The 144,179-nt window shown below is 46.6% G+C and overlaps 1 protein-coding gene across 1 annotated transcript; it reads right to left on the reverse strand.

Annotated features, from left to right (window-relative positions):
* Positions 1-35,496: 35,496 nt before the first annotated feature.
* WSCD2 (WSC domain containing 2) lies at positions 35,497-116,887 on the reverse strand. Its single transcript, XM_081871058.1, has 9 exons — positions 116,112-116,887; positions 85,010-85,995; positions 70,409-70,523; positions 64,981-65,165; positions 53,757-53,878; positions 50,519-50,693; positions 48,564-48,728; positions 39,700-39,900; positions 35,497-36,925 (listed from the first exon to the last, which is right to left on the reverse strand). Exons 2-9 carry the CDS (start codon positions 85,389-85,391, stop codon positions 36,573-36,575), a joined length of 1,698 nt encoding a protein of 565 aa, XP_081727184.1. The 5' UTR covers positions 85,392-85,995; positions 116,112-116,887; the 3' UTR covers positions 35,497-36,572.
* Positions 116,888-144,179: the final 27,292 nt, after the last annotated feature.

Below are 144,179 nucleotides of genomic sequence, written 5' to 3' on the forward strand. Positions count from 1 at the left end.
CAACCTCAGCTTCCCCTGACGGGGCTGAGAGTGGAGCACCTGCAGGCAATGGGTCCTCCATCCCCTCAGGAGCCAGAGCAGACTCAGCTGATGCCTGCACCTGAGGACCCAGCGCAGGTGAGGACCTTTCAGGCTCATGCCCCACCCCGGCTCAGCTGGTTCTGGAGGTGGGGAATCCTGTGCAGGCTGGGATCCCTCAGGTTCAGTCTCCGGGTCCGAATCCCAGGCCATCACACCCAGGGACCTTTGGCGTACTTCTTTTATTTTATTCTTACATGGATACCCCAAATTTCCTCCAAGAAGCACCCGGTGATGTACATTCCCCATTTTATCCTTGCAGCAACTCTGTGAGTGTGATGGCCTGGGATTCCGATTCAGAGGCTGAACCAGAGGAATCCCAGCCTGCACAGAAGTCCCCGCCTCCAGGACCGGCTGAATTGGGACTCTGAAGTGCCTGCACCTGTGTTAGATCCTCAGGAGCAGGCACCAGGTGATCCCACTCTGGCTCCAGAGGTGGTTGAGGACTCAGTGCCTGCAGGTGAGTCTCCCCCTGGGCCCAGTAACCCTTTAGCCTCTCCTGAACTGCAGAGATTCAGGGCAGAGAGGCGAAGGGAACTGGTTGCTCCCAGGAGGAGTGCTCGCCTTAAGATCAAGAGAGGTGGGTCTCCTGGGGGCCGGGACCGCCCCTAGCCTCAGAACAGATAAAGGCCAGTCGGCCCGGTCCCAGGTTGTGGGAGCAACGTCGTTGTTGAGTTCCTGTTCCTGCCCGGACCCAGACCTGACTCTTCAGTGCTCCTGTCCCCGCCCGGCTTCCTGTTTCGGACCTCGCCCCGCTCCTTGTGGACTGATTCCAGGCTAGTGACCCAGGACCAGACTCTGACTTTGCCTACAGTAACCTTCCCCCCGGGATCAGCACAGTGAGGTCAGCTACATTGAGAGACTGTGACTGACCCAAAGCTTCATGGCTCATTTCCCAGGTCATAGTCCCAGCTCTGAGGGGAGACTCATCCAGAAATCTGGAGGGCACAGAGTTTGTGAAGGTTAATTTGCAGGATCTGGGAGGGATGTCGGTGGTGCTGTGGGTTAAACCACAGAGCCTAGGGCTTGCCAATCAGAAGGTCGGTGGTTTTTTTTTTTATAATATTTATTAAGGGTTTTTTGATTACAATATAAAAAGGCAAGAAAAAATATTACATATCATAACATATTTTCTTATCTCCTTTGGACTTCCTCACATCTCCCGCTCCTGCGTTCCAAATTATAAAAATTAAACCAGCAATTTATCACCTTATCTCCATCCTTACTATCTAATTTTCCAATGTTATATCTCAAATTTTAGATACGTTTATTTCACTCCTTAAAAAATTAAACTTAGCCTAGTAATTATCTAAAAATTTGTTTTTTCTTGAATTTGACTTATCTTCATAGTTCACTTCATCTGTTTCAATGGTGCCAAGTTGTTTATAATCAAGCATCCTGCTTAACATTCATACATTTTACAATATTTTTGCAAGTAAATCTTTTTTCAAAAAAAAAAAAAAAAAAAAAAGGTCGGTGGTTTGAATCCCCACAACGGGGTGAGCTCCTGTTGCTCGGTCCCAGCTCCTGCCAACCTAGCAGTTCGAAAGCACGTCAAAGTGCAAGTAGATAAATAGCTACCGCTCTGGCGGGAAGGTAAACGGCGTTTCCGTGCACTGCTCTGGTTCGGCAGAAGCGGCTTAGTCATGCTGGCCACATGACCCAGAAGCTGTACGCTGGCTCCCTCGGCCAATAAAGCAAGATGAGCGCCGCAACCCCAGAGTCGGCCACGACTGGACCAAATGGTCAGGGGTCCCTTTACCTTTTAAAATGCATTTTAAATAAAATATGCATTTTAAATAAAGGGGCACATTCTACTCATGTAAAAACATGCTGATTCCCAGACTGTCGATTGGGCCACATCCGGCCCAGAGCCTTAGCTTGCCTACCCCTGGCTTAGAAGTACCGTCACTCACTTCAGTCTTCAGCTCAAGCTGCTGTAAAATGGCACAGGAGCAGTGGCCAGGATGAAAAGTTGGCAACCTTTCTGTTATTAGATCTTATATCCTTCCCATGCCTTTGTCAGTTGGGAATAATGGTATAAACTGGTGTAGGACTCTGGGAGGATGTGCTGGATTCTCTGTCTCTCTCTCTCTCTCCCCTCCCCCCTTCCTGTCTTTTTCTTTGAAATTCGGTCCACCTGTTTCTAAACAGCAGGGGGCTGAGTGAGAGGGATTTTGCTTATTCTGTGTTTGGCAGCTATGGGGAGTCTTTGTTTGCTGTCCTCAATGGAAGATAATATTTAATTAAGTGCTAAAAGGTACGTTTCCAGAATCCTATTAACTCAACATGCGTAGAGGTCGAATGCTTGTCTAAATCACGCTGAAAGAACAGGCAGTTTTATAGCTGGCAGAAGGTGGAGATGTCCTCTATTCAGGGCTGAAAACTCTGGGGCGTATCCTTCTCTCCCAGAACCACCAGCCACCATGGAAAGCACCAGTGAGAGCTATGGCTGCAATCTGTGCTGGAGAACATCATTCACAATTCACCCAGTGGAGCCCCAAATCTAGGTAAGGTAAAGATAAAGAACTCCTGCATGGTCAAATCCAGTCAAAGGCGACTATGGGATTTCAGCGCTCATCTCACTTTCAGGTCAAGGGAGCCGGCATTTGTCCACAGACAGCTTTCCAGGTTGTGTGGCCAGCAGGACTAAACTGCTTCTGGTGCAACGGGACACCGTGACGGAAACCAGAGCGCATGGAAACGTCATTTACCTTCCTGCCCCAGCAGTACCTAGTTATCTACTTGCACTGGTGTGCTTTCAAACTGCTAGCTTGGCAGGAGCTGGGACAGAGCAATGAGAGCTCACCCTGTTGTGGGGATTCGAATCGCCGTCCTTCCAACTGGCAAGCCCAAGAGGCTCAGTGGTTTAGACCACAGCGGCACCCGTGTCCCTGCCCCAAATCTAAACATACTGAAGTCCCATTGGTAAAGCAAAGAGAGAATAGAGAGAAAAGGTTCTTTACCTTCAGTTTCTTCCTACTTAGCTTTGTGGGAAAATGATGCCCCAGTCAAAATAGATACCGTATTTTTTGCTCTATAAGATGCACCAGACCATAAGATGCACCTAGTTTTTGGAAGAGGAAAACAAGAAAAAAAATATTCTGAATCCCATAAGCCAGGACAGGCAGCGGGATCACTGCGTCGCAATCCCGCTGGCTGTCCTGGCGCACCCTCTCCCGGGCAAGGGGAGCCTTCATCCTGCACGCAGCTACCCCCCAAGAGCCGTGTTTCCTTTTCAAGAGCACATGCAGCGTGTGTGCGGCTCTTGGGGGCTTTTCCCCGAGGAGGGAGAAGGGCAGCACACACGCTCCATGCAGCTCTTTAAAGGGAACGCTGAGCTGAGCCTCCTGCGTGCATTCTCTCCATAAGACGCACCCACATTTCCCCTTACTTTTTAGGAGGGGAAAAGTGCGTCTTATAGAGCGAAAAATACGGTAATTGCTAGGTGAGAAAAAGGTTAGGGCTGATGGAGTTAAACTTAGCTGATTGCAGCTACAGGGTGAGATGCAGAGTTTCTTGATAGAGCTGAATGCACTGTGACGGAACGGCCACACAGGTGGGGCCATCCCTAGGGAGGACGAAGATCACCCATTGCAAGAAGCGAAGCCCTGCAGGTATGTGGTGCCCAGAAGCAAGGCTGTCAGGAGGCCTGCTGTGTCATTGGAGCAGCAAAATCAATTCCATGCTTTCACCTCGGACACTGATTCTGGGCCAGAGCAGCTAGGATAGCAGTTGCCCACCTCAAAATAGACCGAGGTTTCTGTAAAAGGTGCTTTGCACAGAATAATTCCTGCCACCCATCAGAGGAGGGAGAGACAGGAGGAGGTGGACTCAGAAGAGTCTTTTCCCATTCTTGCTCCTGAAGCCAATCGGAAGCTGTGGAAGCCATGCCAGACATTTGGGTTCCAAAGAACGTTCACAAACCAGAACACTCACTTCTGGGGTTGTGGCGTCTGGGAGCCAAAATGTTCGACTTGCAAGGCGTTCGTCAACCAAGGTACGACTCCACTTGCTACCTTCCAAGGAAATGATATAAGAGAAAGGGAATTGCAGTCTGGAGAAGGCAAGTTGAGAGGAAGGAGTAAGAAGCCCTCGAGCCATTTCTCTTTCTAACTTGGCTCGAGGGCTTCTTACTCCTTCCTCTCAGAACTGTTAGAACCCAATACTAAGAATTTGTCTAGAATGTATAACTTGTTGCTGAAATGGAACACTCAGGATGAAACGGTGAAATCAGCTATGATTAAATGGGCACAAGATATTGGTCATGATATTATGTTTGCTGACTGGGAACAGTTATGGACCACCGGTATTAAATTTACGGCATGTACTGCCTTGAAAGAAAACATAATGAAAATGATCTATAGGTGGTACATGACCCCAGTCAAGCTTGCAAAGATCTACCATTTGCCCAATAACAATTGTTGGAAATGTAATGAGTCTGAAGGAACCTTCTATCACCTTTGGTGGACCTGCCCAAAGATCAAGGCCTACTGGGAAATGATCTATAATGAAATTAAGAAAGTCCTTAAGTGGACATTTGTAAAGAAACCGGAGGCTTTCCTCTTGGGCATGATCGGCCAATTGGTACCAAAGAAGGATAGAATATTCTTTATGTATGCAACTACAGCAGCAAGAATTCTTTTGGCAAAGTATTGGAAGATGCAAGAACTACCCACTCTGGAAGAATGGCAGATGAAGGTGACCGAACTTATGGGATTGGCAGAGATGACCGGCAGAATCCGAGACCAGAGGAAGGAGGCAGTGGAGGAGGATTGGAAAAAATTTAAAGTATATCTTAAGAACTGTTGTAAAATTTTGAACTGTTAAGATGTCAAGGGGTAAGAAACAGAGAATTACAGCTGTAATCGTTTAAGTTGAGAAAATCCAAAAAAGTTAAATGAAAAAATTGACTGAAGGGTTGCTAAAAAATTGCAAAACAAGGATGCAGTGAAGGGGAGGTATGGGGAAGTCACATTTTATTTATTTCTCTGTGTTTTTCTTTTCTTTTCTTGTTTTCTGTCTTATGTTTTGGAAATTAATAAAAATTATCTTAAAAAAAAAAAGAAGCCCTCGAGCCATAATGTTTTCTAAGAGGAATAGGTAAAGGTAAAGGGACTCCTGGCCATTAGGTCCAGTCGTGACCGACTCTGGGGTTGCGGCGCTCATCTCGCTTTATTGGCTGAGGGAGCCGGCGTACAGCTTCTGGGCCATGTGGCCAGCATGACTAAGTCACTTCTGGCGAAACCAGAGCAGCGCATGGAAACGCCGTTTACCTTCCCGCCTGAGCGGTAGCTATTTATCTACTTTCACTTTGAGGTGCTTTCGAACTGCTAGGTTGGCAGGAGCAGGGACCGAGCAACGGGAGCTCACCCCATTGTGGGGATTCGAACCACCGACTTTCTGATCAGCAAGTCCTAGGCTCTGTGGTTTAACCCACAGTGCCACCCGCGTCCCTAACCTCCAAGTACCCCGCCTCAAATTTTACGTCAATGTTAAGTTGATTGTCAAATTACAGAACAAGTCCACTTCTCCAATATCTCAGGGGAGGAGTGTGGGAGTTCAGAACTTAACTGGTTAAGTGTTCTGAGCTGTGCGTCACTTTCTGACGTCAGCTGTAGAAGCTGGGAGGAGTCTGGGAGGAGACTGTATCTTGTTGTTCTCTCTGTGTGTCTTGAGAGAGACGGACATGTTTTAACATGGCTGCAAGCAGTGATGGACGAATGTTTGAATAAAAGCTGTAAATAGACGGATCTGTCTGTGTATGCTTGCATGGAGCAAGGGAGAAAAAGACTGTTTTACACCGCTGTAAGCTACTCTGCTCAGCCGTGGCCAAAGAGACAGCAGACTTTGGTGCGCAGCGGAAGCGTGCCGGACGCTGCAAATGACTGATTGGGATCGTAAAGCTGTCTGAGTACACGGCTCCATCGATCTAGCTCAGAGATCGTTATCTCGCACAGGTTATGGAAGGTCAGTAAACGCTCGTAAAACAGTCGGTGTGAGCTCCAGGAACGCTTTGAAGTCGGCACGGAAGCTAGCTGGAGGTTGGAAGCTGCATTCCTTGAGTCTAGCCTGATGCCGGGAAGCAGAGGGAGTGTTTTGCCTGCTTCTGAGAGGCAAGATTGCTGCTGAGAGACAGAGCTAAAAGCTGAGACGCAGCTGCTGTCGTTTCTCCACGGAAGGGTGAGGCAGAGAAGCTGTACCTGATCGTAAGTAAGCTTGGGCCCCCTTGGGAGAACGGGAAGAAAATGGCAGAGAGCCAGGATATGCCGGTGGAAAAGCTCACTTTAACAAGCTGGGCAACCTGGAGCAGAAGAGTCAGGGGTTGGTTCTTGGTCACTGGGCTTTGGGAAGGAAGCCAGTCAGAGCCAGCTGAAGCAGGCTGTGAATCTGCGGTGCCTGGAGATGGCAAGCAGAGAATGCAGAGAGAGCTGGATATGCTCAGAGCATGCGTTGATGCTTCACTGAGACCCCATTTGGAAGGTGTACAGACACCAGGGGCTGCCTGGAATGTGCTGCGAAGTTTGTGTGAAACTGCAGCAGGAGGCCAGGGCCCTGGAGTAGTAATGGAGAGCCCCAAGATGGCTGCGGCCCCAGTTCCCGGTACTTCAGTCTCAAGGAGCACTGTTGGGCAGATCGGGGGGGCGAAGAGTTCCAAAGGCAAGTTTAAGAAACTTTCCACTGTTGCTGAAGCGGAGAGCAACTTCAGCAGGGGCCAGGCTGGTGGGAGGTGCCGTTCCAGGAGAAGGAAGGCCAGGCCAGTTGGGAGGAGCCCCGGGCAGTGTTTTTCCACTGGAATACAACGTCTGCATGGCAGTTGCCCCCACCGGAGCACAGAGCCAAGACAGGATGTTTTCAAGGACACTTCTCATGGGAACCAGGCGAGTTTCCATGGCAACAAGACTGGCCAGGCAGCAAGACGTGCAGGTGGGCGTCGTGGTAAAGAACAGGAAGAGTCTTATCAAACAACTGCCTGCATGGCCTTGTTTGAGAACAGTTGTGTGGAAAATTCCAAGCTTAGCTTTGTCATCGACTCTACAGCTAACCGCAACATGGTTCCAGAGACCCCTGCAGTCAAGATGTGGAATTGCAAGGCATTTCCAAAGGAACAGGGACAAAAGACTTATAAGTTTGCTAATGCCTATTTTTCTATTTTGCAGGAACAGATGGGTTTTTGTATCGTCCCAGAGGCGGATCATTGTGTGTTATCTGTGCCTTATTTGTTAAGTAAGGGGTTCAAAGTTTGTTTTGAAAATGATGTCTGCACAATCTCCAGAGGAGGGAGGTTACTTGCCACGGTTAAGAAGGGGCAGAATGATCTTTTCATTCTTAAAACGTCTCTTGGGGGTGAGGGGAAGGTTGAGAGAGCACAGGCGCAGCGTGCTACAGTTCCCACTCATGTTCAATGTGCTTGTGCATGGCATCAGAGGACCAATCATAGTTCTCTAGAAGAACTGCAAGTGCTTCCTGAGGTTACCAGAGGGTGTAAAATTAGGGATTGTGGACGTGCCATTAGTTGCACCACATGCAAGCAAGCAAAGGTGAGGGGGTGCAGTTACCCAAAGGTGGAACGGGTAACCACTAAACCTTTTGAGCTGGTTCACATAGATTTGGCCGGTCCTGTCAAGGAACCAAGTCTGGGAGGGGCCAGGTTTCTGCTAACTTTTTTGGATGATTTTTCGCAGAGCACCTGGACCCACGGCCTCAAATCCAGGGAGGATGCAGCACAGCTGATCAAGAGCTGGGTTGAGGGGGTGGAACAGAGATTCTCCACCAGGGTTCAAGCGATCATTAGTGACAGAAATGCTAGGTACACTGGTTCTGCTTTGCAGCAGTTCTTTCACAGAAGAGGGATACGTCACACAGTTACTTCACCCAGTAAGAGGGGGGTGGCAGAGCTGAGAAGTGAAGCTCTGGTTAAGGCTGGACAGGTGATGCTGAAAGACGCCAGGTTACCTCCAAAGTTTTGGCTGGAGGGAATCCGATGTGTGTCGTTCACCTGGAATCGTGTCTACAACTCACTGGTAGGTGACACACCGTACTCGTTGTTAAATGGCCGCAAACCCCAGGTTCACTTTCTGCGCAAGTTTGGATCTCCTGCGGTTGTCCCTGTGCCTAAGGCTTTGCAAGGGCCAGATGGAGCCAAAGTCCAGAAAATGATCTTCTGTGGGTATGAGCCAGACGCTCGTGCATGGAGATTTGCATATCCGTCAGGTGATCAGAGTAAGGTGCTGATCAGTAAACACGCTGATTTCTGTCAGGAGGATGTAAAGTCAAAAACTCCTGTCAGGCGTGATGTTCTTTCAGAATGTCTCTCTGACCCAGAAGACAGTTCTGGTGAGGAGGAAGAAGAGGCTGAGTCTGCTGATGACGACCAGGTCACAGACCAGGGTCAGGAGCAGGGTGGGGCGTCTCCACAAGTTGTTAGGAAAGGACAGCCCAAGAGTGAGCCTAGTTCTCCTGTAAGTGTAATGGAGAGGATTCGAAGACGCTTTAAGTCAGAGGGGGAAACCCGTGATGCAGAGGACACACCTGCTGGTGACAGTGAGCCAGAGGAAATACCAGAGTTTGTGCCTAGGCGATCCAGTCGCACAACCAAGGGTATTCCACCTGAGAGGTACCAGGCCACAGGTACGTGGGTAAGTTTCGCACAGTGCGATTCTGAGAGTTGTGAGGTGATTCCACAGATGCCCAACAGGTACGCCAAGGTAGGGCGCAAGGCATTGGGGAAGGGATTGATCTCACAGAGTGTTGCTGAAGATGTTACACAGTTTTTGTCAGAAAGCAACGCAAGGGGGTGTGTGGGAGTTCAGAACTTAACTGGTTAAGTGTTCTGAGCTGTGCGTCACTTTCTGACGTCAGCTGTAGAAGCTGGGAGGAGTCTGGGAGGAGACTGTATCTTGTTGTTCTCTCTGTGTGTCTTGAGAGAGACGGACATGTTTTAACATGGCTGCAAGCAGTGATGGACGAATGTTTGAATAAAAGCTGTAAATAGACGGATCTGTCTGTGTATGCTTGCATGGAGCAAGGGAGAAAAAGACTGTTTTACACCGCTGTAAGCTACTCTGCTCAGCCGTGGCCAAAGAGACAGCAGACTTTGGTGCGCAGCGGAAGCGTGCCGGACGCTGCAAATGACTGATTGGGATCGTAAAGCTGTCTGAGTACACGGCTCCATCGATCTAGCTCAGAGATCGTTATCTCGCACAAGGAGGTCCCAAGTCCCACCTTAGCAACTCCTGTTAAAAGAACTTCAAGTAGCTCAGCAGGACATGAGGACCTCCTCTGATTTCAGACACTGATAGCCAGCCAAAATAGGCAACCCTCAGCCAGCCTAAGCCAGCTCTCGGAGTCCTGGATGTGATGTGCCTTGCCTCTCACCCCTAAGGTAGCCTCCGCTCTCCCACTGTCCTTCTGTTCCATCATCTATCATCCCTGTGAAATACTTTCCAAAATGAGTAGTACATGAAACACTTAGGTTAAACCACCAGCCTAAAGACTGCTTTGGAAAGCTAATATTTGATTTCTGTCTTTCCAGCTTGTTTGCCTATTTAATATAACAAACCCCTTTCACATATAAATACAGCCGCCTCTTTCTGCACTGAGCTGTTGCTGCTCACGTACAGGAGACGGGAGCTCAGAGCCCCACTCCCGCTGCCTGGGTTTTTCCAGCTGGCAGAAGCATCAGGGCTTCTTTCCACAACCAGCCAGCAGGCAAGGGCTGGGTGAGAATCCTGCTCCTTGTCCATTGCCAACTGGTTGGGTGCACCCATTGGTCGTGATTCCCCAAGTTGACAAAGGCTCATTTTACAGCAACAGTGTTATCGGCCCAGTTCTGTGGAACACTCTGCCACTAGAGATTTAAAGGTAAAGGTAAAGGTACCCCTGCCCGTACGGGCCAGTCATGACCGACTCTAGGGTTGCGCGCTCATCTCGCTCAAGAGGCCAGGAGCCGGCGCCATCTGAAGACACTTCCGGGTCACGTGGCCAGCGTGATGAAGCTGCTCTGGCGAGCCAGCACCAGCGCAGCACACGGAAACGCCGTTTACCTTCCCGTCGGAGTGGTACCTATTTATCTACTTGCACTTTGATGTGCTTTCGAACTGCTAGGTGGGCAGGAGCAGGGACCGAACGACGGGAGCTCACCCCGCCGCGGGGATTCAAACCACGACCTTACGTTCAGCAAGTCCTAGGCACTGAGGTTTTACCCACAGCGCCACCCGTGTCCCCTAGAGATTTAGCAGACACCTTATGTTTTAACGCCTACTGAAAACATTTTATTCCTTCAGGTGATTTTAAGACTTTTATATATTTTTTAAATTATATGGTGTTGTGTACAATTGTTGCAAACTGCTCTGACTTTTTAAAAGTGAATGCCAACATATAAATAAACATCAACAAAATGTCAGACTGAAGTCTTGATATGTAGCAAGTTTGGGCAACTTATTGGAGCAGCGATTTGGTCCAGGCTCAAGAAGATGTTGTAAAACGGATGTTTAGAAAGGACACAGTTGACTGTTCCTGCCGGAGGATTAAAGAGAAACCGCCACCCGGGAAAAATGGCAGATGAAGGTGGTGGACTAAATGGAAATGGCTGAGATGACTGGCAGAATCCGAGACCAAGGAGAAGAGTTGGTGGAAGAAGATTGGAAAAAAATTTACAGTATATCTTCAGAAATATTGTAAAATTAAGGAATGTTAGAAAGAGGTTGGAATAAAAGTATGTGGTTTTAGCAGAAAAGATATAAAGGATTAAGTAAAAATGAATTGGTGAAAGAAGAGAATGCAAAACTACAATATATTAAGATAAATTACTAAGATAAAAACAAAGTTGGGAAGGATTTGCTGAAATATCTATTTGAACTAGAATACAAAAATGGGAGGTGTGAGGAGGTCAAGGAAGTAAGCGAATGAAAATAAGTGATGTAAAGGTTTGATTTGTTTGTTTTTTCTTTTCTTTTCTGTTTTTGGATGATGTTTGTTTTATATGTATTGTTCTTTCTTTACCTTTTTTGATTGTTATTTATATTTTTTCTTTTTTTTCTGTAACCTTTTTTAAAAAAATCCTAATAAAAATCTATTTTTTTAAAAAAAAGAGAGAAGCCGCAGACAGTACTGCACTGTGTTTCAAACATGTAACTTTAAAAAAACAAAAACCCCACATTCGTTGATGTGCCTGGATCAGGGAGGAAATGGTCTTGGGTTGACCTCATGCATAACATTGGGGGAGAACTGTTTGCATTTGAAGCAAAGTCTATCAAATCCACACTCTCCAAAACAATATAAGAAATGAAACACAGAAACAACCTTCAAAATCTGCACGTATCCAAATTTTACAATACATTTGTCCTGCCAAATAGTATTTACAAAACTGCATATATTAGGTAACAGCATGCCTGAAAAGACATGTATCAGTGAAAGTAACATACAAGAATGCAGCGTGTTAGGAGAAATTGCTTGCAAAACTGTGTACTGCATTCAAAACGTATTCCTTACCAAAAAATCCGAAGAACTTTCATGAGGATTTTTTTTAAAAAAGAAAACCTTCAAATTACTATAGAAATGTGGAGAACTGCATTTAAGTTTGGAGAAAAGCCAGAACTGAAATTGACAGGTCCTTCCATCCCTACCCATGAATTAACAAGAATCGCTCAAAACTGAGATTCCGAGACAGGAATCTGCCATATAACAAATCAGCCGATTGCTCCATCTGACTCAGGGTTGTCTATACCGACTGACGATGGCACTCCAGGGCTTCAGGCAGTGCTTTTTCTCCCAGTCCTACCTGGAGATGCTGAGGCTCAAACCTGGGACTTTCTGCATGCAAAGGAGCTGAGGTTCCCCAGCATGACTACTGCAATGCGCTCTACGTGGGGCTACCTTTGAAGGTGACCCGGAAACTACAACTAATCCAGCATGAGGCAGTTAGACTGGTGACTGGGAGCGGCCGCCGAGACCACATAACACTAGTCTTGAAAGACCTACATTGGCTCCCAGTACGTTTCCGAGCACAATTCAAAGTGTTGGTGCTGACCTTTAAAGCCCTAAACGGCCTCAGTCCAGTATACCTGAAGGAGCATCTCCAACCCCCATCATTCAGCCTGGACACTGAGGTCCAGCTCCAAGGGCCTTCGGCGGTTCCCTCCCTGCAAGAAGTGAGGTTACAGGGAACCAGGCAGAGGAGGGCCTTCTCGGTAGTGGCGCCCGCCCTGTGGAATGCCCTCCCATCAGATGTCAAGGAAATAAGCAACTAACTGACTTTTAGAAGACATCTGAAGGCAACCCTGTTTAGGAAAGTTTTTAATGTTTGATGTTTTATCGTGTTTTTAATATTCTGTTTGGAGCTGCCCAGAGTGGCTAGGGAAACCCAGCCAGATGGGTTGGGTATAAATAATAAAAGTTGTTGTTGTTGTTGTTGCTGTTGCTGCTGCAGCAATTCATGATGATGATGATGATGATGATGATGATTCCAATTCATGAGACAAGTGCAAGATGTACAATTTAGCGGCGCCAGCCCACTCATGAGGCAAAGTGGGGCAGTAGCTGTCTTGTGCGCCACCACTTCTTCCTAGCAGTGTGCAGCAGTGGGTGTGGGGAGGAGGAGAAGGAGGGATTGGAAGAGGTGGCATATTTTGTTATATATATATATATTATTAATTTTCAAATACAAAACAAAATTATACACTCCATACATCTTTTTTTCTCTTTTTTCGGCTTCCCTCAACTTGTCTGTAGATCCTTCATATTTTAACTTTAAACACATTTCTATTTTATTGTTTACATTATTACTGTAAAACTTCATCCCCTTTTAATGCTTATTTCCCATCACAATGCTTCATTAAAACTTACAAACATAATCTGATTTTGCAAATATTCAATAAATTTTTCCCAATCTTCTGTGAATCTTTGATCTTGTCAGTTTTGGATCCTTCCTGTCATTCTGTCCAATTCTGCGTAGTCTATCATTTTTGTTCTCCATCCTTCTATCGTAGGCAGCTCCTCTTGTTTCCATTTCTGGGCCATCAATATTCTTGCTGCTGTCACTGCATATAAAAATAACTTCTTTTCTTTCTTGTTTATCTCATTACCTGTAATGCCTAATAAAAATGCTTCTGGTTTCTTAATAAATGTATATTTCAACATTTTCTTCAATTCATTATAAATCATTTCCCAAAAGCTTTTTACTTTCTTACATTCCCACCACATATGATAGAAAGTACCTTCTTTTTCTTTACATTTCCAACATTTGTTACTTATCTTATACATTATTGCTAATTTTACCGGAGTTACATACCATCGATACATCATTTTCATCACATTTTCTGGTGGCATATTTTGTTTTGCCTCTAGCAGCAAAACATCCGGGGCTGGCTCTGCACTTCAGAGTTCCTTTGTGGCTTCTGGCTGCAGGTAGGTATGACATACCCTCCTAACATTTCTCTGATGAAAACAGTAGCATCCTATTCAATAATAATAATAATAATAATAATACAGTCATACCTCGGGTTACAGCCACTTCAGGTTGCGTTTTTTGGGGTTGCGGACTGCTGAAACCCGGAAGTACGGAACAGGCTACTTCTGGGTTTCGGCAGTCGCGCATGCGCAGATGCGCTAACTTGCGCTTTGCGCATGCACAGAAGCGCCGAATCGCAACCCGCGTCCGCACAGATGTGCAGTAATAATAATAATAATAATAATAATAATAATAATAATAATAATAATAAAATGCCCCAGCCATCTGACTTGGTTGCCCCAGCCACTCTAGGTAGCTTGCAACATATACAAAAACATAATGAAACATTAAACATTAAACAACTTCCCTAAACAATTTCCCTATCCAAGGGTTGCCTTCAGATGTCTTCTTAAGGTTGTGTAGTTACTTTTCTCCTTGGCTCGGGGGAAACTCTGTACTCTCCAACATTTCTCTGATGAAAGTTGGGATGTCCTAAGGAAAAGCAGAACATTTTTGGATTAAATCAGAAACCGGGATGGCTTCTGTAAATCCGGGACTGTCCCTGGAAAATAGGGATACTTGAAGGGTCTGGAGTATGACAGCTCCATCACTGTACAGTGGTAACTTGGTTCTCGAACTTAATCCATTTCGTGAGTTCCTTCGACTCCGGAAAACCAAGGCATGGCTTCCGATTGGCTGCAGGAAGTTCCTGCACCCAAGTGGAAGCAGCGTCGGATGTTTGGCTTCCGAAAAATGTTTGCAGACCAGAACACTTACTTCCTTGTTTGCGGAGTTGGGGAGCTGATTTGCTCGGGAGCCAAGCCATTCGAGAACCAAGCTACCACTGTAACTTTTTCTTGGTGCCCTGTGCAGTGAAGTTGTGTGAGACCCAGCTCAATATGTCAGCGTCTGCTCTCTCTCTCATGCCAGCTCTTCTCTCTGACCAATCCGTTTACGCCCTCAACAACTGGCCTACGATATCTCACACCATATTTGTGTCAGTGCGACGTGTTCGCCCTCAGATAAGATCTAGCAAATATTCTGTTATGCTCATTTGAGAGAGAATTATTAACGACAGCTTACAAATTGCTGTCTGCTTTGCAGCAAATTTATATATTGCACAGCAGGGGGATGGCATTCCCATCTCTGCTCTGTGGCTTTTTCAAGCCTGTCTTTTATTAGAATTATAAATACATAGAATTGTAGACTTGGAAGGGACCCCGAGGGACATCTAATCCAACCCCCCTGCAATGCAGGAATCCCAGCAGAAGCATCCATGATAGATGGCCACCCAACCTCTGCTTAAAAACCTCCAAGGAAGGAGAGGGTCCATAAAGCACTAGGGTAACAAGGTACAGAATAATATAAACCCATCTACTATTTTATGATTCATGACCCTCACCAGCCCATGAGTGTGGGTTTGTGAGCCTTGCTTTAAAATATCATTACCTGTACATGTCTTTTTTGCTTTATTCCTTTTCCTGGACTCATCGGTCAGTTTGAGTGAGTTTCAGAAGTCTGCCACTGAGGTTTAGGAACTGACCCAAGTGGCAAAGCAGGACTTAAATGATCGGCCACAGAGCAGAAGGTCTTGTGCATTCAAAGAATTAATCTTGCAACCACCAGGCTGACCTTGAGTCCGGCCGTCCCATTTATCTCATAATCACACCGAGGCTCCAGATTTAAGCTCCAAGGTGGCCGTTTCCGGAAATTAAATCATGTCTTCCAAGTTGAAACCGGAGCAAAAACCTGAAGCATGAATTGTAATCAATGCTTCGAGTTGGCACTTCTCTTGCAGCCATAATGGGATGCAATAAAGAGATTTAGCACCTGTGGAGGACAAACCAGCCCGTGGTTAGCTCATCTCTATCGGAAATAATCTGCTTCTGGGCTCGCCCGAGGGGCACATTCACAAAAGATACCAGCCTCATTGCCTGACCGGGGGACCATCTGGTATCAGCTTTTGCAGCCAGGATTGTTCCAGCAAACAAGAGAGGCAATGTGATGAAGGGAATGTGTGGAATCAACATCTGTGCCACAAGCTTTTTGTCCAAATACGACAGGGTGGCATCCAGGGGTTTAGGAATCAGCAGCTGCCAAGCATCTTCAGACAATTCTCTTTGAAATTGGAACTAGCTTTGAATCTGTGTGTGTGTGTGTGTGTGTGTGTGTGTGTGTGTTAAGAAGACTGCGCATGCAGCTTGCAAGGTTCAGCCCAGCATAAGACAGATGCAAATTGCTAAATTGGTGGCTGTCTGCCTTCCTCTGCTCCTTCCTTCCCTCTCCCAATTAACCTCCATCTCCAGGGGTTAGCGATGGGAGCTCAGAGGAAGAAAACAAACTGGGCGGGGTTCAAGAGGAGAGGTTTGTGAGTTGGCATGAGCTCCTGATGTGGGACCTGTCCCATGTGACATCACCCTGAAATCTTAGGGGCTGGAATTTTCCTGACCTGGCAACCCTAAAAGAAAAGGAAACCTCCCTAACCATTTTCTTCACATAATGTGTGATTATGTAAGCCTCTATTATGTCGTTAGGGACGCAGGTGGTGCTGTGGGTTAAACCACAGAGCCTAGGATTTGCGGATCAGAAGGTCGGCGGTTCGAATCCCCATGACAGGGTGAGTTCCCGTTGCTCGGTCCCTGCTCCTGCCAACCTAGCAGTTCGAAAGCCCATCAAAGTGCAAGTAGATAAATAGGTACAGCTCTGGTGGGAAGGTAAACGGCGTTTCCATGCGCTGCTCTGGTTTGCCAGAAGCGGCTTAGTCATGCTGGCCACATGACCCGGAGGCTGTACGCTGGCTCCCTCGGCCAATAAAGCGAGATGAGCGCTGCAACCCCAAAGTCGGTCACGACTGGACCTAATGGTCAGGGGTCCCTTTACCTTTTTATTATGTCATTCTTTCGTCCTTTGATAAACCAAACAACCCCAAACATTTCCACCTTTCCTCTGAGGCAGTGTTTTCTTACTGACCTAAGACCTGAAGGACATTTGTAGCCAAATGAGAGCCCATGTCATGTAGTGGTTAGAGTGCTAGGAGAGACCAGGGTTAGAATCACCCATGACACTCACTGGGTGACCTCTGGGCCGGTCTCATCTTCCTCACAGGGTTGTTGTGAGGATAAAACAGAGGAGGAGAAGTATGTGAGCCACCTTGAGCTCCCTGGAAGAAAGGTGGGTGTAAATATGGTAAGTCCATAAAATAAAATTTTGTTTTCCAGCACTAGGGATCTGTTTTCAGGGTCCTGCTTGTACTGGGGAGGAAAGGAAAACCCTTCCAGCAATAAAGAAGGGAAATCCTTTCAGCAACAAATAGGTCAGTTGCCCCTCCCGCCCCTCTCCCCATCACATCTACTGTACTTACCAGAGTCTAATGCACCATCAAATCTAATGTGCACCTCAATTTTCAGAACCTGGAAACCAAAAAAGGTATTTGCTGGTGAATGTAAATGTGCCATCAAATCTAATGTGCACCTTAATTTTTGCAGCGTAATTTGGCCCCCAAAAAGGTGAGCGTTAGATTTGAGTAAATACGGTATCTTCCTTGCTTCCTGCGGCTGCTACTTCCTTTCCTCTGGTGCTGGCCGTGGTGCTGAATACCAAACGAGGCAGCTCCCAGCCTGGTTTCTCCCTAGACACTCCCCTTCTTGGACTGTTTGACTCAAGCACTGCATATGTGACCAGCATATTTCCCGGATATATTTTAGTGGACGACAGGAGGTGTCACAGTCGTGCTGGGTCTCCCCGACTGAAGCTTTGAGACTCTCCTCCAGTGTCCTGTGATACGGGTGCCCCACTGCTGATCTCTCCTTGCTTGATTCAGTATTTATGGAGAAAAGGGAGTTCATAATAGAAAAGCCTCATGAAATTTTAGTGACCTGGCAGAATGCAGTTCCCAGGGCTATTAAGGAAGACATATATTAAGAAATGGAACTTCGACGTCTGCGTTAGACACAAAAATAGGAAAATGATTTATCTAAGGTGCTGTTGTCAGCTAGGTGTTGAGGCAAGCACTGGTGGGAGAGGAGGAATAATATTTTTATCCACTACCACACAGTCAAAGGTCTCTAGGAGGGATAGGGGAGGGGTTTAATTTAGTCTGTTTTCCACAGAAGACCAACCCAATCTGATTCTCCCGAGTTTGGATTGGGATGCAACTCCCAGATAGATTACATGCTTCTCAAATTTTCAATTTTCAAAGGTGTTTTCAAAGATAGGCAAGCCAAGTTCACATTTTACTAGTGAAGGCATTGAAAAAGCACTGAAAAATGTGTATTTCAAATGGAAACTGTGTGTTTTAGATAAAGCACGCACACAGAATGTGTACCTACGGGACCGCCTCTCCTGGTATGCCTCACAGAGGACCTTATGGTCTTCAAACAAAAACATCTTGGAGGTCCCAGGCCACAGAGAGGTTAGGCTGGCCTCAACCAGAGCCAGGGCTTTTTTGGCTGTGGCTCTGATCTGGTGGAACGCTCTGTCACAAGAGACTAGGGCCCTGCGGGACTTGACATCTTTCCGCAGGGCCTGCAAGACAGAGCTGTTCCACCAGGCCTTTGGCCAAGGCACAGCCTGCCTCCCTCCTTTGGCAATCTTCACAGAACTCTAGCCCAATGGTTGCCATTAATTTGACTTGAATTAATTTTATAATGAAATGATTTTAGAATGTTGTATTATTTTATTGTTGTTAAAGAGCCTGGCTTCGGCTGGGGAGGGTGGGATATAAATAAAAATTTAATATTATTATTATTATAATGGACCTGTGATTGTCAGTGGGACTGAGGTGGGATGAAATCAGCCGCTCAGCCCATCTCTAGGCTTCAGGATGTGTACAGGGCAATGGTAGCATTCAGTGTTCATTCTGTTACCTTCTCTGGGATTTTGGGAAGCCTATTCCCCCTCTCTAGCTCTAGTACCTACCCAGCTGCACTCAATCTCACCTGCTGAGAGTACTTAAAAAAAAATTGGCCTCACCTTGGCTTCCAATCTATCTTGCCCCTCCATGCGATGACCTGGCTGTCTAAAGTAGCCAAGATTCCCTCACCGTCCAGCATCCTTGTTTACTGCTTAACCACAAAGGTTCCTGCAAGGAAGAGATTCTGCAAGGAAGCACACACCCCTTCTAAGATGGGAAATGTTAAGAATGTCAAAGATGTATTGTTGGAGCAGAGCAACAATGGCTGATGTGGTCCAACATCTTATTCTCACTTGATGTACGTCAAGAAACCCACAAACAAGGCATGTGTGATGGTCTGGGATTCGGACTCGGAGGCTGAACCTGAGGGATCCCAGCCTGCACTGGATTCCCTGCCTCCAGAACCAGCTGAGCCGGAGCTGGTGTCTGAGCCTGAAGGGTCCTCACCTGTGCTGGGTCCTCAGGTGCAGGCATCAGCTGAGTCTGCTCTGGCTCCTGAGGGGATGGAGGACCCATTGCCTGCAGGTGCTCCACTCTCAGCCCCATCTGAGGTTGCCTCTGGGTCCGGTAACCCTCCAGCCTCTCCTGAGCTGCAGAGGCTCAGGGCAGAGAGGCAGAGGGAACTAAGTTCCTGCAGGAGGAGTGCTCGTCTCCAGGACAGGAGAGGCAAGTCACCTGTGGACCGGGGCCATCCTATGCCTCGGGGCAGATAAAAGCCAGCCAGCCCCAGTCCCAGCTTGCAGGAGCAACATTGTTGGTAGCCTGTTCCTACCTGCACCCTGTCCTGCTCTTCTGTCCTGACCTCACCCAATTCCCTGCCTTGGACCCAACTTCAGCTTTGATGGACAGCCTCCATACCGCACCCTCGACCTCGGACTGGACTCGGACCTCGCCGCATGGTTAACCCTCGGGACCAGCACAGCATGAAGGTGAATCTCCCTGATAATTTGTCCTAAATGCCTAGCTTAAAAGACCATGAATTCACAGGATCATAGAGAGTTGGATAAGACCTTAAAGGCAGTGGTGGAGACGCCTCTCGGGCACCTGGGGCGGTGCGCCAGGGGTGGGGCGAACTGCCCATAGAGGCGGGGCAGGGCGTGTGGCCCCCATAGGGACAGGATGGGGTGCATGGCACCCACAGGGATGGGGTGCGCTGCGGGGCCTCAGCCGCCCTACAGCTGGGGGGAAGGCAGCGGGCGAACTGCGTGGAGCCTGCATGCGCAGGAGATGTGTGGCTCCGGTGCACTGCAGGCCCCGCGGTGAGTGCTGCCTGCCATTTTGTTACCCCCTCAGTGGGGGCACCCGGTAGGACCGCACCTACCGCACCCCCCTGCTTAAAGTGTTGGTAGAAGAAGGAGGAGGAGGAGGAAGAGGAGGAGGAGGAGAAGAGGAGGAGGAGGAGTTTGGATTTGATATCCTGCTTTATCACTACCCAAAGGAGTCTCAAAGCAGCTAACAATCTCCTTTCCCTTCCTGCCCCACAACAAACACTCTGTGAGGTGAGTGGGGCTGAGAGACTTCAAAGAAGTGTGACTGGCCCAAGGTCACCCAGCAGCTGCACGTGGAGGAGCGGGGAAGCGAACCCGGTTCACCAGATTATGAGTCTATCACTCTTAACCACTACACCACACTGGAAACACGCCCGGGAAGGCCACCAACTTCCCAAGTCATCAGGGCATCTCTCCGGTGTTCCTCCCTGGCTGTAAATCTCCCTCAGTCCAGAGAGACCAGTGATAAGCGACCCCTCTCTCCTTAGAGGAGCACACTCGTCTTCTGGCATCTCATTGCAGAAGAAAGACTCAATCAGTAGCTCTAAAACTACTTTATTTACAGTCTATAATACAAAGACTCCATCAGCATGTCTGTGCTCTTTGAGCACCAGTACAGAACAGCAACCCTTCCAGAAGTGAAACTAACTTCCAACAGTACTCAGACTTCCTGTCCCACGCTCACATGATGTATACAAAAACATAGTACAACAGTACCACTCGCTGGAGCAGCTCGGATAGATAAAAATCCTAACATAAAGGTCACATAGCCCAACACCTGCTGATGCAGGAGTTCTGTTGCTAAGCAGCCTGAATAAAAGGTGGTCATTCTGTTCCTGCTTAAAAATATCTACCAAAGGGGTCTGTTGTTGTTGTTTAGTTGTTTAGTCATGTCCAACTTTTTGTGACCCCATGAACCAGAGCACGCCGGGCACTCCTGTCTTCCACTGCCTCCTGCAGTTTGGTCAAACTCATGTTGGTAGCTTTGCGAACACTATCCAACCATCTCATCCTCTGTTGTCCACTTCTCCTTGTGCCCTCCATCTTTCCCAACATCAGGGTCTTTTCCAGGGAGTCTTCTCTTCTCATGAGGTGGCCAAAGTATTGGAGCCTTAGCTTCAGGATCTGTCCTTCCAGGGAGCACTCAGGGCTGATTTCCTTCAGAATGGATAGGTTTGATCTTCTTGCAGTCCATGGGACTCTCACGAGTCTCCTCCAGCAGCAGAATTCAAAAGCATCAATTCTTTGGCGATCAGCCTTCTTTATGGTCCAGCTCTTACTTCCATACATCACTACTGGGAAAACCATAGCTTTAACTATATGGACCTTTGTTGGCAAGGTAATGTCTCTGCTTTTTAAGATGCTGTCTAGGTTTGTCGTTGCCTTTCTCCCAAGAAGCAGGCATCTTTTATTTTCGTGACTGCTGTCACCATCTGAAAAAGCCTGCCCCACTGTTGGACAGCATGCACTGTCAGGAAGTTCTTAGACTCGTATGGTTGTAGAGCTGGACCCTGAGGTCCTCTAGTCCAACTCCATGACATCTCAGCTAAAGAATCCATGACAGATGGCCATGCAACTTCTGCTTAAAACCCCCCAAGGAAGGAGAGTTCACCACCTCCCAAGGGAGTCGTTTTCCCTGTCAAACAGCTCTTACTGACAGACAATTCTTCCTACTGTTTAGTCTAGATCCCTCATCTTGCAATTTGCCCAAGCCTTCCTTAAAGTCGACTAGGCGGGTAGCCATCGCATAGTCTTGTGGGCGGTAAATTCCATGCATTTTTTTTTTTTTTGCAAGGCGTCTGAAAACAGTTGAGCCACCCACAGCTGTGTGATACGCAGACTTGTTGCCGGCTGGATTCCAACCAAGCTGGCTGTTTTAACAATCCCCGGGGGCAGAAGGAGCCTTCAGAAAAACTGCTGGCAGGAATAAGGAGGTGCCAGGGTCAGAGTCGCAATCAGTCTGCTCTTGGCAAGAGCGGCTGCAAAATTATCTGCTTGCTTCCCATATGTTATTCGGCGCTGCTTTCCAAAAACCACATTGGAAGCATATTTAGCCTGTCTTTGATTTGGAGTAATTTCATTAAGATTGTGAAATGTATATCCAGTAGATTTATAGGACCGCATTATCCAACGCTGTCATTAAGTTAGTGAAACTAAACATCCTCAGCGACAGAAGGGGGGGGGGGAGAAGCAACAGGGAGGGAAGGCAAGCAAATTGGAGGTCGCCAAAAGGGGATGATGCCCACTGCCAAGAAGAAATTGGGTCCCCCTGAAAGAGGTATAAAAGGCGCAAGGAGAGAGGATAATATTATATTAAGGATGGAATAACAAATAGAGTGAGTAATGCAACAATAACAAAAATAATAGTAGGCAAAGAAGATCGCACAAGTACTGGGTTGTGGGGGAGATTAATTGAAATTGTTAAAGATTGGTATAGGATTTAAGAGATTTAAATTTCTATAAGGAAAGCAGAAAGCAGCAAGAAATATCAAGTAAAGGTATTGGAAAGGAGATCAGTGTAAATGAAAACATGAGACTTACGGTTTTGCTAAATATGATTTTATTTTGGAGTTATCTGTTGTAAAGAATGTATATTATGTGAATAAAAGAAGAAAGAAAGAAAGAAAGAAAGAAAGAAAGAGAGAGAGAGAGAGAGAGAAAGAAAGAAAGAAAGAAAGAAAGAAAGAAAGAAAGAGGAGGTCAGTAATGCCCAAGGCAAGACAAAAGTCAGCACTTTAGAAAGGGATTCAGGTGGAAGTTTAGGACCATGGACTTCTGCAGCAGAGACCAAACATCCAAGTTGCCTAAGCAGTGTCCTGGAGCGACCGGCCGAGTTCATAAAGCATAGCTAGGTAGACATTGACTGAGTGCTGCCCCCTGAGTTCTGCCTCCAGTTCAAAGGCTGCCATTTTCTTTTGCAGCCATTCCTTCTTTGAGGTAGAACCCAACCCAACTGGTATTCAGAACTCCCCTATGAAGAAAGGTTGCAATCTTTGGTACTTTTTACTGAAGATAGAAAGCGAGGAAGAGTTGACATGATAGAAGTTTATAAAAGTTTTTGTGGCATGGAGAAAGTGGAGAGATATTTCTTTCTCTCTCTTTCTCATAACATCAAAACTTGTGGATAACCAGTGAAATTGAATGTATGCCTGACTGGAAACGGTATTTATGATGTTACTGTACCTTGATTTTGCAATAAGCCAGAGCTGAACAGAATGCACTGCAAACACAATCACACACCCTGCTTTATGCAATAGTGTTTTTGGGGAGTGGGGTGGGGTCCTGGCTGGCCTTTAACTTCCTCGTTTATCCTCGCTCCCTGTTTTCAAAATGTCTCCCCCCCCCACTCTGCTAGAAGAAGCCACAAGCAGCCTCCAAGTGGTTGCTGTAGCAACGCTACCTCCAATTTATAAATCTTGCTTTATCACCCTGTAATTTTTTTAAAAAAAACTTTGGATGGGTGAATGTTTCTGAAGATGAAGGGAAATGACTCAGAACCCAAACAACGAAAGCTATGGACTTACCAGTTCCGAATTATGTGACTTACGACATTTCACAGTTATGAAGACGGATATGCTGGATCAGGCCAATGGACCATTGAGTCCAGCATCCTGTTCTCATCGTGGCCAACTAGATAAAGGTAAAGGGACCCCTGACCATTAGGTCCAGTCATGACCGACTCTGGGGTTGAGGTGCCCATCTTGCTTTACTGGCCGAGGGAGCCGGCGTACAGCTTCCGGGTCATGTGGCCAGCATGACTAAACCGTTTCTGGCAAACCAGAGCAGCGCACGGAAACGCCGTTTGCCTTCCCACTGGAGCGGTACCTATTTATCTACTTGCACTTTGACGTGCTTTCGAACTGCTAGGTTGGCAGGAGCAGGGACCGAGCAACGGGAGCTCACCCCATTGTGGGGATTCGAACCACCGACTTTCTGATCAGCAAGTCCTAGGCTCTGTGGTTTAACCCACAGCACCACCCGCGTCCGATGGCCAACTAGATACCTCGACGCAAAACCCACAAGGATGGGAGTGGAACAGTAGTCTCCCCACTTGCGATTTTCAGCAACTGGTTTCCTGAGGGCTACTGCTTTCATCTGTGGAAGAACATAGCCATTAAGGCTAGGACCTATTGATAGTCTTATCCTCCATTAATTTCTGCTGTCCTCTTAACCATTCGAGTTTAAAACCATCCCTGCCTCCTGTTTAACTAAGTGGAGCATGCAAAAGTCTCTTCTTTTATCTGTCTTGAATCGTCCAGGATTCAACTTAATTGGATGACCACGAGTTCTACTGTTAGGAGAGCAGGGGAGAGACTCCCCTGTCCCCTTTCTCTACGCCATGCATGTGGGATGTGATACATCAGTAGCAGTCAAGTACAACTTGAAAGACCTACATTGGCTCCCAGTACATTTCCGAGCACAATTCAAAGTGTTGGTGTTGACCTTTAAAGCCCTAAATGGCCTCGGCCCAGTATACCTGAAGGAGCATCTCCACCTCCAGCTCTAAGGGCCTTCTGGCGGTTCCCTCACTGCGAGAAGCAAAGCTACAGGGAACCAGGCAGAGGGCCTTCTCGGTAGTGGCGCCCGCCCTGTGGAACGCCCTCCCATCAGATGTCAAAGAGATAAACAACTACCTGACATTTAGAAGACATCTGAAGGCAGCCCTGTTTAGGGAAGTTTTTAATGTGTGACATTTTAATGCATTTTTAATCTTTGTTGGAAGCCACCCAGAGGGGCTGGGGAAACCCAGCCAGATGGGCGGGGAACAAATAATAAATTATTATTATTATTATTATTATTATTATTATTATTATTATTATTTGTTTTCCTAGAATGGGCATGAGATTGAATGTATGGTCCAGCCAGTCGAGCTTCCTGTTTCCTCCTGGCTGAGACATCCTTCCTTTGCATGTGACTAGAGGTGGGCGTGACCTTTCCTGCCCAGGTAACAAAAGGGACAAGGCACGCAGCACTTTCCCCCTTTACACTTCCTTTTTCATTGGACAAGCTTCTAGCTAGGACTGCTCTGCTTCCAGCTAGCAGAAGCACTGGGATCATTCCCCCATATGGGGTAGATCCACATGTACATATTTGTAACTAAGTCTGCCTTCAGGAATCCAACTGTGAACCAATGTGAGTAAACTTATTTTATTGACTTTACACAAGATAGTGGTGTGTTTATTCTTTTAAGAGGGATATAAGGGAACTTATAGAGGCTTACACAAGCCTGCAACAAGCTTCCCGCTGTGTGTTTATAAAAGGGGAATGTTAAACTCTGCTAAGTTATAGAACCTGCTAGTGCACGTTAGGAACGCTATTATTAAACAATATATCCTCTTCTGCCTCCCTGAACATTCCCACAATGCATAAGTTTATGGATGTCTATCATGTCACCTCTTACTCACTTTCTATCTTAACTAAAAAGCCCCAAATGCTGCAACCTTTCCTCACAGGGCAGTCTCCATCTCCTTGATCATTTTGCTTGTCCTCTTCTGAATCTCTTCCTGCTCTACAATATCCCTTTTGCTGTAAGGTTATCAGAGCCATTCACAGTATTCGAACTGAGAGTGCACCACAGATTTGTACAGCAGTGTTATGATACTGGCATTTTCTGTTTTCAGTTTCTTTCCTAATGATCCCTTATATGAGTCTTTGCAAGACAATGACCTTAGCAGGCCACTTGGAAGTCCTCATCAGCATCCCAAAAGAACGAGCTGAGTAGCTACAGCTACAAAGACGTGATGGTGGCCTCCAGGTTAAGGGGTGGGCTTTTCCTTCACCCCCTCACCAAGCTGCTAGGGAGGAGAACAAGAGCTAGAGTTGGGTGTGTGTGAGCTGGAAGCAGGCTGGAAGCTGGGCATAGAGGCCTACTTGCTCTGTACCAGATCTAAAGCTAATGGAGAAGCAGTACCTGCTGGGGTGTTAATGCTGTGGGCCCCTCCATCCTATGCTGATGTTGTATATAGGTAAAGGTAAAGGGACCCCTGACCATTAGGTCCAGTCGTCGCCGGCTCTGGGGTTGCGGTGCTCATCTCGCTTTATTGGCCAAGGGAGCCAGCGTACAGCTTCCGGGTCATGTGGCCAGCATGACTAAGCCACTTCTGGCGAACCAGAAACACACGGAAACGCCGTTTACCTTCCCATCGGAGCAGTACCTATTTATCTACTTTTACTTTTGTGCTTTCGAACTGCCTGGTTGGCAGGAGCAGGGACCGAGCAACAGGAGCTCACCCCGTCGCGGGGATTCGAACCGCCGACCTTTTGATCGGCAAGCCCTAGGCCCTGTGGTTTAACCCACAGCGCCACCCGCATCCCATAATCAATGTACTGTACTATAAAATAAATAAGACAGAATTGTAGGCGATAAAAATTAAAATTATTATTATTTTCTTACCTGTACTGATGATAGTCATTGTTTGGATGGAGGGCTTTTACCCATTTCCGCAGTCACACAATCAGTATCTGAACTGGGTTCCGCACAGTCACGCAAACAAATTCTGTGGTTTAACCCACAACACCACCCGTGTCCCTCAAGGTTGTATATAGGTGTCAATAAAACCATATATCATAAAGACACTGCAGTCTCCACCCACCTTCATTCCAAGGAAACCAAACTTGGGTAAGTGCTGGAATTCCTGGAGTTTCTCACTGCTTGGAGACTGGGGTGGTGTGTAGCATTACACAAACAGTTCTAGATGAAAGGCAGGTCCAATTAACAACCTTGAAAATGAGATTTCCCCTACTGCCACAGTAGCCAAATATCCCACAGCCAGCTTTTGCAGCTATTTAAATGAGATGGGGGGGAGGGGACGGTTAAAAATGTAAACCAGAGAGAGCCCTCGACTCATACTTTCATAAAAGCAGTAAAATGTATGGTGAGATGAGAGTTATAAATCTGAAGAGCAATAACATTCATCCCTCAACAAAAGCAACATGTTTATTTATCACTTTTACTATTTTCCGTAAAATTTACCGCCCACAATCTGCCAGAATGCAGGAGCGATAATTTAAATGGGCTCTGAGCTTGGAATGCGGTGGTGGAAGGAACAAACAGCGATCAAATATGTCTTCCTTTTGTTTTGCTCATGTCCAATTCTCAAACAAAAGGGGGTGATTTATCGGAGAGGTAACAAACTGCTTTATTTCAAGAGCCCGACAGTGCGCTAGGGGTTGTGGGCTGGGGGGTGGGGAAGGGAAACACACTCCACCCAGTAATTATGGAAAGCAGTGCGCTAGAGCAAAATGGCATTTGTGTCACCGAGAATAATCTCCCCAAATGTTTGCAATAATGTAGAACTGGAATGAATCCAGACGTTGCAAAGGAACGGGAGAATGGTGTGCAGTCTTGCAGCAAGGCACCACAACAGACCAGCAACAGAAAATTAAATGGGGAGGAGAGGCAGTGCTGAAGCTCTGACTCACTCCAAGGAGGCAATATAAAAAGCACAGCGGGTGGGTGGTTGCAGGGGGAGCAATTCAGTAAAAAAGGGCTGGCTGCTATCAGGTTCTCAGGGAACAAAGCCGAGGGGAGTTAAGGAGGGGTCTTTGGAACCAAAACACATCCAATGGATCCAGTTACAGATAGGTAGCCGTGTTGGTCTGCCATAGTCAAAACAAAACAAATTCCTTCCAGTAGCACCTTAAAGACCAACTAAGTCAGTTCTTGGTATCTGAAGAAGTGTGCATGCACACGAAAGCTCATACCAAAAACATCCAATGGAGACAGAGTAGTTTATTTTCAGAGAAGGCAACCCGAAACAATCAGGAGTCATCACAAATGGTACATGGGAAGTGGCCTTATATGGAGTTGTTGTAAATAAAAAATATGCCCTTTTCCCTTATGGGGTATCCAAGAGCCCATATAGAGTCCTTACATAGGTTCCCTATTGGTAGGAGAAAATAACAGAGGCCAACCAGAGAATATTGAGAAGCAAAGCAGCTCGTAAGCTTGATCTTTACTGATCTGTTGCAACAGGGTGCTCCCCTCTCATGCAGGAAAGGAGGAGAACCCACAAAAATGCTGTGCAAGGGCTTATAAAGACTTTTGAAATTCCCATCCTCTAGATCAAGACCACCCCCAGAAACATTATGCATATATCACAGAAGGGGTGTAACCTAAGACCACCCCTCAGATACATCCCAGAAAAGGCGGTCTAAAACAGAACATTTGCATGTTGTTTTTCTCCTGTTGTTGTTTATCTCCTGCCTGGCAGGTTACTTGATTGGATTGCCTGGGGAGCCTGGCCATTCTTTTGTAGTGGTAAAATACTTATTTCCTGGGCCAGGTCACAGGCTCACACCCTGTTCATATCTTAAATGTGTCCTTAAGACAGGATTTGTGAGGAAAGAGACAATGGGGAGACTTTTCCAGTTTGACCTTGCAGAGAAAGCATTTGGTCAGTTTAGGAATCAAAATGGTTCCAGGTTGGTCTTCCTGTGCTGACCTATGTATGTGCTGCTATGAACATTACCATATATCTAAGAGCATAAAACTCCTATTACAGAGTCAAGCATTGGTCTATCAATCTCAGAATTGTGTAGAGTGATTGGCAGCACCTCTCCAGGGCTTTAGGTAAGGAGTCTCTGCCAATGCTACCTGGAGTTGCCTGGAGATTGAACCTGGAAGCTTCTGCATGCGAACCAGGTGCTCTACCAATGAGCTACAGCCTGTTGTGGACAGGCTGGATACAGAGGAATGGTGGGAAGAACCTGCTGGGGAACCCCCAAGAGAAGAAGGCTCAGAGAACAGGCACTGGTGGTGGGACTACGGAGAGGGAGAAGAGGGAGAAGACAGCGAGGAGGAGGTGTCAGAAGCTGAGGAGGTAACAGGCTTTAGTGAGCTGGGAGAGTCTGTGTGTGAAAGCCTGGGAATCTGATTCAGAGGCTGAACTGGAGGAATCCCAGCCTGCACAGGAATCCCCGCCTCCGGGGCCAGTTGAGCCGGGGCAGGGGCTGGAATCTGAAGGTTCCTCACCTGTGCTGGATCCTCAGGAGCAGACACCAGCTGAATCCACTCCGGTTCTGGAGGTGATGGAGGACCCATTGCCTGCAGGTGCTCCACTCTCAGCCCCGTCAGGGGAAGCTGAGGTTGCCTCTGGGTCCAGTAACCCTCCAGCCTCTCCTGGGCTGCAGAGGCTTAGGGCAGAGAGGCGGAGGGAACTAAGTTCCCGCAGGAGGAGTGCTCGCCTCCAGGCCAGGAGAGGCGAGTCACCTGTGGACCGGGGCCGCCCTATGCCTCGGGGCAGATAAAAGCTGCACTTCTTTGAATTTTGAGGTGCTGTTTAACCATAGAATGTGCACAGAAAATTGTATATTGCGAGAAAATCTGCCTAGAAATGCATATATTGGTGAAAAACAAGCATCGTTTTATGGGAAATGGCTAGCAAACTTATTTACCGTATTTTTCGCTCTATAAGACGCACCAGACCACAAGACGCACCTAGTTTTTGGAGGAGGAAAACAAGAAAAAAAATATTCTGAATCTCAGAAGCCAGAACAGCAAGAGGGATTGCTACACAGTGAAAGCAGCAATCCCTCTTGCTGTTTTGGCTTCTGGGATAGCTGTGCAGCCTGCATTCGCTCCATAAGACGCACACACATTTCCCCTTACTTTTTAGGAGGGAAAAAGTGAGTCTTATAGAGCAAAAAATACAGTATGTTACACAAAATTGCATATAGAAATGGATGTTCCCCATGAAGACAGATTGACTGTTCAAATGCTCTGAAAATTGTAGCTCTGTGGGGAGAATCGAGGTCTCCTAACAACTCTTAGCACTCATAACAAACTACACTCCCCAGAATTATTTGGGGAAGAGCCATGACAGCTTGAAGTGACATTCCGGTGCTTTTAATGTATGGTGTTAATCTGTCTTAAGATGCCGGTGAATTTTTGTGCGGTCTTTTAAGAAAACAGATGTGGAAATATGGTGAAATACAGAACGGAAACCCCAATGGACAGATGCATCCATCCCGATCTTGTCCTTTTTTATGCCAAACAGCTGGACAGGAAGAGTTTATATGTTTCCTTTTTGCATTTGAAAGCTCTCCAGATACCATCAATTGGGACTGATGAGCTCCTGTTCTTGGGCTTCTATGAAAAAGAGGCAGCTTTACGTGCCTCGAGATGCTTGTTTTTGAAGAACAATGGTTTCAACCAAGTTATCTTTGTGATTGTAAGATTATAACTCAGAAAGCCGTGCTTGTAATTATGTCAGGAATATGCAGGAGCCAGATTTCTTGAGAAGGAGAGGCGCAGGAAGGCTTTGTAACATTTAAGACAAGAACGTTCCATTTTTCTTCGTCAAAATGAGCATTGTGTTGATAACCTGTAAAGTTAATTGATTGGATAACGACAACAATAAAATATCCCATTTATATTAATGTCCTGTGATTTCCTGCCATTAAGCGAAGAATCTCATTTAAGTTTTAAAGAAACATTTCTGTTTTGTGAGTTTGGTGAGCACACCTGTATAATGCAAACAAATATTTATCACACACACACACACACACACACCCGTAATTGGACAGTGGGCCTCAGATTTCAAATCCATTGATACACCAGATACCAAATAGGTTCCATGGAAACAATCAAAATGGCAGGGGGGAGTTCAGCTCAGAGAGAAGTAAAAGGGAGACAAAAGACAGCAGGGAACATGTGTGACTCCATCTGCCTTTCCCTGAACGTGGTATAACCTTATCCCTGACCTTGAAAGACCCCCCTTTTTTTTTTTTGGTTCAGAGATCAGCCAGGATAGCATCAATCAGCTTATTGGCCTCTTCAGCCACATTGCAGCCATGTGAAAAGGGGACTTACGGTAATCCACACACTCACACCCAGTTCTCTCAATGCACATTTGTGTGGAACCGGAGTTTTGTGACACAACCACAGCTGTGGGCGGCGTTATTCCATGCACACCCTGGACGCAAATGGCTAGGATCCTGTAAGTGGAGTCAGAACCACCCATGCTAATTCAATAGGGTAGAGACAGGGTTGCTAGAAATTTGCGCTGAAAATGCTAAGCTCCCTGGGTGACTTTCAGAGAGGTTGGTACGTGTACCTGTTCTGGAAAAGCAAAGAACGAGTCTTGTGGCACCTTAAAGACTTGCATATTTCTTAAAAGTCTTCATCAGATACATCTGGCCAAAGTAGACTCTCTTAGCCATGAAAGCGGTTTCCATAACCAGTGTGAGAGCCAGACTAGAAAAGTTTTCGGCTACAGTGGTACCTCGGGTTAAGAACTTAATTCGTTCTGGAGGTCCGTTCTTAACCTGAAACTGTTCTTAACCTGAGGTACCACTTTAGCTAATGAGGCCTCCCGCCACAGCCGTGCGATTTCTGTTCTCATCCTGAAGCAAAGTTCTTAACCCGAGGTACTATTTCTGGATTAGTGGAGTCTGTAACCTGAAGCGTCTGTAACCCGAGGTACCACTGTATTATTATTATTATTATTATTATTATTATTATTATTATTATTATTATTATTATTATACCACCCTATACCCTATATAATCAAAATAAAAACAACAACCCAATAATTTCCCCCATCCCAAAAAAAACACCACACCACATTTTAAAAGGGCATAGGATGTCAATCAAATAAACCAAAGGCTTGGTTTAAAAGGAACGTTTTTGCCTGGCACCTAAAGGTGTACAGTGGTACCTTGGGTTAAGAACTTAATTCATTCTGGAGGTCCGTTCTTAACCTGAAACTGTTCTTAACCTGAGGTACCACTTTAGCTAATGGGGCCTCCCGCTGCCACTGCTGCGTCATTTCTGTTCTCATCCTGAAGCAAAGTTCTTAACCTGAAGCACTATTTCTGGGTTAGCGGAGTCTGTAACCTGAAGCTTCTGTAACCTGAAGCGTCTGTAACCCGAGGTACCACTGTATACTGAAGGCGCCAGGTCAACTTCCGTGGGGAGAGCTTTCCAGAGACAGGGAGCTACTGCAACTCAAGGAATGGCCAGTCATTCCTGCCAATGATCTTGACGACTGAGCTGGGATAGCAGGGTGGACCATGGACTTAAGTTGTTTGGAGCTTTGTAGTAGGTAGGCAACCAATGCAGGTGCTTCCACGATGGCGTCACATGTTCTTGGCTAGATGTCCCCACCTGCAATCTGGCCACTGCTTTCTGCACCACCTGGAGCCCTAACCAGGTCCCAGGGCAGCCCCGCAAAGAACACGTTGCAGTAATCAAGCCTTGTGGTTACCAGTGCCTGACTACAGTGGTTAGGCTATCCCTGTCCAGGAAGAGTTGTAGCTGGAGAACCAGACAAAGCTGGCCAAAGGCACTCCGAACCACCGAGGAAACATGGACCTCTAGTGGCAAAGATGTACATGACTATGCTCTCGTTCCTACTTGCATGGTGTTGAGGCACTCCCCACAACATTTATCCAGGGAAAATAGGGGTGCCCTATTCCATCATCATCAGCTTCAATGTCATCATACTTTTACTATTTATACCCTACCCATCTGACTGGGTGGTCCCAGTCATCCTGGGTGGCTGCAAATGTATATAAAAAGACAATAAAATATTAAACATTCAAAAACTTCCCTGTAGGACTTCCTTCAAATGGTTAGGGGGTCGGAGAACTCCACACCCTCGAACATTTCTCCAATGAAAATAGGGACGTCCTATTCAATTATTATTATTATTATTATTATTATTATTATTATTATTATTTCATTATTGATAGCCCTCCATACCCTCCAATGAAAATAGGGACGTCTTACCATACACTTGCCAACAAAGGTCCGTATAGTTAAAGCTATGGTTTTTCCAGTAGTGACGTATGGAAGTGAGAGCTGGACCACAAAGAAGACTGATCGCCGAAGAATTGATGCTTTTGAATTATGGTGCTGGAGGAGACTCTTGAGAGTCCCATGGACTGCAAGAAGATCAAACCTCTCCATTCTGAAGGAAATCAGCCCTGAGTGCTCACTGGAAGGACAGATCCTGAAGCTGAGGCTCCAATACTTTGGCCACCTCAGGAGAAGAGAAGACTCCCTGGAAAAGACCCTGATGTTGGGAAAGATGGAGGGCACAAGGAGAAGGGGACGACAGAGGACAAGATGGTTGGACAGTGTTCTCGAAGCTACCAGCTTGAGTTTGACCAAACTGCGGGAGCAGTGGAAGACAGAAGTGCCTGGTGTGCTCTGGTCCAGGGGGTCACGAAGAGTCAGACACGACTAAATGACTAAACAACAACAACCATACCCTCCAACATTTCTCCAATCAAAATAGGGACATCCTAAGAAAAAAGTGGGGCATTCCAGGATCAAATCAGAAACTGGGACGGCTTCTGTAAATCCGGGACTGTCCCTGGAAAATAAGGAAACTTGGAGGGTGCTGTGTAGGGGGAATGCTTCACACACACCCCCCCCCCCGGCACTTGGGCTACATAGTTCCACAGGGCGCACTTTTTAACATCAGAATGAGCAAACATCTGACGTTTTGGGGCACTTCACAAAAGACACCCAAGCACACAGTAGAAATATTAAGAAAACGTTTGTTTAATGAGCGGCATTTGACCTGAGGATTGTTGAGAGAGTCCGGCAGCTTTGGGGATACCCCACGAATGAAGGGGAAAGGTAGAAATCATATCGTTTTCACTACAACTATTTGGTCTCCAAAAAACAAAGAAAAGCCATAAATAATCTTGCTTCACAAAGGCTCAAAGCACACAAAAATAAAACACCCCCCACTCCCCTGCCCCCCACAATAACTTTGCTGTTGCTCCTTATCAAATACATTCAGGAGCACAGGAGCTCTGTTGGAGCCTTTTGGTCAAAAATCAAAACAATAAAAGAAAAGCAAGAGGAAATAAGAAGCCAATGCAGACAGCAGCATCGACACAACCCAGCAGCAGCAGCAGCCCCAAGCAGTGCAAACGGTCTGTGAGTCCCCCCCGCCCCCCCACGAAGGTGCATAGAAAAATAGAGTTCTCTTGCAACATCCATCATTGCAGCAGAAATATCTTTGCTGTCTTTGAACATGGAGAGAGAATTGTGCAGCCAAGACTTTGGATCTAAGTTAACCGGAGATAGAAAAGAATCTGGGTTCGACATATGGCTTTTGCGTCTACATCCAATGTGGGCAGGAGGCGTCAAGCTGGGAAGTGGGGCCTGTTTGTCCTGCGCCTCATCTCAATCTGAGATGCAGTGGATCGTGGGCAGAGCTTTTCCATTCCTGGCTGCTTCCTTCCCCCCTGACCCTGCAAATACAGTTTGCTTCACTGTTATGTACTGTACTGAGTTGAATAGGATCCAGAATGCAGCAGTCTGACTGGTCCTAGAACAATAGGATTCAGAATGCAGCAGTCTGATTAGTCCTACAACAATAGGATTCAGAATGCAGCAGCCTGATTGATCCTAGAACAATAGGGTCCAGAAGGCAGCAGTCTGATTGGTCCACAGGAGCCACCCAATCCAGCTCCAGGTGGAAGTGAATCCGCAACATGATTGGCCTACTGGTGAATCCCGGAATTAGCCAATCACGTGGGGCCCATTGTGTAAATAATGTATATGAAGCATTCTGGGGGAACTTCCATTCCTCCTCACCACTATGAGCTGAATAAAGAGCATGAAATCCACTCTCGACTCCAAGTATATTTCATTCGACCTCCTTGCGAAAAAAGGAGAATTGCAAAAAGCTTCTCATTTTTGAGATGCTCTGTAGAGACTGAGAAATGATAGTGAGGGAAGAGCCACAACCTGGGGATTTACTATCAACTGGAGGCCATTTTCTCTTCTAGGTCTCTGCAACCCTCATCCTTTTTGGGCTTTTTTTTTACCTCCTGGCTCCTAAGAGGCCCTCATTCCAGGTTGTATGAAAGCAAAGAGCAACAGATGCTGATAATTTAATCAGTTTCATAGGTCACTGTAGTGAGCTTTTGCCTCTGCAACTGGCCAAGTGGAAGGGAGATTCAAAATATAAATATAAGATTCCATGTTTGTCAGGTGAGAAAAGGGTTAGGACACATAGAATTCCCTGCAAGTTCCTAGAGGGCACTCTGTGAGGTCACATCCTGTTTGCCCAGGTGAGAAGGGTAACAATAGGAAGATAATCTTCATCATTTCCTCACACCTGAGGAACAGTCACTCTCTTGTCATGCAGCTGTAGGAAGAAGGTGATCTATTTTGTAATCTAGAAGGATATTTTGCCTGATTTACTTATTTCACTGATATTTTCTGCTTGAATCGAGTCTGCAACTTTATGTAAGTAAACAATATTTTTATATCTTTACATTACAGACTTCCTTGTTGTTATTTTGTTTAGAGGGATAAACAAAGGGGAAGATCCAGTCTGCCACAGGCACCCTGGATAATTCTAGAAAGTTACACAGCTTTCCCCCAAGTTGCTGTGTTAATGCTGCAAAGGGTGGCATATTTTCAATTCTGCGAAACTAAACACCGATCTTACTAAAGTGAATAGGAGGGAAGATAATTAATAAATAATAATATAATAATAATTTATTATTTATAGCCCATCCATCTGACTGGGTTCCTGTCCTGGCTTCCAAATCCATCCCAGAATACATGAATTCCATGTGTTAGGGATGAGGCTGTTGTAACGCTCGGGATTTTGTAGGATTACAAGTCTCCTCAGCCCCAGCCAGCATGGCCAATGGCCAGGGAGGATGAGAGCTGTTGTCCACCAACATCTGGAGGGGTCACAGGTTCCACACACCTGTCACACACCAAACATCATCAAGGACAGCTCTGGACATGGAGGCCTGTGAACTAAACCTTGACGCCCCCAAAATGAATGTGATAAAAGGCGATGGCGCAGGTAGTTAAGTGGGACTGGAATGAGGCGACCCCTATTCCCCTCAGATCTACTCTTCCCAGAGTGGTTTAACAATGCGTCCCTCTTCCCAGGGAACTCTGGGAATGTGGGAAACGGCCATAGCTCACTGTTAGAGCATCGGCCATGCGCAGAGAAGGTCCCGGGTTCAGCCAAACAAAGAATCTGACTTTGTGTAAGGCAGCTTCCTGTAATGAGGAGGTAAAATGCTCAGGGTGGATGGTACCACTTTTTGGAACGCTCCCCTACAAGCAGAAAATGAAGTCCGCAACAGGAAGAGAATTGAGACCTTGTATCCCTGAACTACCAACCACCAACAAATCAGGAACTTGTGTGTTGTATTCCCCCCTCCCCCGGGGAAGGGAATTAAAAAATGGCATCCTCCAGCTGAAATTTAAAGTGGTACAACCCACTCAACCACCTCAGGTCTGCAACCGTACTGTACTGTATGAGTAGACCAGCCTACTGTCACCAGGTGTGTGCAGATATGTGGACCAGGCTCAAGTGTACAGAGTAGAGGAACCCAGGATGTGCGTACAAGTGCCAGCCAGGTCCGAATGAAAGACCTGAATCTCGAGGAGTGTCAGGGCAGCCAAACGGACCACAGGTTTTTGACCAGGAACAGAACACTGCCTGGCTCGGCTAAGGCCCCAGCGACGCCTCTGCAGTGGCCCCAAAGATCCGGGTACTGCAACCATCTGGAACAGAGCTGAGGTGATCCGTATTATGAAGTGGGGCAGGAGAGACAACACTCTTCCAAACAGCAGCAGCAAAGATCTATCTTCATTTTGCAAACCTCCCCCAACTGTATGTTAATGTTGGTCCCTAGTGAACGTAGATCTGTGTGGGCGGGCTTGCCAAGGCATCTTCTACTGGCAATGGTGGATGTTGACTGCTTTTTGCTCATGCAAGGGGATTTGTTAACAGCGAGCAGCAGAAGTCCAAAAAAGGGCCACCCACTGGGTGGAAATAGTGACTCGCCAGGTGAAACCAAGCTGCACCTGCCTGGGCAGATCCCGTTCCTCCCAGCCAAAAGATGTCCCTACCCAACACGACCATCATCTTGGATAATAGTCCTCTGGTACCCCCGTGAGGTTTCTGAGTTTCAGGGCCGTGTCCACTGTTTTGATGTAGCCATTGATCAATTTCCTCATCTCAAGGGTATAGGGGTCGTATTCCAACTTCCTGAGCCCGGATCGCTTGAAGTTCCCATCCTTCTGGCCTTCCACACACAGAAGACGGTCCTCAAGGACTGCGATGCCCAAGAGGCTGACCATCCTCTTGAGCTGAATGAAGAGGTCTTGTTTCAGGTCCTCAAAGTGCACCACCAGGACGCTTTTGCCGTATTTGAGCCAGTCAAGGGTGTGCGTCGCCCACCAAGGGGCATAGTTCTTGACAAATTCTGGCCATTCTGTAAGAAGAGAGGGGGGCATCCTGTTAATCAGCAGCAGGACACAGGGTGGGATTCTGAGCACATTTGGTGCCCAGTGCAATGGGACCCACAACAGACACACGTTAGAAACAGCTTGCCCTTTGTCCATGATGGTAGAAATGAGGTAGTTGTAGCAATTAAGTGTTTTAAATTTGTTGTTAGCTGCCGTGAGCCCGGTTTTCTGAACCGGGAAGGGTGGGGTATAAATAAAAACTTATTATTTCTTATTAGTCTCTGAACAGACCTGGATCAGCTCAGCTTCAAAAAGGTACGAGTGGGAGGCGGGCCAGAGATATTTTGCTTCCTGAGACCCAAGACAATATTTTTTTAAGTTGCTTTTTTCCACCCCCGCCCCCCCCACATAAAATTTATATTACAAGAAAAAAACCAAAAGGAACAAAACAATCAAATCATCCATGAAAACAGTTTAAAACAGCTGCACATAGAGCAGAAATTTTAGGCTAGAAAAATGGAGAGAGCTGCAATAAACAGATTCATTTGTCCCTGGTTAAAACACAAACCTGAATGAATTCCTGCCCCATGTCTACACCCTTGCTACGGGTTTGGAGGGAACAGAGATAAGAGGATAGAGCCCTCTTATACTTGAACAAATAAGAAGGTAACAAGACACAGATGTGTGTGTGTGTGTGTGTGTGTGTGTGTGTGTGTGTGTGTGTGTCCCAGGGACTGGGGCAAACCTACAGGAGATTGGTGGAACATAATCTGGGGTAGCAAGCTGGATAAAGGAGCCCAACGATGAAAAGGAAGCCTGAATTCTTGTAGAGATGTTCTGAAGTAGGACTATATTGGAGCTCTGAGGTTCCTCAAGTGTGGATAAGCAGAGCGAAGATGATAGCCACCTTGAGCTGCTTAGAGGGAAAGTTGGATATAGATGCAACAACAACAATAATAATGAATAATAACCAGTATGGTTGGCTGGAATAATTCATGTTGTGATTCCTGCATTGCAGAACTCAAAGACCCTTGGGATCCGTCCCAACTCTTCCATTCTTTGATTCTACGTACCTGGGAACCCGTTTATAAGGGTTGCTCCAGCCTCACTACCAGGGCAGCAACCCAGAGAAGAACGAGTTATTGGCTCCAGGCAGATCAGCTCCTGACATGGGTCTAATATAGTCAATGCTCTTTCGGGGGGGGAGGGGCTGATTGGGAGGGTCATCTCATCATGTCTACCTTACCCCTGTTGCCATAAACGCATCCTTCCCTAAGAAAACGCCTTTCCTGGCTGGGCTCTTTTTGTTGATGATTGATACGATCTCATTAGCAAGCTGCTCCGTTAGCCACCAGGTCCTGGGCTCAGTTAAACATGCTCCCTTGCTTTAGAAAAGAAGGAGAGGAAATCTTTCAATTACCCCCGAGGTTTCCTGCTAATTGATCCTCACATTAAAATCGGGTGATAAAATGGATAATGAACCAGATATAATCTGCCAGAATTCCGTTTGCAACTGTAACGGGTCCGATGCCTCATTTGCGGTGCAGGAAAAGTTTGGACCCTTGAACTTTTCGCCTTCGCCTCCTTGAGGAAAAGACAACCTTGTCCACCCTCCCCCCCCCACATCCCTTATTAATCCTCTTGAACTGTGTTTTATCCCCCACCTCTGAATTATTAAATGGACTCTCTGTTCCATTAAACAGAAGCGGGACAATTCACCTTGCATAATCATATCACATAAAACTTTGCTTTGGAACCGATCCAAGGGATATCATAAAATTAATGCCATGGAACAAAAACACAGAACTTTTTTTTTTTTTTTTTTTAATAAAGTAAAAATCACATAGACTTTAGCTTGGGGGAGCCAGAAGGAAAAGTATAATCGGAAGGAAACGAGCAGGGTAAGTCTGCAGCCTGGCACTAAGGTGGGCATCAAAGATCTGCCCATCTGACCACATGGTAGTACAACTGACAGCTGCAGCAAACTAGCAAAAAGCTGACTAGGTGCATTTTTAAAGCCTGGAGTTGCCAGTGCAACCAGTCTGGTTTTATTTCTTTTGGCTGAACTTGTGCAGTTCTGCAGGGCAATCTATTTAAATTCCCTTGCAAGGGTGAAGACATGGGGCAGGAATTCATTCAGTTTGTGTCTTAACCAGGGACAGTTGGATCCGTTCATTGCAGCTCTCTCCATTTTTCTTTTAGTCTTAAATTTCAGGTCTCCACATTTCTGCAACATTCTTCCACTAAAACAAAAACCCTAAGCCTAAGGCTATATCATGGATAGTTGAAACTTTGGCAATGCATTCAACGTGCAGTTATTTGACAGTGCGGCGCTCATCTCACTTTATTGGCCGAGGGAGCCGGCATACAGCTTCCGGGTCATGTGGCCAGCATGACTAAGCCGCTTCTGGTGAACCAGAGCAGCGCACGGAAACACCGTTTACCTTCCCACCTGAGTGGTACCTATTTATCTACTTGCACTTTGATGTGCTTTCGAACTGCTAGGTTGGCAGGAGCAGGGACTGAGCAACGGGAGCTCACCCCGTCGCGGGGATTCGAGCCACCGACCTTCTGATCGGCAAGTCCTAGGCTCTGTGGTTTAACCCACAGCACCATCCACATCCCTATGCCTGCCATAGTGCTTTACATATGTGGTGTGAATATGGCCAGACTATGTGCTTGTGTGCTTTTGAGAGTTTTGTCACGCCGCCTTGTGAGGACACTGTGCCCTAAAAGGTAGATTAAAAAATAATCTTTTAATAAGCAGATAGAAGCCGATGGGGTGGATCCCCGTATTTACCTTTCCCTTTCCAGTGGGCGTGAGCAGCAAACCCAATGTGGCCTCCATATTTCCTGTTGAATTCAGCCATAAGTGCTTTGTAGGGGTTGCGGATCAGCAAGATGGCTGCATCAAACGCCTCGATTTCCTTCTGCCCGCTCTCGTGAGTTTTGATGCAGATCGTCCTCCCACTTCGCCAGTGGTCCCGTTCACCTTTGAACCCTGTTGTGGGGAGTGGGGGGGGGAGGAAATGGAAGATCAAAGAATGAGCTCTAGGGACAAATATGGGAACATGGAGTAAAGCTAAAGAGGAAGAAAAGAATGAAAGAAGACCCAACAAACAGCTTACCCTCTAAATCATGGGTAGGCAAACTAAGGCCTGGGGGCTAGATCTGGCCCATTTGCTCCTGGCTTGGCCCATGACTTTGCAGGTGAGTCTGCAACAAATTGCTGCAGTTTTTCCTTAACCCCCCTAAGCTATTTAAAGGGGCATCGTTGTGAACCTATTGAGTCCAGGGTCTAAAGCATGGGTAGGCAACCTAAGGCCCATGGGCTGGATGCAGCCCAATCGCCTTCTCAATCTGGCCTGCGGACGGTCTGGGAATCAGTGTGTTTTTACATGAGTCGAATGTGTCCTTTTATTTAAAATGCATCTCTGGGTTATTTGTGGGGCTTGCTTGGTGTTTTTACATGAGTAGAATGTGTGCTTTTATTTCAAATGCATCTCTGGGTTATTTGTGGGGCATAGGAATTCGTTCATCCCCACCCTCAAAAAAATATAGTCTGCCCCCCCCCCAAGGTCTGAGGGACAGTGGACCAGCCCCCTGCTGAAAATGTTTGCTGACCCTTGCTCTAAATGTGCGTAAAACCCACACATTTCCTAATTCTCAGCATTGTTGTGTCTGCTATCTCTGACCAGCTGATTTTCCTGCGTTCTCCTTGACATTTTTGTGGCTCCTTACAAACACAAATCCTTTTCTCCCTTACCACCGCCCAACAGGGCCAAACGCAGTGAGGGTCAAAGAGATTTGTTTCAATTGTGTCTTCCTGGCTAAGACATTTCAATGGGCCTCATAACTCAGAAAACGGTGGTTTGTGTGCATTTGTGTGTGTGTGTGTGAGAGAGAGAGAGGCAGAGAGATAGAGAGAGGAACTCTGGCGAGAATTCTTAAAGTGAGGGAAAACATTTGAAAAGCCAACCAGCCAACATCCGTAGCCATCCTGCCCATTAATGTCAAATGGTCTTTGTCTCTCTCCACAGATTGGTTCATCTTGGGGCTTTATAGCAGTTTGTTCATTAAAGAAAGAAGAGAAACTGGGGTGTGTGGGTGTGGGGGGGGGCACCCAATGCCACAGTAGCTGAACAGAAGATGATGGTCTCGTGCCACGTTCCAGAGAAACAGAGGAATGGTGTGTTGGGGATGTTTAGCCTGGAGAATAGGAGACCGCGAGGTGACATGAGATCCATCATCTGGTACTTTGGGGCTTAGGTGAATCATAGAACTGTGGAGTTGGAATAGTAATAATAATAATAATTTTTTATTTATACCCCACCCTTCTCGGATCAAAAACCGGGCTCAGGTCGGCTAAGAACAAATTTAAAACACTTAATTGTAAAAACAGCATAAAATACAGTATAAAAACATGAATAACAATAAAATTCAAAATTCAGAAATCGTTTTAGGGGAAATAAGCATTAGATAATCCCAGGGCTAGCTGGCTGAATCGGTCCTACTTGGGCCAGCGAGGAGGCCACTGGAGAATTAGCTGTGGGGTCTCAGAGTGGGTAATCTTCATAAAAGGGGAGGGGGAGGGAAGAGAAGGGAAATAAAAGATCAGGCTGAATTCAAATTAAAGGCTAGGCGGAATAGCTCTGTCTTACAGGCCCGATGTGCTTTGGCGTGCTTTGGTCCATGGGGTCACGAAGAGTCGGACACAACTAAACGACTAAACAACAACAACACAGGCCCAACAGAAGGAGGTTAAATCCTGAAGAGCCCTAGTCTCATGGGACAGAGCATTCCACCAGGTCGGAGCCATCACTGAAAAGGCCCTGGCCCTGCTGGAGGATAGTCTGACTTCCTTAGGGCCCGGGACCTCTAAACTATGGTTATTCATGGACCTTAAGGTCCTTTGCAGCGCATACCAGGAGAAGCGGTCCCGTAAATACGAGGGGCCAAAGCCACAAAGGGCTTTAAAGGTCAAGACCAGCACCTTGAACCTGACCTTATACTCCACCGGGAAGGGATCCCAAGGACCATCTAGTCCAACCCCCCGCAGTGCAGGAATCACAACCGAAGAATCGCTAACAGGTGGCCATCCAAACTCTGCTTTGAAAGCTCCGGTGAAAGAGAGTCCACCCCCCTCTGAAGTAGTTCGTTCCACTGTCAAACAACTCTTACAAAGTTCTTCCTAACATTTTAGTTGTCATCTCATCTCATTTCTGGTCATTTGAACCCACTGGTTCGGGTCCCACCCTCTGGAGCAGCCGAAAACAAACTTGTTCCATCTTCCCTGGGACAGTCTTTCAGATATGGCTACGAAGATAGCTATCGTGTCGTGTCACCTCTCAGGCTGCTCTTTTCCAGGCTAAACACCCCAACTCCTTCTGTCATTCCTCATAAGGCTTGGTCCTTCCCTTTGCTGGGGCAACACCTCTGCTTCTCTGGAGCTTTCCATGGTCCTGAAGGCTCCACCTCTGGACACCTGGAATGTTCTGCATCCTGCCTCCTACATTGACCTGCTTCCTTGCGAGGGTCCAGCTTCTTTACAAGTGACATTTAAGGCAAACAAAGCCCTGGGTGAGCATCCCCTCAAGTGAGGGGTGGACAGAACACCCTTTGCAATCCCTCCATCAGTTGGCCCAGTAACCAGTTTCCTTTGTGGCAGACAGTGGGCATCTGTCAGCACAATTTCATCTGAAAACCATCTGTTTGGCTCTCAGTCAACACAGTCAATGACTGACAAAGCTCAGCGATGTTGGGAGGAGGGACAGATTGGGACACTAACCCATGCTAGCTACTATTTCTAGCCAACGGGGAGAGATCAGATGGCAGGAGATACAAGATATTAATTACATACATGTAATTTGCTTCTTCCAATTAGAACATGCACAAAAGAGTTTCGTGGCAGCGACTTTGCTCATTGCTCGGATATGCTTTGACCCAGCGAGGTAAGCGGAGACTGGCTTAGAATAAACAACCGCAAGCTACCATCTCTGATATCTGGCCAGCAGAAGCAAACAGTCATAATGATTGGCCACCACAATTATCATGTGGCAATGAGTTCCATAGGTTTAATCTCATATCAAGTGATGTAACTGTAGTGCTCATACACGAATATAATAGCTATACATTCTAATTCTAAATAAATAACTGTAAATCTTTGTTGTTGTTGTCGTCACATAGGCTGCAAACTATGCAATCAGCCCAAATTAAGGAACATAATAGGACTGACTTCTGAGTGGGCATACATAGGATTGGGTTGCATATATGCCAGGTATTAATTTCAGTGCTTCATTACGAATCATCATTACTGCTATCGCGTAGCATGACAATGACTTTTATTACCACCAGGAATAAGTAACTCTTGGGTTTTATAATACCAGCTGGCAGTGAGCTGCATGGGGCACGTAATGCAATACTGATGGTTAACAAATAAGAACATAAGAAGAGCTGTGCTGGATCAGGCCAGTGGTCCATCTAGGTCAACATCCAATTCTCACAGTGAAGAAGAAGAAGAGTTTGGATTTGATATCCCGCTTTATCACCACTCTAAGGAGTCTCAAAGTGGCTAACAATCTCCTTTCCCTTCCTCCCTCACATCAAACACTCCGTGAGGTGAGTAAGGCTGAAAGACTTCAGAGAAGTCTGCATGAGTGCAGAGCAGCTGCATGTGGAGGAGCGGGGATGCGAACCCGGTTCACCAGATTACGAGTCCACCGCTCTTAACCACTACACCACACTGGCCATCCAGATGCCTGTGGGGAAAACAGCAAGCGAGATCCAAGCAGAAAAGCCCACTCTTCTCCTGTGGTTTTCAGCCACTGGACAGTCTCTGACTGTGGAGGCGGAGCATAGCCATCATGACAGAGCATAGCCTCTGACTTTGCAGGTACATGTCATAGACACATAGGATTATTGGCTCCCAGTACGTTTCCAAGCTCAATTCAAAGTGTCGGTGCTGACCTTTAAAGCCCAAAATGGCCTTGGCCCAGTATACCTGAAGGAGCGTCTCCACTCCCATCATCCATCCCGGACACTGAGGTCCAGCTCCGAGGGCCTTCTGGTGGTTCCCTCCCTGCGAGAAGTGAGGTTGCAGAGAACCGGGCAGAGGGCCTTCTCGGTAGAGGCACACGCCCTATGGAACGCCCTCCCGTCAGATGTCAAGGAAATAAACAACTATCTCGCTTTTAGATGACATCTGAAGGCAACCATGTATCAGGAAAATTTTAATGTCTACGGTTTTATTTTATTTTATTATTTATTTTTATTTTATTTTATTTTATTTTATTTTATTTTATTTTATTTTATTTTATTTTATTTTATTTTATTTTATTTTATTTATTTTATTTGTAAAATGCCCAGAGTGGCTAGGGAAACCCAGCCAGATGGGCAGGGTATTATTATTATTATTATTATTATTATTATTATTGAGTTGGAATGTACCCCAAGGTTCAATTTCCTGTAATGCAGCAATCACAACTAAAAAATCCCTGGCAAATAGCCACCCAACTTCAAAATCTCCAAGAAATGAGAGTCCATCATCTTTTGAGGGAGTCTGTTCCGCTGTCAAACAGCTGTTCTTCCTGATGTTTAGTTGAAATCTCTTTTCTTATCATTTGAATCCATTGTTTCATGTCCCACCCTCTGGGACAGGAGAAAACAAGCTTGCTCTGTCTTCTATGTGACTGCCCTTCAGATATTTGAAGATGGCTCTCATATCTCCTCGCAGTCTCCTCTTTTCCAGGCTAAACATCTCCCACTCCCTCGACCATTCCTCATATGGCTTGGTTTCCAGATGCTTTACCATCTTGGTTGCCCTCCTCTTTACACATTCCAGCTGGTCCTCCTTAAACTGGGGTGACCAGAACTGGAAACCGGGCTCTAGGTGTGGTCTGCCTGAGACAGAATAGAATGGTAACCTTCCCTGTTACAGTGAGGAATTTCCTCTGCCAACCTTTCATTCACGTGGGCTGCCTTGTCCCTGTCCCTTAAACCGCCTTAGGGGGAGAAGTAAAGGATGAGCCTGTTGCCCATGAAATATTAACTCCGTAAATAATTTCCCATAGGAACGGAAAGATAGATGGCCTCTGAATCAGCGAGGGCAAGGAGAAACATGATGATCCAACCCAAAGCATACAATCACACATGACAGAGAAATGTGCTGCATTATTTCAAAAAGCTTTGAGCTGCAGTATTTGCTCTGGAGAAAGCCCCGTTTGTAATAGATTTCTTTCTTGCCCAAACAAGCAGAGTATGGTACCTGTGTGTAAGAGAGATTTACTGTACTGCTCTGCCAGGGAGTCTTCTCAAACAGTAGGAAGACTTGGGGTGAAATGACCAGCTTTGTCATAGGATTATGACTGAGCTGGAGGAGTCTTAAGAAAACCCAACTCATCTCTCTCCATTCACAACTGAAGCCGAAAGCTGTCACCTGACTCTTCTCTTCCGTGACGCTCTCCAGCCATTGGTGCTGCTGCTGTGATGTCATGGAACACCCAATACAGCTTTGAAGCTCACTGAGTAAGTTTGGTCTGTTCAGCTAACCTACCTCTCAGGGTTGTTATGAGGATAAAATAGAGAGGGGGAGAACTATGAATCTGCGTAAAACATTTTTGTTCAAATAGGCCTACCCAGATATGTAAAAAGCTGGTGTGTGTTTTAATCGGGTTTTGGGTTATCACTGGTTCTGATTATTATTTGTATGTTTTAAAAATTAATTATTTTCCTGACAATTTTATTGCTTTACCTTTTTTGTAAACCACTTTGATTGAGGCTTTGTTCTTTTTAACCGTCAAATGGTATATAAAAGGAAGATTTTACAGCTTGGATCTTTGCTAACCCAAAAACTGCACAAACCTTTTGTAAGGAAACCAAGTACTTTTCTTTTTAAGTCATTTTGAACCTTTTTTTTTTTTTTCTTCTTCATTTTCATTTTACTACCAATATATGGAGACTTGTATGCTGGAACTTCTGGAAACCAAGTAACACATCTGGAAACACAGATGCTAAGCACCTGTGATTTATTCTAGCCTAAGTATTTTGAGGCGGAATGTTTGTTTTAAGGTGGATGAGGGCAGATGCAAACCTAACCAAGTTTTAAAATGCTTGGAGTGATCACCATTGTGCTTAACTCTGCTACTGGAGAGCAGGGATCTCTCTTCCAAACCTCTCCCTCCAACATTATGTGCATTAGAAGTATTATAAATCTGACTGGGAAATTGATGTTGCTTCTCCCCATCCCCCACCCCAGACATTTAAAATGCAGTCCTGACAGAAACATACCGGGGGGGGGGGGGTGAGTGGTTAAACGGACTGCTCCCCATTCCCCAAAACATTTGGCCTCTTTCACACCAGGATCTGAAGATATTATTACTTCTCTTTTTTTTCCAAGTAAATTTTTATTGTTTTCCTTACATATTCTTTTCCAACAAACCATATTAATGCCATACATTCCCTTTGACTCTGCCGAGTCGCGACTCCCCTCCCTCCCTCCCTGCAATTGGTATATTTAACCCCTTTCTATCGCGCACATCATTCTCACAATAGTACTATTATACATTGAAGGTATTATGTCAATCCTGCTAGTGTCTTGACCTCTTTACAATTCTCCTTTAAATATTCAATAAATTTTCTCCAATTATTTTGGTATCTTTAACTGCGGCTCGTATTTTGTTAGCTAAAAAGCGGAAAACTCAAGAATTACCAACAGTAGAAGAATGGCAGATGAAGATGATGGATTTTATGGAGCTAGCCGATCTAACCGGAAGAGTCTGCGACCAGAAGGAGGAGGAATACCATGGAGAATGGAAGAAATTTAATGATTATTTAGCTAAATTTGTTAAGCTAAAATAACTGGAAATAGCGTCCAGATACTTAATGGGCTTAGGATTGTATTTATGTTAATTGATAAAATAATATGTTTAATACAAGAAGGAGAAGATTTAAAGATGTTAATGTTTAATTTAAAGGGTATTAAAGTTGGGATTTGGAAAACCGTTATAAGGATATGCAATGAAATTCAACTAAGGGGAAACGAGGAAGTCGTTTTACAAAGTAAGTAACTGTTACTTTCAATAAGGTTATGATTTATGTTTGTCTTGTTTGTTTTATGGTTTTGTTTGTTGTTGATATTGTAAAAACTAATAAAAAAATTTGGGGGGGGGAATTATTTTGGTATCTTTGGTCTTCCTGGTCCCGGATCCTCCCTGACAATTTGGCAAGTTCTGCGTATTCTGTCAACTTCACCTGCCACTCCTGGGTGGTTGGTGTGTCTTGTGTTTTCCATCTTTGGGCCAGGAGGGTTCTTGCGACGGCCGTAGCGTACACGAACAGATTTTGGTCTCCCATTTTGATTTCCATTCCTATTAAACCTAATAGACACGCTTCCGGAGATATTCTTACTTCTCAATTTGCGCGTCTCTGTTTAAGGCCGTTAATCCTGCTCCCTGCTCTTCCGAGCTGTTTTTATGGTCACAGACAAGCTGCATGTAGCTGGCCCTGACTGTGTCAATAAGCCGAGTCTCTGCACATTCCTCGTCTCTCTGGGAGATTATCAGAGATTGATTGATGTAATGGGGCTTTTCTTTGGTATTCTGAGTTGGCCTTGAGGATTCTCCGCCTGGTTCCCCAGGAAGACTCCTCTTGTTAACTGATCTGCCTTTGTATACCGTGGATATTTTAAAGCTCTTAGGATGCAGAACTTCCAAGGGAGCATCGCAGTTAGTTTCCAGGCAACCAATCACAATTCACATAAAAGGGTCTGAAGTCAGCCTGTTTCACAGTGGCTCTCAGCCACTGTTTTCTTCTGCTCTGGAGGGTAGGACCCAAACCAGTGGCTTCAACTGACAAGAAAGGAAATTCTGCCTAAACAGCAGGAAGAACTTGTTGACAATAAGAGCTGTTCAAGAGTGTTCAAGAGACCATAGATAGTCATGGCTTCCCACAAAGAATCCTGGGAGCTGTGGCCTGTTAAGGGTGCTGAGATTTCTTTGTTCTTGTTGTTGTTTAGTCGTTTAGTCATGTCCGACTCTTCGTGACCCCATGGACCAGAGCACGCCAGGCACTCCTGTCTTCCACTGCCTCCCGCAGTTTCGTCAAACTCATGCTGGTAGCTTCAAGAACACTGTCCCACCATCTCAGCCTCTGTCGTCCCCTTCTCCTTGTGCCCTCAATCTTTTCCAGGGAGTCTTCTCTTCTCATGAGGTGGCCAAAATATTGGAGCCTCAGCTTCACGATCTGTCCTTCCAGTGAGCACTCAGGGCTGATTTCCTTCAGAATGGATAGCTTTGATCTTCTTGCAGTCCATGGGACTCTCAAGAGTCTCCTCCAGCACCATAATTCAAAAGATTTCTTAGGAAACCCTTATTTCCCTTATGAGAACTACAATTCCCAGAGTCATCTGGGAAGAGAGACTGATAGTTAAGCCACTCTGGGAATTGCAGCTCTGGGAGGAAAACAGGGGCCTCCTAACAACTCTCAGTACCACAAACTACAACTCCCAGCATTCTTTGGGGGAAGCCATGACTGTTTAAAGTATTACCATAATGTTTTGAATGGATGGTGCAGATACAGGAAATGGTTTCAGCCTCCACCCCCCTTCTGATTCTTTTTATATTAAAAACACTGATAAATTCCAAAAGAAAACAATCACTCCCCTCTCACCTTTGTTATAAAGAGAGCCATCAAAGTAGTAGCTGCCAGTGTAGAAACCTGTTGCCAGTTCAATGAGGTGCCTTGCCCAGGTATTGCCTGCCCCAGGAAAGCTTGCAAGGGCAACAAACTGCTTGGCCCGAGCCGTTAAAAATCTCCGGTCCATACAGCGGTTATCTGTGAGCAGATCAAAACGAAGGCGTTAGCTAGGAATGGAGGGATCCTGCGGTCACTGGGAGTGAATAAGTGCACAAAACACCAAGTAAATCAAGAGGAGGCCTTGGACATCTCCCTGGAGAGGGAATCCTAAAAGTGAGGGGACAACACCGAAAAGGCCCCGCCTTTCTCTGCTAGTTTCTTTATTATTTTTTCATTCAGAAACCACTTCCTATAAAGTGATTTCACAATACAATTAAAAACGTATTGTTGCATGCACCCCAATCTCTGAGTGGCAAGAAACACAAGGGGTTCTTGCACCTACCAGTGGGTTGGTTTACTTGGAATGAAGGCCGATGGAGAGACTACTGCGATGTTCTCTACATGGAGCTACCTTTGAAAATGACCAGGAAACTACAATTAATCCAGAATGTGGCAGCTAGACTGGTGACTGGGAGTGGCCGCCGAGACCATATAACATCGGTCCTGAAAGATTTACATTGGATCCTAGTATGTTTCCGAGCACAATTCAAAGTGTTGGTACTGACCTTTAAAGCCCAAAAAAGCCTCAGCCCAGCATACCTGAAGGAGCGTCTCCACTCCCATCGTTCAGCCCAGACACTGAGGTCCAGCTCTGAGGGCCTTCTGGTGGTTCCCTCCCTGCGAGAAGTGAGGTTACAAGGAACCAGGGAGAGGGCCTTTTCGGTAGTGGCGCCCACCCTGTGGAACGCCCTCCCATCAGATGTCAAGGAAATAAGCAACTAACTGACTTTTAGAAGACATCTGAAGGCAGCCTTGTTTAGGGATGTTTTTAATGTTGGATGTTTTATCGTGTTTTTAATATTCTGTTGGGAGCTGCCCAGAGTGGCTGGGGAATCCCAGCAAGATGGGTGGGGTATACATACATACATACATACTGGGGTGCAAGTAACAGTATGCATAGGATTTGCTGCCTAAGTTATTGGAACTTTGTTCCCCCTGAAATCCACAGCACTCATTGTGAATGTCTTACATCCATTTCAACAGAGCCAAAAGGAGATTGGTCTGAATGGAACACATAGAAATACAATGCATGAACAAATCCAGAGAGGGAACTGAGTTAATAGAGTAAGAAGAAGAAGAAGGGAACGAGAGGGAAATGGAGAAAGGAAGCGGGCAACCGCTTCTTGCAAAAGTCAAACAGCGGTTTCCTGCATCTAACCAAAGGAGCTATCCATCTGATGGAAGCCGGAACTAATTACTGTTTCCTTCCAAAGCGAAATTTATATCTTTGGTAATTAAAAGAAATAAAAGGGTGAGGTTTTTTTGATTTTTAAAAAACAAACAATTGACTCTCAAAGGATTCAGACGGCGGTGGGGTGGGGATTTTCCCCAGTCCTACGCAGATGCCAGATGGGTTGAGAAAGGGACCTTCTTCCTGCAAATACAAAGCAGCCCTCTACCTTGAACTTAAGGGGACATGGGTGGCACTGTGGGTTAAACCACAGAGCCTAGGACTTGCCGATCAGAAGGTCGGCGGTTCAAATCCCCACGATGGGGTGAGCTCCCATTGCTCGGTCCCTGCTCCTGCCAACCTAGCAGTTTGAAAGCACGTCAAAGTACAAGTAGATAAATAGGTACCACTCTGGTGGGAAGGTAAACGGTGTTTCCGTGTGCTGCTCCAGCTTGCCAGAAGCGGCTTAGTCATGCTGGCCGCATGATCCGGAAGCTGTACGCTGGCTCCCTCGGCCAATAAAGCGAGATGAGCGCCGCAACCCCAGAGTCGGCCATGACTGGACCTAATGGTCAGGGGTCCCTTTACCTTACCTTACCTTGAACTTGAGTCTGATAAACGATGAAATACTTGGAGGTGCCACAGCTCTCAAATTCCTCGCCGCTGCATTTTTGGGAGCAGAGCTGCTCGTCTTCCCTCTCGTGCAGCGTGAAGAGGGTCGTAGGGAAGCCGCAGTGGCAGGCGGTGGCAGCCAGTGCCGCAAGTGGGTATTCCTGGTGGAAGCAAGAGGGGAGAATAATTTTGTGCAATGCCTTTGAGAAGGAGTGCAGTTAGAATCATAGAACTGTAGAGTTGGAAGGGTCCGGGGGGGGGGCTTTATCTAGTCCAACCCCCAGAATGGCCAGTGGTGCAGGACGATGGAAGTTGTAGTCCCTCTGGAAGGCCACAGCAAAGGAGAAGAAATACTAATGAAGGAGGAATGAATAACTAAGATGATAGACTATGCTGAAATGGCAAAGACTACCGTGAAAATCCAGGACGAAGATGAAAAAAAGGTTTATACAAGACTGGACTGAATTTATAGAATATCTTAAGGTCCACTTACAGGTAGGTAGCCGTGTTAGTCTGCCGTAGTTGAAACAAAATAATAAAATTCCTTCCAGTAGGACCTTAAAAAGGTAAAGGGACCCCTGACCATTAGGTCCAGTCATGACCGACTCTGGGGTTGCAGTGCTCATCTCGCTTTATTGGCCGAGGGAGCTGGCATACAGCTTCCGGGTTATGTGGACAGCATGACTGGCGAACCAGAGCAGCACACGGAAACGCTGTTTCCCTTCCCGCTGGAGCGGTACCTATTTATCTACTTGCACTTTGACGTGCTTTCGAACTGCTAGGTTGGCAGATAGTGTGCATGCACACGAAAGCTCATACCAATAACAAACTTAGTTGGTCTCTAAGGTGCTACTGGAAGGAATTTTTTTATTTTGTTAAGGTCCACTGTGAAGACTTCAAAGCATTAGCAGGATTGACATAGCATCTATGAAGTAATGTGGATTAGGGTTATCAATGGACTTGTAACTGAATGGAAAACTAAAGATGTGTAAGGTAAAAAGGGGGAGAAATTGGAAACCGGTTGTGTGTGTGTGAAGTCTAGAACAGGGGAGAGCATAGTTTATCTTGCCTGGGCCACATCGGTCCTGTGAAGATCCCTCAATGGGCTGGATTGTGTGTGCACGTGAGCGCGCACGCCTGGGTTTTCGGCGTCTGTGCAAATGTGATTTTCGGCCCTGCAGAAGTGAGTCCCTGCACTGTGCCAATTTAGCGCAGCGGGCAAGTGGGCGGCTTGGTTTGGGTGTGGCTCGTGGGCCAGTCAAATGACCTCTGTGAGCCGCTTTCGGCCCATGGGCCTTAGGTTGCTGACCCCTGGTTTAGAAGTGATGAATAAGTAAGTAATTTGTATGTTAAATGGTTAAGTTATTGAAAATCAAAAATAAAATATGAAAAAAGGAAGGCCACAGCAATATCTGGAGGCCCTCATCATGTTGGGCTCAGCTGTGGGGTCCTGGGTTCGAATCTCCACTAAGCTGTGAAACTGAACTGAATAATTTAGGGGTACTTTCCATCTGCTGCTCTAAGACATCCCTACCAATGCATTCTATGTGGGGCTTCCCCTGCAATTGACCTGAGGCTACAGTTTCTGACAAGAGCGAGACCATATAAGACCCCTGTTTAGAGATCAGCAACTACTCTTTTCAGCGCCTGATAAAAACATTTCGGTTTAGACAAGCTTACATGGATATGCAGAATGCTAATAGGTGTTTTGATCTGTTTTTAGATGATCCTTTGTTTTAATTATCTTCTTAGAAATAGTGGCTTTTAACTGTACCGATTATTTGATAGTTTTCTTCCTTTTGTAAGCTACTTGGGGGTTTTTTAACAATCATGAGGTATATAAATTTTATGGAAAAAATAAATTATATTTATATTTCAAAGGATTGCTTCCCTGCACATTCCCTCTGGATATGTGCATTATTATTTTTTTGCACGCAATTTCCCCTAATAGATGCAATTTTGAAAGCCATCCCCCATAAGTAATGCATTTTTGGAGGTAATTTTCACAAACGTACACTTTTTGTGTACCCCATCTTCCTTCTTTGCACACATTCGTTGGCTGGGTAATGCGTTGCAAACATTTGCGGAAGTGCAAATTTTGAAGGTGCAGTTGAGTCGATGCGTTTTTGCTCAGAAATGTGGACCAGGCAGGTTTGCATCATTGCAAATGCAAACCAAATATCTTTCCCCACTTCTGCGCAGCTGAGTTGGGGATATCCTCATCTCTCCCTTCCCAAAGCAGTGGTGTGGAAATTGCTGTTGCCGTCAGAGAGTTATTTACTACAGTCAAGAGTTATACGGCCAGGCTTATGGCACCCTTTTCAAAATCACGGCCCAGTGGCAGTTGGATAATGCGCGAGTTTGTCACCTGGACGAAGGCCGCTTAAAAGCCCATGGAGTACGACATCCGTGCCCTCATTTGAGCCTTAAAGCGCAGAGTTATGAAGGCCGTGGTGAGGCCTGACAGGCAATTTAATACCCAGGAAGGCAGCAAGGCTGGGTTAATCAAAGGGCACGCCACAATGAGTTTGTGTTGCCGCCTCAGAGAGCTGGCTGACAACAGCAGGGGCAAGGCCCAAACTGTGTGCCGTAAGAAAGCAGAGATAGTCCATGGTGGGGTGTGGAAGACCAGGGTTCGAATCCCCATTTGGCCCTGAAGCTCATATTCTCCAAGTCTCTGTGATAGGAATTTTGAGGTCTTAGATATATGGTAATGTTCATAGCAGCACATACATAGATCAGCACAGGAAGACCAACCTGGAACCATTTTGATTCCTAAACTGAGTGAATGTTTTCTCTGCAAGGTCAAAGTGGGAAACCTGACACCTGACAGACTTGACCCCAAGAGTGACTAAATCTGAGATTTGCCAAGGACTTGTTCTGATCATAATGCGGTATTGACAGAATTAAAATTGTCTCTACGGGGTTCTTTTAGATGGCGGATGAATGATGCTTTACTGAGAAATGATTTGATTGTTAATAAAGCTCAAAAGACCCCCAAGGACTATTTTGAGTTGAACCTAAATCCTGCCTCTGAGACTTCTCCCCTTGGGGGTTCCTAAGCTGATGGCTCCCTCCTTTGTATGCAGCCAATCATTGACAGTCTCCTCCTTCTATCTTCAAGATCATGCCCCTTGGGTTCCAATCCTTGGTCACACCGGAGGGCTTGTGACCCAAGCTTAGGAGATTGGGACATAGCATCCTTCATCTCTTGGCTAGCTTACCTTTCCCGTGCAGAAGTCAACGCACCGGTCCACAGACATGTTTCTCATGACCCTGCTCACCGGCAAAGCCAAGGAGATGTTATCCGGCCGGCGGAAGCATCCGCGGAATATGGCGCTGCCGTCTAACCGGGTGAGAAGAGAAAAGTGGAAGGAAGGAAGCATTTAATGGCTGAGCTCCCAAAGTCAAAGGCACAGATGATCCTGCAGGATTCCCAAACTGTGCTGGCAAGCGTCCTTTGAGATTGAGCGTTTGAACACGATTTCTAGGATTTCTGAGACTGATCATCTAGATCAGCCCAGATCATCATTTCTAGGAAAAGAGGTGCTGGAACTCACCATGAACGCCTCCTTTGTTCTCTTATACAGTGGTACCTCGGGTTACATACGCTTCAGGTTACAGACTCCGCTAACCCAGAAATAATACCTTGGGTTAAGAACTTTGCTTCAGGATGAGAACAGAAATCATGCAGCAGCAGCGCGACAGCAGCGGGAGGCCCCATTAGCTAAAGTGGTGCTTCAGGTTAAGAACAGTTTCAGGTTAAGAGCAGACCTCCGGAACGAATTAAGTACTTAACCTGAGGTACCACTGTAATGGCAATGATGCCCACCTCAGAGGTACTGGAACTGAGTTTTGGCTGGAGAAAAGCCATGGGCCTGATCCAGCAAGGCTCTTGGGGGACTTCAAAGTTGTGTTTCTGAATAATAATAATAATAATAATAATAATAATAATAATAATTTATTCTTTATACCCCGCCCATCTGGCTGGGCTTCCCCAGCCACTCTGGGCGGCTTTCAACAAAATATTAAAATTCAGTAATGCATCAAACATTAAAAAGCTTCTCTAAACAGGGCTGCCTTCAGATGGCTTCTAAAAGTCTGGTAGTTGTTGTTCTCTTTGACATCTGGTGGGAGGGCGTTCCACAGGGCAGGTGCCACTACCGAGAAGGCCCTCTGCCTGGTTCCCTGTAACTTTGCTTCTCACAATGAGGGAACCGCCAGAAGGCCCTCGGCCCTGGACCTCAGTGTCCGGGTAGAATGATGGAGGTGGAGACACTCCTTCAGGTATACTGGACTGAGGCCGTTTAGGGCTTTAAAGGTCAGCACCAACACTTTGAATTGTGCTCAGAAACGTACTGGGAGCCAATGTAGGTCTTTCAAGACCAGTGTTATGTGGTCAAGCATTGGGCCCCACACCCACCACCACAACATATAAAAAATATATTTGAAACCAACCAGGAGACCATGTGACAAAGCCAACCATTTCCTCCCTGACAGAGTTCCCTACCCACCCAATTGTGGGCCATGGGTGGGCAACCTTTAGCCCTGTGTTTCAGGATACCTCTTGGCACTCCCCGTTTTTTCCAACCCAAACAGGACTATGGTGCCCAAGTGCCAGTGTTGGGCAGGGGTGGTCAATGTGCTGTCTTCCAGATGTTGCTGAACTACAACTCCCATCCTCCCTGACTGATGGGAGTTGTGGTCCAAAATATCTGGACTGCCTTTCTTAGGAGCTACAAACCAAGCCACTGGTTCATGAGTTAACCAATCAAACTCTATCAAGGCTTCCTGAAATAATATTTGAACAATCCTCTTTGCAGATTTAACCCAAATGACGACTCGAACTGGAATGACAGAGCGGATCCAAAATAGATTAGGTTTCATTCAGATGCTACAAATGCAGCTACAAGGTGAATATTTGGGTCACTGCACATCTCTAAAGGGAGATGTGAAAAATCCTATCGGTTACTGGGATGTAAGCAGACACCAAAGGATTGCATCATAGATTAATTTCTGGTTTTGTTTCATTTTTTTAATTACCTAGGATTTATTGATCCACTGATAAGAGAGCTTTTCAATTACCATTTTTCTGGTCTTTTAAAATGTACTAATATGTTGAAAATTGACCCCATTCAAAAAAATAATAATAATTAAAGCTCTCGAATCTAGAATATTGGTTCTGTAAAGTTTGGCAAATAGCTTTCTTCAAATGAGAGATCAAAGAAAGTCGGACAGTTTTTGGCACTCTGGCATCTGTTGATTTTTTAAATAGCCAGGAATCTGGTAGAACAGTTCCAACGCCATATAAAATGGTTTGGTCTTTTAAAAGGGGAAATAGGATCAACTGAAGAAGGGTAAGATGAATTAAAGAAAACGGAATGTGGATCTGATTCACTGAGTCATTTTGATTTTGATTTTGATTCTGCTATAGATTTTGGAGCATCTTAAAAAGCAGAGACATCACCTTGCCGACCAATGTCCGTATAGTTAAAGCTAAACTGCGGGAGGCAGTGGAAGACAGGAGTGCCTGGCGTGCTCTGGTCCATGGGGTCACGAAGAATCGGACACGACTAAACGACTAAACATCATCATCAACAACAACAACAACAACAACAACAACAACAACAACATAGATTTTGGAATGCAGCTGTGTCCTGTATATCTTGAGATATCTTCCCCAAACTTAGTATGAGGGTTGATGAGGGGGGCAGTAATCTCTGTTGCTCTTTGGACATTGGCTGACATTTTGAATCAAAATGGTGGACCACAACATGATGGAGTTTGAAGTGATTTCATCCGTTTTTTCACATAGGTTTCGCCACCTCTTGAGATATTGTCACCAAACTTAGCACAAGATTTCCTGAGGTGAGATGGCAGACTTTGTGACTGTTCGGACAACAGACACCATTTTGAATCAAGACGGTGATCCAAAACATCCTTTTGGCATTAACTGCCCACAAGGTTTCAACCGCCTCTTGAGACATCAACAGAGTCAGCATGATGGTCCCAGAGGTGAGGATGAGGATCTGTGTTGATGTTTGGATACCAGGCGCTATTTTGACTCAAGATGGCAGACCGAAATGTGGCTTTGACATGACTTTTCTCCATTTTTGGTGTGGTGGAACTCACAAATTACACTATCCACTTAAAAACACAATATTTTTTAGTTTCTAAAAAATCCTGGGCAGCTCCAGGCATAGGAGAGAGAAGAAGAAAAAGAATGATGTGAAAGAAAAATTAGTATTATCTACTATAAATCTTTGGAAAGCGTTTTGTCCATCTGTTCTCTTTAGGTTTGGCTGCCTCTCAAGTTATCATTGCCAAACTTAGCACAAAGCTTCCCAAGGTGGGGACGGCAGTCATAATCAATGTTTGGACGCCAGGAGTCATTTTGAAACAAGTTGATAGCTTGAAACATTTCTTTGGCATGGCTTCATCCATTTGGGGGCATAGGTTCAGTCACCACTGAAAGCATGGAATTGTAGAGTCGCACAGCTCTGACACTCAGAATGTTCTTCCTAATGTTCAGTTGAAATCTCCTTTCTTGCCCTTTGATTACATTTGTTTGGGTTCTCCCCTCCTGAGAAGCAGAAAACAACTTTGCTTCAACTTCTGTGTGACAGCTTTTCAGATATTTGAAGATGGCTATCATATCTCCTCGCAGTCTCCTCTTTGCCAGGCTAAACATGCCCAGCTCCTTCAGCCATTCCTCATAAGGCTTGGTTTCCAGACCCTTGATCATCTTGGTTGCCCACCACTCGCCAGCTTGTCAACATCCTTCTTAGATTGTGGTGCCCAGAACACCAGGATGCCAGATAGCGCCTGACCAAGGCAGAATAGCGATATCATCATCAGACTTGGCGCAAGCATTCCCAAGCTGGAGGCAATGGACTTTGTCAATATTTGGGTGCCATTTTGAATCAAGATGGCGGACCAAAACGTGAGTTTGGCTTGACTTCACCCGTCCTTTGGCATAGGTTTGGCCAACTCTCAATATATCATCACCAAACTGGGTATGGAAGTGGGGTGAAGGTATTTGTTAATTTTTTTTCTTCTTCTTTATTGAATTTCTATACTGCCCTTCATTTGAAGATCACAGGGTGGTTTACAATATAAAAACACAAGAATACAAAATATGGAAAAAAAAAAACCAAATACAATACCCTCCCCCCCCCCAGTTTAATTAATTGTTTAATTAAAGGCCTGGGAGAAGAGTAATGTTTTTGCCTGTTGCCTAAAGATTTGTAATGAAGGTGTCAGAGGAGTCTTCCTGAGGAGGTCATTCAGCAAGCAGAGAGTCACTGCAGAAAAGTTTGGGTTCTGGGTGCTGTTTTGATTTAAGACAACGGGAAAATGAGTCTGTGGCATGCCTTCACTCATTTTTTGGGTGTGATGGTCAAAACTCACAAATGACACTATTTGTTTTTTTAAAAACACACACAATATTTTGGGGTTTCTACTGATTTCTGGGCTGCAACAGGCACTCCTAAAATACTGTTCAAAGGCTACCTTTGAAGGTGACTCGGAAACTACAACTAATCCAGAATGCAGCAGCTGGGAGGGGCCGCCGATACCTTATAATAGTAGTCCTAAAAGCACAATTCAAAGTGTTGGTGCTGACCTTTAAAGCCCTCAGTAGCCTCAGCCCAGTATACCTGAAGGAGCATCTCCACCTCCATCGTTCAGCCCTGACACTGAGGTCCAGCACAGAGGGCCTTCTGGCAGTTCCCTTGCTGCGAGAAGCCAAGTTACAGGGAACCAGGCAGAGGGCCTTCTCGGTATTGGTGAATGCCCTGTGGAACGCCCTCGCACCAGATGTCAGGGAGATAAAGAATTACACAATTTTTAGAAAACATCTGAAGGCTGCCCTGTTTTTTATGTCTGACATATATATATATATATATATATATATATATATATATATATATGCAGGTTTTGGTGTCCTCGGGTGTCTTCCCGTGTAAAAGTTGGGGTGTCTAGGCGACGTTTCGACGAGGTCTCACTCGTCATCTTCAGGCTGGTGCTTTCGGCTTCTTGTTACTGGAACAGAGCAGGATCTCAGTGTTTGAGTTCCTATAAATACTGTAGAGGGGGTGTGGTGTATAGCCTCCAATGTTCTGGGCAGAGAGGAAGTTCCCAGGCTAGTGTGCCTTTTCTTCTTTTGTTCCTTAATTACTTGAGAGATATCTTGAGTGATTTCTTGAGTGATATCCTGAGTACCACTTAGGTGGGTCATTAGGTGTGGATTAGTTGTTAAAGTCTTTGTGTCTTGACCTCTTGAACTTTGTGAAGAGTTTTCCTGAGAAGATGGCTGTACTGTACTTAGTTGTGCTCTGGCTTGGCTTCGTGTATAGGGGCGAGCTGTGGTTTTGTGGCTTGTGTCAGCCAGATCTGTGTAGGGATTGCAGGGGGGTGCAGCATCTGGAGGTGCCACCATGGATTGGCTACTGGATGGTGTCTGTAATTCATCTGTGGAGAGGGTCTGGGTTTGGGTCTGGTGTGGTTGATTGGTGTTGGCGTTCTGTGTGCCTCTGGATCTGGTGTCAGTTTTTGTGGGGAGGGCTAATTTCCAGATGTCTGGCAAGCGGGATGTGTCGTCACGCTTGTTCATGTTGTGAGGGTGTTTCTCTATCTCGATGGCTTCCATGATTATTCTCTTGTGGTGATGTTCCGTGTTAAAGAGCAATTTGGAATCTGCAAAATTAATTTCGTGTCCTGTTTCTTTCATGTGTTGGAAAAGAGAGGAAGTTTTTTCTTCTTTTTTGACGGCATTCTTGTGTTCTGCGATACGTGCATTTATTCGTCTGTTTGTTTGTCCAATGTACGTGGCTGGGCAGACTTTGCAGGGTATTTCATAGATCCCTTGGTTTTCCAACTGGATTTTATCCTTGGGGTTTCTGAGGATATTGGCTATTTTTTGGTTGGTGCAAAAGGCTGTTTTGATATTGTGTTTATGGAGGATTTTGCTAATTTTATCTGTAGTGCCCTTGATATAAGGAAGGAGGGCCATGCCATTGTTTAACAACTTTAACAGACTTTAAACAGACTTTAACAACTAATCCACACCTAATGACCCACCTAAGTGGTACTCAGGATATCACTCAAGAAATCACTCAAGATATCTCTCAAGTAATTAAGGAACAAAAGAAGAAAAGGCACACTAGCCTGGGAACTTCCTCTCTGCCCAGAACATTGGAGGCTATACACCACACCCCCTCTACAGTATTTATAGGAACTCAAACACTGAGATCCTGCTCTGTTCCAGTAACAAGAAGCCGAAAGCACCAGCCTGAAGATGACGAGTGAGACCTCGTCGAAACGTCGCCTAGACACCCCAACTTTTACACGGGAAGACACCCGAGGACACCAAAACCTGCATTCCTGTACCCGTGAAAATCTACGAAAGCATATATATATATATATATATATTTTGCTGGAAGCCGCTCAGAGTGGCTGGGGAAACCCAGCCAGATGGGTGGGGTATAAACAATAAAATTATTATAATCATCATAATCATCATCATTATCATCATCATAGTTAATGGGGGATTTAATTTATATTTATATTTTAAGCAATGTTAATTTTAGTATAGAAAATAAATAAATATAATGAAGAAAAAACCGACCCCCTTCCAATTTATTTGTCCAAGTTCTTTAACAGCGCTATAAGCCATGAAGCCAATGGAAACTCTTATTCCTGTCATTTGGAAAATTGCATCTGTCACCAACATCCGGAATATTTCTAAGTAAGCTGCCATAGCTCCTGTTTCGCCGCTTTTATGCCAAACCACAGCTCTCCAATATTGATCTCTCCCTCTTTAGCTCTCTTTCTCTCTCGAGGGAATTCTACAGTTCTCACGAACTCTGCACAAATCAAAAGCTAAAATTAATATCTCATGGCCACTGGCCACCAATCGTTAACAGTCACTAAGGTTAGACCCAATGGGCTCCTCTTTCGATTTTTGAATTTGAAAAGCACTGGTGTGTGTGTGTGTGTGTGTGTGTGTGTGTGTTTGTGTGTGTGTGTGTTGAGAGTATCACAACAACACTTGTTGTTGGTTACCTGAACCAGTGGGGGGTCGATAGATAGAAAGACAACTTATTCCTCCAGCATCAGCCCTTGTAACTGTACAGTAAGACTGCAGCTTATGTATGCCTTATGCTTCCAGGGGTTGCACTTAAAGGCAAAATCATGCAAACTTAGAATGATCCCCAAAACAGAGATCTCATGAAACTGGGGGTGCAAAATGCAGGGGCTTTTGTTGCAAAACGCTGTGAAGAGTTGCTGTTAGATCTGATGGCTTCATTCTTATACATTTTTTCTGCATTCCAAAATCTTAATAATTTCCATTGTATTCCATTCAGATATAATAACCCCTTATATGACAGCTACAATATTGTGGTTTCGTTCGTGTTGTTATGTCAGGTAATTTATAAAGTTTCCAGTGAGGAACTCTGTAATCCTTATTCTTTCCTGCACATGACAAGTTTCTCCCCATGATGTTTTCCCATCTATATATGGTGTTTTATCCTTCTTTCCTACAACTTTTGATGGTTTCTGCCACGCCTTGGGAGAAGCGGTTATCTCACAGTTTCCAAAAGTCACTGCATCACTTCATCCTGTGATTTGGCTTCCAGTAAACAAGCCATCTTCGCCATTTCTCCAGCCTAGGAAGAACGGTCTGAATCCAGACTGCAAATAGTTAATCCGAAAGCTTCTATTCCCGCGGCTGGTAGACTCCTTTCTTCCCTCCCACAGATTTATGGCCAATTGTCCTTATCTCAAACACACTCCTTTATGAATAACAGAGGTTTGGGAGGACTTTGCTGCATATTTTCAAAGCATAGCGTTTCCCCCCACCCCTTCCCTCTCAGTTCCTTTCTTTCACTCACGCAGTTCCAGTTTTGTTAAATTCCAAATTTACATTCCAGTTTCTTCCTTTCTCACTTGTACGTGTAGATTGCATTCCAGGGAGGGTTGTCATATCATAAACGTAGAGGAAAACCGCACCGTCTCTTTCACCGAATGAAATCCCCTCTCAATCCAAACCTTTTAAATCCTTGTAGCTAGGTTCGTTTTCGCAGTTTCACGTCATCTCTAGCACGTGCCTGTAGTTTACTCCAGTTCAAAACCCCCAATTAGCAGGATCGACGGTGCGTCCAAGAATGGGATTGGAGGGTCCTGGCAGCCCGAGTGCTCCGTGCACCCAGTGGCTTTGCCTGCCCTCACATTCCATGGGGAAACGAGTGCCAGACCGCCAGGCAAACTGCGGGTGAGAGACAGGTTCCTCTTTGCACCAAAGGGGAATGTAGGAAATGCCATTCCCCCATCATTTTCTGATTAGCTCTGTCTCTCACTCTCTCTCTCTGTGGTGTTGGAAGAGGCGCTCATCCCCTGGCGCACAGGAAGTAGGAAAGGCACTGCGAAAACTCCTTTTGGCCTTTTCCTTCGCAGGCTTGCTATGGACAATTGTGCTTCCTCCTGCAGGTTGCCAGCTTGATCTCGCTGCCCCACGGCCCACCAAGGTTCCCCCATAATCTCTTACCTTCCCCTGCCTGCCTGGATTCTCCTCTCTGCTTTTGACATTTAAGCACCAGCTAATGAGCCTCCCGGCCCACCTCCTTAACTACAGAAGACAGGGAGGAACGCAATGAATACAAAATTAGAGGCAAGATGCAGAAAAGCCTTTGAGAGCAGGGAAGAGATCAAAAGCCCATTTCAAACTCATTAAGGCAGCTCAAGCACCTAGGCCTTCCTTTCCCTGCATTGCACTCAATTGGTCGGCTGAGAGTGCTCTGGGAGGGATTCCTTCCCTCCCACAAACACCTTCACGTTTTCCAATCCAGACTATCCAAGGCTGTAGATCGCCAGTGTTCACAAATGCACCTCACGTGTAGGATTTGAGATCATGGCGCAGCATCCAAAGGACCTCAGCTTTGGTTTTGAAACCCAAGCTTTCTTGTTGTTGTTGTTTAGTCATTTAGTCGTGTCCGACTCTTCGTAACCCCATGGACCAGAGCATGCCAGCCACTCCTGTCTTCCACTGCCTCCTGCAGTTTGGTCAAACTCATGCTGGTAGCTTTGAGAACACTGTCCAACCATCTCGTCCTCTGTCGTCCCCTTCTCCTTGTGCCCTCCATCTTTCCCAACATCAGGGTCTTTTCCAGGGAGTCTTCTCTTCTCATGAGGTGGCCAAAGTATTGGAGCCTCAGCTTCAGAATCTGTCCTTCCAGTGAGCACTCAGGGCTGATTTCCTTCAGAATGGAGAGGTTTGATCTTCTTGCAGTCCATGGGACTCTCAAGAGTCTCCTCCAGCACCAGAATTCAAAAGCATCAAATCTTCAGTGATCAGCCTTCTTTATGGTCCAGCTTTCACTTCCATACATCACTACTGGGAAAACCATAGCTTTAACTATACGGACCTTTGTTGGCAAGGTGATGTCTCTGCTTTTTAAGATGCTGTCTAGGTTTGTCATTGCTTTTCCTTGTGAAAATAAGAACACAGAGCCAGCTGGATCAGGCCCATCAAGTGGCCAGCCTGGTGCATGTAGGAAACTAGCAAGCAGGATCCAGGCACAAGAGTTCTCTTCTTGCCTATGATTTACAGCAACTGGTAATCAGAAGCTTAACTGTCTCCAACCATGGAGGCAGAACACAGAGCCATCACAATGCACTCCTGGGAGAGCGAGTTCCATAGTATAACTACAGCCTCGTAAAGGTAAGGTAAGGGATGCAGGTGGCGCTGTGGTCTAAAACAATGACCCTCTTGGGCTTGCAAATCAGAAGGTTGGCAGTTTGAATCCCCATGACAGCGTGAGCTCCTGTTGCTCTGCCTCAGCTCCTGCCAACCTAGCAGTCCAAAAGCACGCCAGTGCAAGTAGATAAATAGGTACCCCTGCGGCTGGTAAGTAAACAGTGTTTCCATGCACTCTGGTTTCCATCACGGTGTTCTGTTGTGCCAGAAGCGGTTTAGTCTTGCTGGCCACATGACCTGGAAAGCTGTCTGTGGACAAACACCAGCTCCCTTGGCCTGAAAGCGAGATGAGCGCCGCAACCCCATAGTCGCCTTTACTGGACTTAACCATCATGGGATCCTTTACCTTTTTTTTTTTTAAAACAGTCTAGTAAAATTACCAGGGGATGTGAGTGGTGCTGTGGGTTAAACCACAGAGCCTAGGACTTGCTGATCAGAAGGTCGGCGGTTCAACTCCCCGCAACGGGGTGAGCTCCTGTTGCTCGCTCCCTGCTCCTGCCAACCTAGCAGTTCGAAAGCATGTCAAAGTGCAAGTAGATAAATAGGTACCACTCCAGCGGGAAGGTAAATGGTGTTTCCGTGTGCTGCTCTGGTTTGCCAGAAGCGGCTAAGTCATGCTGGCCACATGGCCTGGAAGCTGTACGCTGGCTCCCTTGGCCAGTAAAGCGAGATGAGCGCCGCAACCCCAGAGTCGGCCATGACGGAACCTAATGGTCAGGGGTCACTTTACCTTTACCTTAAAAATACCAGAGGGTATGTAGCTTCAGCTGTAGTGAGGGTACAGGGTGGAAGGTCTAGCGCAGGGGTCAGCAAACTTACTGTGCCTCGGGCTGGTGTCTCCAGCGCAGATTGCGCGACGGGCCAGAGGGTGGGGGAGCACGTGCCCATACACGTGTGCACACGCTATTTCCGGCGCACTTCCGGGTCGGAGGAGCACCGGAAATAGCTTGTGCACATGTGCATGGGCCTCCTCCGACCCATATGTGCACCGGAAATAACGCTTGCGCATGCGCAAATAATGCACAAGCTATTTCCGCTGCTCCTCTGACCCGAAAGTGGGCAGCCGTGCAGCACAGCGCCAGTGAGAGTGGGTGGTGGCAGCAAGCAGCAGGGGTCACCGTGGGCTGGATAAACAAGTCCCTCGGGCCTTATCCAGTCCACGGGCCTTAGATTGGGGACCCATGGTCTAGTGTTCTGCAAGACACATGCCTAAAGGTAAAGGTACCCCTGACCATTAGGTCCAGTCATGGCCGACTCTGGGGTTGCGGTGCTCATCTCACTTTATTGGCCGAGAGAGCCAGCATACAGCTTCCGGGTCGTGTGGCCAGCATGACTAAGCTGCTTCTGGAGAACCAGAGCAGCGCACGGAAATGCCGTTTACCTTCCCGCCGGAGCGGTACCTATTTATCTACTTGCACTTTGATGTGCTTTCGAACTGCTAGGTTAGCAGGAGCAGGGACCAAGCAACGGGAGCTCACCCCGTCGCAGGGATTCGAACCGCCGACCTTCTGATCGGCAAGTCCTAGGCTCTGTGGTTTAACCCACAGCACCACCTGCACATCCCTAATAGCCAACAGCATTAGAGTTACTTCCCTCGAGCTATTAGGACACCTTGATCTCAATGCCATCAGCCCCAGGCTCTGCTCCCTTGGGCCGCCCTAGTTCTCGATCCCAAACAAGTCAATACTTACACCTCCTTGCAGACTCTTGGGCCAACTCCAGCCGGTAGATTGAGAGTCGGTTCACCCCACCACAAATGTTGCTCTTTTCTCCCTTACACTCCATGTTGCATTCCGAATCACTGACGTTCGCTGCTTGGATCTTGTGGCCACAATAGCATTCGGCCCCAAACTCTAGGCCTGCGAAGAGGTAACCCCTGGAAAGGAGAGGGAGAGAGAGCATTTTGTTTGGAGGTTTGGTGGTGGTAGCGGCAGCCTGTGTTCTGATTCAGTGGCTGGACTTGGCTACCCAAAAGCTGAACGTTTGTGCAGCTGTCCTTGGTGCTGAACGGCACCTTCCAAAATCTCATGCTGCGCAGCCCACCTAGAAATTGGCCTTTGCAGATAAAGGATGTCCTCCTTTTTATAATATGCTGGGATAAAACAGCTGCTTAGTCTTAAAAGAGAACAAAGTCAGAAGGAAGGAAAGATGAGAAAAGGAGAAAGCTAAAGAAAGAGAAAGTGAGAAAAAATGAAAAGAAAGAGGAGGGGAAAAAACAAAGAAGAAAAATAAAAGGACTTCTGGCTCTCTTTGCTGCCACTGCATATGATATTCATTCCTTAAGATCCAACCATTCTATCTGCTATAAGCCAGTATTTTTCCAATCTTCACATACAGATATTACAAGTTCATTTTCTCTTTTCACGTGCAAAAAGTCCATAAGAAATGTCCAATCCTTAACAAATGTCACTAATGGTTTCCCTCTAATTAAATACGTTAACGTTCCCATCTCAGCCACGTCCAAGAGCTTTATCAGCTGTTCTTTGAACATGGCTAAGCCGTCTTTGTGCAGATAGCAATCAGGCGAGGGGTGCTTCCACCGTAACTGCCTCACCACGGAAAGGCTGCCTGCACACGGAAGTTGGGAACTGCTTTCTATGCGCAGGGAGCAGGGCTGGCCCACCTGTGGGGGTTGGTGAAGCCTTCGCCCCAGGTATTAAGCTCCTGGTAGCTGGGAGGGGTAGCAGATCCAGCCTCTGAGAAGCTTGGCACTCACTGCCTCTTGGACTTCTGGGCTGTCTCCTCCTCCGCCACCTGCCCTTCTCAGCCTCCTTTTTCTCTTCTCCCAGTGCACCAGGCCTTCCCTGGCCCGTCCCCAGTCTCCTTGGGCAGCAGCAGCAGGAGGAGCTGGCCATGGCAGTGCGGGACTTGTTGAAGAAGAGATTGTGCAGGGTGTTATCTTCACTTTTGCCTCAGGTGGCAAAATGCCCTGGGCCGGCCCTGACCGGGAGTTGTGTGTCAATGTTGCTTTTTATGGGGGAACACATTCTACGGTCCCTGGAGGTCTTTGCCTCACAAAATTCCTTTCCTTCCTTCTTTTCCATTCCCACTTTCCCCTCTTTTCTTCTCGTTTTCAAAAACATTGTACAGTGGTGCCCCGCAAGATGAACACCTCGCAAGACGGAAAACCCGCTAGACGAAAGGGTTTTCCGTTTTGGAGGCGCTTCGCAAAACGAATTTCCCTATGGTCTTGCTTCGCAAGACGAAAATGTCTTGCGAGTTCCTGCGGGTTTTTTTCCCTCCCCCCCCTTTCTAAGCCGCTAAGCCGCTTATCAGCTGATCCGCTAAGCCGCTAAAAGCCGCTAAGCCGCTAATAGCACTAATCCGCTAAGCCGTCAATGGGCTTGCTTCACAAGACGAAAAAACCGCTAGACGAAGAGACTCACGGAACGGATTAATTTCGTCTGGCGAGGCACCACTATATGCTTCCGAATGTGGCGCTGCGTCTTCTTAAGTTTCGTGGGACAACCTCAAAATTTCTCTCGCACACAGCGGGAAGTTCCCCCTGTAATCTGAGGCGGTCCTGACCACTGAAGATTGGGATTGCCGAATTTTGATTCAGATTTTGGGGTCTGAATCTGGTTAAATCTGGTCCGTACCGATCCAAACTGAATCAGGACCCTATCTGAACCTGTGATCCTAATAGGCATAGAGCATTATATGTATAATAATGAAGATAATACGCAATAATTGTTTGTATTTTTAGTGAACCGGATGGGGACTCTCATGTTGAGATTACGCAGCAAGACAGGGATTTTGCGGCGGGGTGGGTTGAACCCTGTCCTCAATATCAAGTATATTTAGGAAATTCCATCCTTAGTGACGTATTTCCCATCCCTAGTACAAATAATAATAATAATAATAATAATAATAATAATAATAATAATAATAATCTATTATTTATACCCCACCCACCTGGCTGGGTTTCCCCAGCCACTGTGGGCGGCTTCCAACAAAGTATTAAAGTACAGTAGTCTGTTAAACATTAAGAGCTTCCCTAAAGAGGGATGCCTTCAGATGTCTTCTATAAGTCTGGTAGTTGTTCTTCTCTTTGACATCTGGTGGGAGGGCGTTCCACAGGGTGGGTGCCACCACCGAGAAGGCCCTCTGCCTAGTTCCCTGTAACTTGGCTTCTCACCGTGAGGGAACCGCCAGAAGGCCTTCGGAGCTGGACCTCAGTGTCTGGGCAGAACGATGGGGGTGGAGACGCTCCTTCAGGTATACAGGACTGAGGCCGTTTAGAGCTTTAAAGGTCAGCACCAACACTTTGAATTGTGCTCAGAAACGTACTGGGAGCCAAAGGAAGGAAGACACCTGGCCAGTTAGAGAGCTGGGCTGTGGGCCATTGCCTGCCTCAGTTTCCGAGAGTGCTCCTCCTGCTGTTCCCTAGGCCTCAGAGCCTGCTGTGTTCGGGGAGACAGGGGACCCTCTGATGATGGGTCCTGCTGCTCTGGTTCCTGTGCACTGACCTCCACCCCCTTGCCATCCTCCATCATCCTCAAGAGTCCCATTATACCAACGAAGGCTGTGAGCAGGAGACTGACTTGCACCATGGTCCAGCAACAGATACCAGACAGATACCAGATCTCCTATACACCCAGTGTCCTCGCTACAGTCCTGCTGGAAACTGGTCCTCTGAAGATGCTATTTGCATTGCAGGGAAAGCTCCCGTTGTCATGGACACAAATAGCAGCTGCGGGGGGGGGGGGACTGTGTTCACTGGGAAAATAACAAGAGGGGAGGGTTGAAAACCTTCTCCCCTCCCCCGCCATACGGCTGTTTCAATCTGGATTCCCCATCTGCAGGTCCTTTCTCAAAATCTTGGGCTGGGGTATTGTTTAGGGGTTCGGGGGATGCTGTTAATTTTTGGTATCTTTATTTTGAATCCTACGATTTATGTTGAAATTGTTCAAATTGGTTGTGTACTTTTTAAATGTTTTGTTTATGACTACAGTGGTACCTCAGGTTACATACGCTTCAGGTTACATATGCTTCAGGTTACATACACTTCAGGTTACAGACTCCACTAACCCAGAAATAGTGCTGCAGGTTAAGAACTTTGCTTCAGGATAAGAACAGAAATTGTACTCCAGTGGTGCGGCGGCGACAGGAGGCCCCATTAGCTAAAGTGGTGTTTCTGGTTGAGAACAGTTTCATGTTAAGAAAGGACCTCCAGAACGAATTAAGTACTTAACCCAAGGTACCACTGTATTTTTGTTATGTTTGTAGTTATGTATTTCTTTTACATGTTGTAAGACGCTTTTAACTTTGGAACGGTGGCACAGAAATAAAATTATGGGTGGACGTTCACAACTAAGTCATTCTCAATTTCCCTACTGAGCCCAACTCTTTGAGACCCTTAAAGACCTGACTGTGAAACAGTTTAACACAAAACAAAATGATGAGCCAAGACCACCCACCATCCCTCAGCCTGGCCTACCTCACTGGGTTGTTGTGAGGAGAAAAATGGGTGTGTGGTGGGGAGAAGAAAACCATGTACGATAGCCCTAAAATCTCTGGAGGAAGGCAAAGAAAAACAATCCACGATAATTAATTCATATTTGAAATGGAATTGTCTTGGGCCAAATGTCCATTGGGCCAATTTCCTGTTGCAGTTCTTGCTGCACAGATGTCGTCTGTGCAAAGAAGCAATTTGGGTTGCTTCTTGGCACTCGGCGCCGAATGATTTACTCAAAGCGAGCAGGAGGAAGCATCACTTTTCAAGAGAAAAAAATCTCCACGTGCCTTATAGATCATAGAGTGGGACACGAACACATTACTTAAAGGCTAGGCAGGTTGGGGAAGCCAGTATGATGTGTGTTCTGCAATTGAAGCGATAAGTAAAAGAGACCCAGCAGGTACTAGTGATGTGGGTAGCTCCTGGTCTAGAAAAACAAGGCGGGAAAGGCTCCAGAGATGTTTTCTTTTAACCCAGAATCCCACATCTGAGAAGTTAGCTACATCCTCACTCACATTTCTCCACACCAGGGAAGCAGGTGCTTTGCTACTCCTGGTGTCATTGGACTCCAGTTTCCCTCGTCCCTCGCCATTTGCTAATCAATCTTTGGCCTTTGCTTCTGCAAAATGAGATTTTAGGGAAACCAGACCCTAACCATGTTTCTGCCACAGGCTAAACTCTCTCTTGGTACCCCAGGCTGCTGTGAAAGGTCCACTGAGACCACGTTCCCATCATACGTTTAAAGCACTATAGACTTGGGATAGCTCAGTTGGTAAAGCACGAGATTCTTAATCTCAGGGTTGTGGGTTCGAGCCCCACGTTGGGGAAAAGTTTCCTGCATTGCAGCGGGCTGGACTAGATAACCCTTGGGGTCCCTTCGAACTCTACAATTCTATGATTCTGTGATTCTGTGAATACCAGTCATGGCTTCCCCCAGAGAAGCCCGGGAGCTGTCATTTGCTAAAGATGCTGATATTTGTTAAGAGACCGCTGTTTCCCTCCCAGAACTACAATTTCAAGAGTTCCCTGTGGAGAGGAATTGGTTGTTAAACCATTCCGGGAATTACAGCTCTCTGAGGGGAACAGGGGTCTGCTCCCAGGGTTCTTTGGAGGATGTTGTGACTGTTTAAAGTAGCATCATGGCATGGTGTAAATATGGCCTCTTTTGATCCTTATCTCCCTTGCCTGCGACCTTTGCTCCTTCAGTTGTTAGAAGACCCGTCTTCCCCTCCCAGAGCTACAATTCCCAGAGATTCCTGGGGAGAGAGACGGACTCGCTAAAGCACCCCAGGAATCATAGCTCTGCGAGAAGAACAGGGTTCTCCTGATAACAAAAACCACAGCTCCCAGAATTCTCTGGGGGAAGAAGCCATGACTTAAAATGGTTCCCTAATCTTTTCCCACAGCTACTGCAGGTTCCTCTTGCCAGAGTTTCTAGGCTCCCCGTCTTGTCGAGAGAAGGACACTCCACTGCAAATGCGGCCTTGCCTCCCCCCACCCCAGTGTGGGGAAAAAAATCGATCTTTCGAAATCATCGGGAGGCGGTGTGGGAGGAAGAAAAACAACCACAGGGAAAGAGTCGAGCCTCCGGAGCTGACAGGAGAGAAATACATTTGATGCCTTGGAATTAATGAAGTCCCAGCTCTCTCGCGCCACCCTACCGTTCGGCGCAGTTGTCTTGGCAACGGAACAATGTCATTTTTTTGTAGTCAAAGAAGGACACTCCGCGCAGGGCTCTCCGGTGGGTGTTGTCGACGTAACAGCCAATGTATTTTGCTGTGAAAGGGAGACAGGTGTTAAAAGGAGCTGTTCTTAATTTTAATTTAATTTCCCACTACTGGTGTCACCGGTCCTTGTTGAGGGACACCACAAACAACCAAAATCATTCTTTATGCTTCACATTTTTTTATTCAAGGAAATCAGGGCAGTGTCCCTCCTCATGCACGTCAGAAGAACATGCTGGATCAGGCCAATCCTGTTCTCACAGTGGCCAACAAGGTGCCCCAAAGCAAACCAACCAAGAGCATTGGCTCCCAATACGTTTCCGAGCACAATTCAAAGTGTTGGTGTTGACCTTTAAAGCCCTAAACGGCCTCGGTCCAGTATATCTGAAGGAGCGTCTCCACCCCCATTGTTCAGCCCCCATCCACCACTGAGGGCCTTCTAGCGGTTCCCTCATTGCAAGAAGTGAGGTTACAGGGAACCAGACAGAGGGCCTTCTTGGTAGTGGCGCCCGCACTGTGGAACACCTTCCCTTCAGATGAGAAGGAAATAAGCAGCTATGCTATCTTTAAAAGACATCTGAAGGCAGCCCTGTTCAGGGAAGTTTTTAAAATTTAACACTGTATTGCTTTTAACCCATGATTGGGAGCCGCCCAGAGTAGCTGGGGAAACTCAGCCAGATGGGCGGGGTATAAATAATAAATTATTATTATTATTATTATTATTATTATTATTATTATTATTAGTCATCTCCTCTCCCAGGGTTTCCAGTAACTGGGATTCAGTAGCCCTTCCAGCTGTGGAAGCAGAGCAGAGGCTTGGTAATGGACTGGACAAGAGCCGTTTGACGCGTGTCGTACAGGCACTAAGTCCCTTTTCGCAGCCATTTTTTGCCACCACCTCGATCTTCCACTTTTGCTAAGCCCCCTCAGAGCATTCAAAGACAGAGTTTAACGTTCAGCCAGGATGACCTGAGTTGCTGCATCCGTTCCGCTTAGCGACACACGACACACTGGGTGCCTGAGAGCAGAGGCAGCGCTGCTTCCTCTGTAGGAATTCTCTTGTTTGCTACTGAGAAAGTCACGGGGGAGGCTGCTCTTAAAGGGATTGTGAGGAGAGCATGGTCCTTAGCACAGCCGCCCAGCACCTGGGGAGAGATCAGGCATTTAGCAAGGCTGCCGTGTCCCAGATTTCTGTATTTCCTTTTTCAAAAATGAGCCTTGAACAACTTTCAGGGAAGAAATTGTCCATTGTTGTGTACAACTTGCCCAAAAGCAGACATCTGTCATGATACGATGCCTTACTGCCTTTTGGCAGGGAGGAAGTGGCACGGGATGCTTTTGAACTAACAGCACAACGAAATCACAACGAAACAGCATCTCTGATCTATAGGCTTAAAGCATGGAATCGGATTCGTATAATTGTAGAGTTGGAAGCGACACCAAACATAATCTACAGTTGTACCTCGGAAGCTGAACGCCTTGCGAGCCAAACATTTTGGCTCCCGGACAACACAAACCCAGAAGTGAGTGTTCCGGTTTGCAAACATCCTTTGGAACCTGAACATCCGACACAGGTTCCACAGCTTCTGATTGGCTGCAGGAGCTTCCTGCAGCCAATCGGAAGCCGCAAACTGGGTTTCCGAACGTTTTGGAAGTCGAACGGACTTCTGGAACAGATTCCGTTTGACTTCCGAAGTACCACTGTATTCCAACCCCCTGCAATGCAGGAATCTCAACTGAAGCATCCATGACAGAAGGCTGTCCAACCTCTGCTTAAAAACCTCCAGTGAAGGAGAGTCCACCACCTTCCAGGTGAGTCTGAAAAGCCTTAAGGTCCATAAATAGCAACACCCTAGAGGTTCCAGGCCCTAAGGAAGTTAGATTAGCCTCAACCAGAGCCAGGGCCTTTTCAACACTGGTTCCAGCCTGGTGGAACGCTCTGTCTCATGAGACCAGGGCCCTGCGGAATCTGATTTCTTTCTGCAGGGCCTGTAAGACAGAGTTGTTCTGCCTGGCCTTTGGCTTGGAATCTTGGAATTTGATTCCCTCCCCCTCTTTCTTTTTCCTTTCTCCTTCTGTGATGAGGCTGCATTTTAATGTTTTAATGTATTTTAATCTTGTTTTTTAAGTTGCATTTCAATCAACTTGTTTTTATTATTGGTTGTTAGCTGCCCTGAGCCCACCCTTGGCTGGCGAGGGCGGGGTATAAATAATTTTTATTATTATTATTATCATCATCATCATCATCATCATCATCATTGTTATGTACTGAAGTTCTCACCCTGGGCCAGCAGGGGGATACTGTAGATAGTTATGCAAATAAGGGATCGAAAGTGACGTTCAGTGATTGGATAGTTTTAGAAAATTGTTACAGTTACGTGGTACTGGAGCTCTATATAAGCAGGCTGACTGAGCCCTTCAGTTCAGTTCTGTTCTGGCCTCTGAATAAACAAGAGCTGTTTGAAGAATCGCTGTGTCGTCTGATATGTTCACCCACAACTTAACAATCATCATCATCATCTCTGGCCAGAAACACAATACACAATACAAAACACAATACACATTTTCTGTGCTATCTGTAAAGTAGCCTAAAGTGAAAAGGCAGGACCAGGGTGGAAACTGGTGGGTTTCAAGTTTCCTATCGAGACAACCAGGCAGAAGTCAGCTTTGCCACTTGAGTCAGTATGATCCTGGCTGGTTGGCACAGAAGACAGCCTGCCTCCCCTTCCTGGGGGTGGCTCTCTCTATAGTCCAGCGCAGTTGGTGGCAATGAGGAGGCTTGCAGCTATGGCTGGAATTTCTTGTCCCTGAAACAGCAGCTCAAGCAAAGCTTTATTTTCCCATCTTCAGTTCCTCCAACCCTCCCAACCACCCCCTTGGATGCAATAAAGAATGCAGCGGGGGCCTGTTGGGCAGAAACTTCGGCAGTGCGCATCGCTCAGGCTGTTTGTTCAGCGAAGCGTAGCTACTGCCATTTCTTACGCCTATTAAGGGGGGGGGGGAAGGAGGGGAGGACATTCCTCTCCAAGTGCCAGGTGGGCAGTCAGCTGTTCTGTAATCTGTTAAAGCCATGCCTATTAATATGGCCTGACAAGGAACCTGAAGTCTTACTGATTAGGACAGAAATTGCCAGAGGCAGGAAGCTGTGAAAATATCACCTGCTGAGCCAGCCTCGGAATCACAGAAATATAAAACTGGAAGGGACCCGCAAAGCAGAGGAGGGTTTAGGGGAGCACGGTTGGGTCGCCCGCACCAGGCGCCGAGCCGAGAGGGCACTGCAACAATGACTTAGAACAGGCTTCCTCAAACTCGGCTGTAATGGTTCTAGGGGGTTGCTCGTGCGTAAGTTGGTGCCACACCTGGCTGGGTTACCTGGGTGAACCCTTTCTGTCCGGACAGCCACCCATCCGTGGCTGCCTCAATCGCTGGCAGAATCCGTCAGTGGGCGTTTCTTGAACTTCTTCCAGCAAAGAAGTTCTTTGACGCCCAGTCTCCTCCTACTCTCCCTGCGCGGAAGTCTTCTGCGCAGGGAGGGTGTGGGCAGCGGAGGACCCGTGCTCTCCCCGCTGGTCTCCTGTGAGGAGTCCTGGAGCCTTCTCTCCGATTCCCCCATCTGCCCCCCTCCTCTACTGGTGCTACGCTGATTTCCTTCCCCAGCGGATGGGCTGCCTCTCTCCCTACTGGGACCCTCTCCGGCATCCCTCTGGAGCCTTCCCTCCGCCTCTGGCTCCGATGGCAGTTCCCTGACATCGGCCCTCCAGATGTTTTGAGACTACAGTTCCCATCATCCCTGACCACTGGCCCTGCTAGCTAAGGATCATGGGAGTTGTAGGCGAAAACATCTGGAGGGCTATGTTCTCCGGCTCTGTTCACACAGCAGATTATTCCATTTTCATGACTTTTCTCTGACTGTCAAGCTCTACTTTATATTTGAGCTTTCACACGATGTAAAAGCCACTTGTGGAATATAGCGCAGTGTCATGCTCGTTTCTGTGTCATTTCCTTCCGGGGGGTAGGGTGGGGAATCTGTTTGCAAATAATATGGAAATGAGTGCTAAACTTGTGCTATATTCAAGAAGAAGCATTTACGTTGTGCGAAAGTTCAGATATAATGTGGGAAATTAACACATTGTGCAAATGGAATTCACTGCCATGTAAATGTAATCCTGATTTCCTCATCAAGCAACTACTCTATTCCAAACTTAAAAATGGAAAGCGTAATGCTGGTGGTCAACAAATGAGTTATAAAGACTTTCTCAAGGCAAATCTAAAAAAAAAAAATGTAGTATAAACACTGACAACTGGGAAACACTGGCCTGCGAGCGCTCCAGTTGGAGAACAGCCTTTACCAAAGGTGTCATGAGCTTTGAAGACACTTGAACTCAGGACGCAAAGGAGAAACATGCTAAGAGGAAGGCATGCTTGGCAAACCCTCACCGTGATCAACTCCCGCCCGGAAACCGTGTTTATGGAAGACAATCTTACTCCGCTACGAGGGATCGCGAAAGAAGAAGAAGAAAGGAGAAGATGTCCATTCACATGAAACGAAATTCACTTCAGGAAAACTAATGGAATACAATTAGTGCTTAGTGTCCATTTCCATGTTATTGTGATCCAGGAAAGGAAACGATGTTTGCAGCCCCCTTAGCCTGGAAAACCACGGGAATAAAGCAGTGGCTCCATGATCACTGTAGATGGTGACAGCAGCCACAAAATTAAAAGACGCCTGCTTCTTGGGAGAAAAGCAATGACAAACCTAGACAGCATCTTAAAAAGCAGAGACATCACCTTGCCAACAAAGGTCCGTATAGTTAAAGCTATGGTTTTCCCAGTAGTGATGTATGGAAGTAAGAGCTGGACCATAAAGAAGCCTGATTGCTGAAGAATTGATGCTTTTGAATTATGGTACTGGAGGAGACTCTTGAGAGTCCCATGGACTGCAAGAAGATCAAACCTATCCATTCTGAAGGAAATCAGCCCTGAGTGCTCACTGGAAGGACAGATCCTGAAGCTGAGGCTCCAATACTTTGGCCACCTCATGAGAAGAGAAGACTCCCTGGAAAAGACCCTGATGTTGGGAAAGATGGAGGGCACAAGGAGAAGGGGATGACAGAGGACGAGATGGTTGGACAGTGTTCTCGAAGCTACCAGCATGAGTTTGACCAAACTGTAGGAGGCAGTGGAAGACAGGAGGGCCTGGCGTGCTCTGGTCCATGGGGTCACGAAGAGTTGGACATGACTAAACGACTAAACAACAACAAACAGCACAGGGTCCTTTCCTGCTGTTTTCATGGGCGAAATCACAGGAAGGGCAGAAGCAGGCATGTGTGGAAAGCGCAGTCGAGTAGCAGCAAAGCCCAGTGACATTTGTTGTTGTGCCTACTGGGAGTGAATGACAATTCACGCAACATGCCAGTAGACAGATCAACAAGCCACAGTTCCACAACACAGCAGGTCCCCCAGTGTGAAAGAAATGTTAGAAAACCAGGACAGAAATTCAAGCAGCGTGAACTCCATATATGCCCACTCGACTGTGTCGATTGGCAGAACTGGCTCAGTTCCAGGTGCCACACAATGTCTGTTCTGCAGCTGAAAGAAATCAATATTTCAGTGTGGCAGCATTTGTACACTGTGGAACTCCCTGTCTTTGGACATCAGGCAGGTGCCTTCACCCTTTTCGGTGCCCTGCTAAAACCATTTTTTTTTTTTACAAGCCCACCCATGTGTTCAGCTTTATTTAGCCTACCATTATTTTAACTTTTCAAAAGTTTCAAATTGTTGTTGTTCGTTTTTATTAGCAATAATTTTATTGGGGTCCCCCCTTTCTCATTAACCGCTTTTAGATTTTTTAAAACAACCAAGCGACATATAAATAAATACTATACCAAATATATAACAGTGAGGAAAGCTAGCACAATATTCCCCACGTCTTAACGCCCCCTTCTGCCTCCCATCTCTTTGCTGGACTCAAGTCACGTCACACCAGCACACAGCAAGGGACCCAAATTGAGCGTGGCTCTCAGAAGACCCTCCCCGGCAACTGTCCAGGATGAGGCCCTTTATCTGGACCTCCAAGAGGATGAGGAGGAAGCAGCAGTGATGGGGCAGCGTATGGCAGAAGACAGGGACAGGTTTGAACTTTCAGGAGTGTGGCTTTTAAAGGTGAAATGAATTTTTTTGCATTGTGTGTATCTTTTCAGCAAGAGCAAATCAGGTAAGCTCACACTACTGAAATGTGAACAGATCTGAATCCACACCCCACCCCTAGTGGAGCACCCCATATCTCCAGCCATCTCTTCCTGTGTTCAAGGCTGCTTTCAAGTGATATTGAAGCCTGGCTGATCTTGAGCCCTGTCTCCTAGGAAGAAGCAGCAAAGCTCTGGAGCAGCCCCATATATTTTGCCAGTGGCAGTGGCAGCGGAGGAGGAGGAGGAGGAGCAGCAGCTAGGGCCTGCATACCCCACCACCTCTGCCCCTATTGCCTGAGGAGGACGCGGGTGGCGCTATGGGTTAAACCACAGAGCCTAGGACTCCATCGCGATGGAGTGTCACAGAAACAATGGCCATCGCAAAGTGGTGTGCGAGCTCTCAGTCTCTCCCACTCTCCCAGCCTCTTTCTCCCCGAAAACCTCCACTCCCTGTCTGGGGAATCATCAATCATGGTGACAGCCCTGTTAAGCCACAGGCTAGGCATGGCTGCTGAGAGTGCTCTCCGGCATACAGACGATGCTTTGATTTACAAGCCATCAGGCTCTGTGAGGAAAACATGCTGGGTGTTCATTCTGCATCCGTGCTCCCGAAAGGAAAAAGAAAGAAATCTCTAGCCACTCCGTGTTTTTTTTTAAAAAACGGGCAAGTCCCTTCTGCAAAAATCTCTCCTTAAAAGACACCTCACCCGGGAAGGCTTTGGCCTAGCCTCTGAGCTGAACCAGAGCCCTAGGATGCACAAAATGGCTACAAGGGGGAGATTCCATCCCCTTCCATTCCTTCCGCCTTTCTCTTATTCTCTCCTCCTCTCAAATTTTGACCTAAAGCAGGAGAGCTTCTGAAATTAATGCTGGAATGGGAGCATTCACAGTTTGCTACCACTTTCAGTTCAATTCCCTCGTCGCTCTGTGTTACTGACACACATATGTCCATGAAGAAAAACACTGAGGTGATAATATGGAAGTACAGAGAGCCAAAATGCTACTAGCCGCAATGGCTGTGCTCTGCCTCTACAGTCGGAGGCTGTAATGCTTCTGAACACCAGCATTCCCGCCAACATTTCTGCATTAAAAATAGGGGTGTCCTAAATAATAATGGGGCGTGGGTGGTGCTGTGGTCTAAACCACAGAGCCTAGGGCTTGCTGATCAGTAGGTCAGCGGTTCGAATGCCCGTGATGGGGTGAGCTCCCGTTGCTCGGTCCCAGCTCCTGCCAACCTAGCAGTTCGAAAGCACGTCAAGTGCAAGTAGATAAATAGGTACCACTCCAGCAGGAACGTAAACAGCATTCTGTGCGCTGCTCTGGTTCGCCAGAAGCGGCTTAGTCATGCTGGCCACATGACCTGGAAGCTGTCTGCGAACAAACTCCTGCTCCCTCGGCCAGTAAAGCGAGATGAGCACCGCAACCCCAGAGTCGGTCACGACTGAACCTAATGGTCAGGGGTCTCTTTACCTTTACCTTTAAATAATAATAATAATAATAATAATAATAATAATAATAATAATAATAATACCCAACCCATCTGATGGGGTTGCCCCAGTCACTCTGGGAAGCTTCCTATATATATATATATATATATATATATATATATATATATATATATATATATATATATCTCGGGTGTCACAAAATTCCATACCCTCCAACATTTCTCCGATATAAATAGGGACGTCCTAAGGAAAAAAGTGGGAGATTTGGGGATCAAATCAGAAACCGGGACGGCTTCTGTAAATCTGGGACTGTCCCTGGAAAATAGGGACACTTGGAGGATCTGTACCAGTTGTGGGAAACCATCAGTGGCATAGCATGAGGGGCGGGGGGGGGGGGCCTGTGGCCCCGACCACAGATTTATGAGGCGGTACAACAAGGCTTCCTCATTGAGGCTGGAGCCACATGCAGGCAATCCCTGCCCAGGCTGGTCCTTTGTTGAGGAGGGAGGGAGAGGAAGGTGGGAAAGCCCTGCTATAGCCACATGCATAGTCCAGAGCGCCTAGCTGCAAGGACAGGAGGGTGATGCAACACACTGGCGCTCCTGGTTTCATGTTTCTCCGCTCCCAGGTTGGGGCTAGTTTGCAAGCACAGACTCTGCTGGCCAGTCTACCGGAGGCTGCCCCGGGTGCCTGCAACCCACGCTACGCCCCTGGAAACCAGGGAGAGTTGCTCTTGTGCTCAAATCCTGCTCACTAGTTTCCCTTTGAAGCATCTTCTTGGTCACTGTGAGAAGAGGATGGTGGGCCAGAGAGACGCCCATTGGCAGGGTCTTTGGAGACTCTTGCAGAGGAGCACGGCTGGAGCCGGTTTTCGACGCAGCCCTACTCCAAACAAACACAGGCGTCTAGAAAGGGGAAGCTGTTGCATTGAATGGGGGAAACGATTTGCATCTCCTCGCCCACCTTTTTACGAGAGTCAACGGAGGGGCGTGTGTCAGCGACAGACACTGCTCACCCACGTCGAGTGATGCCGTTATTTCCCAAGGCCAATCGCTGTCACCATCATTAGGAATTAGGAGCCGTCCTAGTGGAGGTTAATTGTTGCAGACACCTTGCATATGGCTGGGAACGCAATGGCCGACTGTGCCGCCACTGACAGTGGAGTCCTCACTCACCATCTGGTAGAGATTCTCTGATTGTCATTTCAAATTAAACTAATGAGCCCGGCCAAATATGTTCCCCCAAACGGGTCCAGCCCCCTCTCCTTTGTTCACAGAGCGTGGCAACCGAGCCAAAAGCTCGTGAGGAGGAGGAGGGAAATGGCGCCACTGTTTTGGTTTGGAGGGGAGCTGTCGTTGGACAGGGGTGCCCTGGCGACTTTGAACGAGGGAAGCAAATCTAGAGACAACTGGAGAATTCCTGAGAAGATGACATCAGGGTGTAACAAGCTTTCTTGCAAGGTCTTACGCAGGGAAAGGAAAGAGGGTGGACTCTTCGACAAATCAGAACTGCAACAAAATGCTGCAGCATGAGCACCCCACTCCCAGCAGCCACCCATGCCTTCTTCCAGGATGGGATGGGCCAGGGTGAGATGTTTCATATCCCCTCCACCCCTGCTATGCCCATAACTGTCAACTTACAGACTTGAAAATAAGGGACCAGCAGCCTCGAAAATAAGGGATCAGCTGCCCAAATAAGGGATTTTCAGAACACAGGTATGTTCGACTTCTGAGCCCCTCCGAGCCAAAGGCAGAAAGCCCAGCCAGCAGCCAAACAAAGCCTCAAGCGGTGGTTCCCACAGCACAGCAACCTGGCAAAGGGGATGCAGCAAGGAAAACCACCATCACCTCTCCGCTGGGAAGCGCTGAGCAAAGGCGAGTCCCCAGGCAACGTGGCCAATTTGATCGGCACAAGGCACACCAGCTCCACCCCCCAGTCGTTCTTAGACTCCTTCTTGGGTGAGCAACGCAGCCAAGCAACACAGTTGGAGCCTCCCTCCTCCCTGGCCAACAGGGAGGGAGGGAAAGGAGCTGCTTCCTTTGAAACCCAGGAAATTTAAGGGACATTATCAATAAGGGACAGCAGCGGGACACGGCGCTGGGATAAGGGACTTTCCTGCCAATCGGCTGGCACTGGGGGCGTGGCCTGCCCTATTTAAGACAGGCGTGGCCGGGGATCTCCCTCTTTTGCCGCCTACCAGCTGTTCCTGTTTCCCATCCTCCCATCCTATAAGGTTTTCGTTCCTTGACCTTGCTATGGACCTTGGTTGGTCACCATTGAGGGGCCTGGTAGGTATTTTTCCACTTGGCAAATTGGCACCAGCCACTTGGTTTTTCGCCTAACTCGTAGCAAATCGTCACAACTTTCTTGGTATTGGTGGTGAGGCATTGGTATTGTTCTGTAGATGGAAGAGAGGAGTAAGCGCCATTACCTGTCCCACATAATAATAATATTATAATAATAATAATTTATTATTTATACCCCGCCCATTTGGCTGGGTTTCCCCAGCCACTCTGGACAGCTTCAAACAAAACACTAAAATACAATAACCTATTAAACATTAAAAGCTTCCCTAAACAGGACTGCCTTCAGATGTCTTCTAAAAGTTTGGTAGTTATGTTTCTCTTTGACATCTGGTGGGAGGGCGTTCCACAGGGCGGGCGCCACTACCGAGAAGGCCCTCTGCCTGGTTCCCTGTAACTTGGCATATTAAAGGGTAGTCCGGTAAAGGATTCCGGGGGGCGTGGCCCCGTCCGAAGCCTATGGAGGCCAGGGCCCAAGGCACGCCCCCGAGTGGTGACCCCGTGGGAGTTCCTAGTTGATGTGCATCAGCAGGTCTCCCCCTACTGGTGGTTAACTCTTCCCGGACTTCAAGCGGACGGGCTGAAGCCAGATATAGTAGGTTAGGACCAATGCCTAAGCCAATACCGCTCATCACCTGTAACCAATAAAGTTGTGGCCTTATTTAGCCCATTAATCTAAATAATTGTGTCTAGTGTCTTTATTTCCACTGGGGGGGGGGGAACACAACTGGCATTGAGAAGCATCACTGACTGTGGAAGCAGAGCGTAGTCACCATTGCCTGGTGGCCATTGATAGCCCTCTCCTTTGCAAATTATAAGAACATAAGACCCAGCAGTTAGGATTCCTGGTTTTCACCCAGGTGGTCTGGGTTCGAGTCCCGTATGGGAACCATGCAATTTTTTTATTTTTGGGATAGCTCAGTTTGGTAGAACATGACACTCTTGATCTCAGGGTTGTGGGTCCAAGCCCCACTTTGGGCAAAATATTCCATCGTTGCAGGGGGTTGGACTAGATGACCCTTGTGGTCCCTTCCAACTCTATAATTCTATGATTTGAGGAGGAGAGCCTGCTGGAACAGGCCAGTGGCCCATCTAGTCCAGCATCCTGCCCCAAATGGAAGCCCCCAAGTGTAACCCAAGCAGAAGAGCACTTTCTGCTCCTGGTTGGGGAGGCAGAACAAAGTCATCCTGGCTAGTGGTCCTCGGTGGCCTTCTCCTCCTCTATGAATTTGTCCAGTCCTCTTTGAGAGCCATCTAGATTGGTGGTCATCCCTGCCACAGGCAGGGAGTTCCAGGGTTTAACTCTGAACTGTGTGCAGAAGTCCTTATACGGCCTAGGACCCTCGTACCTACGGGACCGCCTCTCCTGATATGTCCCACGGAGGACCTTATGGTCTTCAAACAAAAACATCTTGGAGGTCCCAGGCCACAGGGAGGTTAGGCTGGCCTCAACCAGAGCCAGGGCTTTTTCGGCCGCGGCCCCGATCTGGTGGAACGCTCTGTCCCAAGAGACTAGGGCCCTGCGGGACTTGACATCTTTCCGCAGGGCCTGCAAGACAGAGCTGTTCCACCAGGCCTTTGGCCAAGGCACAGTCTGACCCCCTCCTTTGGTAATCCTCACAGAACTCTAGCCCAATGGTTGCCATTAATTTAATTTTGAATTGATTTTAGAATGAATTGATTTTAGAATGCTGTGTTACTTTTATTGTTGTTAGCCGCTCTGAGCCCGGCTTAGGCTGGGGAGGGAGGGATATAAATAAAAATTGTTGTTGTTGTTATTATTTTAAGTCCTGGATCTTCCAACATTCAGGTTCCTCGGATGTTCTGGGGTTGTGAGATGGGGAGAAAAAGCTTCCTTCTGTCCCCACATTTTGCTTACGACATATTAACAAGGGTTCTGGGGACTATGGCATCGGAATGACAGAGGAGGCTCTGGGCTGCCCTTCTACTTTGTAATGAATGAAGCAGCGGCACGGCGGCATCCTCTCCTCTCCAAAAATATAAGCAGCCTGTCAGGTAGAGTAAATGAGGCCTTCAAGGCACTAAGTGCTCTCCAGACAGTCTCCATAAGTCACCAGTCAAAAGACACCATCAGCGGAGCAAAATGAAAGGGATGTGATGATGCCTGGGCTTTTGGCTTTGAAGAACACCTGACCTGAGCCAAATCAGCCCCACATCTGACTCTTCGAATAGGAAAACAAGGCCCTCCAGCCACCCCCAACACTCGGGGCCGGCCCTACCCTTAGGCAGAGTGAGGCGCTTGCCTCAGGTGGCAAATTCTGGGGGAGCAAGGAGCAGAGGTGGGCAGAGTGTTTTTCAGTCTTAAGTTTGGTTCTCTTAATGTCCACATTCATTTGCAATTGATTTGGTTTTTAAAAGAATTCATCGGCACATTTTAATGGATGCTTTTGGAGAACAAATATTGTGATTTCTATTTTCTTATGAAATTGTTTCTAGGCCACCTTTTGGGGCACTAGCCCACCCAAGGTGGTTCCCAATAAAAATAAATATAAAATAATGTATAAAAATAATCAAAGCTGACGAGGGCTGCCACATTTAACAGTGATTTTTTAAAAAACAGATCAGGGGGGGGCATAGCTGTCAACCGTCCCTTATTTGGCGGGCATGTCCCTTATCCCAGCGCCGTGTCCTGCTGCTGTCCCTTATTGATAATGTCCCTTAAATTTCCCGGGTTTCAAGGGAAGCAGCTCCTCTCCCCCCCTCCGTGCCGGCCAGGGAGGAGGGAGGCTCCAACTCTGTTGCTTGGCTGCGTTGCTCACCCAAGAAGGAGTCTAAGAACGACTGGGGGGGTGGAGCTTGCATGCCTTGTGCCGCGTTGCCTGGGGACTCGCCTTTGCTCAGCGCTTCCCAGCGGAAAGGTGATGGTGGTTTTCCTTGCTGCATCCCCTTTGCCAGGTTGCTGTGCTGTGGGAACCACCGCTTGAGGCTTTGTTTGGCTGCTGGCTGGGCTTTCTGCCTTTGGCTCGGAGGGGCTCAGAAGTCGAACATACCTGTGTTCTGAAAATCCCTTATTTTGGCAGCTGATCCCTTATTTTCGAGGCCGCTGGTCCCTTATTTTCAAATCTGTAAGTTGACAGCTATGGGGGAGGGGCAGTCTTATTTAAGAAGATGCAGTTTGAAAGAGTGTGGCTTACTGTAACCTGCTTTAAAATCCACACCAAGGGGAGAGAATTTCATCACTGAGCAGACCGTTCTGGGCTACAGAGACCAGTGTCCTGACTTTGTAGAGGTGAGCTTACTATGATTTCTTTTCATAGTATCAGAAAATCATCCAATTCACTAAGGCTGCATTTGCATGACCGCTTATTCCATTTTCACGACATTTCCATAACTGTTGATTTCAGCATTATATCTGAGCTTTCATACGATGGAAAAGCCACTTCCAGAAATATAAGGAGCACAGAGCAAGTTCAGCGCTCATTTCCATATTGCTTATAAACCTTTTTTTTCTGGAAGCAAATTATATGGAAATAAGCATTAAACTTGTACCATATTCTGCTATATTTCTGGAAGAGGTTTCTATGTCCCGTGAAAGCTCAAATGAAATGCAGAAACTCAGAGTTAGTGAAATGTCATGAAGGCAGAATAAACTGCTTTGTGAATGCAGCCTAATTCAGTTTTGTAAACAGCCACTCCCCCAGTCAACTACAACAAGCAAAAATCATAACCAGGTTACTGCTTGCTTCTTCTTTTCAAATTTTTATTCTAATTCTTTTTCTTCTTATTTTATTATCCACACTTCCCCCTATTTTTAGGCCCGAAAGGACCAACATGGGTCATTTATAAACATATTGAAATAAAATATGAAAGTAAAATAAAGAAAGAAACAACAAAACATTGGTATATTTATTTGCTGGGCTTCCTGATTGGCTGGAGCTGGCTGCACTGTGATCCCTGATTGGTCGGGATCACCCAACCAGGGAGAAGGAGGAAGCAGCAGCAGAATGGAACAAAAGCAAAAGCAGGAGACAGAATTGAATTTCAGATTCTAAACGTTTGACAATCATTATTTTTGACCCCAAATTCAAGCCAGGGGGATATTTGATGTAGTAAAGGTAAAGGTAAAGGGACCCCTGACCATTAGGTGCAGTCGTGACCGACTCTGGGGTTGCGGCACTCATCTTGCTTTATTGGCCGAGGGAGCCGGCGTTCAGCTTCTGGGTCATGTGGCCAGCAGGACTAAGCCACTTCTGGCGAACCAGAGCAGCGCACGGAAACGCCGTTTACCTTCCCACCGGAGCGGTACCTATTTATCTACTTGCACTTTGACGTGCTTTCGAACTGCTAGGTTGGCAGAAGCAGGGACCGAGCAACGGGAGCTCACTTCGTCGTGGGGATTCGAACCGCCAACCTTCTGATCGGCAAGTCCTAGGCTCTGTGGTTTAACCCACAGCGCCACCCGCGTCCCATTTGACGTAGCAGACATTTGCAAAAACAAACAAACAAACAAACAAACAAACAAACAAACAGGGAAGGAAAAGAGGCTGGATTTCAGAAAACCCTGCAAAACATTTACGTTCCATTCCAAACCAAAAGCTTTCATTTGCCTCCCATATAACCACTCAAAGGAGATGTTACCTCTGTCTTCTTCCTTCTCTCGTACGTTCCTGCCCTTGAGGGCTCTACTCCAAGTCCCGCCGTAGTCCCCTATCTTGCTCCTCGCCGCAGTATCCTTGGAAGGACTTTTAAACCAAGATCCATACCTCCGGGCCACGGTCAGCGATTCCGATGTCTCTTTAAACTCCCGGCCAAGTTGTAGCGTCACCAAAGACTGAGCTTCCATCCCATTCCCAGGGCCGTCATTGGCCCTGGGCACATTCTCCGTGACTCTCACCTCTCCGGTGAAGCTAGCATGGAGGAACACCAAACTCCCAGCCGTCAGGTAGAGGGCAATCAAGGTGAAGAAGCGGATGGGTTTCCGCCGAAAATACCGCTGGAACTTTAGCAGGAGCTTGGCCATACCGGTTTCATTACGTTCCTCGACTGGGCACAAATCCGCAACGCGCAGAAAGGCTCCAGCTCTGAGCTTGCCCAGGAATTCCCAAGCAGGCGGAATAAATTTTGGTTGATGTCAAAGGCCAAAACGGAAGGGAGACGGTGTGCTATTGTCAATGGCTCAAATGCGGCATTTTGACATATTGGGTGCCCCAAACACCCCACGATTCTAATGGTCTCCTAGGCCTAGACTTGGAAAGGAAAAGGTGTATTGTCTTATTTTAGATATCAGTCTTGCTCTGAGATAAGGTGGTGCTTTCTCAAAGCATTGTTTTCTGTTGGCGCCTTTGCCTCCCCTTCACATCCCCTCAGAATCTGGACCAGAGATTCCATCGACGGAGGGATCATGTTTGGGAGAGTGATGTGTTCTGAAAGCCAACAGGATTCCCTTTGCTGATGGGATGGGTTGTTTTGACGTCACACCTCAAGCAGAAGAGGCAGGAGGGGCTCCCCTTTCAGGAGAAGAATGGCGACATATCCAGGGACTTCCTAGGAATAAAGGAACGGCTGGGAACTTTGTGAAACAAACCTCCGCTCACTGCGGCAGCATCCAAACGAGAACGCTCTACCTGGAAATCAAAGAGGAGAAAACGTGTCAGGAAGAGAGAGCAGGAGGATAAATTATACGCTGGAGGCTGGAAACCAGCGAGTGGCTGCTTATTATATGAAACAGTGAACTTCAACCATATTCATCTCTGGAGCTCCTGGGTTCTGGTGCCTGTTTTTCTTCCCCTCACAAGGCCAAGCTACACATAAAATTGGGAGTATACCTGTGTCATGTTGGCATCAAAAGGATCTTGCAGGTAAAGGGGAAGGTTTCGCTCGCAGGCTCCATTGCCTGAACTTTCCCCACAAGAGTTCTCATAACAGAAGTGAGTTGGGCTAGGAGAAAGAAAGGACTCCTGGGACAACATGCGATTGATTTGTTTATTTTCTTGATTTACTATGTTTAAATCCCACCTTCTTCTCTGAGGAACTCCAGGTGGCACACTTGGTCTTGCCCCTCCTCATTAAACCCCCATAATTTAATCCCCATTACCCTCCTCCCCTCCCTCCCCTCCCAGTTTACCCCCCCCCCCCTAGGTCTCAGGATTGGGCCCTGAACTGGGGTGCTCTTGATAACCCCATTCATTGCTCAGGTAGTCTTTTGAATGTGTAGCGGCAGATACTGCTGTGGCAGGAAGGTAAACTGCGTTTCCTTGCACTCTGGTTTCTGTCACGGTGTTCCACTGTGTCAGAAGCAGTTTAGTCCTGCTGGCCACATGACCCGGAAAGCTGTCTGTGGACAAACACTGGCTCCTTCAGCCTGAAAGCGAGATGAGCGCTGCAACCCTGTAGTCACCTTTGACTGGACTTAACCATCCAGGGCAGAGGTGGACTAGCTGCTCACAGTGGCACCCACGGCGAGCTGCCCATGGGGTATCACCTGCCGCAAGCATTCCAGGGGGCCCCGGCAACCCCCCCCCTCAGGGATGACAACCGGGGCAGACCACCCCCACCACACACCCCTTCCTCCACCAGTGGTCCAGGGGTCCTTTACCTGTTACCTTTATATATTCTGGAATAAATGGATAAAAGTCTGCATATGGAGTACGGTGTTGCCCAGTTGGTTTGGGATGAATTTAGGGAAGTACAGAAGAAGAAGAAGAGTTTGGATTTGATATCCTGCTTTTTCACTACCCTAAGGAGTCTCAAAGCAGCTAACATTCTCCTTTCCCTTCCTCCCCCACAACAAACACTCTGTGAGGTGAGTGAGGCTGAGAGACTTCAAAGAAGTGTGACTAGCCCAAGGTCACCCAGCAGCTGCATGTGGAGGAGCGGAGACGCAAACCCGGTTCCCCAGATTACTAGTTCACCGTTCTTAACCACTACACGACACTGGATCTGCAGAGAGAAGAAAAGATCCCTTTGGTTGGGAGAAAGTGCTTTCATACAAAAGCAGAGCCTATTGTACACAGGATAACCTGTTTCCAGTTCCTCTGTGTGTGTCTCTTTTTGAACCCCCAAGGGAATGTCCTCCTCTCAGAGTTTTTAAAGCCAATGGAGAACATGGAAATGTCTCGTCGTAAAGGTACTGTGTCCAGCACTTCAGAAGAGAAGAAGATCTGAGATCCCTGCAGCACTTCACTTGTCACGTTCTCAGAGCAGTGCTGTTGTTCTCTCCCCTCTCACAGGCCCTTTAAGTCCACACAACAGCTCCCAACTATTTCCAATCGCCTCTGCACCATTTGATATGTCCCAGGTGCGAAACAGAAGTTTAAGGTGGGCAGGTTGTGGGATGTGATACATAAGAAGCAGTCAAGTACAACATTCCTTGTTTTCCTAGAGTGGACATGCAGGGGAATGTTTGGTCCAGCCAGTCGAAAACTTCCTGTTTCCTTCTGGCTGGGACATACTTCCTTTGCATGTGACTAGAGGTGGGATTGACCTTACCTTTCCAGGTAACAAAAGGGCAAGGCACGCAGCACACTTCTTTTCGACTCTTCTCCATGTGAACTGCAGAACCGCTAGCCTGCAGTCATCGGGATTATTCCCCCATATGGGGCAGATCCAAATGTACATACTTTGTAACTAAGTCTGCCTTCAGGGATCCAACTGTGAACTGATGATATGAGTAAACTTCTTTTATATACTTCAAATAAGATTGTGGCATGTTTATTCTTTTTAAGAGGGATTAAAAGGGAACTTACCAGGAACATACAATTCAATACTGAATTGTATGATAGTGAGAGGTTTACACAAGCCTGCAACCAGCTTTCTGCTGTGCCTGTTTAAAAGGGGAATGCAAAACTCTGCTAAGTTATAGAACTTGCTAGTGCAAGTTAGAAAGGATATTAATAAACAATATATCCTCTCCTGTCTCCCTGAACAGGTTGACTCCAGTAGAGAGAGGCAACTCTATGGCTTGACAGAACCAAAGCACAAGCACAGCTCAATTTGAGCCCAGATACGTGAGAGAACCACAGAGAACACTGTATCTCTGAGCACACAAAGAGTGTCTTTGCCTAACTGCTGAATAGTGCACCATGCCTCTACAATGTGGGGGTCAGCAGTTCCCAAAGAGACTGTGCTGCTACAAGGTGACTGAGCTAGGGGAATGGACATTTTAGTATGTAAAAAGGTGGGCTAGAAATGCAATAATTACATAAGTGCATAAAGTCCCTCTGTACATGCCCAGAGGCTCTTTATTCTTGGTATATAATAAACCTAGGGGTGTATGTGGTGTTAGAGGAGGGGTAGTTCCTCTGCTGGGAGACGTATTGTGCTCCTTCTGGGATAGTCAGGCCACCACCCTCCACTCAGTTCTCACCTGTGGCTCTTAGAAGCTGTCAGCATGCGGCAACAGCCACAACACGGGAAAGGTTTCGACTGGCCAGTTAAACCAGGTGAGGGGAGCCAATGGGTCTTGAACCCTTGGTGAACTAGGGACAACCCTACACAAATCCAGAGTGGAGTCCCTAAGGCGGTTGAATGGCACCTTGTAAGCCTCCTTCCAGCGACTCCTGCAGCCGAGCTGGTGTCAAACGTCTTGCTCTGCTTTCCTTTGGACCACATCAGCAAGACTGAGGGGTGGGTGTGTCTTGTTACCTGGCAATGGCGGAGGAAGCCAATTGGGCACCTGGGGAGGGGTGAGCCAGCCATAGGGGCGGGGCAAGGGGCGGGGCGAGTTTCCCTCTTGAGTCTGCCTGCCTCCTCCCACTCAGCTTCCCTATAGCTGAGGAGGGGGGTGGCAGCAGCGGGAGGACCATTTGGGCAGCGCGGAGCCTGTGTGCGGCCAAGCCACCACATCACTCCCAGGAGAGACGCGTGGCTCGGGCACGCTGCAGGCCCCATGGTGAGTAAGGTAAAGGTAAAGGGACCTCTGACCGTTAAGTCCAGTCTCAGACAACTCTGGGATTGCGGCACTCATCTCGCTTTATTGGCCGAGGGAGCCAGTGTACAGCTTCCGAGTCATGTGGCCAGCATGACTAAGCCGCTTCTGGCAAACCAGAGCAGCGCATGGAAACACCGTTTACCTTCCCGCCAGAGCGGTACCTATTTATCTACTTGCACTTTGACGTGCTTTCGAACTGATAGGTTGGCAGGAGCTGGGACCAAGCCACGGGAGCACACCCCGTCGCGGGGATTCAAACTGCCGACCTTCTGATCAGCAAGCCCTAGGCTCTGTGGTTTAACCCACAGCACCACCTGTGTCCCATTACCACCAAGCATTTTGTCACCCCCCTCAGTGGTGATACCCAGGGCTGCCCACACCCACCACACACCCCTTCCTCTGCCCCATCACCTGGGCAGCCCAGGACCTCCAAACACACTGCCCAGGCTTGTCTCTCAAGACAGACAGATGCCGCTCACCATAAAATGAACCTGGACTGAAGAGGCCATGGCTCAAACCCTCAAACCCATACTCCTTGAGAGATGGGATTATCCCATTAGCCAGATAATCCATATTTTCAGTGCTTTTTTTCTTTAAATAATGTTTAGGGGTACAGTGGTACCTTGGGTTAAGTACTTAATTCGTTCCGGACGTCCATTCTTATCCTGAAACTGTTCTTAACCTGAAGCACCACTTTAGCTAATGGGGCCTCCTGCTGCCGCCGCCGCGCCACCAGAGCATGATTTCTGTTCTCATCCTGAAGCAAAGTTCTTAATCTGAGGTACTATTTCTGGGTTAGCGGAGTCTGTAACCTGAAGCGTATGTAACCCGAGGTACCACTGTACTCTCATTTTGACTCAAGAAAATCACCATATTATAGTTCAAATCGAGGGAAATAAATACAGTAAATGGACAAAAGTACAAAGATTCACAACATGTTTAGGTGTATGCGTCCTCACAGGAAAAAAAAGCACTGCATATTTTCACCATTTGTTACATTTCTCCTTTCAGGATTTCTACATAACTTTTCAAGCTGTCAGGCCAAATCTCCCATTTCTTTACTGTTTGCAAGCCCTTCCACATGTGGGAGAAGATTTCTATTTCGCCCACGCTTATTATGGGTATTTTGCTCCTCGACAAAACGAATTGCAGAGGTGGAAGTAAAGTTTACTCTGTTCTGGGCTGCTTCACCCCAGAAATGTTTATTGAGTGGAAAACGCAACTCTTTGGTGTGTGTGTATGTGAAAATAAGTTTTAGTTTTAACACCTCAAAGAGGTGTTTAACCAACTGTGACTCATTTCTCTCTTAAATACAGACACACAGGATGGAGGGAGGGGGTGGGGAAGCATTTTGATACCACAAAGACTGTGAAGGGGTCCGTTTGTGTTGTGCCTCCCTGCAATTTCCCTGCAAATACCCAAACTGAAAATTAAAGTTCACCACTGCCAGAATTTAAAAGGCCAATATGGATTCTGCAGCTCATGTGGGAAAGGGGGGAAAAAACACACCCAGACAACAGACAGCTTTTTCTTTCCACATGAAACACAGTAACTGTCTCAAGGACTCAAGAAATCAACAGGAGGCTCTTTTTCCATCCTTGCAATCTACTGTTCCCTGTCCTCAAACAACTTTTCAGGCAGAAATTCCACAGATGCAGCTTTCCCTCTCTCTGCATCACCCTGCAGGGAATAGCAGCACCTGTTGAATTTATATCTTTTAGAAGACATCTAAAGGCAGCCCTGTTTAGGGAAGCTTTTAATGTTTGATGCATTACTGTATTTTAATATTTTGTTGGAAGCCGCCCAGAGGGGCTGGGGAAGCCAGAGGCAGTGAGAGATTTTACTTTCTTGGGCTCCATGATCACTGCAGATGGTGAAAGCAGCCACGAAATTAAAAGACGACTGCTCCTTGGGAGAAAGGCGATGGCAAACCTAGACAGCATCTTAAAAAGCAAAGATATCACCTTGCCAACAAAGGTCCATATAATTAAAGCTATGGTTTTCCCAGTAGTGATGTATGGAAGTGAAAGCTGGACCATAAAGAAGGCTGATCACGGAAGATTTGATGCTTTTGAATTATGGTGCTGGAGGAGACTCTTGAGAGTCCCACGGACTGCAAGAAGATCAAACCTCTCCATTCTGAAGGAAATCAGCCCTGAGTGCTCACTGGAAGGACAGATCCTGAAGCTGAGGGTCCAATACTTTGGCCACCTCATGAGAAGAGAAGACTCCCTGGAAAAGACCGTGGTGTTGGGAGAAGGGGACGACAGAGGACGAGATGGCTTGGACAGTGTTCTCGAAGCTACAAACATGAGTCTGACCAAACAGCGGGAGGCAGTGGAAGACAGGAGTGCCTGGTGTGCTCTGGTCCATGGGGTCACAAAGAGTCGGACACAACTAAACGACTAAACAACAACAACCTTACGGGGTTGTTGTCACCATTGTGACAGTACAATGGATACTCCCAATGTTGTGAAAAGTCCTAAATAAATGCATAATTAGTAACATTTTACTAACCCTAACATTTTACTAACCCTAACCCTAACCCTAACCCTAACCCTAACCCTAACCCTAACCCTAATAGTAACATTTTTCCCTGTGTTCCATGGAAGAGACTCTGGCATTTTGTAGTGGTGGACCCCTGCTCTGGGCATAGCCATTGCTTACCTTTATTCATTTGTTTCCCACCACAAAAAAGAAAAGAAAAAAATATGACAAATGTCCAAAAATAACCGAGAAGAAAATAAATGGAGAACATTGAATGCCATTAATTTAATAGGCCCAAATGTTCCACCATCTGTCTTGAGATGATTAAGTTTAAAATATCGCTGGTGTAGACGGCATGGAGTATAAATAAATGTTTTAATTCTGCTTCCTCTTGTAATTATTCAAACACATCTTGCTCTCTGAAGCGGGAAGTTTATTGCGACCAACTTCAGGGCCCTTTCATTGTTCCAAGAGGGAGGGGGGATAGCTAACTGGCCTTCTAGAATCTTCCACTTCAACCTACACCGGAAAGTTGGGGAGGACTGGCAAACTCATCTCTGCCGGGGGTTTCTCTGAGTAACCAAACACTTAAACCCCTGTGTTGCAAACAGATATCAGTAATATCCAAAGGCAACACAATGACCAAGTACAACAATGCAATGTCAATATAAACTCTTTATATAATCTATAAAGAACATTGAACAATATGAAATATATGAAATATGCACTCTCTGCAAAACCAAATAAACAGAAATCTTCTAAATCTCTGAAAGTCACAAAATATGCACTCTTGATGGATTCTCTTGAAAACAGAACCAAATAAACGTAAGTCTTATAGGTCTTTGTGGGCTAAGCAAGTCTCTGAGAGAAGCAATGGGTCAGATTCTTATCTGGAGAAAACAAGCCATAAAGCTTTGTTTTATCAGATATACCCACTGTTTCGCGGAATTCTTCTTCAGCACAGCAGAAGGATACAGAAATGCTTCATAAACCCATCTATATGGTGAACGGAATTGTAGAACAACAATTGCTATGGAGCAATGCTTGATTCGGTTTTGCGGGGGTTTCTCTGAGCCAGGCAGAGGTGCATGGAGTTGCATGGATGTGGACTTTGCGATTTTCTCTGCTGCTCTGCAGTGGCAAAGCTGCATGCTCTGCTACCGGGGGTGGAGGGCAGGCGGGGGCGTGACTGGCGCCCCCAGAGGGTGACGCACACCCCAGCGGCGTGGCGCGCATCCCGGGGGCATGGCACACATCCCGGCGGCGTGACACACATTCTGGGGGCATGACGCACCACCTGTGGGGGTCATGGCACCCGGCACACAGGGGGTGCACAGTGAGTGTGGGGGGCCACCACGATGGCTCCCTACCGGAATAGTGGTGTCAGGGACGGTCCACTCCCTCCGCACTCCCGTTCCTCCGCCAGTGTTGCTGTGCAACCAGAGAATGAATTTCCTCCAAAAGTGGCTGGCTCTCACTCCTTAGCTGTGATCCCTGCCAGGGCCGTCTTACCCATAGGCACTAGGGGTGTGGTGCACCCGGGTGCCGGGCTCTCAGGGGCACCAGGCTGAGAGTCCAGGGCCCGAGAGTTGAGTCCGGGGAAGAGCCCTCCCATCGGTCGGAGTGCCGCAGTGGGCTCTTCTGCTGCGGGTGCCTCTCCACCTCAACCCCCAACCCTCCTGCCCAACATCTGATGGAGGAATTATCATCAAAGTCTTAAGGTGCCGCAGGACCGAAGCGAGCAGGCGCTCAGGGTCCCCGGACGGGCTGTTGCGAGCTGTCTGCAGAGGCTTGCCACTTGGGTGCCCAGCGGCCACCAGCTTTAACTTCTTCCTTTCCTGACCTGGGAGAAGAAAGGATTGAAGAAGATTGGAAGAAATTTAAGATTTATCTACAAAAATATTGTGATTTAGAGGAATGTTAATAAGGATGCTTGGTTATAAATAATTGGCCATCACTAAACTGGATCGGAAATTGACGATAAATGAGATTAAGAGAAACAAAAATTTGTTGGAGAATTGTTACATTATATTGAATTGAGCGGTTATAAATTTGTAAACAAGATGATAATTTGCTTGAAAAAATTTATTAACGATGTAAGTGGGAGCGGGAGATGTGAGGAAGTCCAAAGAAGTTGTGAAATTTTGTTAAAACAAAGCAATGCTGTTTATTATCTTTGTATTTCTTTCATAAAAAACCCTAATAAATATTTTATTAAAAAAAAAAAAAACTTCTTCCTTTCCTTTCTCTTCCTCCCAAATTTTAGGCACCTTGCTAGAGATGGAGGGCAACATGTCAGCAGGGAGGGCAAGCAGGTGACAAAGAAATCGGCTCGGCGGAGTCCCTGGCCATTTTATTTGATTTGCAACACCCTCCCTGTCACCCCCTTTTTTTGAATTTTGGTCATTTAAGGTTTATGGTTTTTCTATTTCCTTCTGAGGAAACTGAATAGTTCAGCGAAACGAGATTTGCAGCCAGCTTTGTTTAATTTTAGGTTTTTCTAATTTTTTCCTTAAACTTTTTGATTTTTATTATTTAGTTTATTTCCATAAGATAATATTTCTAGTCGATTACTTCTCATTTCAGGGATTTTCACGGTATTTCATTTGTTTGGGGCTAAATCAAGAATGGGCTGATCCCAGGCTCAGCAATGCCTCTACACAGGAGTGAACGAAGGCGTCGTGACACAGAGGGCGGGGCATCACTACGTATGACGCATACGCCATATGTAGCAACGCTGCACATGCGCTGTACATAGCGGTTTGCCAGCAGCGCCACTCCAGCACCATACAGACAGTGCCGGGATCCCTCTATCACCGCTACAGCCACGAACGGAGCAGCTATAGCGGCAACGGAGGGTCCGTACAGCGCTCGAGCGGCGCTGGCGGCAAACCGCTATGTACAGCGCATGTGTGGCATCGTTACATACAGCGCATGCATGCGACGCCGCACATGCGCTGTACATAGTGGTTTGCTGCCAGCGCCCTCTGCTCGTGGCTGCAGCCGCGAATGGAGGATCCTCTATATGTGGCTGCAGTGGCTCAATGGCTGCTCGCGCCACCATGAGCCGCCGTGGGGTGCCTTCTTGTCATCCCCCCAGACAGGGCACCCAGGGTGAACTGCCCCCCCTGCCCCCGACTGCCTCTAGGTCTGACTGCCCACCAGGTCAAGATACATGACAGACTCTCAGACTCCAGGCTCTCCTGGAGGAAGGAAACCCAAGAGCGTGCAGTCTCAAGGGCAATACCTAGGGGTGGGTTAGGTGTGGACCAGGGAGTGGGGGAGTGAAATTATGCCTCTCCACTCTGTCTTGGAGTGGCTAGGAGCCTGCCCACACATGCGCTCCCCAGGCCGCTCCTCCACTGCTCTGGGAGAGACGGGATGTGTGTGGCACCAATGGAGCTCCCTGCCAAGGACACAAAGGTACGTCTCTGTGCCAGGCAGGGTCCCTTCCCTGGGGATCACAAACAGGCGTGTGAGAGAGAGAGGGAGACAGGGAGTTCCCCAAGGCCTCCGGCCACCCACAGTGAGGATGCTAGATGGATTTTCTCCCTCCAGAATCTCAGACTCAGAATCCCACCCAAGCCCTCTCCCCTGAGAGTAGGAGAAGCAGAAGGAAATGTATTGAAGCAACGCTCGTCTCTTGTTTTGCCTGGTTGCATAATTCCCTTTGTTTTAAATGCTACAGCCCGGCCTCAGCCAAGCGCCAGTTTTTGTTCTGTGGACCGGCAACGTGCCATTCAAGCAGTTTGTCTGGAGAGTAAATTACAGCTATTCAGATGGGTAGTTTGCTTCTCTGCAACCTTTCTGTTGTGCAGCTGCCCTTCTCCAATGGGGGCCCATTAGACTGAGGAAAGGATGGGTTGCCATATTTTGAAGAACAAAAAAGGGGACACATTTGCTGACTTCTACTTTTAACTATGGATCACTATGATGACTCTCATTTACATACATACATATTAGTAATAGTAATAATAATAATAATAATAATAATAATAATAATAATAATAATAATAATACCCGACCCATCTGGCTGGATCTCCCCAGCCACTCTGGGCGGCTTTAAACAAAATATTAAAAATACAATAAAACATCAGAGATTAAAAACTTTCCTAAACAGGGCTGCCTTCAGATGTCTTCTCAAAGTCAGATAGTTGCTTATTTCCTTGACATCCGATGGGAGGGCGTTCCACAGGGCGGGTGCCACCACCGAGAAGGCCCTCTGCCTGGTTCCCTGTAACTTCACTTCTTGCAGTGAGAGAACCGCCAGAAGGCCCTCAGAGCTGGAGCTCAGTGTCCGGGCTGAACAATGCGGGTGGAGACGCTCCTTCAGATATACTGGGCCAAGTATGAAGTACAGCCTACCGAACAAACATAAGGGTCACATCCTTTGCTCTGCCCACATTTTAAACAAGCACACGGCCCCCAGAAGGTTCATCATGAGGGAATGTGGCCCTTGGGCTGATAAAAGTCTCCTTAATCAAAAGCTGCACAGAACGAGGCAGAATTTTTTATATATATAATATTTATTAAAGTTTCAAAAACGTTACAAAAATGAAAAAGAAAAAGAAAATAAAAAATATACAAAATACAAAAAATTATTAAAAACAATTAAAAACATTTCAATCTTTCCATGTCTTGTCTTTCATTTACTTGTTTCCCAGACCTCCTCACACCTCCCTTTTTTGTATACTAATTCAATTAGCAATTTCAGCAAATCCTTTCCATTTTTGCTTTTATCTTAGTAATATATCTTAATATATTGTAACTTTACATTCCCACCTATTCATAATCCAATTTTACCTAATTCTATAACATTACTGCTAAAACCACATAACTTCATAGAACGAGGCAGAATTTTTGCATGGAGTAGATTAAGCACAGGATTCCATCTCTCGTGAAACTGGAGTTATGTTGCATTTCCCTGAACAGGAACCTTCACCTCCAAGGCCTTTTGAGGAAACAGAAAAGCATTGGGAAGCAGGGCAAGTTTCAAAGCCGCTAAGTTCACCAGGTGATCTTAATCAAGTCACTCTATGGCTACCGGAGGGATTCAATCCTTGTGCATTCCCTTACAAGAGGACCTGATCCCACCCCTCTCAGACTTGCAAACACCATTTCATAGTTCTCCCAGTGTTGTGACCAAACTGTCTTCATCTATATCAACGTCCTTCGTCACATGAGAGACAGGGGAGGCTTGTTCCTTGTTGCTCCAGCTCGCAGGAGAGGAAGGCAGTGGGTGGGAATTTCAGGAAAGCAGAATTTGATGAAGCATTAGGAGAAACCTCCCAAGAAACCACTTCCGAACTCGAGAGGAGGTGGAGTTGCGGGCTTCACGCCCTGTCCACGTGTGCGGGGGCTGGCTCCCAGCCTCCACGCGATTGAGGGAATCCCCAGCCGCATCATTCCCTAGCCAGCCAATCGGCCGGCCGGAGGGGGGCGTGGCTTGCGCTATATCACACTGGCGCGGCCGGGGATCTCCCTCTTTTGCCGCCGCAGCTCATTGGGTTTCCCACCCTCCCACCCTTTAGGTTTTCCTTATGACCTTGCTATGGACCCCGGTTGGTCGCCGTTAAGGAGCCTGGTAGGAATTTTTCCCACTTGGCGAATTGGCACCAGCCACTTGGTTTTTTGCCTAACTCGTAGCAAATCGTCACAACTTCCTCGGCATTGGCGGTTAGGCATTGGTAAGGGTATTGTTATGTCAATGAAGGGGGGAGGAAGCGCCATCACCTCCCCCAAATATTGAAGGGTAGTCTAGTAAAGGATTCCGGGGGGCGTGGCCCCGTACGAAGCCTATGGAGGCCAGGGCCCAAGGCACGCCCTTGATTGGTGACCCCGGGGGAGTGCCTAGATGATGTGAATCAGCAGGTCTCCCCCTACTGGCGGTTAACCCTTCCCGGACTTCAAGCAAACAGGCTGAAGCCATAGCTGTCAGCTTACAGAATTGAAAATAAGGGACCAGCAGCCAAAATAAGGGATTTTCAGAACACAGGTATGTTCAACTTCTGAGCCCCTCCGAGCCAAAGGCAGAAAGCCCAGCCAGAAGCCCAACAAAGCCTCAAGCGGTGGTTCCCACAGCACAGCAACCCGGCAAAGGGGATGCAGCAAGGAAAACCACCGACACTTCTCCGCTGGGAAGCGCTGAGCAAAGGCGAGTCCCCAGGCAACGCGGCCGATTTGATCGGCACAAGGCATACCAGCTCCACCCCCAGTCATTCTCAGACTCCTTATTGGGTGAGCAACGCAGCCAAGCAACACAGTTGGAGCCTCCCTCCTCCCTGGCCGGCAGGGAGGGAGGGAGAGGAGCTGCTTCCTTTGAAACCCGGGAAATTTAAGGGACATCATCAATAAGGGAGAGCAGCGGGACAAGGCGCTGGGATAAGGGACTTTCCCGCCAAATAAGGGACAGTTGACAGCTATGGCTGAAGCCGGATAGTCGGTTAGGACCAATACCTAAGCCAATACCGCTCATTCCTGTAACCAATAAAGTTGTGGCCAATTTTAGCCCATTAACCTAAATAATTATGTCATGTGTCTTTGTCTTTATTTCCACTGGGGGAGGGGGCGGGAACTTGCCACGCAACTGTCCAAGGATGGGGCAGGCTGTCTTAGGAGCTGGTGGGCTTTTCTTGGCTACAGGCTGGAGAGCGGTCCATCAGGGATCAAGCAAGGAGATGGACCAGACGGGCCGCCAAGTGTCCTCTCAAATCTTGGATGTCAACAAACCAGACCAGGAGACCAGGAGGAGAGGACCACCCCTCCTGCCTTGCTTTTGAGAGCACTTCCCAAAGGCTGGAGATCGTTAGACAGCATAGTAAGAGAATCTTGGCCTGGTCTGGCAAGCTGCCTAGATTTCAAGAATCAAAGAGACTTGCTGCATCAAAGCAAAATTCACAGGGAAGAGAACCAACAAGCTCCTGGCAGATGTTTCTGGGAGCACACAAGCTGAGCACAGAAGGCAACGGGCACCTCCACTGGTTTCATGCCAGCATCATGACCTTGTCGATATCAGCATGATATCTCTACTGCACAGAATGGATGGTTATAATAGGAGGCACTATTTAACGGTCTTCTGTCAATCCGCCATCTTTGATTTGAAATCTTTCTTTAAAAATAATAATATTCAAAATTAAAACAAAACATATTATCCAGAAACATATCGTCCTTATTTCCCCCCCCCCCATTTTTCCTCCCTCCTCCCACACAAAACCCACCCACCCCCCGACTTCCCTAAGTTCCAGTCTTTGGTTTCTCCAAGACTGCTGTTTTCTGCATGTTACAAAGTTGTATAGATCCTCAAACTATTTAGCTGATTATTATCAATAAAAAGTTTGTGAATGTTTCTTCAAAACCAGCCAAGGAGTCCAGTTTGCTTTGTTGGGTCTTCAAATACTTGGTAAAGGGTTCCCATTCATCTTTAAAGTCACAGTTATCCTTGTCCCCTAGCTTGTATGTCAGTTTTGAAACCGCCCTTTCTCAGCAGATCCTAGTGTGACTAAGATTCAGTGGGAATAAAATTCACACAGCACCGAACCAAAAGAACCAATGACAACAAAAATACATGGGCATATGTGTGTGTGTGTGTAAAGGGACCCCTGACCATTAGGATCAGTCATGGCCGACTCTGGGGTTGCGCCACTCATCTTGCTTTACTGGCCAAGGGAGCCGGCGTACAGCTTACGGGTCATGTGGCCAGCATGACTAGGCCGCTTCTGGCGAAGCAGAGCAGCGCATGGAAACGCCGTTTACCTTCCCACCAGAGCAGTACCTATTTATCTACTTGCATTGGCGTGCTTTTGAACTGCTAGGTTAGCAGGAGCAGGGACCGAGCAACGGGAGGTCACCCCGTTGCGGGGATTCGAACCGCCAACCTTCTGATTGGCAAGCCCTAGGCTCCGTGGTTTAACCCACAGCGCATATATATATATATATATATATATATATATATATATATGCAGGTTTTGGTGTCCTCGGGTGTCTTCCCGTGTAAAAGTTGGGGTGTCTAGGCGACGTTTCGACGAGGTCTCACTCGTCATCTTCAGGCTGGTGCTTTCGGCTTCTTGTTACTGGAACAGAGCAGGATCTCAGTGTTTGAGTTCCTATAAATACTGTAGAGGGGGTGTGGTGTATAGCCTCCAATGTTCTGGGCAGAGAGGAAGTTCCCAGGCTAGTGTGCCTTTTCTTCTTTTGTTCCTTAATTACTTGAGAGATATCTTGAGTGGTTTCTTGAGTGATATCCTGAGTACCACTTAGGTGGGTCATTAGGTGTGGATTAGTTGTTAAAGTCTTTGTGTCTTGACCTCTTGAACTTTGTGAAGAGTTTTCCTGAGAAGATGGCTGTACTGTACTTAGTTGTGCTCTGGCTTGGCTTCGTGTATAGGGGCGAGCTGTGGTTTTGTGGCTTGTGTCAGCCAGATCTGTGTAGGGATTGCAGGGGGGTGCAGCATCCGGAGGTGCCACCATGGATTGGCTACTGGATGGTGTCTGTAATTCATCTGTGGAGAGGGTCTGGGTTTGGGTCTGGTGTGGTTGATTGGTGTTGGCGTTCTGTGTGCCTCTGGATCTGGTGTCAGTTTTTGTGGGGAGGGCTAATTTCCAGATGTCTGGCAAGCGGGATGTGTCGTCACGCTTGTTCATGTTGTGAGGGTGTTTCTCTATCTCGATGGCTTCCATGATTATTCTCTTGTGGTGATGTTCCGTGTTAAAGAGCAATTTGGAATCTGCAAAATTAATTTCGTGTCCTGTTTCTTTCATGTGTTGGAAAAGAGAGGAAGTTTTTTCTTCTTTTTTGACGGCATTCTTGTGTTCTGCGATACGTGCATTTATATTTATAGGAACTCAAACACTGAGATCCTGCTCTGTTCCAGTAACAAGAAGCCGAAAGCACCAGCCTGAAGATGACGAGTGAGACCTCGTCGAAACGTCGCCTAGACACCCCAACTTTTACACGGGAAGACACCCGAGGACACCAAAACCTGCATTCCTGTACCCGTGAAAATCTACGAAAGCATATATATATATATATATATATATATATATATACACACACACACACACACATCATATATATATATATATATATACACACACACACACACACACACATCATATATATATATATATATATATATATATATATATATACACACACACACACACATTTTTATCCCCTCCTGCTCCCCTCCAAGTTGCTCCCAGTGGTGTACATGTCTCTCCCCATTCCCCTTTTATCCTCACAGCAACCCTGTGAGGTAGGCTTGACTGACTAGATTAGGGAGAACACTGGAGTGCAGGGGACATAAGAAGTGACCTTCTGCTGAGTCAGACTACTGGTCCATCTAGTTCAGGGTTGTCTACATGACCAGCAGCAGTTGACCAGGGCTTTGAAGGAGGGCGTCTCTGTCAGCCCGGCCTGGAGATGATGGGTATTGAATCTGGGACTGTGAATCTGAACTGATATCTATGGTTTATTTCTGCAGATCATAGCATAAGTATACAGGGCGAAATTGGACATGAGCTTCTCTGTCATGTACCTCACTTGACCTTGTTACAAGCTTCATACCAGCTTTCACAGATGCCCTAAACAAAAACCCACAAGTATGACCCGAGCAGAGGAGCACTTGAACCTCCTATAAAGGTAAAGGTAAAGGGACCCCTGACCATTAGGTCCAGTCACGGACGACTGGGGTTGTGATGCTCATCTCGCTTTACTGGCCGAGGGAGCCGGCGTACAGCTTCCAGGTCATGTGGCCAGCATGACTAAGCTGCTTCTGGCGAACCAAAGTAGCGCATGGAAACGCCGTTTACCTTCCCGCTGGAGTGGTACCTATTTATCTACTTGCACTGTGCTTTCGAACTGCTAGGTTGGTAGGAGCAGGGACCGAATAATGGGAGCTCACCCCATCGCGGGGATTCGAACCGCCGACCTTCTGATCGGCAAGTCCTAGGCTCTGTGGTTTAACCCACAGCGCCACTGCCCCTCCTGTAGCTTCTGGCAACTGGTATTCAGAAGAATTACTAGCTCAAACTGTGGAGGCAGAGCAAAGCAGAGACATAGTGGCTAGTGGCGATTGAAAGCCTTCCCCATGAATTTGTCCAATCCTTTTTTTAAGCCTTCCAGGTTAGTGGCACTCGCTGCCTCCTTGTGGGGGGGAGTTCCGCAGTTTAACTCTGTGCTGCATGCATAAGTCCTTTCTTTTCTCCTCCTCAGTCTCCCAACATTTGGCTTCATTAGATGGCCGTGAGTTCTCATGTCATGAAAGAGGGATTCTTTAGCTGTGATTCCTGTGTTGCAGGGGGTTGGACTCACCTTCCAACTCTAGATAGAGAGCCAATGTGGTGTAGTGGTTAAGAGAGGTGGACTCGTAATCTGGGGAACTGGGTTCGCGTCCCCGCTCCTCCACATGCAGCTGCTGGGTGACCTTGGGCTAGTCACACTTCTCTGAAGTCTCTCAGCCCCACTCACCTCACAGAGTGTTTGTTGTGGGGGAGGAAGGGAAAGGAGATTGTTAGCTGCTTTGAGACTCCTTCGGGTAGTGATAAAGCGTGATATCAAATCCAAACTGTAGATAGGGAGAAAAATGTCTCTCTGTCCCCTTTCTCCACACCACATATCACTGTTATACACTTCGACCGTGTTGCCTCTTTCCCTTTCTCTCAAATCAATTGTGTTGGGCCTGGACCGGGAAGAGAAGCAACATTAGCCCCGTGTTCGGCAAGAAAGGGTGCTGAGGTCAGGATCTTTGAGAACAAATCCCTTGCTTGCTTCGTTAAGCAGGCTGCTTAGCCACCTGGGGAACGAAGAAGCCTGCATTGGGTTACTCCGATAGGTGCTAGTTTCAGCATGAAATAACATCCCCTGGCGTGCTTAAGAATGCTGCATTCTTCCCTTGCAAGGTGATATTCTGGTGGAACAAAACGGCCGGGCAAAGGAGAGTCCAACATCGCAGACCAAGATACCTTTATTGCTAACCAGCTGTGCATTTACTTACAGATCAAAAGGAAAACTGTGCTCCAAGTGCGCCGGGTAAATCACTGACCCTCTGTATTCTACTTTGCATGCACGAATCATCATATCACAGAGTTGTAGGGTTGGAAAGGGAACCCAGGGGTCATCTAGTCTGACCCCCTAGGGATGAGGATGGTGCTGTGGTCTAAACCACTGAACCTCTTGGGCTTGCCGTTCAGAAGGTCAGCGGCTCAAATCCCCACGACAGGGTGAGCTCTTGTCGCTTTGTCTCAGCTCCTGCCAACCTAGCACTTTGAAAGCACGCCAGTGCAAGTAGATAAATAGGTACCGCTCCGGTGGGAAGGTAAACGGCGTTTCAATGCACTGCTCTGGTTTGCCAGAAGCGGCTTTGTCATGCTGGCCACATGACCTGGAAGCTGTATCCCAGCTCTCTCGGCCAGTAAAGCGAGATTAGTGTGCAACCCCGGAGTCATCCACGACTGGACCTAATGTCCAGGGGTACCTTTACCTTTCGGTCCAGAACAAACAAAAAGAAGATGTTTATCTGGAACGGATTCATCCATTTACATTACTTTCCATGGGAAAGCGCACCTTGGTTTTGGAATGGACTTCCGGAAGGGATTAAGCTTGAGAACCAAGGTACCACTGTACAGTATTCCTCTCTGGGGTCAGAGGATGGCGGCTCTGTGGGAGTGCCATTGCTCTGTAGCTCTCTTGACATTCGCTTGAATATGCGATTCTCGTAATATAATCGTTTGAACTTTGCTGCTTCCTTTTGGTTTCACTGCCTGGGAAACTGATACAAGGAGGTGAGCAATGAGAGACGGGAACTGTTTCAACCTGGAAACTGAGCATTAACCCGAAGCCTTTCTTTTAGGAACCTTAGGTGCCGAAATCCCAAGGGAGCAGAAAAGACTATTTTTGTATGCAACCATCGCTGCGCAGATGTTATTGGCCCAGAGATGGAAAGAAGATAAAGTCCCGACCAGAGAAGAAAGGCAGATTAAGTTGAAAGATCATGCTGAAATGGCAAAAATGACCAGAAGAATCAGAAATCAGTGTTGTAACATGATCACCTAATTTCATGTTTTACACGTGTGCAATTTGTTGTTGTTTAGTTGTGTCCGACTCTTCGTGACCCCCTGGACCAGAGCACGCCAGGCACTCCTGTCTTCCACTGCCTCCCGCAGTTTGGTCAAACTCATGCTGATAGCTTCGAGAACACTGTCCCACCATCTCGTCCACTGTCATCCCCTTCTCCTTGTGCCCTCCATCTTTCCCAGCATCAGGGTCTTTTCCAGGGAGTCTTCTCTTCTCATGAGGTGGCCAAAGTATTGGAGTCTCAGCTTCACGATCTGTCCTTCCAGTGAGCACTCAGGGCTGATTTCCTTCAGAATGGATCGGTTTGATCTTCTTGCAGTCCATGGGACTCTCAAGAGTCTCCTCCAGCACCATAATTCAAAAACATCAATTCTTTGGCGATCAGCCTTCTTTATGGTCCAGCTCTCACTTCCATACATCACTACTGGGAAAACCATAGCTTTAACATGTTGCTCAAGTCATCCAATAAGCAGGGAGTTGAACCCATCGCTAACTCATCTTGCTGGCCCCCAGCCCTGGGCATTCAGAGTTACTGCCCTGAACAGTTTAGTCATCACGGCTAAGAGGTGATTGACAAGGTGCCCTCCCTGAAGGCACACAGAAACAGGCCTCTAGGGAGTCAAATACTGCAATTTGATGCACTACAGGAAGAGAGGGATTAGGGAAGAGGAAGAAGTGCAGTTGGGTTCACATGTTAATGAACAAAAACGAGGGTGGTTCCTGGATTATTTTACATCCACCCCTTGCTCTTGAGCTTGTGATTCTGGGAATGATGGACTGATGTTCGCCACAACTGCTGCAATTCCGCCATGTACAAAGTTCGCTTTTCTGCATTTTTAAGTACAGAGGTACCTTGGTTCTCAAATGCCTTGGTACTCCAACAATTTGGAACCCAAACACTGCAAACCCAGAAGTGTGTGTTCCAATTTGCAAACTTTTTTCAGAAGTTGAGCGTACTCCGTTTTGAGTGTTACACCTCCAATTTGAGTTCCACACTTCCGATGTGAGTGTTACGCTGAGGCCTGTCTGTTTTTGCTATTTAATTTGCATTTTTGTTTCTGTGACTTTTTTGTTGTTTTTTTGACTGTGTGGAACCCAGTTCAGCTACTGATTGATTGATTGATTGATTGATTGACTGGCTGACTGACTGACTGACTGACTGACTGCAGTACATTGTTCATTGCTTTTGTTTTATGGATCAATGGTCTCGTTAGATAGTAAAATTCATGTTAAATGGCTGTTTTAGGGGTTGTTTCATCCATTTTGCATTACTTTCTATGGGAAAGCGCACCTTGGTTTTGGAATGGACTTCCAGAATGGATTAAGTTTGAGAACCAAGGTACCACTGTACAGTATTCCTCTCTGGGGTCGGATGATGGAGGTTCTATGGGAGTGCCATTGCTCTGTAGCTCCCTTAACATTAGCTTGAATATGTGATTCTCCCCTTATGTAATATAATCGTTTGAACTTTGCTGCTTCCTTTTGGTTTCACTGCCTGGGAAACTGATACAAGGAGGTGAGCAATGAGAGACGGGAACTGTTTCAACCTGGAAATTGAGCATTAACCCGAAGCCTTTCTTTTAGGAACCTTAGGTGCCGAAATCCCAAGGGAGCAGAAAAGACTATTTTTGTATGCAACCATCGCTGCGCGGATGTTATTGGCCCAGAGATGGAAAGAAGATAAAGTCCCGACCAGAGAAGAAAGGCAGATTAAGTTGAAAGATCATGCTGAAATGGCAAAAATGACCAGAAGAATCAGAAATCAGTGTTGTAACATCATCACCTCATTTCATGTTTTACACGTGTGCAATTTGTTGTTGTTTAGTTGTGTCCGACTCTTCGTGACCCCATGGACCAGAGCACGCCAGGCACTCCTGTCTTCCACTGCCTCCCGCAGTTTGGTCAAACTCATGCTGGTAGCTTCGAGAACACTGTCCCACCATCTCGTCCTCTGTCGTCCTCTGTCGTCCCCTTCTCCTTGTGCCCTCCATCTTTCCCAGGGAGTCTTCTCTTCTCATGAGGTGGCCAAAGTATTGGAGCCTCAGCTTCAGGATCTGTCCTTCCAGTGAGCACTCAGGGCTGATTTCCTTCAGAATGGAGAGGTTTGATCTTCTTGCAGTCCATGGGACTCTCAAGAGTCTCCTCCAGCACCATAATTCAAAAGCATCCATTCTTCGGCGATCAGCCTTCTTTATTGTCCAGCTTTCACTTCCATACATCACTACTAGGAAAACCATAGCTTTAACTATACGGACCTTTGTTGGCAAGGTGATGTCTCTGCTTTTTAAGATGCTGTCTAAGTTTGTCATTGCTTTTCTCCCAAGAAGCGCAATAAGCACTAGCGATTTCTGCTAATTAAGTTCTGATTCCCACCGTCTTCTGTTACATTGTGTTGGTGTGCATGTTGGAACCTGTGTTACATGGAGCCATTTGCACCATGTAGCAACTTACGTTCTAGCTTTGAGCTGTATCTTTGTGATTCACATATTAGCTGTATTTCTGCCCCAATGCAGGGCGGCAACTTGCAAAATCATCAGTTCAATAAAGTAGCAGGCTACCATATTCTATTAGAAGCACACTGAAGGATTTACAGGGTACACATTATCACATTTATTGTGGCCCTTTGGGCCACCACCACATGGAGAAGACCAAAATTTTAATAAGGAATGGGGAAAATTTATGATTAATCTTAAAAACCATTGTAAACAGCTAAAACCGTGAAGTAGGATTGGAATAACACTTGTAGTTTAATGGTGAATTTTGGGCATAATGGAGATGTAAAAGATTTGGATGCTCATATAAGATGCAGAAGGAAACAATTAACAGTAGGACCCACAAAGGGGAGGAGGGAAGTCCAGGGGATTCATTGAAATCTTGTTTTTATTTGTATGTTGGAGATGTGATTGTAAAACTTTAATCTGAAAAACCATATAAATAAATTTATATACTGTATTAAAAAAGGAAACTGAGTGTTGTGCATGCCAGTCTACACTGTAGGAAATATAGGAACTCATCCCCAGTGTGTGAGTCCATTGCATTGTGCCATTTTGTGTGGTAGTTCCTAGGGGGCGGGGGCGTGTTCATGAGGATGTTTCTTTAAATTAAAAAAAAAAAAAGCAAGTTGCTGCAGAAATGTGGAGAACTGAATTGAGGATTAGAACAACAAGAAGCTGAGAGAGAAATTGAGGCATCTTTCCATCCCTCGTTCAGAGCCAGCCAATTACCGGTGGCTCCTGACGAACTTGCCCAGTTAATCTGACTTGGTACAAAGTAGGAGATAAGTCCTGCTCATCATCACCACAATGTTCTGCCTTTAGACTCCCACAAAGGTCAAGCCAGAGTTGTGCTGACAAGCGATTAATTCCCCCTCCTCCCCACCACAGCCAACGAGAGCCTCGCCGTTGAAGGAGACTGATTCAAGCTCGCCTCTAAAAAGTGCAGGATCGCCTTGGGCGGACACACCAGCTTCTTCTCTGGCTCCAGAGAATTCAGATTAAGTATGCTCCTATGATGGCGTCAGCCAAGGGGTGGAAAGGCATCTTATTATCTTCTGTTTGCAATATAATTCTTACAAACACGAACATACCAGAAACTGCAAGCATTTTTACAAAGGAGCCAAACTGTTTGGGCTGTTTCTGTGCCACCATCAATATGTGCAGGGCAGGGACTGATGCATTTCTATGTCAAAGAGCAGAGACACACTACCCTTTCTTTTCTTTTTAACATATTTTTATTAGGTTTTCCATATTTCATTACATTTCCATATCAAAAATCAAAAGTCCATAACTTAAGACATTGCTTAAATAAAGCATCAACCTCCTTCCCTCTCTCTAACTGACTTCCACACAACTTTACCAATTTCTCACATTTCTATATCCACTTTTTTACCTTATATCAATCTTTTAACATTCACCTTCTTATATGTAAATCAGCTTCTTATTTTCCCATTACCAAACATTTCAACTCAAACCTACAAACGTTTTCAACTGTTTACAATTTTCTTTCATAGGTAAAGGTAAAGGGACCCCTGAACATTAGGTCCAGTTGTGACCGACTCTGGGGTTGCGGCGCTCATCTCGCTTTACTGGCCAAGGGAGCCGGCGTACAGCTTCTGGGTCATGTGGCCAGCATGACTAAGCCTCTTCTGGCGAACCAGAGCAGCGCACGGAAACGCCGTTTACCTTCCCGCCGGAGCAGTACCTATTTATCTGCTTGCACTTTGACGTGCTTTCAAACTGCTAGGTTGGCAGGAGCAGGGACTGAGCAACGGGCGCTTACCCCATCGCGGGGATTCAAACCGCCGACCTTCTGATAGGCAAGTCCTAGGCTCTGTGGTTTAACCCACAGCGCCACCCGCATCCCCTTTCATAGAAAGTATAAATTTGCTCCAGTCCTTTTGAAACAGTTCATCACGCCGATTTTGGATCTTCCCCATCAGCTTTGCCAACTCCACATATTCAACCATCTTTACCTGCCAATCTGCCAATGTAGGAAGTTCTGAGCAGAGACACACTATCAATTGTAGAGTTGGAAGGGATCGCGAGGGTCATCTAGTCCAACCCCCTGTTGTGCAGGAATCACAGCTACGATATCCCCGATGGATGGCCATCCACTCTCTGATTAAAAACCTCCAACGAAGGAGAGCCCGCCACCTTCCAGGCTAGTCCTTTCCCATGTCAAACAGGTCTTACTCTCAGAAAATGCTTCCTAAAGTTTAGTTTGAATCTCCTTTTTTGTCATTTGAATCCATTGGTTCGGGTCCCAAAGCAGCAAAAAACCAAACTGGCTCCATCTTCCATGTGGCAACCCTTCCGATAATTTAAGATGCCTCTCCTATCGCCTCTCAGTCTCCTCTTCTCTAGGCAAAACATCCCAAACTCCCTCAACCATTCCTTGTAAGCGGCTGAAGGAAATGGAGTTGTCATACTGGAACCTAATGAAATTTATTGGCAGTAGGTCCAGAACAGGGGACACGGGTGGCGCTGTGGGTTAAACCCCGGAGCCTAGGGCTTGCCGATCAGAAGGTCGGCAGTTCGAATCCCCGTGACGGGGTGAGCTCTCGTTGTTCAGTCCCAGCTCCTGCCCACCTAGCAGTTCGAAAGCACGTCAAAGTACAAGTAGATAAATAGGTACCGCTCCGGTGGGAAGGTAAACGGCGTTTCAATGCACTGCTCTGGTTTGCCAGAAGCGGCTTTGTCATGCTGGCCACATGACCCGGAAGCTGTATGCCAGCTCTCTCAGCCAGTAAAGCGAGATTAGTGTGCAACCCCGGAGTCATCCACGACTGTACCTAACGTCCAGGGATACCTTTACCTTTCGGTCCAGAACAAACAAAAAGAAGATGTTTATCTGTGCATTGCTTTTATCAACCACTGCTCCTCCCAAAGCAGGCTGAGGTGTTTTATGGCAAAGATAAAACAACAAAGCCCACCAGTAAATAAAATACATGCAAAAACTTTTTTTTAAAAAAATCCATAAAATATCAGAACAATTAGAAACACAGAAATACATGCTATTGTTAGGCATTGGAAAACTGTAGCTGCCTGTCTTGCACTCAGAAGAAACTTGGTTCAATCCTGGCATCTCCCTGTCTGGGGGTTGGAATACCCTCAGCATTTGAAATTTGCCAGGCAACACATCCTGTAGAATTCTATCCATTATATATCTGTGCAATCAGAATGCATTTCAGGAACTGAAAAGTTGTATTGAAAAATACGACCCTCGAGCCGTCTGGCCCCAAAATCGCAACTCGGCATTCCTTTTTCTGGACTGTAACCCTGGTTTTGGTGACAGCAGCCACGAAATTAAAAGACGTCTGCTTCTTGGGAGAAAAGCAATGACAAACCTAGACAGCATCTTAAAAAGTAGAGACATCACCTTGCCAACAAAGGTCCGTATAGTAAAAGCTATGGTTTTCCCAGTAGTGATGTATGGAAGTGAGAGCTGGATCATAAAGAAGGCTGATCGCCGAAGAATGGATGTTTTTGAATTATAGTGCTGGAGGAGACTCTTGAGAGTCCCATGGACTGCAAGAAGATCCAACCTCTCCATTCTTAAGGAAATCAGCCCTGAGTGCTCATTGGAAGGACAGATCCTGAAGCTGAGGCTCCAATACTTTGGTCACCTCATGAGAAGAGAAAAGACCCTGATGCTGGGAAAGATGGAGGGCACAAGGAGAAGGGGACGACAGAGGACGAGATGGTTGGAAAATGTCCTAGAAACTACCAGCATGAGTTTGACCAAACTGCGGGAGCAGTAGAAGACAGAAGTGCCTGGTGTGCTCTGGTCCATGGGGTTACGAAGAGTCGGACACGACTAAACGACTAAACAACAAAACCCTGGTTTCAGGAGCCATTTGGTGTCTAGCTCATGTACCTGAGTTTCTAACAGGTTTTCAGTTTCAATCTGCTGAAAACCCAATTGGCGTTTGTTCCAATTCAGCAGTCAACAGCTGGTTTTCCCAGGGGACAAGTGGAAGGGTGGGCAAGGCCTCAGTAAAAGGCAGCTTCCTGCATTCTATCAAGCCGTAAAGGCCTTGCTAAACAAAAACACATTCAACTGATCTTTAAATGCAAGGATAGATACCCTTTTCGGGGAAGGGCATACAAGTGTTGAAAATGTCCCTTAACCATATAAAGGTAAAACGTTATCTAGAATGTATGATTTGTTGCTTGAATGGTGCACAAAAAGATGGTGATTATTTTCATATGTGGTGGACCTGTGACAAGGTGAAAATTTTGGGGGAGTTAAGCTTAAAAGGATATTTAAGTACACCTTTCCCAAAAGACCGGAGGCTTTCTTGCTCGGTCTAATAGGAAGGGAGATTAAAATAAAAGATCAGAATTTGATTATGTATGCCACAGCCGCCGCAAGAACTCTACTGGCCCGAAAATGGAAAACACAAGATATACAAACTATCAAGGAGTAGCAGATGAAGATGACAGATTTTGCGGAACTTGCCAAATTGACAGGAAGGATCTGGGATCATGAGGACCAGAGACACAAGAATAATTGGAGTAAATTTATTGAGTATTTAAAGAGAACTGCAAAAGTTTAAAGACACTAGCAGGACTGGAATAACTTCAGTGTAAAATAGTAGACTGCAAGAAGATCAAACCTATCCATTCTGAAGGAAATCAGCCCTGAGTGCTCACTGGAAGGATAGATTGTGAAGCTGAGACTCCAATACTTTGTCCACCTCATGAGAAGAGAAGACTCCCTGGAAAAGACCCTGATGTTGGGAAAGATAGAGGGCACAAGGAAAAGGGGACGACAGAGGACGAGATGGTTGGATAGTGTTCTCGAAGCTACCAGCATGAGTTTGACCAAACTGCGGGAGGCAGTGGAAGACAGGAGTGCCTGGCATGCTCTGGTCCATGGGGTCATGAATAGTCGGACACGACTAAATGACTAAACAACAACAAGAATAAAATACGCAATAAGATTGTAATAAATATACCAACTGGAGGGAGGGAGGGAGGGAAGTCAGGACTCGGCAGAGTCAAAGGGGATATATTGTGATTGTATGGACTGTTGGAAAAAGAATATTTAAAGAAAACAATAAACATTTATATTTTTTAAAAAAAGAAAGTGTGCCTGAACCACGAGTCCTAGGCTGAACCACAAACAAAGACCCCCGCCCCCTGCTAATCGCAGGTTCATTTGGCCAGTGTTGTATTTTAATGCCCACAGCAAAAGTCAAGCTGAACTTTTCACTTCCACAGTTCCAGTTGAATGGAGGAGCACTTTCCAAAAGGCTGACTGAGCAAACGGAGAGAGGAAAAGGGCAAGGCAATCATGTGACCCATTAGAGGATCTTTCCAGCCGATGACGATGGATGCACTTTCAAAAATTAACTAGGTGGGGGCGCAGGGGGGGGGGAGAGAAGCCAGGCACCGCAGCGCGGTAGCACATCTGCCCATTCCAGATATGCAGAACCTGCTATTCCATCTGGAGACTGACATGTGCCACACGTGGATTATTCACTCTGGAAATTGGAATGCATCAAGAAATTACAACCCAAACACGTTAACTCCAAACTGGCTGGGTGCTCTACAAGGTCCCTGAAGAGGTGGGACATTTCTCCAGGACGTTTCTCCAGAATCAAAGAATTTAAAGCCTTGGGAGGTCAGCCCATCCAAATCCCAAAGGCTTTCAGCACCCTGGCAAGTGGCTGTCTGCTTAAATGCCTCCAGTAAGGAGATGCCACCTCCTCCCATTTCCTAAACAACCTGTAGCATTAGGAAGTTTAAGGAGTAAAAAATATTCTGATAAAAGAAATTACCGTATTTTTCGCTCTATAAGATGCACCAGACCATAAGATGCACCTAGTTTTTGGAGGAGGAAAACAAGAATAAAAATATTCTGAATCTCAGAAGCCAGAACAGCAAGAGGGATCGCTGTGCAGTGAAAGCAGCAATCCCTCTTGCTGTTCTGGCTTCGGGGATAGCTGCGCGGCCTGCATTTGCTCCATAAGACGCACACACATTTCCCCTTACTTTTTAGGAGGGAAAAAGTGAGTCTTATAGAGCAAAAAATACGGTACTTCTTCATGCAGTGCACAGTTGAGCTATGGTGAGGGCCACTAGCCCAGATGGCTTTAAAAGACAAATTCATAGAGGATCAAGCTATCAACAGCTTCTATGATGGCTAGGATCTGCATCCATGGTCCTTCTGAATTCCAGTTGCTGGAAACCAAAGGAGGGGAGTGTGCTTCTGCACTTGGGTCTTGCTTTCGGGCTCCCAACTGAGGCATCTGGTTGGCCAATGTCAGAACAGGGTGCAGGATCCAGCAGTACTCTTAAAGGGATCCCTGACCATTAGGTCCAGTCGTGACCGACTCTGGGGTTGCGGTGCTCATCTCGCTTTATTGGCCGAGGGAGCCGGCGTACAGCTTCTGGGTCATGCGGCCAGCATGACTAAGCTACTTCTGGCGAACCAGAGCAGCGCACGGAAACGCCGTTTACCTTCCCGCCAGAGCAGTACCTATTTATCTATTTGCACTTTGACGTGCTTTCAAACTGCTAGGTTGGCAGGAGCAGGGACCAACAAACGGGAGCTCTCCCCGTCGCGGGGATTCGAACCGCCAACCTTCTGGTCGGCAAGCCCTAGGCTCTGTGGTTTAACCCACAGCGCCACTCTTAATTTGAAGCCAAAATTGGCTTCCCTACAATTGCCACTCAGTGGTTCTAGTTTTGCCACTCTGAGAGCAAGCCTGTTCCATCTTTTGTGTGGCCAGCAGCCCTGCAGATACCTGGTGATCAAGACTCATTTACACTTTCTCCTGTGCAAATTTTGGCTAACTAGCAAAGAGCAGTACCCTGGGACTCATCCCCCACATGCAGTTTTGCAACGCCAGTTCACTGGAGAAATGCATGTGTGATGGAAGCACAGAGGAAAACATCCCCATCGCTCCCAAACACTCCTGCTTTCTGGTGAAGGGGCTTCACAAATTCTGCACTGTGTTGCAAAAACAAGTCATGGGCGTGCTGCTGAGAAATGGGCTTGCCGTTTGCTCCTCTGCAGCCCTGTTTGCCTTAAGAACATTGGAAGAGCCTGCCGGATCCGACCAATGGCCCACGCAGTCCAGCATCCCGTTCTCACAGTGGACAACCTATAGACATCAATAGCCCCCTCCTGCATATAGGTGACAACTCCCTGGGGCCTTGGGTGCCCGAGCACCCACAAAATTCCCCATGAAGGGGCTGGGCACCCACAAATTTCAGTGCCAGGGCCATGCACGCTGCATTGGACCCACAGCCCTGGGCACTCACGGTTGCAGGGCCAAGTTGGCCCTCCTGCTCCTCCATGAATTGGCCCAATCCTCTTTTAAAGCTATCCATTCATTGCTGCCTAGTGTGGGAGTGAGTTCCACAGTTCAACTGAGTGCTGCATGAAGAAGTACTTGATTTATTGTTCTTTAATCAATCTGATTGGCGGCATCAGATCCTAAGAATTTGATGGGCATCCCAGTCCAGTGCTCAGCTCTGGGTGAATTTACATTGATTTAAAAGAACCCAAGCCCTGTGGGTTTGGGTTGGTTTGAAAGCTTGGTTTGAAAGAAATAAAGGGCTCGTCGTCCATTAGGGTACATTGCATACCCATTAATAACTAGGGCGCACAGACAGTGAGCTTTGGTGTGGCCGGGTTATTGATGGAAGACAATTAAAGCTAATTCACTGAAGGCATGACAGGATGGGGCAATATAAAGGTAAAGGGACCCCTGACCATTAGGTCCAGCCGTGACCGACTCTGGTGTTGCGGTGCTCATCTCGCTTTATTGGCCAAGGGAGCCGGCGTACAGCTTCCGAGTCATGTAGCCAGCATGACTAAGCCACTTCTGGCGAACCAGAACAGCGCACGTTTACCTTCCCGCCAGAGCGGTACCTATTTATCTACTTGCACTTTGACGTGCTTTCGAACTGCTAGGTTGGCAGAAGCAGGGACCAAGCAACGGGAGCTCACCCCATCGCAGGGATTCGAACCACCAACCTTCTGATCGGCAAGTCCTAGGCTCTGTGGTTTAACCCACAGCGCCACCTGCATCCCGTACACTGAAGGCATGACAGGATGGGGCAATATACCTCATTATAAATTGAGGACCAATCAGAATTTATCGACACATCCAGTCCCTCCCCTCTACGCATTTATCCTCTCACAGATTCCTCCATTCCTCCTCTCACAGATTCCTCCCTTCGCACACACGTGACCTTGTGTCATGTAGCATGGCTGGCTTACAGGAGCCAACCATCCTACAGTTTCCTTTCCTTTCTGCAGTGTCCCTCACCCCCTGCTTGCTGCTTGTTGAAACTGAATGAATGAAAAAAAAAATCAGAGATTTGCCGCACTCAAATCAACAAGGGCAGCCCATTCTTGGCCTTCTGAGCATGTCTCTTGCAGGCTTCTTTTTTTCTAAAGGAACACACTCCAAAGAATGGTCACACACAGACTAGAAAATGTGCCCTGAAGAACCCTCTCTCTCTAGGAGAAGGCAGCAATGCCAGGATGCCAGGCACGTGACCACCTTTTCACAGCTATGGGCAAAATTCACTGTTGTAATGCACTGCAAGAAAAGACAAGCTTTCTGCTCCAGTCAAACCAGTTGTTCTTCTGTGCCCACAACCCATGCAAGATGTGGTCTGGTCCACCTTTTCCCTTCCTCCCTCAATATCCCCAGTCCTAAGTCTTAAGATGATCAGGTTTTTCAGCCATGCCCACTCATCATATAACTTTGATACATCTCTCCGGGAACAAATGCAGCTTCTTAATTTTAATTTTAATTTATAAAAAATGGTTTCCAATGTTTAATTTTCCATTAATTCAGCTGTACTCTACCCATCCCTATTTCAGACACAGAAACACACATGTTAATCAGCCCTGAATATCTAGACCATCTTTGGTTTGTTCCACACCCGACATCACAAACAGCTCCATTACACCCATAAACATGCCTTCCAATGAGGGGTGGGGGAGTGGAGATATACCTCTGACCACCACCACCCCAATTCTGAGATCAAAAAGTTGTTTATAAGGTCATTAAAGGGCAATTCATCTTCGTCAAGTTGCCTTGAGTGCATCTCAAACATAGCACCGCGCATTCAAGAAATGTTGTCTTAATGGACCCGGGTGCCGACAGAATCCCAAAAGTTAACCTGAAAGACTGACTCGTACCCCCATCAGTACAAAGTCTAAACTGGTACTATGGACCTTTCCCCCCTGGATCGAGAAACCCTTTCCCCAACCCCTTGCAGCAGGAATCAGCATGAGCACCGAGCCCTCTGCAAAAGGTTTTATCTGCCGCCTTTTCCAGAAAAGGATGCTCTGTCATTCCAGGTGCCCATCAAGAGCCCATCATCCCACCTGGGGTTTAAAAAGCCTTTGGGAGGACGTGGGGGGGGGGTTGCAATGACACCTGACAGCCTTACAGCAACCTGCCACCCCACACACACCTTCCCCATCTTGGTCTTTTGGAGGGACTTGCAAGAAGCTCCGCTGACTCCCAGAGAGAATTTCCTACGAAAAGTGTCACAAGCCCATGAGCCCCTTTTGCTTGCCAGGAAAAGGAGAAGAGCAGGTAAAATGAGGTCACTTCCAAACCATCAGAACTAGCCAGAGAGTGAAACTTTTGCCCATCAAGCCTCTGGCCCCCAACCTTTTTCCTCTGCCTCTGCATGCACCTCAAGGGCCAAAGGTCCCCGAGTCTTTGCCCTGCCAGCAACACACTGATGTCCACCCTCCTTGGCCCATCTTACCTGAACACCGAAGCCTTCATGGGGTCCTCAAGAGGAGGAACATCCATCTTCTCGCCAACTCTGGGTTTTCTGCTGAGGAGGCAGCGGTTGCCTGGCTCCCTTGACGGCTAGCATGGAGAAGCTCAGACCACCGAGCGTTCAAATCCAAGTTCTGCCGACCCAGAGACTCCTCTCTTTTTGCCTTTCACACCTGGATCACAGGGACACCTTCTCGGTCGACCGGATGCATTTGGCCAGAGCGCCAGAGACAGCCACCCTGCTGCCAGATTCGCTTCTGGAAAGATGGTCACGCTGAAAAGACCAGTCACTGCAGAGTTCTCCGGAGCCGCACACTGGCTTCTCTCAGCTGCTACGCACCCAGAGATTCCTCCTTGCCAGAAGAGATGGTCTTCATCACCGCTGCTGGCTCACCAGCCCAGAAAAGGGAGGTTGGGGTGCCCTCCTGCCTCTGGGGATGCTTCCAGCTCTCGGATGCAGCTCTCAACTGCTGCGAGGTGATTTGCTGGGCTCCCTTATTTAACATCTCTATCTGGCAGCCTCTCTCATTTCTTCTCCCTCCCTCCCTCTCTCTTGCTGCTGCTGCTGCTGCTGCCACCGTCTTTGCCAGAGCCACAGAGCTGCGTTCTATTTGCAGGCCTCTAGCACTGCCTACTGCTTAACTCCTTAACTGCCATCTTTCTCATGCTCCCTTGCAGGCAGCGGCTGGCTGGCTCCATGCAAGGGGCAGATAACATTTCTCACTGGCCTCGTTCACGCCGAGAGGCTCCTGATACCCACAAACGGGCTCAAATTGCAAAAGAGGAGACCCCGTTATCTCCGTTGGCTCAAGTGTGCCGAGCCTAAACAGCAGGTTAAATGGGAGCAAAGAAGGAGGCTTTATGGAGGCAGACAGAATAGACTTTCTTGTTTGTGTGTCAAGGTAACCATGGCTGACATTGGGGTTTTGCTGGTTTTTTTTTCTTCTCAAGGCAAGTCTCTGCCCTTAGGAGGCTACAGTCTAAATTTTGAGGATCAGAGAAAAAGGGAGGTGCCGGAGTTAAGATGGGAAGGCGGTGTGCAAAAGAAGATATATAGGCTTTGTTTTCGTCATGGTCATTTTTATCTGATTTTTAAAAATTAAAACTTGTAACAAAAGCAATTAAAAATCCATATAAAAAGATCGCTCTGAATCGAGTCCCACTTTGGGCAAAATATTCCTGCATTGCAGGGGGTTGGACCAGGTGACTCTCATAGTCCCTTCCTGCCCTGTAATTCCTCCCCCCATAACATTTTATTAATTTTCCAACAATTATTATTATTATTTATACCCCATCCATCTGGCTGAGTTTCGCCAGCCACTCTGGGTGGCTCCCAATTGAGTGTTAAAAATAATACAGCATTAAATATTAAAAACTTCCCTAAACTGAGCTGCCTTCAGATGTGTTTTAAAAATAGGATATCCTTGAAATCAGATGGGAGGGCCTACCACAGAGCGGGTGCCACTACCAAGAAGGCCCTCTGTCTGCTTCCCTGTAACCTCACTTCTGAGGGAACTGCCAGAAGGCCCTCGGAGCTGGATCTCAGTGTCCGGGCTGAATGATGGGAATGGAGACCCTCCTTCAGGTATACAGTGGTACCTTGGGTTAAGTACTTAATTCGTTCCAGAGGTCCATTCTTAACCTGAAACTGTTCTTAACCAGAAGCACCACTTTAACTGATGGGGCCTCCCGCTGCCGCCATGCAATTTCTGTTCTCATCCCGAAGCAAAGTTCTTAACCCGAGGTACTATTTCTGGGTTAGCGGAGTCTGTAACCTGAAATGTATGTAACCTGAAGCGTATGAAACCCGAGGTACCACTGTACAGGGCTGAGAACGTTTAGGGCTTTAAAGGTCAGCACCAACACTTTGAATTATGCTGAGAAACGTACTGGGAGCCAGTGCAGATCTCTCAAGACCAGTGTTATATGGTCTCAGCGGCCACTCCCAGTCACCAGTCTAGCTGCCGCATTCTGGATTATTTGCAGTTTCAAAACAATAACAAAACAAACATCAATAAAAAGAAAAACAAAACAAAACAGATTGACTTCCCTGTATTCCCTTCCTTGGTTCCATTGTATATCAATGTACTACATGTCCATTATAAAGTTTTAACCATTTGAATTACTTATTGTCCATTCCTAATACAATTACAAGTATCCTTAAAACCCTGTCAATGTATTACCCTGTGTACATTGCTTCTGTATATATGCAGTAAAGTCCTTCCATTCTTCCTTACGTTTGTTGTCATCTCTTCCTCTTAATTTCATTGTCAGTTTGGCCATTTCAGCATATTCCATTAATTTAACTTGCCAATCTTCTTTAGCTGGGACACTTGCTTCCTTCCAATGTTGTGCTAATAATGCTCGTGCAGCCGTACTTGCATACATAAACGAGTTCTTTTGTGATCTTGGTAAATCCATTCCTGTGATACCTAATTGGAAAACTTCTGGGGTTTTTTATTCCAGCCCTATAATTCTATGAGTTTATGATTTTGGATCCCGGTTCAAGCCCCACTGGGATCTCTGTGTAGAGCTGGGAGAGATCCCTTCCTGAATTCCTTTTATGGCGTGCTTAGAAAGGCCACAGAGATTTGTGATCTCATCGCCCATCTTTAAATCGTAGCAAGTAGTGGCTTGCAAGCCCTCCCCCCCCCCCAATTCTGATAAGGGCCATGGCACTCCAGAAGGTGGGTGTTTCACTCTCCCCTTTTTTTGCTCCATACAGGAAAATGTACAAGGTGTGACTGGAAAGTTCAGTGAATGATCACAGAAATCGGACAGCGAGAAATATTCAAACATACATGTCTTACAGGCCTTCAGAGTAGGCCCCCTCTGATACAATGCACCGTTGACAATGTTCGTTGAACTGTTGTAAACTTCTGGAGAAGTCCTCTTTCCGTACTGCTTTCAGTTCCCCCATCACAGCAGCTCGGATGTGTGAAATGTTGGGAAACCCCGTGCCCTTTCATTGCAGATTTCAATTTTGGAAAAGGAAAGAAATTTGGTGGGGCCAGATCGAGAGACTATGGAGAGTGGGACAGCTCAGTAACCTCAGTAACAATTTCACGCGGAATATGCAATTCTTCCACCATCATTCAGATGGACAAAAGCCAATCCTGCATCAGTAACTCATGAACTCTGTCGACATTTGCAACCGTTCTGCTCGTCGACGGTCTGCCAGACTGAGAGTCCTCTTTGATGGTTTGCCGCCCTTCATGGAAACGTTTAAAACCACTCATACACTGTCTTTCAAGTTACAGCTTCATCTCCGTGCACAACTGTGAGCATTTTGTGGGTTTCCGATGCCTATTTACCCAATCTGAAACAAAATGTCATACTGACTCTCTGCTCCATTTTCAATCACAACGCCCTGCACTATTGTTCTTGTTGTTGTTGTTTAGTTGTTTAGTTGTGTCCGACTCTTCGTGACCCCTTCATGGACCAGAGCATGCCAGGCACTCCTGTCTTCCACTGCCTCCCACAGTTTGGTCAAACTCATGTTTGCAGCTTTGAGAACACTGTCCAACCATCTCATCCTCTGTCTTCCCCTTCTCCTTGTGCCCTCCATCTTTCCCAACATCAGGGTCTTTTCCAGGGAGCCTTCTCTTCTCATGAGGTGGCCGAAGTATTGGAGCCTCAGCTTCATGATCTGTCCTTCCAGTGAGCACTCAGGGCTGATTTCCTTCAGAATGGATAGGTTTGATCTTCTTGCAGCCCATGGCACTATTAGGTAAAGGTAAAGGGACCCCTGACTATTAAGTCCAGTCGCGAATGACTCTGGGTCATGTAGCCAGCATGACTAAGCCGCTTCCGGAGAAACCAGAGCAGTGCATGGAAACGCCATTTACCTTCCCACCAGAGTGGTACCTATTTATCTACTTGCACTTTGACGTGCTTTCGAACTGCTAGGCGGGCAGGAGCAGGGACCGAGCAACGGGAGCTCACCCGTCACGGGGATTCGAACCGCTGACCTTCTGATCGGCAAGCCCTAGACTCTGTGGTTTAGACCACAGTGCCACCCGCATCCCAACTGCACTATTAACAGTTACTAAATGCTACCACATGAATGTAGGCCCGTCAACAAATGCAGAGACACGTGCGCATACGTTAGGTCGCAGACGAACACCTCCCACGTGTCTCTGCAAATCCGGCAGTTCCCATTATCGCATACAGGGGTGATTCACCCTACATTCTGGTCACAACCTTGTATATGTGCAACCTGAAAACCCCTTAAGGACAAGGGGTCTTCATTTGGAAAGTGGCATTGTGGGAAATGTTAACTGCCCCTGCTATGGGGTGGGCAGATCTGTCATTTTGGTTTTTCCTCAGTTTCTCATTTTTCCAATCTTAACTTTGAATCTCCATAGTTCTGCATCAGTCTGCGATTTTTTAAAAGTCCTGATGAAAATTAATCAGCAACTTTCTCCTAAAGTAGATGTACTTATGCCATTTTATTTAATATGCATTTTTGCAAAGGGATTTCCCATGATCTAGTGAATTTGAAAATTTTATTATCACCAATACATGCATTTTATGAACACCTGAGGACAGGTGGCAACCATTTCGCTTGAAGGCTCTGTCCCTGGGCCCGAAACATATGGGCGGAGCATGCCCTGACCCATTATGCTCCGTTCTACCTTCTTCAGGGTCCAAAAAGCCCCACGCAGGGGTCTCAACTTGAGTAAAATATTGGGACACCCAGGAAAACCCCGCCCCACATAACGAATCACATGACACATGCATGCACACCAGTTGACTGGTAAAGCCCATGAACTTCAAATACTTTATTGGAGAGTGGAGACCCTTCAGAGTTGGCTCCTATGGACCTGCACAATGGTGATTGCACATCAGTTGGCTGTGGGTGGCGCTGTGGGTTAAACCACAGAGCCTAGGACTTGCCAATCAGAAGGTCGGCAGTTCGAATCCCAGCGACCGGGTGAGCTCCCATTGCTCGGTCCCTGCTCCTGCCAACCTAGCAGTTTGAAAGCACGTCAAAGTGCAAGTAGATAAATAGGTACCACTCCGGCGGGAAAGTGAACGGCATTTCCGTGCGCTGCTCTGGTTCACCAGAAGTGGCTTAGTCATGCTGGCCACATGACCCGGAAGCTGTACGCCGGCTCCCTCAGCCATTAAAGCGAGATGAGCGCTGCAACCCCAGAGTCGGCCACGACTGGACCTAATGGTCAGGGGTCCCTTTACCTTTACCTTTTATGGCTGTGCCTAAAAAGGTTGCCACCTCTATCTGATAGGCGCATCTGATAGGTGTGTGACTGCGCATGTGCGCATCGCACTGAACCCAAAAGTGACTTGAAAACTTCATAAAAAGGGGCAGAATGAGGGGCAGGGGCAGAAGGGGGTGTTTGCAAGCTTTTTCAATTGTGTTTAAAATATACGCTATTTCACTTAAATGCACGTTGCCTCAGAATGTATCTCCCATGTGAATGGGAACTTTCTGCCTGTATGTAATTTTATTTGACAAGAGAACTACTATGCAAAATTCAGAGACGTGTCGATTTTGAAGACTTTACATTTTTGCTTTACATTTTGTTTTAGAAAGCACAGATCAGGTTGGTTTGCATTTAAACGTGAACTGAATTGAATTCTGTCTGCTCCTGGTCACACACAAACACAGACCATTGCTATCCATTTAAATGTAAATGTAAATATATATAAAAACAACCCACAACCAAATCATGGATCTCTGTTATGTCTTCCAGTTAGGTGTTTTTTTGGGTTTTGTTTCTAAGAAAGAAAAAGAAAGAGTGAAGGTTGGGGTGTGGGGCAATAGTAAAGGTAAAGGGACCCCTGACCATTAGGTCCGGTAGTGGCCAACTCTGGGGTTACGGCGCTCATCTCGCTTTATTGGCCGAGGGAGCCGGCGTACAGCTTCCGGGTCATGTGGCCAGCATGACTAAGCCGCTTCTGGCAAACCAGAGCAGTGCACGGAAACGCCGTTTACCTTCCCGCTGGAGCGGTACCTATTCATCTACTTGCACTTTGATGTGCTTTCGAACTGCTAGGTAGGCAGGAGCAGGGACCGAGCAACGGGAGCTCACCCCGTCGCGGGGATTCGAACCGCCGACCTTCTGATCGGCAAGTCCTAGGCTCTGTGGCTTAACCCACAGTGCCACCCGCATCCCTGGGGGGCAATAGTTTGTTTATATATACTGTATACTTTTTGTGCCTTTTGGTCAAAAGTGAGCTTCAGCAAAAGTGACTTCTGTAGAGCAGAGAAACAAAAGCTACCTGAGCTGTTTCTGGAGGTATGGCTTTCATGCTCAAACAACACTTGCTAACCATCATTATTTTGCTGTCCAGCCTGTTTTCTCGGTGATACATTTTCTCCTTTTGCCACACACCTGGATCTGCTGCCCTTGATTCACAATAACACAGAGGAGGTGATAAAAGGCAATGCTGATCCCGGAATCCATGGATCCTACAAGCTCAGAAAATATGCAAAATTTTGTCCTTGGCGTATTAAATTCAGCCTCCTGAGAATCTCAGCTTCTCTGACTGTGTGTTTTCAGGAGGCAAGGAGCTAGTCCTCATGGCTGGTGCCAGTTACAATCTCCAAAGCCTGTTTTTACACACTGGGATTATAACACTGACACACTCGCTAAATTGCAAAGGGGTGGGAGCCTTGAATCACCAGGAGTTTGGCTAAAGAAATCAGCCAACTGGGTGGGAGTCTGAATGTCAATATTATAGCCTAGTGGTAGGAAGCCTCCAGATTTTGTAGGACAACTCCCACCAGCCTCTGCTAGTGTCGCCATTGGCCAAGGAAAATGGAGTTGCAGTCCAAGATTCCCGATTCCTGTATGGCAGGGGTTGGATTTATGGACCCTCTGGATCCCTCCCAACTCTACAATTCTACAAACACCCAGTGGGCCACAGTTTCCCCATCCAGGTTATAGATTAACTGTTATTAGGATTGCTAGGTCAAGATCAGGGACACAGGTGGTGCTGTGGGTTAAACCACAGAGCCTAGGACTTGCCAATCAGAAGGTCGGCGGTTCGAATCCCCACAACAGGGTGAGCTCCCGTTCCTCGGTCCCTGCTCCTGCCAACCTAGCAGTTTGAAAGCACGTCAAAGTGCAAGTAGATAAAGAGGTACCGCTCCAGCGGGAAGGTAAACGGCGTTTCCGTGCGCTGCTCTGGTTCACCAGAAATGGCTTAGTGATGCTGGCCACATGACCCAGAAGCTGTACGCCGGCTCCCCTGGCCAATAAGGCAAGATGAGTGCCGCAACCCCAGAATCGGTCACGACTGGACCTAATGGTCAGGGGTCCTTCACCTTACCTAAGTCAGGATCATCCCAGGCCCTGAAGTTTCACAGCCCAAACCTGAGACCTAGGAGCAGCCTCTGGAGATGGAGGTTAATTGGTGAGGGCTGGAGATGGAGGTTAATTGGTGAGGGCTGGAGATAGAGGTTAATTGGGAGAGGGGAGAGGACAAAGGCAGACACCCACCCACACACACAACAGGGTGTCTATGTTATCATTTGCAGCCAGCTCCTGCTGGAGGGAAGCTTGCAAACTGCACACACAGTCTTTCTGAAGAATTTTTATTATTATTATTTAAAGCAGTCTCACCCTCCTGGGAATCAAGATCTCCCCCTGACAGCTGGAGGGGGCCAGGGAAACAGAGAGACATGTGGGGGGCAAGCAGGGGTTGGAGCCTGTTGCAATGTTCTCCCTCTCTGCCCCATTGTTGTTGCACAGAGCCTCTCCTGAAAAGGGTCTTACGAGGAGTGAAAGATGAGTGGAACAGCATCCGAGAGAATGCACGGAAATATATTAAGGCAGAAAGGGCATCATCTAAAATTTAAATAGCTGGCTCGCTGCGTTCCCATTCTCCGTTGCTAATGAGCTGGAATGTATTAAAATAGGTTTCCTTTTGAAGTCTCCGAGCCTTTTTGGTGATGCGAAATGTCAGCTTTTTTTTCAAAATAGACATTGTTATTCTGGGAGGTGGATCGTTCCTTCTAAGTACGTAACACTTTTCGTGTTGAAAAACTAAAACCGTACTGTTGGCATTTCTAGTGATCTGATTTCTCTTTGGATTGAAGGTGGGGGGGCTGGACTTGGGGGCAACAGAAAGTTGGGGGAGGAGAGAACATCATGGGAAAATAGGCCCCTCCCCTTTCCACCCCCACACTTTGATCTGAGTCGCCAAAGGAGCTCACCCCTCTCCAACTTTCCACTAGGATTGCCAGCTTTCAAAACAGCCTCCATTCCTGTTCTTTTCACATCTTCCCTAAACAGTAGCCTGGCATGCAAAAATGTCAAGCAGAGAGCTTTCCTTATCATTTTTATTTCCATGCCACAAAAAAGGCACCTCCTAAAAGCTCTCAGCACCCTTAACAAAATGCATCTCCCAGAATTCTTTGGGGAGAGCTATGGCCATAGCTGTCAATTTACAGATTTGAAATTAAGGGACCAGCAGCCAATAAGGGATTTTAGTCAACCAGCTGAAATACGAAGTTAAAAGGGACCAGATAATTTGGGAGAGCAGCGCCGGTTTTTAGCCCTTTGTTTCCAGAGGTTGCTGCTCAAGACACCAGCTGATGAAAGACTGCAATTAAATAACTACAAGCAGCAACCACTTTTCGCGCAAAACGAAGTCCAGGCTACAAAGATGCTGCTGCAGTTCTGTATCTTTTCTCTCCAGCTCCATCTGCAGCTCTCAGTTCCATCAGGCGGGGTGGGAGGAGGGGGGGGAATAGCGCCCAAAGTAAACCCGCAGATCAGACCATCTATGCTAGTCTACCACTACAAATCTATGGGAGAAGCGCTTGCGGACCTTCCTCTGCTTTCCCCCTCTATGGTTAGCCCTTGGAACACCTGCCCACACCTCCGCCTCTTCCTCCTCTCTCTGAACTGCTTTCTCTATGGTTGCCCTCGCTCTCCTCTCAAGGCTCCTCAGCAATTCATAGGCCACACCAGGCTGCCCATCTCATCCGGGTCCTTTGGCAGCACAGCCACAGTATGGCCTAGCTGGAGCGGCGGCAGGCAGAGGGGAGGCCCTAAGCAGAGACGCTCAGTTCGACGGCCGCAAGGAGGATGGAGGCGGAAGGGCCCGAGGCTCCTGCCAGTCCCGGTGGGGAGGGGCTCCCGGGGGCCAAGGTTGGTGAGAGGAGGCTGGAGGCGGGCAGGCCGGGCAGCCAAGCAACACAGTTGGAGCCTCCCTCCTCCCTGGCCGGCAGGGAGGGAGGGAGAGGAGCTGCTTCCTTTGAAACCCGGGAAATTTAAGGGACCTCATCAATCCGGGACAGCAGAGGGACACGGCGCTGGGATAAGGGAGTTTCCCGCCAAATAAGGGACGGTTGACAGCTATGGCCATGGCTGTTTCAAGTAGCATCATAGCGCTTAGAATGTGTGGTGTGAACATTATCCGAGGCTCGCTGAAGGCATTGGCCAAGGTTGTGCTGGCTGGGAAAGAGGCTTTGCGCATTCCCCAGCTGCCCAGCCTTCCCATCTCATCAGACTTTAATTGAGTGGCCCCTCTCCAAATGGGATACGCCTTTAATCGGATCTGCGGAGACACCTGTCTGCACAGACGTGCAGATTACGCAGCCTGGTAATGCTCTCGCCGTTTGCCCTTTTGCAAAGTGTCACCCTGGGACCTCCTGGACTCCTTAGCAAACATTAATTAATTAAGCCCTGAGCCACCGTTGCCAGGAAAGATCATCCGTCCGCTACAACCATCGATGCGCCGGGGAAGCAGGGAGCGTCCAAGGATTTCAGCTGCATCACAGGAGACAAGGCAGCAAATGCAGGAGTTCCTTGAGAGTTGAGAGCGGCAAGGGAGGGAATGTTTGGGTAGAGAAAAGGAAGCAGTTGAGATAACACTCCCAGGTTAGGGACCTGATGAAATGCTAGAAGGACCCATTAGAAGGAGAAGGAACAGGGTCCTGACTGGGTACTACATTATCCCCCATCCTTTCAGAGGATCCTTGCTCATTCTGAAACCTGGGAGACGTCATCCATTTTCAAATAAGCAGTGACCAGGCCTGCAAATTTCATCCACTTCTGGCAGAAAATGAAAAAGTTGCCGATTTTTCATTTGTTATTTTTGTTTTAAATCAAACTTTCTTTAACTGCCTTCCAGTTCGGCATACATTTAAAGCAGCATTAAAACACTTTAAAAGGTTGTGGCTTCCCCCAAAAAATCATGGCAGCTGTAGTTTAAGGGAAGTGAGAGTAGTTAAAGGTAAAGGGACCCCTGACCATTAGGTCCCGTCGTGGCCAACCCTGGGGTTGCGGCGCTCATCTTGCTTTATTGGCCGAGGGAGCTGCCGTACAGCTTACGGGTCATGTGGCCAGCATGACTAAGCCGCTTCTGGCGAACCAGAGCAGCGCACGGAAACGCCGTTTACCTTCCCGCCAGAGTGGTACCTATTTATCTACTTGCACTTTGAAGTGCTTTCAAACTGCTAGGTTGGCAGGAACAGGGACCGAGCAACGGGAGCTCACCCCGTTGCGGGGATTCGAACCGCCGACCTTCTGATCAGCAAGTCCTAGGCTCTGTGGTTTAATCCACAGTGCCAGTAAGAAGGCCCTTTATTCCTTTCCCACAGCTACAATTCCCAGATTTCCCTGTGAGGAAAGATTAACTGTTAACCATGTTGGAAATTTCAGCTCTGTGCCTCACACCCCCCCACTGCCCTCTCGGCCCCCAACCACCCACCCCTTCCGAAACGTTGCCTACAGGGGTCAGACAAATGTTGTGTTTATGTTTTGAACTGCCCTGAGATTTATGGGTGGAGGGCGGTAAACAAATTTAAATAAGTAAATAAGAAGCTTCCTGTGAGATCCCATGTGTGCGGCTAAGATGCGAGAGAAGCGCTTAAAAGGCAGATTCCAGATCTCAGAAAGTACCTTTCAAATAACTTCCAAACGGACCTGATTCTAAAGGTTTCCTTTGGTGGCAAATTAACTATCATTTTGAAATAGCTCCGTAATGCAATATAATCATGGGGGTGCAGGAGTCTGATGTAGCAGGGCTGTATCTACATTATGGAATTCACGGGAATGGGTAGATAGCTTTGGAAATGGGTTTGGCAAATGTAGAACGAGGGGGATAGTCCTGTCAAGAGCTCTTAGACCTGATTTCCAGAGAAAACATCCATGTTCAATGGTAAAGGTAAAGGTAAAGGTAAAGGGACCCCTGACCATTAGGTCCAGTCACGGCCGACTCTGGTGTTGCGGCACTCATCTAGCTTTATTAGCCGAGGCAGCCGGCCTACAGCTTCCAGGTCATGTGGCCAGCAGGACTAAGCCGCTTCTGGCAAACCAGAGCAGCGCACGGATCACATTCTCAACCCAAGCGTCCACTGTACAGGAATGCCTTGTGACGGCTCGGGGGTCAGATAACTCCATACCCTCCAACTTTTCTCCAAGGAAAATAGGGACATCCTAAGGGAAAGTGGGACATTCTGGGTTCAGATCAGAAATTGGGATTGCTTCTCTAAATCAGGGGCGACCCTGGAAAATAGGGACAGTTGGAGGGTCTGCAACCCTCTAGAGTAGGAGAAAACAAGCAGATATTTGAAGGTGACTTTTCTATCACCTCTCAGACTTCTCTTCTCTAGGTTTTGAATATTCACAGACTGGAGATTGAGGTGGTTTTTCCCTGCCAGTCCCAACTCCAGGAACCTCATTTTTGCTGCTGCTCCTTTTTTGCAGGCGTTCGAAGCTGCTGATTCATTCCTTCTGGCTTGCTGGGGAGGCGACGCCGGCTGCCTCCCCCTCAAAAGTAATAATAGACCAGAATTATGTACTGCTAGGAATGGGCTGCCTCTGAAATATGATCTTACCTGCCCAATAAAACTGGCCCGATGAGCTGTGATGAGCGATTGCCTTATTAAACGGCGCCCAATGGTAGCTGTAGGTTATTCCGAGGCATTATCGATGAGGCCCGTATCGATCAGATGGGAGCTGAGTAAAGCTGGAGCGCCATTACACAAGGAAGGGGAGGCAGAGGCGGTGAGGAGAGCCGTGGCAGGTCAACTGCAGCAACACTCCACTTTGACAGAAACAAATTAATTGATTCTCGTGGGTCCAGTCGCTGGAGCAGCGGCAGATCAGCGGGTAATCGATTAGGAGTCCGGACAGACAGTCCCCGAGGGAAGAGGTGGGGGCGAAGGGTTCAGTATTTCCCGAGGAGGCTCCTTCAGACTTGAAACACAGCGTTAAGCAAAAGCCTGGCATCTGAACAATGGGGAAGGTGTGGCCAGGTGGGACCTCTTTTAAAAGGTAAAGGACCCCTGGACGGTTAAGTCTAGTCAAAGGTAACTATGGGGTGCGACGCTCATCTCGATTTCAGGCCAAGGGAACCTGCCTTGGTCCATAGACAGCTTTCCAGGTGTAGCTGTCAACTTTTCCCTTTTCTTGTGAGGAATCCTATTGGGAATAAGGGAATTTCCCTTAAAAAAAGGGAAACGTTGAGAGCTATGTTTCCGGGTAATGTGGCCAACATGACTAAACCGCTTCTGGTGCAACGGGACACCGTGACAGAAACCAGAGCGCACAGAAACACAATTTACCTTCCCGCACTAGCACTACCTATTTTTCTACTTGCGCTGGTGTGCTTTCGAACTGCCAGGTTGGCAGGAGCCGGGACAGAGCAACAGGAGCTCAATCCGTCACAGGGATTCAAACCGCCGACCTTCTGATCGGCAAGCCCAAGAGGCTCTGTGGTTTAGACCACAGCGCCACCCGTGTCCTTTAAGGGTATAAGATGCACCCAGATGGATAAGAAGAAAGGTTCATCCAGTCTTACCGAACCCAGAGTCGCGGGACTGCAGCAATGGAAGAGGCTCCAAGGGTCATCTAGGCCAAACTCCTGCAAAACAGGGATCACAGCGAAACAATCCCTGACAGATCGCCATCCAACCCATGTTTAACAGGGCGTAGTTTATTATTATTTATTTTATTTAGACCTGCTGGATCAGGCCAATGGCCCACTTAGTCCAGCATCTGATTCCCAGAGTAGTCAACAAGATGGCTCAAGATGGCTGCCAATCCTGGGGTAGGATTCGAACACAAGAGCTCACTCCCCACTGCAGTTTCCAGCAGCTGGTACAGTGGTACCTCGGGTTAAGAACTTAATTCGTTCTGGAGGTCCGTTCTTAACCTGAAACTGTTCTTAACCTGAGGTACCACTTTAGCTAAGGGGGCCTCCCGCTGCCGCTGCACCACTGCCGCACAATTTCTGTACTCATCCTAAGGTAAAGTTCTTAACTTGAGGTACTATTTCTGGGTTAGCAGAGTCTGTAACCTGAAGCGTCTGTAACCCGAGATACCACTGTGTTCAGAAGCATTGCTGCCTCAAACTGTGGAGGCAGAACATAGCCATTGTGGCTAGTAGCCCTCAATAGTCCTCTTCTTCCATGAATTTGTCCTCTTTTTTGGGGGGAGCAACCCAAGTTGGTGGCCATCACTGCCTCATGTGGCAGTGAGTTCCATTGTTCACCTGTGCGCTGCACGATGAAGTAACTTCTATATAAAAATATATATTGAGGTGGTGTACAAAACAACAAATTTTACCCAAAAAATACATATGCAGTTGCATATAAAAATGTTCCTATAATACAGCATTACTCTTGGTTCTTCCTTCAACAGTAAACATCCCCTGATGTATTATTTATTTTTAATTTTAAAAAACCACAACATTTACAGTGCTATTCCATTTATTTTATTTATTTCATAAAATGTATATACTGCTTGATAAGAAAGAAAGAAAGAAAGAAAGAAAGAAAGAAAGAAAGAAAGAAAGAAAGAAAGAAAGAAAGAAAATAAATCCTTAGAGTGGTTTTAAAAAAGAATAAAGTGATAGAATGATCAGGGGGGAAAACAGTTAAAAATAGCAGTTTAGAACATTTGAATAAAAACTAGAGCCAGCCATATGTCAAAAACAGATTAAATGCATATATGCAACCACCGGTATGAAATTTACGGCATGTAATGCCTTGAGAGAGAATATTATGAAAATGATCTATAGGTGGTACATGACCCCAGTCAAGCTTGCAAAAATTAACCACTTACCAGATAACAAATGTTGGAAATGTAAAGAGAATGAAGGTACATTCTTTCACCTCTGGTGGACATGCCCAAGAATTAAGGCTTTCTGGGAAATGATATATAATGAAATGAAAAAGGTATTTAAATATACCTTCCTGAAGAAACCAGAGGCCTTTCTACTGGGTATGGTAAGCTATGTGGTGTTAAAGAAGGACAGAACTTTTTTTATGTATGCTACTACAGCAGCAAGGATTCTCATCGCAAAGTATTGGAAGACACCAGATCTACCCACTCTGGAAGAATGGCAGATGAAGATGATAGAATACATGGGACTGGCAGAGATGACTGGCAGAATCCAAGATCAGGACAAAGAGACAGTGGAAGAAGATTGGAAAAAGTTTAAAGACTATCTTAATAAATTTTACAAAATTAATGAAGTTTAGAAAGATATGGGTTTAAAAATCAGTGGTTTGCAGGGGCATTGATTAAGGAAAAAGAATAGAATTAATAAAAACTATGGGAAATGTGGGAAGGGATTTGCTGACAAGATAAATGAGATTAGAATACAGAAGGGGGAGGTGTGAGGAGGTTGGCGAAATTAGGTTTAGAAAATAAGGTTTGAACTTATACTTGTTTTTGATTTGTTTGTTTATTCGTTTATGTCTTTATTGTTTTTTGTGTTTATATGTGTTTATTCAAAACTTTAATAAATATCATTTAAAAATAGTAATAAATGCATATATGCAACATAGGCCTGTCTAAGCAAATATGTTTTTAGGTAAAGGTAAAGGGATCCCTGACCATTAGGTCCAGTCGTGGCCGGCTCTGGGGTTGCGGCGCTCATCTCGCTTTATTGGCCGAGGGAGCCGACGTACAGCTTCCGGGTCATGTGGCCAGCATGACTAAGCTGCTTCTGGAGAACCAGAGCAGCGCACGGAAACGCTGTTTACCTTCCTGCCAGAGCGGTACGTATTTATCTACTTGCACTTTGAGGTGCTTTCGAACTGCTAGGTTGGCAGGAGCAGGGACCGAGCAACGGGAGCTCACTCCGTGTCGGGGATTTGAACCGCCGGCCTTCTGATCGGCAAGCCCTAGGCTCTGTGGTTTAACCCACAGCACCACCCGCGTCCCTAAATATGTTTTTAGCAGGGGCCAAAAAGAGTACAGTGAAGACGCCTGCCTGATGTCAACAGGCAGGGAGTTCCAAAGTCCAGGTGCTGCCACACTAAAAGATTGATTCCTTACAGATGTGGAACGAGGATTATGTGGCAGCTGGAATGCTGCCAGTTCTGTAGATTGAAGCTTGAAGCACTTGCTCTGCATGCAGAAAGTACCGGGTTTGATCTCTGACATCTCCATAGCCGGCTGGAAACATCCCCTGTCTGAACCCCTGGAGAGCTGCTGTTGCTGCTGCTGCCAGTCAGTGTAGACAATATTGCGCTTGATGGACCAGAGGTGTAATAAGACAGTTTCATTTGCTCCTGGGCTGATCCATAAACAAGGTGGCAGACGTCAGCTGCCCATCATTTCTCCCTCGCCTCCCTGCTCCATGCAAAAGCAGCAGCTAGTAATCTTATATTGATCAAGCGCCTAAGAACTGGAAAGGAGCAATTGAAAGCTCTTGGGATTAATAAAAACGTACCTCTCACCCAGGTCGTAAATCTCTCTCTCTCTCTCTCTCTCCTCCAGCCTTGCTGCCTTTCTCTACCATTTCCTTAAGCAAGCTATTGATTTCTTTAAAAAAGTGCACCACTGAAGGAGCCAAATGAGTCCACAATGGCAGGTAGTTAAAAAGGTGGAGAAAGGAGTCAAGTCTGAGTTCCTCATATCTCCAACCAAGGGTGAGATTGTCTTTTTTAAAAAAGAGGGAATACTGGCCACGTGGGGAAAACTCAACCCTGAATACCTGGGAATACCCTGGAACACGGCTGCATGTTGTTGTTGTTTAGTCATTTGGTCGTGTCCCCATGGACCAGAGCACGCCAGGCACTCCTGTCTTCCACTGCCTTCCGCAGTTTAGTCAAACTTATGCTGGTAGCTTTGAGAACACTGTCCAACCATCTCGTCCTCTGTCGTCCCCTTCTTCTTGTGCCCTCCATCTTTTCCAACATGAGGGTCTTTCCCAGGGAGTCTTCTCTTCTCATGAGGTGGACAAAGTATTGGAGCCTCAGCTTCATGATCTGTCCTTCCAGTGAGCACTCAGGGCTGATTTCCTTCAGAATGGAGAGGTTTGATCTTCTTGCAGTCCATGGGACTCTCAAGAGTCTCCTCCTGCACCATAATTCAAAAGCATCAATTCTTCCGCAATCAACCTTCTTTATGGTCCAGCTCTCACTTCCATCCATCACTACTGGGAAAACCGTAGCTTTTACTATACGGACCTTTGTTGGCAAGGTGATGTCTCTACTTTTTAAGATAACACAGCTGCATACACCCCATAATTCCATGCTAGCAGAAAATACCACGTTGAGTGCAGAATTTCTTAGAATTTTGGTTTGTCATTTTGGGGATTTGAGATGTTCTTTTTCAAGTTTCTAGACCTTATGGATGGAAAGCAATAGCCGGCTTTAGAGTTTTGGGTTTAGAGTTGTGGGTTTTAGTGCTGAACATCAGATCGAGGGTACATTATTTTATATGTGGTGAACCTGTAAAAGGGTAAAAGAGCATTGGGGGAAAATTTGAATTGAAACAAAATGTTTAAAAGCACTTTAAAAAAAAAAAAAAACACCCAACAGAGTCCTTTCTGTTGGGGATAATTCAGATGGAAATTCCCAGGTGTCAAAAAAGGTTATTTATGTATGCCACCACTGCAGCCCCCGTTTTGTTAGCCAAAAAATGGGAAACGAGCTAGGTCCCAACTAAAGAAGAATGGCAACTGAAACTGATGGAATTTGTACAGCTTACGCACCTAACATATAGAATAAGACAGGGGTCAGCAAACAAAGGGCCGCGGGCCGGATCAGGCCCAATTGCCTTCAGGATCCAGCGTGGATCGGCGTGGGGATTCTGTTCGTTCGGACTGTGCCGTTTCTTTCCTCTCTCCCTCACACACCGTGGCGGCACCTCCTCCCTCCCTCCTCCTGGCTTCTCCCTGCCCTGCCTAGAGGAGGAAGGATGTTGGACTGAGCTGGTTAAGCAGCCCCTCTCCAGAGCCAGCCCTTTCGCGCCGCTCATCTTCCCTCCGCTGCCATGGTGCTCCCATGAGCCAGAGAGTGGAGCAGATGTGCTCGCTCTGCCTATCCACAAGAATCAGCGGCGGTGGTGGCGGTGGCAGTGGCGGCGGGAGCCCCTGGGAAGGTAAGCGCAGCGGCTGGGGCTGGGGGCTGGGGAGGAGGCCTACTTGCCCCCCTCGCCTCTTCTTCCAGCTCCCCCCCGGGGCTGCTTCTCCAGCCTGCCACAAAGGTCTGAGGGACAGTGGACCAAGGCACGCTTTGCCATAGAAAGCAATGCAAAACGGATTAATCCATTCCAGACTTTTAAAAACAACCCCTAAAACAGCAATTTAACATGAATTTTACTCTCTAACGAGACCACTGATCCATAAAATGAAAGCAATAATTAATGAACTGTACTATAAAATAAATAAGACAGAATTGTAGGTGATGAGTGTTGGTGCTGACCTTTAAAGCCCTAAACGGCCTCGGTCCAGTATATCTGAAGGAGCGTCAGATATCGTTCAGCCCAGACACTGAGGTCCAGCACCGAGGGCCATCTGGCGGTTCCCTTGCTGTAAGAAGCCAAGTTACAGGGAACCAGGCAGAGGGCCTTCTTGGTAGTGGCGCCCGCCCTGTGGAACGCCCTCCCACCAGATGTCAAAGAGAAGAACAACTACCAGACATCTGAAGGCAGCACTCTTTAGGGAAGCTTTTAATGTTTAACAGACTACTGTATTTTAATACTTTGTTGGAGGCCGCCCAGAGTAGCTGAGGAAATAATAAATTTATTATTATTATTATTATTATTATTATTATTATTATTATTATTAAAATTAAAATTACTTTTTTCATACCTGCACTGATGATAGTCATTGTTTGGATGGGGGGCTTTTATGCACTTCCGCAGTCACACAATCAGTAGCTGAACTGGGTTCACAAAAACAAATGAACCGAAAAAGCCTCAAAAACAAAAATGCAAAATAAATAGCAAAAACAAAAGCGCCAAAGTTAATCTGTTCTGGAAGTCACCAAGGCTCAGCTTCTGATTGGTGCAGGCACCCCAGAAACAATAGCCGACAGCCGCATTGGACGTTCGGCTTCCGAAAAACGTTCGAAAACCAGAACACTTACTTCTGGGTTTTCGGTGTTTGGGAACCAAGGCGTTTGAGTACCAAGGCGTTTGAGAACCAAGGTACCACTGTACCTGCATTGCTGGGGGTTCGGCTAAATGACCCTCAGGGGTCCCTTCCAACTCTATATTTCTGTGAGAGTTGATGCCAATCTGAGTCGTCAGTAACTGGACTCAAGGGAGAAATATTCTGACCCAACATAAAGTAATTCCCCATTCTTTTAAGGCAACAACCCCACCTTCCAAAGTCGCTCCCGTGGCAACCCGGGTCACAAATCCTTCCAGACCCTCCTAATATGTATTTAGTGCCTATGCCCCATTATCACCAATCAATATAACAGTTATTACTTAATGGGCTTCAAAATTGAAATTCTGGTCTCTCCAAATCTGTGCACAACATCGCAGCTAATTGCTGCGGAACTTATTTTGGGATCTTAATGAAAATGCAAATGCGGAGGCATTAATCAAACAATTATTTCTTAACCACGAGACAGGCAATGCTCAACCTAATTAAGAAATAAACAAAGTTAATCAGGGAGCCGACAACATCAGTTAATCGTACGTATGCGGCATGAAAAGAAATATTACACGACGATTTATTAACACGACCCTCCCCGCATCTGTTCTCCTGCTGTAGCTCCTAATGAAGCAGTGATGTAGATGCAAGGGAACAAAACGCTTGCATTGTTTTTTTTTTTTGTTATTTACAAGGAATTTCTTTCCTTTGAAGGTCTAGCTGGCAGCGGAGAAAAGAGAACGAGAGTGAAGAAATTGCACAGACAAAATTAAGAATCACAGCCATCTACCGAAGCAAGCCTGAGATATGGGAACACGTGCAGAGGAGGGAGACTGAGATGATTAAAGGCCTGGGAACTTTATAAGGTATGGCTGAGGAATTTGGGTATGTGTGGAGAAGAGAAGATATGAGATATGATAGCTGCCTTCAAATAGCTCAAGGGTTGCTCCATTGAAGACGAAGCAAGCTTGTTTTCTCCTGCTCCAGAAGGTAGGACCTTGTTATGTACTGAGTTGAATAGGATCCAAAATGCAACAGTCTGATTGGTCCTAGAACAATAGGATTCAGAATGCAGCAGTCTGATTGGTCCAAGAACAATAGGACCCAGAATGCAGCAGTCTGATTGGTCCACAGGAGCCACCCAACCCAGCTCCAGGTGGAAGTGAATCCGCAACCTGATTGGCCTACAGGTGAATCCCGGAATTAGCCAATCATGTGGGGCCCACTGTGTAAATAATGTATATAAAGCAGACATTCTGGGGGAACTTCCATTCCTCCTCACCACTATGAGCTGAATAAAGAGCATGTAATCCGAACTTCCGGGTTAGCGCCTCCGGCAATGGCGGAGCTACTCCGATCGGCAGGAACCGGCTCCGTGAAAAACAGGGTCTGACCGCCACGGCGACGGCGGAGACCCTTGGAAATCACAGACGGGAGAAGTCTGTGAACCTGGGATTTGGCTGGCACCTTCAGCGCCCACCTACTCGCGGGGAGACCCGGTATCAGGAATCCGGAGCGACGTGGGGTGAGAGGCGCGGTGCTTTGAATCGACTGCTTATTTCACGGAGCGAAGCCGCATTGCTGCTGTCGGAGAGCGCTGACTTTTTTCCTGTGGACAATTGGATTCTAAACAACAACCCGTGAGTAGAATGGGAAATTGGACTTTTAAAATAATTTAATTTGGCACCGAATGGGGAAGGTTTAAACAGGAAGTCCACCTTCCCTTTCTGTAAATAGACTGAAGCAAAGTAGTTTTTAACTAAAGTTTTGGAAAGTCTCATGTAAAGGATTAAAACTCCACTGATTGAAACCATCAATTCTGACCAAGTGAACTTGCAGGAGAAGGTGGAAAATTAAAAATTGAAGCATCACATCTCTGAACCTGGGAACGGTTTGCAAAAAGTCCATCGACGGTAAACAGGACAAATTTGACAGCTAGCTTTAACTTGACAGCTAGCTTTAATTTGACAGCTGGCATTAATTTGACAGCTAGCTTTAAAAGAAAGACATTGTTTCTATTGTCTGCTTCTGCACTTAAAAAGAAGAAAAAGTAACTGGAAACTGTTACTAATTTACTTTTGGAATTGTGCTGGAAAGGATTGATACAAATTGAGATTGTTTCCCTCTAGAGGGAGTTTTGGGACATTGTTACAAGTGTGCAGCTGTGAAATTGGTCTGAAGATAAGGACTGTGAGAAACTAGTTTTGACCTTGAATATCTTAAGAATGTCGGTAAAGGAAGAAGTAGTGTCTGTTCTGAATAGGACAATTTATCTGCTGGGAAAGCTGCATAAACAGATAGATGTCATGGCTACTAATATTGATATCTTGGGAACAAAAGTGGGCATCAGCATAGAAGTCGACAAGAACCCGGCACAAGAATCTTTCTTAACTGAACAAATTGATGAAATAGAGAAGGAGAAAGTTGCTGTTGTTGAATATAAAGCAAAACATGGGGGAGCCTTAACCCTAAAGAGGCAAATGGAGGATTACAATTTGAGGCCTTATATGACTGTAATTAGGATAAGCCAGTTTTTGAAGATGGGTGCCTGGCCTGATCTGGAAAAGGAAAAGTGGAGAGATCCCTTTATGCAGGGATCAAATGACTTTTGGAATATGAATTTGAGCCAGGAGGAGATTGGAGCTTCGGGGGCCTTTGGACTTGGAAGAATTGTGAAACAAGGTTTGGAATACTTTATGGGCTCTAGCTTTAATTATGGAAACCTGGCAGACTTGTCAAGAAGGAATATAAGCATCGTTGGGTTGGAGCTCCCCCGAGATCTGCTTTTTAGCACCAAAGATTATCAAGAAGATCGGCAGAAGGGAAATGAAGAAGAGTTAAGAGCCTTGGATATCAGATCTCCAGGTTGATGCACGCTGGGAGGTTGATGGAACTGACGGCAGGGGCCGGGACCAGGGAGGGGAGACGGAGGAAAGAAATTGGGAATTTAAAGTGTATATAAGGAGTTTTATATATATATATAAAAAACTAATGAGAAATGGAAAAATCGTGGAATGAAATTTTTATGACCCTAGGGGAAATGTCTTAAGAGATTAAGTTCAATATATTAGTTTTAATGAGAAACAAGATTAAATAAAGTAAAAATGGATGATTAATTGGTGAAAGAAGAGAATGTTAAATTACAGTATATTAAGATAAATTATTAGGATAAAAACAAAGATGAAAGATTTGCTGAAATATCTAACTGAACCAGAATACAAAGGGGGGAGGTGTGAGGAGGTCAAGGAAATAAGTTAAAGAAGGAAAGTCATGTAAAGGTTTGATTTGTTCTTTTCTTTTCTTTTTCTTGATTCTATGCATCTTTTTTGTTTTTTGTCTGTTTTCCATTTTTTATTTTTTTTATTTGATGTGACTTGTTTTTATGTATTGCTTTCTTTTTTGGTTTAATTGGGGTTTTTTCTGTTGTTATTTTTTTATTACTTATGTAACCTTTAAAATTTAAATAAAAATATTTTTTTAAAAAAAAAAATAAAGAGCATGAAATCCACTCTCGACTCCGAGTATATTTCAGACCTGAACCAATGGATTCAAAGGACAAGGGAAGAAGATTCCGACTCAACATCAGCAAGAACTTTCTGAGGGTAAGAGCTGTTCGACAGTGGAATGGACTCCCTTGGGAGGTTGTGGACTCTCCTTCCATGGAGGTTTTAAACAAAGGTTGGAGGGACATCTGTCATGGATTGGGCTAGAAGACCCTTGGGTTTGCAACTCTTGTTGTTTAGTCATTTAGTCGTGCCCGACTCTTCGTGACCCCCTGGACCAGAGCATGCCCGGCACTCCTGTCTTCCACTGCCTCCCGCAGTTTCTGTTACGATATGGATGCAATGCGACCGCGACCAGCAGGTGGCTTGGAAGCAAAACATAATGGGAATGTTGGTTCTGTTCCGTGGGAACAGAGGGAGGGTCTATTTCCAGTGCAAAGCACCGGAATTAGCTCAGAGTGTAATATGACCTGTACAGGAAGTACAGGAGGTGGAGTTTCACTCTCTTATGATGAACTCTGATGAGAGCAGACGTGTTTTCTCTGTAATGCTGCAAAGACAGAAATAAAGGCATGTAAATACATTTCTGTCTCTCTCTCTTTCCCCCTACCTGGGAGGGGGGGAAGAGCGGTGTGTTCTTCTCATGTGGAGGAGGATCGCCGATCGCGACCTAGCCTGCATCTGCCGGGAATGCAGACAGGAAGGTCACCAGGAGATCGTGCCGGGTGCCTGGAGAGTGGCCAGTTTCTCCTGATATGGCAGATTTCCTAACAGTTTCTTCAAATTCATGTTGGTAGTTTCTAGGACATTGTCCAACCATCTCGTCCTCTGCCGTCCCCTTCTTCTTGTGCCCTCCATCTTTCCCAACATCAGGGTCTTTTCCAGGGAGTCTTCTCTTCTCATGAGGTGCCCAAAGTCTTGGAGCCTCAGCTTCAGGATCTGTCCTTCCAGTGAGCACTCAGGCCTGATTTCCTTAAGAATGGAGAGGTTTGATCTTCTTGCAGTCCATGGGACTCTCAAGAGTCTCCTCCAGCACCATAATTCAAAAGCATTGATTCTTCGGCAATCAGCCTTGTTTATGGTCCAGCTCTCACTTCCATACATCACTACTGGGAAAACCATAGCTTTAACTATATGGACCTTTGTCGGCAAGGTGATGTCTCTGCTTTTTAAGATGCTCTCTAGGTTTGTCATTGCTTTTCTCCCAAGAAGCAGGCATATTTTAATTTTGTGGCTGCTGTCACCATCTGCAGTGATCATGGAGCCCAAGAAAGTAAAATCTCTCACTGCCTCCATTTCTTCCCCTTCTATTTGCCAGGAGGTGATGGGACCAGTGGCCATGATCTTAGTTTTTTTGATGTTGAGCTTCAAACTATATTTTGCGCTCTCCTCTTTCACCCTCATTAAGAGGTTCTTTAATTCCTCCTCACTTTCTGCCATCAAGGTTGTGTCATCTGCATATCTGAGGTTGTTTAGTCATTTAGTTGTGTCCAACACTTCATGACCCCATGGACCAGAGCACGCCAGGCACTCCTGACTTCATGATAATGATTATTACGTACTATTCAGAATTTATTTGCTGCTCATCTGACTGGATTGCTCCAGCCCCTCTGGGAGGCTCACTACAAAATATTAAAAACACAGTAAGACTGATGTGAGCCACTTTATTGTCTAGAATGTCTGGAATAATAAGATGTAAAAACTGACCTCAACCAAGAGGCAAACTTTCAGTCACTCAGTTATTCTCCTGCTCAGATCAAAATCCAAAACAGAGGAGGATTCCCAGCCTCCCTCCAAATTTGTGTTTTTCAAATTTCAGATTTCTACCTCACAGGGAAAATCCTTACCATTATGAAACCCCAGTGGAGGAATCAGGCAGTAGTGGACATCTTGAGATATATATATTTATATAAAAGATCAGGGAACAAATGAATTTGATGGTCCGGGGGTTAAGGGTGGCTGAAACTAATCTAAAAATTGGTTGGCTTTGCATCGCGGCAGCTGTTCGTGGCTTCCCTGGGCGGATTTGAAAGTCAGCCCATCGCAGGCAGAAGCAATCTCTAACACGCTCGAGAGAGAAGGACTGAGCAAGATTTAAAACTGTCTCAGCTGGAAGGCTCAGCCTCATGAATACCTGGAGAGGAAACCCATGGAAGACTCTCCTCCATCCACGAGCCTAGTCTGAAAGGAGGAGATACCATTTCTCCAGTTTCGGGGAATAAGAACTTGCTGCTTGCAACAGAAAGGCAGCTACTGTTTGTTTCTCTAGACCAGGGATGGGAGCCTTCTTTTGGGACCGCTTCGTATACCGCTTGACTATAAACCAGGGGTCAGCAAACTTTTTCAGCAGGGGGCCGGTCCACTGTCCCTCAGACCTTGTGGCAGGCCAGACTATATTTTGAAGGGGGGGGGACGAATTCCTATGCCCCACAAATAACCTAGAATCATAGAATCATAGAATCATAGAGTTGGAAGAGACCACAAGGGCCATCGAGTCCAACCCCCTGCCAAGCAGGAAACACCATCAGAGCACTCCTGACATATGGTTGTCAAGCCTCTGCTTAAAGACCTCCAAAGAAGGAGACTCCACCACACTCCTTGGCAGCAAATTCCACTGTCAAACAGCTCTTACTGTCAGGAAGTTCTTCCTAATGTTTAGGTGGAATCTTCTTTCTTGTAGTTTGGATCTATTGCTCCGTGTCCGCTTCTCTGGAGCAGCAGAAAACAACCTTTCTCCCTCCTCTATGTGACATCCTTTTATATATTTGAACATGGCTATCATATCACCCCTTAGCCTCCTCTTCTCCAGGCTAAACATGCCCAGCTCCCTTAGCCGTTCCTCATAAGGCATCGTTTCCAGGCCTTTGACCATTTTGGTTGCCCTCCTCTGGACACGTTCCAGTTTGTCAGTGTCCTTCTTGAACTGTGGTGCCCAGAACTGGACACAGTACTCCAGGTGAGGTCTGACCAGAGCAGAATACAGTGGCACTATTACTTCCCTTGATCTAGATGCTATACTCCTATTCATGCAGCCCAGAATTGCATTGGCTTTTTTAGCTGCCGCGTCACACTGTTGGCTCATGTCAAGTTTGTGGTCAACCAAGACTCCTAGATCCTTTTCACATGTACTGCTTTCAAGCCAGGTGTCCCCCATCTTGTATTTGTGCCTCTCATTTTTTTTGCCCAAGTGCAATACTTTACATTTCTCCCTGTTAAAATTCATCTTGTTTGTTTTGGCCCAGTTCTCTAATCTGTCAATGTCGTTTTGAAGTGTGATCCTGTCCTCTGGGGTGTTAGCCACCCCTCCCAGTTTGGTGTCATCTGCAAATTTGATCAGGATGCCCTTGAGTCCATCATCCAAGTCGTTGATAAAGATGTTGAATAAGACCGGGCCCAAGACAGAACCCTGTGGCACCCCACTAGTCACTCTTCTCCAGGATGAAGAGGAACCATTGATGAGCACCCTCATAGAGATGCATTTTAAACAAAAGCACACATTCTGCTCATGTAAAAACACCAGGCAGGCCCCACAAATAACCCAGAGATGCATTTTAAATAAAAGGACACATTCTACTCATGTAAAAACATGCTGATTCCCAGACCATCCGTGGGCCGGATTTAGAAGGCGATTGGGCTGGATCCAGCCCCCAGGCCTTAGTTTGCCTACCCATGCTATAAACCTTAGATGGGTTTACAGAAAGGACGGAACGGAAAAAGTTGTCCGTGAAAACAGTGGATAACAGCTATTTAAAACGTTCAAATAATAATTAAAATCCGCAATAAGCTAAAAACATATTGAAACTCGTGTCTACATTCTGTTTATTTATTATTTCATACCACTTGATTGTAGGGGGGGGGGGACTTCAAAGCCGTCGTACATATCTAGATAGGCCTGCCGAAGCAAAAGCTTTTTTAGCAGGCGCAGGAAAGAATACAGCAAAAACACCTGCCTGGTGTCAAGAGGCAGGGAGTTCCAAAGTGCCACACTGACAGATCGATTTCTTACGAATGCGGAACCGGTGTTATGCGGTGCCTTCGATAGTGACAGTTCTGAAGGTCAAAGCAGGTAGAAGGGGCAAACACGGGGTCAGGCGATCTTGCAGGAATTAAAGGCTACTGGATGCGGGAAGAATGCGAATTTCCATAATCTTTTTTTCAGCAAATCTAATGGACTTCCCCGCATCTTCCTAACCCTGCGTTCTCTGTGATACAAAACATCAGCAATTTGTTAACTTATTTCAAAACTTATTGTATCTTTCATTTTATCATGTTACCTAGTTTCCAAAGTGTTGTAACCCAAATATTATACGCTTTAGCTTAAACATAATAAAGTTATTTCATTATTCCACCTCTGACTTCTTGTACCTTAATTTCCATTTCATTAATTTACAATTGCTGAAGCTAGAATTTCCTAAAAAGTGCATTTTTTAACATTCATACAACTTATAGTGTTTTTTCAAATAGTCTTTAAATTTTTCCCAGTCCTCCTCGATTGTTTCTTCTCCCAAGTCTCGGATTCTGCCAGTCATTTCGGCCAGTTCCATATAGTCCATCAACTGCGTCTGCCATTCCTCCAGCGTGGGTAAATCTTGTGTCTTCCAATGCTTAGCAATCAGGATCCTTGCTGCTGTGGTAGCATACATAAAAAAAGTTCTATCTTTCTTAAGTACTCTCTGGTCCACAATGCCCAGAAGAAAGGCCTCCGGTTTCTTAGGTAAGGTAAGTCTAAGTACCTTTTTTAGTTCATTATGAATCATCTCCCAAAAGGCCTTCACTTTCGGGCAAGTCCACCAGAGGTGAAAGAATGTCCCTTCCGCCTCTTTACATTTCCAACATTTATTGTCAGACAGGTGATATATCTTAGCAAGTTTGACTGGGGTCATGTACCACCGGTATATCATTTTCATAATATTTTCCTTCAAGGCAGTACATGCCGTAAATTTCATTCCGGTGTTCCATAACCTTTCCCAGTCTTCAAACATAATGTTGTGCCCCAAGTCCTGCGCCCATTTTATCATGGCGGATTTGACTGTCTCATCCTGTGTATTCCATTTAAGCAGCAAGTTATACATTCTCGAAAGTAGTTTATTTTTTGGCTCTAACAATTCTGTCTCTAATTTCGATTTTTCCACCTGGAATCCAACCTTTTTGTCCACTTTAAAAACCTCCTGGATTTGAGCATAGTGCAACCAATCTCGCACCTTGTTTTTCAATTTTTCCAAGCTCAGCAACCTCCAATTGTCTCCGATTTTTTCAATTATTTCCCAATATTTAGGCCAGTAGGCTTCCATGTTAAGTCTCTTACGTGCCTTGGCGTCCACCGGTGAGAGCCACCTCGGAGTCTTACTCTCCAATAAGTCCTTATATTTTGTCCAGACCATGGATGCGGGAAGAATGGCAGATGAAGGTGATGGAATACATGGAACTGGCTGAGATGACTGGCAAAATCCGGGACCAAGGAGTAGAGTCGGTGGAAGAAGATTGGAAAAAAATTAAAGTTTATATTCAAAAATATTGTAAAATTAAGGAATGTTAGAAAGAGGTTGGAAAAAGAAAATTATGTGGTTTTGGCAGAAATGACATAAAGGATTAAGTAAAAATGAATGGGTGAAAGAGAGAACGTAAAATTATAGTATATTAAGACAAATTATTAAGATAAAAACAAGGTTGGAAGGATTTGCTGAAATAACAATTTGAATTAGAATACAAAAATGGGAGGTGTGAGGAGGTCAAGGAAATAAGTAAAGGAAAGAAAGCTATGTAAAGGTTCGATTTGTTCTTTTTTAACTGATTGTATTTTTTCTGTCTTTTTTATTTTTATTTTTTCTCTTTTTTCTTTTTGTAACTTTTAAAATTTGAATAAATATTATATTTTTAAAAACATAAAATAAAGGCTACTGGATGCATTATGCCTCTGGATGCAAGTTGCTGGGAGTTCCTGGTGGGTAGAGGGCTCTTGCACCCGGGTCCTGCTTGTACGTTTCCCACAGGCAACTGGTTGGTTAACTATGAGAACAGGCTGCTGGAAGAGGTGCGTATCTGACCTGATTCAGCAGGCTCTTCCATGTTCTTCTGGTTCAGACCCCTGGGCATGAATTGGGCATTGACCCTGATTTTTTCTCTTCTTATGCCATTGTGGCTGGCATCCATCAATAGCCTCCTCCTCCATGAATTTGTCCAATCCCCTTTTAAAGTCATCTAAGTTGGTGGCCATCCCTGTCTCT

The sequence above is a fragment of the Podarcis erhardii genome, assembly GCF_964252035.2.
Source record: "Podarcis erhardii genome assembly, chromosome: 7".
NCBI classification, from domain to species: Eukaryota; Metazoa; Chordata; class Lepidosauria; order Squamata; family Lacertidae; genus Podarcis; species Podarcis erhardii.

Bases quoted from the DNA above. Each gene is read 5' to 3' on its own strand.
- WSCD2 (XM_081871058.1), bottom strand. From the start codon at position 85,391: ATGGCCAAGCTCCTGCTAAAGTTCCAGCGGTATTTTCGGCGGAAACCC. The intron at 53,879-64,980 runs GTAAGTATTGAC...TCACCCGGTTAG, and splicing joins CCAAGAGTCTGCAAGGAGGT to ACGGCAGCGCCATATTCCGC. The intron at 48,729-50,518 runs GTAAGGTAAGGT...ATCTGCTCACAG, and splicing joins TTATCAGACTCAAGTTCAAG to ATAACCGCTGTATGGACCGG.